Genomic DNA, 137,767 nt, shown 5'->3' on the forward strand with positions numbered 1-137,767 from the left:
GAGATGAGGATGCTGAGCTTCTCTTTCTTTAAAGAAAAAGTGCCCGAAGCCAAGTTCATGGCCTGTATGGTACTGTTACCCGAATGTCGCACGTTTTTTTAAAACAGCTGAGGGACTAGCGTCATTTTTCAGCAAGTCAACAAAATACACTCATTTGCTGGATGATGTTGTTAAGCGGCGTTTACCGAGGGCAGCACCAACTAGATGGAGCTTCAACTCTAGGATGCTGCAGACAATAAGCATGCACCAAAATGATCTGCTCACGTTATTTCATGTTATTATGGTAAATTCTGACTGCTGGGATAATGAGACGCTGATGATGGCGGCAGGATGCGATCGGCGGCTGTCAAAAGCATCGACATGCTTTCTCCTCATGCCGTATGAGGACATTCTCAATGAAACTGATGCCCTTATAGAGTGCTGTGGACAGCTCTCGAGCGTATGAGACTTAAGTTTGACAGTTTCTGTGACCGATTCGAACAGAAATGCAGCGTACTGGGCCTGACAGAGAGTGGAGACAGACAGTCGATTACGTTACAACGAAAACGAGTGTTCTGCAAGATTCTGGAAAACATAAACTGTCAAATGAAGGTCAGGTTTGATCATTTTGGTGAGCTGGCTTTCCTTGGTTTGGTGGACTGCGTGAAATGTCACAAGATTTTGGTGACGCTACAGCTGCAGAGCCTTTCGAGATATGCCAAATTCTTTGGCGTGGATCTCATCGGACTACATAGCTCACAAACGGTGAGGGATGAATGCAAATATCTATGGCAGCTTCTCCACTTTTTGCCCAGAAGGATGGGAACTGTTCCTGAGGCGACAAAGTTGCTCCGGCCGGTGGTCACTGATCCGGCTATGATGGAGCGCTCATTTTCGGCACCGAAAAGACTCAAAACATACAGTCAGAACAGGGACGATCAAGGACGACTGTCTTCATCGCCAGCAATTTCCATTGAGACAGAGAGACTTTTAAAACTGAAGAAAGATAAGTAGACTTCTACAAGCGAGTTATCGATGCTTTTCTTCAGAAGGAGCTGGACTTCATTTGTAAGTAAAGGTAAGAGATAATAACGTTTTTAAATGTGCTTTTTTTCTATGCTACAATTTGTATATGCAAAGAATGCTGATATGATATTTTAATCAAAACACGTTAACGGCTGCCAATAAAATGGTGAATAAGCTACTCTGTAGGGCTCATATATTTGTAAATCCGACTGTGATGACATCAGTGCCTCACCAGCCATGAACCTCAGCGCACGTCACCGCTTAGTAGTATGTGAGTGTGAGTAGTAAGTATGTGGGAGTGCAGCTATCTAGACGAAGAACTCAGTTTCCAGTATCAGCAGAGTACCGTATTTTCATGACCGTAAGGCGCACCGTACTAAAACGCGCAGTCTCAGTTATGTGTGCCATTACTGTATTTAACACACACATAAGGCGCACCTGATTATAGGGCTCGGGTTTTATATACAATCCACACCCACACTTCCCGCCTTACAACAACAACACACACAAGCATACAAGTGTGTGTATTTAAAAATAGAGCGGGAGCAAAACCGAGTTTGGTATTCACATTTTTTTACCGGTAATCGTCATCAATCGAACCCATGGAAGTCCTCATCCTCTGTTTCTGATTTGAACAGCTGCGCTAAATCTCCATCAAACGTGCCAGGTTCACTTTCTTCACTGTCAGAGTGGCTTTCCGTGCCGTGCGGCTCCTCGGAAATGATGCCGGCTTTTGCGAAAGCTCGAACAACAGTGCCCGCAGACACGTCAGCCCAAGTATCTACAATCCATTCGCAAATTGTGGCGTAACTCGCCCGGCGCTGCCTTCCACTCTTAGTGAAACTGTAATCTCCATCGGTCATCCATTGCTCCCAAGCTGCTCACAGCCTTACTCTTATCGGTTCACACTCGTTCTTTGCTCGATGATCCACTGCTCGAGTCTTTCCTCCAACTCGGGACACCTCGCCTTATGTCCGCGGAAACTCAGCTGCATCTTCTTGACCCGTCGGAGCTCGTTCTCCAGCTTCTTCCACTTGCAAACCATCGATTCTTTAATCTTAAATTCTCTCACGGCTGCTCGATTTCCACGTTCTCCGCATAGCTGATGGCCTTCAGTTTAAACTGTGCTTCATAAGCATGCCTCTGCCATTTTTAGGATTGTTAAAACAACAATGTTGTGCATAACGCACATATCTGTTCTTTTATCTACAATCAACGCCCACACTTCCCCCGTTAACCTTCTCATGGTGTTCTCTACTACATCCGCCTTACAACAACACACACAGGGGCCCACTATAGGGCGCGCCGCACATTTTGAAGAAAATCTAAGACTTTTACGTGCGTCTTATAGTTGTGAAAATACGGTAGTCCATTTAGAGTTCAGCAGTTTGATGACGGTCCTGCACCGAGCAGAACCCCCTTCCAGATGCTAGCGGGTAGAACAGTCCTCTTTGCATGGCCCCTGACTGGGGACGTGCAAGGCAATCGGTCGTGACGTCCAGGATGGAGGTCAGAGAGGTCTTCCCCCGACCGTGCGGCCTCCACGGCAAGCACAGACGCAGCTGGTCAAAACCGGCCTGCGACTGCAGCGGCTCCATTCAGCGGAATAAATCCCCGGATAAAGGCTGTAATCACAGGGCATTCCTTCAATCAGGCAGGAATGCGGGTCATTCAGCCCGCAGACGATTTGGAGCAAACTCCTTGTCGCTAACTTCCCCCTCTCCCCACAACAGGGTTAGTCTTCTGTTATACAACAGGAGTCACTCTGAAATCTTTCCATTTACCATCATCTCATCATCCAATAACCACTGATTCAAAGCTGAAGGGCTCCGCCGTGGGAATGCAGGGTGAACCTTTTCACCGTGAATGTTGTTTCCGTCTGACGCCCGAATGAGCGAGTGAAAGGCTGGATGTCTGCATGTGGCCTCGTGGTCCTTTCCCTTTCATAATGACTGAATGAACCCGTGGATATTTGTTGGATGACCTCTTTTGGAGAAAAGTTCAGATGTACTTGTGTCATCAAACGTTGAACCCGAAACCAGATAGACGTGCTATTTCGTGTTTATCTTGTTGAACTCGTGTTTTTCTGCTTCATCTTGTTTGAGGATGCTTGACGTCTTCGTTTGATGTTTCCATTCCCTTCCTTGCCAAATGTGCTTCTCCACTTTCCGCTAAGTGATAACTCCCAGTCTGGTTCTAAATCTTCCCTTTGTGCAAACACCTGCGCTATCTGGTCCTTCTGCTCCTCTGCCGCCCACGTCTGTTGTTACTTTTGACCGACTGTGGCTCATCACTTTCCCTCGGAGTCATAAAACCAATGTCTGGGGCTTTTTTTTTAACATAGACTGGATAAACACCAGGGACGGATGGAAATGAAGACCAGATGAGCGAAGAGATCTGCTACCGGTGAGGGACGCGATATAAATCTGATCTGACTACACAGCAGGGGGTCAATGGCAGATGAGGAATCAGACGAAGGGGACGGGAAGCGGGATTTCCCAGAACTGATGGCGAAACTGGGATTCCTCAGATACGCAGAGCAACCGACAAAACCTTCAAGTGAACTCCAAACGCTAACCAATGCCCGGCCGTCGGTGGTCACTCCAGAAAGTAGCGTGATCTTTACCAGACTTGTTTTTTAAACTTGTAGCTCTTCATTTGCTTTGGGGGAAAAAGAAATCCAACGTTGATGTTTCCCTTTACAGTCACAACAAACCAAGTGCCGAACATCATGTCATTTATTTGGGAACATCTGGGGACAACCAGCGGGAACATGACATGTCCACGTCTAGACGGTGTATGGAATTTTGATGTGGTATCGGATGGACCGCACTGAGGTTAAAGAATCCAGAGCAATCTAGACCGGGGAGAAGACGTGATGAATTCTCCTGCGTGGAAGTCGGAACAGATGGAGAAAAGTGTCAGGGGTGATGAAAGGGTAAAGAGCAGCCATGGTGGCTGGTTCGGAGACATCGGGGAGAAGACAGGAGGCAGAGCTGCAGGCAGCAGAGATGGAGATGTGGAGGTTCCTGTTTGGGAGTGAGGAGGAGGATGGAGAGGATTGGGAATGAGCGCATCAGAGGGACAGCATATGGAAAGCGAGTATACTCCCGCCAGATGTATTTACGGGAGCTGAATCCTCGCCACTGGAGTTCAACCGGCGCTTTGACTCATTTTCCGCATCTGTGTCTCAAGGGCTGTTCAGAAAAAGGGAAAAACTGTTAGAAAGTACCACCACCGGCAGATTCACTGAGGCGTTGGGATCCAAATGGACAGTCGTCCTCAAGCTAAATATGGATGGTTCAATTCCCCGTCTCCTCCTTAATTATTAAAGTGCTTTCGAGCAAGACACTTACCTCTTACCTGCCCCCTGCAGTTGCTGGGAGGTTGCCTGCTGCTCATGGCTGATCTGTGATGGTTTCATTCAGAGAACAGGTTCTTGGAAAGGGATAGAGACTCATCCATTCATGAGAGACATACAACCATTCACATGTCTGGAAAATTCAGGGTCTCTAATGGACCTCCATCGTGTGTTTGGACTGTTCGAGGAACCCAGAGAACCCTGAGGGACCCAAGGCAGACATGGGGAGAACATGGAGACTCCACACAGGAAGGCCTCTGGTGGAAATCCAACCAGGGACCTTCTGGCTGTGAGGTGGAAGTGCTGTGATGCCTCAGTAACTAGTCACTTCTGGGATTCCTGAATTTTGAGGATATCTCGCAAGGCTTGCTAAATCAAGCTACTTGTTGACAAAGTAGCTTTCAGAAGAAGGCTGCATCAATTCAAAGGCAAAAAAAACCACTCCAGATATACAAACAGTTTGAGTGCAGCTTCAAAACAATCCATTTGCCTGTTTGTTTCTGCAAGTGTCCGTGTTTGGAGAAGCAGAAATTCTCTAAAACCTCGAATATCCACCTCTGTCCTGTGACGATCTTCACGGTCCAAAATTACACAAACATTCCTTCCCTCTGTGACTCAGGGCGTTTGGCTGCAGCTCCAACCCTCTCTGCCAGTCAGCTGCTGCACTGGAAAGTGGAGAAAGGCCGGTCTGTTCGGCGCTTGGAATCCTGGAGACCCTCAGCGTGAGTCAAGGGGACTAAAACCAGATGCGGAGCTTCCGTTGTGCGAGCCCTCATAATGTGAGCCTCATGCCAAGACCTAAGACGCTGTCAGACTTGGGGCTCTTTCGCCTGTTGTGAAGGAGACCTACATGAATGTCCAAGCTTTTCCAGAACCTAGATGTATGTGGAAGCTTGGCTTGGCATGGCAGTGCAGTGGTTGGCATCACGCCTTCAAACAAGGGGGTTCCTGGTTCTTGTCGTTTAAGCCTCTTGCGGCAACCGGATGATCCAAAAAATGTGTTTATAACTTATCCAGGGAGCTTCTGTGGCTCTGCATCAACAATGGTGACAGAGTTTGGCCCTGATCTGCCCCATGTTGGATGTGAACGGGGTTATCAGGAGCTAGCGCAGCCCAAGGGGGAAAAAACAGGCCAGAGTTTTCCTTGAATTGGTCCCAAGCCCGAATCCTGGTCACGGGTCGCCAGACAGCTGGACTCGAAAATCAACTGCTGATACTGGGCTGTGTCGGGGAGGGCTTTGGACGGAGAACTTGTGCCCGATCAAACTGAGAAGCATCTAGCTCATGCTAACTTGTCCATCACTGATACTGTGGACTACGTCGGAAGTTCCAACTTTACACAAACTTATTTGTCAGGATCAACCAACCCGACGGCCTTGTGGGCGCAATAAAACATGGCAAACCCCAATTTCAACATTTTCCTTCTGAGGACGCAGGAATACCGCAGTCCCAACATTTCATTTACTGTGTTTAATCTTCAGCCTCCGATCGCTGCCGTCATCCAACATCTCCGTGAGTCATCATCTTGCATCATTTGTTTAGATTTTTACAATATACGAGGAGTATTTGTTGTCCATACTCGGATTCTGAAAATTGACTCAAAACAGCTGGTAAAAAAAATTCCTCGAGCTAATCATCTTTTATAACGGGGAAGAACCCTTCTTCATGATTGGTAAGTTGAACTAATCCCCCAGAGATGTTTTCCACACCTTCAGCAGATCCTTGCCCAGGAGAGTGTATTCTGATTCCGCTGTGTTTTGTTTTTAGCTGAACAGCACGGCCCGCAAGAACTAAACTAACAGCACAACAAGTTCAACCCCAGCTGAGAGGTGTTACCATATATGGTCGATGATCTTCACCTCCAAAAACCTCCCATCCCCTCGCAGCTTGACATCGAACCACAACTTTCCGAAACGAGCCCCCAGTAATCTTCGCTATTTTGCGTTCGCAACGGTCCATCTCCTGTTTGCCATTCTCTCATCTCCAGAGTTCTCCTTCCATCTCCTCGCCACGTTTCCGTCTCTTCACTTAACGCTCTGGCCTGCTGCATGGCCTCCGCACCTCAGCTAGCGCCGAGCACTGCGCCGGTCGACACACACACACACTGAACACAAAACTCCGTGGGCAGCAGCGGCCTGGAGGTATAACTGCAGCTGTGGAAGCTCCTGACATGACGATGGAAGACATGCAAGAATCATTTACATTTACAGTTTAGAATGATAGTTAGAGATTCTAATATGAAATAAAGTCAGAAGTACTTCCACGGAAATGTCCGGAATCCAACCGAGGACCTTCTTGCTGTGAGGAGCCGAAACAAGCCGTGGCTTCTCGATGACCTCGGGGAAGAGCATCACCCCCGGGGGCCGTGCTCGTATCCAGCTGTCACCCAGACAGTGACAAATCCTGCAGCAACATCTGCTGCAAAGCTCAACAAAGAAGTTTGGATTCTTCTGTTTGAAGAAACCCCTCGACTTTCTTCAAATATTTGTGAAAAATCCCATTATAACATTACGCAGAATTAAATAGCCTGATAGCGCAAGGGTTTTTTCCTAGGAAGTGTCACAGCATCTGCCTCCTCCAGTGCAACACTGATTGCTTCCACATTTCTTGGCCGGGTGGAGGAGGACATGCTGTACTTTTCATACTGGCAGACAAAAAAGGAGACGTGTGTGTGTGTGATGATTTCAACGGTGTGCGCCTCAGATATGTAATGATCGCTGTTGTATAACAGGGGGATGAACGCGTGTTGGTCTTGGAGAAAAGCCCTGGCGTTCCAACTATTCTCATATTTGGACGCTGGTTAATTCTTCCCTGTGCACCCTCTGCTGCAAGCTAGATTTGCACAGCCAAGTCTGGTGTGTGTATATATATATATATATGAATGATATATGTATACTGTAATTTCCGGACGATAAGCCGCGACTTTTTTCACATAAACAACACTTTGGCTAATATATGGACTTTTTTGGGGGGGCTAACGAGCTTCACGAAGCTAAAACATTTATCCTCGTCACATCAGACCGATGAAATGACCGGGAAATTCTGAGTCCGTTCGACTCCGACACCGAAGAAGACTACATTGACGATTTAATTGCGCAGGAGGAAGCCCGAGATAGCGATCGGCTGGCCGGTGCGGCTTATATCCATATTTCATTGTATTTCTTGTTCTTCTTCCTTTCTACTATTATCTATTACTGTTATGTTTTTACTTGAAACTCTGGCACAACAATTTCCTCGGGATAAATAAAGTTCTCTCTTCTCTTATATTGAGGTGCGCTCAATAGTCCGGAAATTACGGTATATGTATACATATATATATATATATATATATATATATATAAGTATATGTATCAAAAAAAAAACAAAAAACGATAGAATTACAAAATCCATGATAAAGTAATTCATCTTTAAATGCTTTGAGTATTTGTCCTCTAGAGGAGCAACACATGTTAGAGGTTTTGGACAGGTCAGAGAAGCCAGACTGGGACAGTTGGGTCATGTATGAGGAGGGAGAGTGAATTTATTGGTTGACAGATGCTGGGATTGGAGGTCTGGAGAAAGACCAAGGAGAAGATTTATGGACGTAGAGAGAGAAGATATGAAGGTAGTTGGTGTGAGGGAGGAGGATACAGAGAATAAGGTTAGATGGAGAAGGTTGATTCACTGTGGAGACCCTTGAAGGGAAAAACCGAAAGAAGAAGAAGAAGAAGAAGAAGAAGAAGAAGAAGAAGAAGAAGAAGAAGAAGAAGAAGAAGAAGAAAAAATGTTGTTTTCTGTTATTTTTGGTTGTTCTTGTTGTTCTTGAGTTTGCTTTGGTAATCATCAATCCTCACCTGATAGCGGCTCCTCCCTCGTCCATCAGACCTCAATGCCCCCCCCAAGTCCGCCCCCCCCCCTTCACCCTCTCATTGGGAAACACTGACATCTGCTGGTCATTCACATGTGAGCTCCATCCCATTCACCCATTCGTCATCCACACCCCCTTTTTTTGGCAGTCGGGGTTCTGGGGGGGAGCCTACGCCAGCTGCCATTGGCCGTGAGGCGGGGTTCACCCCAAACTGGCAAATCACAATGCCGATAGGGGGGCCTCTGCGTAGAGTCTCCACGTTCGAGGTTCTCCAGGTTCCTCTCACAGTCTAAAACCATGCAGGACGTCCACTGGAGACCCTGCATTGTCCATTGTTAATGTGAGAATGAGAGGGTGAAAAGTTGGACGACTCTATGAAATAGTAATACATTTTACTTAGGACGCCTTACTCAACACTCAAGGACACAATACAGACATATTCATAGAGACAAAATACACATTTAAAAGGAAAAAAACTAAAAACCAAAATATTGACAAAGTGATATATATATATATACACATATACACACACACACACACACACACACATATGTATATATATATATGTATAGACATATATACCTCCACTTTAATTTGGAGCACGTCTCCAATTCCAGAACTCCATGGGTTAATAAATGTGATTTCCATTGATCATTTTTGTGTGATTTGGTTGGCAGCACATTCATCTACGTAAAAAACAAAGTATTTAATAATAGTAATTCATTCAGATCTAGGATGTGTCATTTTAGTGTCAGGGCGGCACGGGCCACCCTGAGCCGGTCCCAGGCCCAGATAAATGCAGAGGGTTGCGTCAGGAAAGGCATCCGGCATACAACTTTTGCCAAAACCAAACATGCGAATCAATCATGATAACCAGATCATACCGGATCGGTCGAGGCCCGAGTTAAAAACGACCGCCATTGGTTCCGATGAGCTACAGGGAACCAATGGACACTGGGCTACTGTAGGTCAAAGAAGGAGAGAAGGAAGGCATGTTCGGAAGCAGAGAAAGAAGAGGAAGGGCAAGAATGTTCAGAATGTTCTGGAGATGAAAAGAATGTCAGGTAGACCTATGAGTCGGAAACCGAAAATTGACGGTGTGATGCTCAATGTTATTAGTGGCTATGCCCTAATAGTGGGATGTGAGTGTTTAAGGAGAAGGAGAAGTTCTGGAATGAGTGAGATGACGTGATGCAGAATATCCCCAGAGATGAGAGCGTGGTAATTGGTGTGGACTTTAATAGGCATGTTGGTGCAGGCAATAGAGCAGATCTGGTGTCCAGGATAGGAACACAGAGGGACAGATGGTGGTAGACTTTGCAAAAAGGATGGAAACGGCTTTAGTGAACACTTTTTTTCCAGAAAAGACAGGAACATAGGGTAACTTGTGAGAGCGGAGGTAGGAGCACGCATGTAGAGTACATCATAGACGAGGTAACCTGAAAGAGATCAGTGACTGTAGGTGAGAGTGTTGGCAGACAGCATAGCATGGTGGTTTGTAGAATGACTCTAGTGACAAGGAAGATGAAGAGGACAAGGACAGAGCAGAGGACAAAGTGGTGGAAGCTGAAAAGGGAGGAGTGTTGTATGGTTTTCAGGGAGGAGTTGGTCAGGGAGAGCTTCCAGATGATTGGACAACAACAGCTAGTGTTATCTGGGAGACAGATAGAATAGTGCTTGGTGTGTCATCTGGAAGGAAAGTAGACAAGGAGACTTGGTGGTGGAATGAGGAAGTGCAGGAGTGTATACAGAGAAAGAAGTGGGACACTGAGAGGACTGAAGAGAACAGACAGGAGTACAGGGAGATACAATGTAAGGTAAAGATAGAGGTAGCAAAGGCCGTATGATGAATTGTAAGCTCAGTTGGACAGTAAGGAGGGAAAGAATGATCTATACAGGTTGGCGAAACAGAGAGATATAGGGAGAGAAAGGATGTACAACAGGTCTGGGTGATTAAGGATAGAAAGGGAAATGTATTGACAGATGCTAGAAGAAAGATGGGAAGATGGAGAGAGTACTTTGAAGAGCTGATAAATGTGGAAAATGAAAGAGAGACAAAGGTAGAAGAAGTGACTATTGAGGACCATAAAGTAGCAGACTGAGGAAGGCATTGAAGATGATGAAGAGTGGAAAAGCAGTTGGTCCTGTTGATATACCTGTGGAGGAGTGGAAGTGTCTTGGAGAGGCTGCAGTAGAGTTTCTGACTAGATTCTTCAACAGGATCTTAGAGAGTGAAAAGATGCTCAGAGAATGGAGACGAAGTGTGATGGTGCCCATTGTTAAGAATGAAGGGGATTTGCAGAACAGCTGCAACTATAGAGGGATAAAGTTGATGAGCTATGCAATGAAGTTATGGGAAAGAGTAGTGGAAACTAGACTGAGAGCAGAAGTCAGCATTTGTGAACAGCAGTATGACTTCATGGCTAGAAAGAGTACTACAGGTGCAGTATTTGCTTTGAGAACACTAACAGAGAAGTATTGTATGAGGAAATCTGGAGTGGCAGAGAAGTATGTTAGACAGAGAAGTTCAAGGTGAAGGTGGGACTCCATCAGGGATCACCTCTGAGCCCCTTCTTGTTTGCAGTAGTGATGGACAGGCTGACAGATAAGGTTGGACAGGAATCTCCATGGACCATGATGTTTGCAGATGACATTGTGATCTGTAGTGAGAGCAGAGAAAAGGTTGAGGAAAATCTAGAGAGGTGGAGGTATGCTCTGGAAAGGAGAGGAATGAAAATTAGTCGCAGCAAGACAGAATTTATGTGTGTGAATGAGAGGAACTCAGGTGGAACAGTGAGGCTACAGGGAGTGGAGATCAAGAAGTTGGAGGATTTCAGCTACTTGGGGTCAACAGTCCAGAGCAGCAGAGTGTGGAGAAGAGGTGAAGAGACGGGTCCAAGCAGGTTGGAATGGGTGGAGAAAAGTGTCAGGGGTACTATGTGATAGAAGACTATCAGCCAGAATGAAAGGAAAGATGTGCAAGACAATGGTGAGACCAGCGATTATGTATGGACTAGAAACAGTTACAATGACAAAAAGACAGGAGCCAGAGCTAGAGGTCGCAGAGATGAAGATGCTAAGGTTTGCTTTGGCCGTGACCAGGATGGATAGGATCAGGAATGAGTCTATCGGAGGAACAGCACATGTTAGATGTTTTGGAGAGAAGGTAGGCTGAGGAGTGTGATCCCCCTGTAGTTAGAGCACACCCTCTGATCCCCCTTTCAAAAAGGGGGATCACCACCCCAGTCTGCCAGTCCAGCGGCATTGTCCCCAACATTCACGCAATGCGGCAGAGGTGTGTCAGCCAGGACAGTCCTACAGCATCCTGAACTTTGAGGAACACGGGGTGGACCTCGGAGCCCCGCTAATAAAAAGCTTTTTGACTGCTTCAGCAACTTCAGCCCCGGAAATAGGTGTGCCCACTCCAGAGTCCCCTGGCTCTGCTTCCTCATTGGAAGGCATTTCGACAGGGTTGAGGAGGTCCCGGAAGTATTCCTGCCACCGATCTACAATGTCTTGAGTTGAGGTCAGTAGCGCCCCGCTCTGCTGAGCACAGTGTTGACGGAACACTGCTTCTCTCTCCTGAGCCACCGAATGGTGGACCAGAATCTCCTCGACGTCCACCGGAAACCGCCCTCCATTGTCTCCCCGAACTCCTCCCATGCTCGAATTTTTGTCGCTGCAACCATCGAAGCTGCATGCTGCTTGGCCTGCCGGTACCTGTCAGCTGCCTCCAGAGCCCCAAAGGCCAGAAAGGCCCAATAGGACTCCTTCTTCAGTTTGATGGCATCCCTCACCACCAGAGTTCACCGGCAGGTTCGAGGGTTTCCGCCAATACAGGCGCCGACCGTCTTATGGCCGCCGCTCTGGTCTGCCTCCTCGACAATGGAAGCACAGAACATGGCTCATTCGGACTCAATGACTCCCGCCTCCCTCGGGACGTGGTTGTAGTTCTGCCGGAGGTGGGAATTGACACATCTTCCGACAGGAGACACTGCTAGACGTTCCCAGCAGACCCTCGAGTTATGTTTGGGTCTGCCAGGTCTGACCGGCATCGTCCCCCACCATTGTAGCCAGATCACCACCAGGTGGTGATCAGCTGACAGCTCCGCCCCTCTCCTCACCTGAGTGTCCAGGACATGCAGCCACAAGTCCAGCGATATGACCGCAAGGTTGATCAAAGAACTGTGGCCTAAGGTATGTTGGTGCCAAGTGTACATAGCCAAGTGTATCTTTATACCTGAACATGGTGTTTGTTATGGACAATCTGTGACGAGCACCGGAGTTCAATAGCATAACACAGCTTGGGTTCAGATCAGGAGGACCATTCCTCCCAATCACGCCCTTCCAAGTTGCACTGTTGTTGCCCTTGTGAGCGTTGAAGTCTCCCAGTATAATGAGGGAGTCCCCAGTAGGAGCGCTCTCCAGGGGCCCCAAGAAGGGTGGGTAAACTGAACTGTTGTTGGGTGCATAGCCACAAACAACAGTCAGAACCCGTCCCCCCTCCTGAAGGCGGAGGGAGGCTACCCTCTCGTCCACTGGGTTGAACCCCAACATGCAGGCGCCGAGATGGGGCGCAATCAATATGTCCACACCTGTCCAGAGCCTCTCATTGGGGGCAACTCCAGAATAAGAAAAAGAGTCCAGACCCCTTACTGTGCATCAAGGTGAGTCTGACAATATCTAGTCTAGTATATCCCTCGGGCTCCTTCCCTGCCAGAGAGGTGACCGTCCATGTCCCAAGAGCCTAGGATCGGACTGCCAAGGTCCCCCGCTCTGGCTACCGCCCGGCTCACACTGCACCTGACCCCCTTGGCCCTTCCTGTGGATGGTGAGCCCAGGGGAAGAGGGACCCGTGTCGTTCTTTTGGCCCGTGCCCGGCCGAGCCCCATGGGTAAAGACCAGGCCACTAAGCGCTCGCCACCGAGCCCCGTCCTGCATGGCTCCGGGGAGAGCTCTGCTGACCCACGTCTGGGGAAGGGAAAACCGGGTCCAATGATTTTCTTCTGAGCCCCACTTTGTCTGGTACCTAATCTGGGACCGGTTTACCTTGGGTGATCCTTCCAGGGGCATAAAGCCCCCGACCACATTGCTCCCAGGATCGCTGGGACACGCAAACCCCTCCACCGCGGTATGGTGGACCCTCACGGAGGGTTCAACAAATTCAGTTCTTTTTTATTAGCAATTGATAAGCTATTATAATCGCTTTATTGTTCGAGACTGTCCATCAACAGACGAGGAAATTCTGTTGCGCAATCACAGCCGCCGTTACGGTAACAGCGCTGCTCAGGATCGTAATGTCCTGCGCAAAGCGCAAGTCACTTTAGGAACATGTTTGATGATCCGGTGAGAAACAATGAAAGCCGAACATTTCCACTTTTCCACCCCACGCCGTCTGGACAGGAATGGAACACACGTCTGGTCATCCCATGTTAAGGCGGATAGAACCCCTCCACATGTCTTCAAACGTGCATGGTGTACTATGAACTGTGACACACACACGCGCGCGCGCGCGCGCACGCACATCTGCACGCTGGCTCGTCTTGCAGTCCCACGTCCTTCCACAGTTGGCTGCTAAGGACACGTCAGTCAGTGAGGTGTCCGTGGGAGGTGGCACCCCCCACCCATCCGGAGTGAAACTTTGTCGTGACACGCAGCGGGGTAGACTATAACTCTCGCTCGCTCTCTCTCTCTCTCTCTCTCTCACACACACACACACACACACGGGGTTTGGTGTGTCTCCACAGGTGATCGGACCAGGGGCCGCTGACATCACCGAGGAGGAAGCGCCGCGCCGCGATGAGGCCACGGAGCGGGAGGACGGGACGCGCCGGTCGGAGCGGCACAGAGCCGCCGCGGTAGGACGTGGTCGCCTTCCGGGACGCCTTCCGGTTATCCGCGGCGAAGACATGAGGTTCCGGTTGCTGCGGCGGAACGCGGTGGCGTTCCTGTGCGTCTCCGTGGCGGTGGGAACTTTGTTCCTCTCCGCCCTGGTGTTGATCCGGCCCGGGTCCGACGCCAGGGTGGCCCCCCGACCGGGGACCCCGGGCCCCCCGGGGGCCGGGCTGGACTTCACCTCGTTGTCGGCGCTGACCCGCTCCGTGTACAGCGCCAACTACAGGCAGGTAGTCCATAACGCGGAGAAGTTCCCGGGGGACCCAGAGCTGGTCGTGGTCATCCAGGTCCACAAGAAGACGGACTACCTGCGGCTGCTCATCTGGTCGCTGCAGAAAGCCGCCGAGGTCCAGGACCTCCTGTTGGTGTTCAGCCACGACTTCTTCTCGGAGGAAATAGACGCCATTGTGCGGGAGGTGACTTTCTGCAAAGCGCTGCAGATCTACTTCCCCTTCAGCACCCAGCTGTATCCGGGTGTGTTTCCGGGCCAGGGCCCGCGGGACTGCTCCCGGAACATGTCCCCGGCCAGCGCCGTGAAGGCGGGCTGCTTGAACGCGCGCCACCCGGACTCCTACGGGCACTATCGTGAGGCGCAGGTCACCCAGGCCAAACACCACTGGTGGTGGACCTTGCACTTTGTGTGGGAGCGGGTCCGAGCCCTTCAGGGCTACGGCGGCTTCGTCGTCTTCTTGGAGGAGGACAACTACGTCCTGCCCGACTTTTTCCACTTCTACAAGCTGGCGGCGGAGTTCAGGAGCCGCAGGTGTCCGGACTGCGACCTGCTGGCTCTGGGGAACCACAACAGCCCAGAGGATTTTAGTAAACTGACCGACAAAGTGGTGACGAGCGGCTGGATGTCGGCCCAACACAATATGGGCATGGCCATCTCCAGGGAGGTCTACTACAAGCTGATGGGATGCAGCGACGACTTCTGCACCTACGACGATTACAACTGGGACTGGACCCTGCAGCATCTCTCGGGGACCTGCATATCCAAACCCCTCAAAGTCCTGGCGGCCGAGGGGTCCCGGGTCGTTCACACCGGAGACTGCGGGCTTCACCAGGAGGGGAGCTGCCAGCCGGAGAAGGTCTGGCAGAAGGTCGAGTTGCTTCTTCAGGTGGTCAAGAGCTCGCTGTTTCCCGAGAGTCTGGTTCTCAGTGCTGCTAAAGAGGTGGAGCACAAGCCGCACATAAAGAACGGCGGCTGGGGGGATGTCCGGGACCACACGCTGTGCAAAAACTACGCCAAACGGCTGTAGACTTCGCCTTTTACCCACGGCCGCTTACGGCCGAGATGAAAAACCACCAGGAGAAGACAAGACCTGGATGGAGCACAAAGAATTCAACCAAATTACCTTTATTTTGAGTTATATGTGATTTATTTGAATTGTTTCGCAGAGTCGTTTCTCTTATCTTGACCTTTTAAACCAAACTTCCTGAGGTCATGGAAGCAGGCTGTTGATGGAGAAGGTCCTCCAGCCGCCAGAGACAGGCTGACAGCAGGGAGGAGGCTGGCAGGGGCCAGCGCTGACGTTTATGCAACAAATACGCCAAAGGACTTTAAACTGTTGTCTTTAACCAACGGGGCTATTTGCAGAAGATTAGACCTCTGAGGAGTTCAGAGGCTGCAGCTTGTCACTAGGTGTGCCTCAGAAAACAACTGAAAACACAAAGATCTCATCTTCTGCAGTCCCTACTCGTGTATTCTGTTTCTGAGATGGCACGCTCAAAGCAGGCCTCGTCGCTCTGTTCTACATCCAAAGTATCAACCGCAAACCCGAATGGAAAATAATTCCTAAATACCTTGGTGCCTTTGCCTGAGACGGCAGCACAGGATGCTTGTTGTACAAGTTTCCCGTGTAACTTCTACTCAAATGGGTACATTTGCCTTAATTCCAATCTGTTTGACGATGTCTTGGGGATTCAAAAAGAAGAGTAGCGACTGCATCTCTGTGCGATAATAATAGGCGGCCTTATTTATTCATTAAATCTCTACCGCTGATCCTGAACACAGGGTTGCGGTGGGCTGGAGCCAATCCCAGCTTATGTTGGGGGACTGGGTACAACCTGGACTGGTTTCCAGTTGTCACAAGGCTGTTTGTTTGTTTTACTCGTGTCACGTCAATTCACTGTCTAAAGGCGGGGGCGGCTTGTGTCTTGTAAAAGACAAGCTGTTGCTACGCACCCATCAGGATCAGCACTTAGTTATTCTGCATTCCAATATTTGCAGCCTCTTTGATGAAGGGCCATGTTGAGATTTAACTGCAAATCATTGAGTGCATTCATGTGCATTTCCATAGGGTATTATAACAGAAGTTTTTTTTTTTAAGCAAAGTGTCAATTTTCCATTTTCTAGATTCTATTCGGGAGCATGTCGGAATTTTTAAATGTTTTCTTTTTGCCTTTTAACGATGTGAAATGCCTTGAACCAAAAGTGCCTTTTGATCTTTTGAAGTTTTTTGCCATTACAGCACCTAAAATACTTGCCAAACTTTGGGTGCAATTTTATGTGGAGTTTATTCTGTGGTCTCAATATGTCCCAACTTGTGTGTGTCAGACTTCAAAATGCTTTTGTGGATGTGCATCAGCGAAATGAATGTTTTAATAAACAGACATGCAGAATGTGTTGAGCGCAAGCAACGAAATAGGAAAAGAGGTTCTTTAAAAATGTGAAAACTGTGAAAATGAATTTGTATGTTTCACAATGCCTCAGCTGGGAAGGCTGGCGGTTTTACTCTTTGTTTTTTCTCTGTTCTTCTTCAGCTTATCATGGGAAACAATTTGAAACAAAATAAATAAAATGTCATTTTCATTTCTGTGCTGCTTTCTGGAACTGATTGTTATCACAGGCCCTATATATTGACATCCCTGGGCAAATGGGATGGATCATAACATAGTATATATATACATATATATCCGTATGGAGACTATTATGTTTTGCACAAATATAACAGATGTGTTACTTTGTTAATATACTTACATAAACTCGTCGATTGTTATTTTTCTGTAGGAATTTTCAATCACAAGACTGTCATTTACATTAAAAAAGACAACCACATATCATTTTGCAGATTCTTTTTAGGAATCTTTCGACCCATTTCAAGTTACTTTGAGTTTAACAAACTTTACATAGCAACTGTGATATCTTTCGCCGGAATTACCAAAGAACCAGTGTGCATGATTCATACACCCAAATAGTACATATAAATGTACTTGGAAATCCACATGTATACACGTTACATATAGTTTAACTTTATTTAACGTTATTTATATGAGATGATGATGATGAGATGAGAACAACTTTATTAGTCCCGAAGGAAATTGTTGTGCCAGAGTTTCAAGTAAAAACATAACAGTAATAGACAATAGTGGAAAGGAGGAAGAATAAGAAATATAATGAAATATAAATTGTCTTAGCTGTTCGCAGTAACTACAAAGATTGAAGATTCCCTGCGGCCGAGGGAAGAGGAATTAAAAAGTCTGATAGCCTCAGGTAGGAAAGACCTCCTGTGGCGTTCAGTGGAGCTCTTTGGTGGTATCAGTCCACCATTTATATTTTTATATTATATTCATTCATTTTGGTCTTTACCGTTTTAATTTTATTCTTATTCGCTATTTCATGATTTCTTTTTGAATTGAATTCTATTTAGATTTTCAACAAAAAGCAAGTCGTCCCCCCCCCCCCCCTGGGATCAATAAAGTGTTGTGATAGTGATAGTGATTGTGTTCAGCGTGTGAGGCTAAGGCTTGTTTACATCTCGGGCTGCTTCCAGCCGTGTTGCAGGACTTCCGGGTTACGTCACATGACTAAAGCGTTCCTATTGGTCAGCTCGGGCTCCGTCGTAAAGCGAGTGTTTGCGTTCCACATCCCACGTAGTCTCTTCCTTTTGGTGTGAAAGCTGCGAAGGGCCGTTTAAAGCACGGTTTCTAAGCAACACCTGCGTTTTTCGGCTGTCACAGGGGGTCAAAGAAGGTGGTCATCCCAGAAAACGGGCTGTTGTTGATGGCATGAAAGCGGCCGCCCCGGCTTGAGGCAGCGGCGGTGGGCGTGTCCTCAGCTGGCTGTCGCCTGGAGCCCCGCTCTGGCTGTATTTCCGGAAGTAACTGGCGATCGCGTTGCTTTCTACCCGAGGACAACAAACATCTCAACCCCCGCAACAGAAGGACTGGTAAGCTTCACACCCCTTTGTTAATTTAACATTTCTCGTACCATTCTTCACATTGAGTCTGCTCTCTCGTCGATTGGCGGTTCGATGCTAGCCGTATTCTCAGACTATGACATGATTTAAGCTAGCCGTCAGTTGATCTACTCCATTCCTCTCTACCTTTCCCCCCCGCACACACAAACCAAACGGATTTTCCTCAACCTTAGATACATTTTGCCAATTTGCCGGTGAGATAACAAACCTAGTGGCGAAGCTAAACGGCGTAAATACACAGCGTTCAAAGCCAGGCTGTATCGACCATTTTGTTGCGATGACGTTCGCCGTGATTTAGCCGCTAGCATAACTCTAGCCTCCACAAAGCCGCGTTTTGACGGTCGGTTGCGGAGTCTGAAGGGTCCGGCCCGCTGACGACCCCCTTGTCTGGTCTCTCCACGTCCACAGCCTCGCCCGCGTCCACAGGATGGCACACTGGTTCCACAGAAACCCCCTGAAGGCGACAGCCCCCGTGTCCTTCAACTACTACGGGGTGGCAGGAAGCCCCGCGGCCAATAAGATATGCAAGTATGTCTCACATACATGTCGTGTTCTCCACAGGTGTGTCTTCATCCTTACCTCTGCCGGTGACTGATGTCACACACAGGTGTTAGATGCATCAGTGACACCGAATGATTATTCATGTCCAATGCATATTTAACACTTGTCTAATTTACTAAGCACTCAGTGGTAGGCCATTGCCTTTGGATGTGTAAACAGGGTCCAGAACTGGTGGAAATCTACACAAGGATCATAATGGGAAAGGTAGGGGATTCGAGGGACTTGAATGATGGGTGTTGTGGTCTCAAGAAGTTCAGAAGCTGCTGATGTGCTGCAGATTTCAACAACAGCCCTGTCTGTGAAGACTTGCTCTCTCTCCATGTAGATGGTTCCCCTCTCTGAGAAGCTTCCTCACAAAGTGAAGAGGAATGAGAGGTGAAACGTATTCAAGCAGGGAAACTTGGATAAGTTGCCACGATAGGTTTTGATAACGATGAACCGTTTCTGCGGTTTCATGAACATTGATGTGGAAAAGATAGCATCCCGGGAAGGAATCCTCCGGATAAGAATGCCGTGTTGATAACACGGCACCTGAAAACTCAAAGTAGGAACACTTAACAGTTCTGCCAGTTAAGAAACCGAGGCCGCAAATGTTTGACTGGGAAATATGTTGCCTGGTCTGATGAGTCCCAATTTCCACTGTAGCATTTCATGACGTGAAGGTCTGAAGTACCTGTTCTTGGCACACTTAGATGACTGTCACCACATAAAAATGACATCCCGTGTCACAAAGCTCACATTATGTCAAACTGGTTTCTTGAACCAGCAACGATGTCAAGGTACTTTGACGAGCTCCGGGTTCATGAGATCTCGGTTCCAATACCCAGTCCTCAGTCCTCAACCGTGTTGAGATATTCAGCCTCTCTCCACTCAGAGGTAGAACCAATAGATAGCATCTGTGACAAACAAAATGTACAAAAAACAGGTCCGTGTTAAACGATGAAACAAATTTCATACAATTGACATAGACAAACATAACTTTGTGTGTTTGAATCCATGTATGTATACATGACTAAATTCAGGATTTACAAATTAGATAAAGGTGATCAATGATGACAAAATACTAGCCGAACAATGATCAACGATGACTTAATACCAGCCCTAGTGTTGGAGGATTTTTCCCATACGCTTCATTTTTTTTGTTTTGATATTCACAGTGAGCTGAGAACAACCAGGATGAGGCTGTTGGAAATATTCACTGACGTCACCTGTAACGCCGAGGTCATGAAAAGTGCAGCGGATGCCTATTTTGCTCTCCTACAAGGTGGGTTTTCACGGTAAATGCCTGGATTTGGTGTGACGTGTGTACCCACATACTCAATGTGAATGTCTTATCTCAGGTTTGTTTGCCACTTCTCTTGAGTTAATGATCACATCCATAGCTATCTCGAGCTGGCTTGCCAATCTTCATCGGATCAGCGTCCATGTCTGATCACTTTATTGTGCTGTTTATTTGTTTATGTGGTTCGATGTTGGCCAGTACGTTAAACGCTAAGAATACGGATGACAGATGGCGTTTTTACTGTGCCGCTAACTCACCAAAATTGGCGCCCTTACCAAACAATAAGTAAATACCTGCACGTCTTAAACATTCCAATATCTATTCATGCTGACCCTGTCTTATTCTGAAGAGAAACACTGCATGATATATTTATTGTTTCATTTATTGCCTTTTTGTTCCTAAAAATGTCTGATTATTAAATTGACCTCTGCTGAATGTGGTTGTTGCAGGTTGTAAAGCCAATGTTGGTGGGGCTCCACTATAAATATGAAGATGTTCCACCACTGTCCCTCCATCTAGTTAATGTGTTTCTTCTGGTTTTTCCTCTAACATTGTTTTGGCTTCTTAACTAACTAGCTTTTGTTGTTTACTTGTTTTTTTTTGCTGGCGTTTATTTCTTGTTACGCTTCATGGTAAAACAGGCTTCATCTCATCTTTGGATGGAACGACACAGGAGAACAAGATGAGATTCATCCAGAACTTCAAGTGGACTGACACTTTACAAGGAAACACACCGAGGTACAGAGTGATACTGCATTTACTCAGAATCAAAATCAGGAATTCTTTATTGATCCCGGAGGACCATTGACCAAATAAAGAAAAAGGAGAAAAAAGTGACAAGCAAATCAGAAAAAAATTGCTATGAAAACTGCGAGGTGTTTTCCAGCAATTATCGCAATATTATCTGAACCCACATAAATACACGTGCCGAGAAATTATGACTGCAAAATGGCTGTTCCTACACTTGTCGGAAAAAAATGACCTCAAAGGTCCGTGAAGTTCTTTACTTCACAATAAACTAGTTTTTATGATGCAAACTGCAGCTGGAACTCTGCCGTAATCCTGTAATCCTCCAGACTCACTCAAATTCTGGCACCTGGACCGGTAATGATACCTCCAGTGCGAAGAATTTATTTACTCCTTCACAATGAATAAGTGAAAAAAAAACCCAACACTTTTTTCCCTCTCCTTCCTTCTCAGTGCCCAGCAGGATGCCATCTTTGAGCTGGTCTCCATGGCCTTCAACGTAGCCCTGTGGTACACCAAGTTTGCGTCGAGGCTAGCAGGGAAAGAAAAGTAGGTGCAGCGCCTTTGTACCGTTTTATGCTGTTTTCTTTTGTGCCTTGTTTTGTCTGTGACACTGTGCTTTCCAAAAGCATATCCGAAGCCGAGGCCAAAGATGTTCACCGGAGCTTGAAGGTCGCGGCTGGAATCTTCAAAAACCTGAAGGTGAGAGCAGAAAACATTTGATGCTAAGTTTATCCCGCGCAAGGAAATCTACTGTTATCACACTGGATTGATTGGTGTAATAACTATATTTATGTGCTATAAATTGTCTTTGTAAGCCACTTGATAATATCCAGGAGTAAACAGTCTGAATGTCACAGCCCAGAACAATCTTATTCTCCTTATAAATGGATTTAAATGCTGTTAAATCCTGTGAGACGCCTCTGGTTAATAAAAAGATATTAGTTCAATTGTTTAGAATGAGAAATTACACAAAACTCATCAGGAGAAGCGGAAGAAGTCGTAACACGGGAATAATGCTGTGACCCCAAATTACATTTGCATGTTCATTTCTTGTTTTTCTGAAAAGACATTTCTGAGAATAATCTGGATGTCGGTTGCCATCACACCTGCACATTTCTCAGCGACTCATGTTAGATGATGCTGTTTTGCTGCAGGAAGCCCACATCCCCCGTCTCATCACTCCCGCTGAAAAAGGCCGAGACCTGGAGCCACGAGTCATCGACACCTACATCATCCAGTGCCAGGCGGAAGCGCAGGAAGGTACAGGAGGGGGACAGCCTCGTTCTCTGTCTAACATCTAGTGCAGTGGTTCTTAACCTTGTTGGAGGTACTGAACCCCCCACCTGTTTTACATGCGCATTCACCGAACCCTTCTTTATTGGATGGAGGATCGTTTCGTCGATGGGTACAAAGAACAGGCGGAGTAGCCTTTTCATGGAATCTGGCTCCCTTCACCTTGAATTCAGCAAGCGCTATGTTCTTGTAGCTCCCATCTCCATGCAGCTGAAGGAAGCCTTCCCTTAGTTTTGCCGGTGCTGGACTAGAATTGCTCATCTTGTCATTCCAAATCATGCAGTTAGGACATCGATTCCAATCCGGTTCCGTCATACATGTGAATCCGTATCGTACGTGTTCTTCCGACCGCTTTCTTTTTTTGCCCGACATAATTAGTATGAAGGGATTAAAATATTAAGAAAGAAATCACATGACGTACCATCACGACAGTCACAAATAACTACAACTGAGCGCGCCAAAATCCCCGCAGCACGGATAGGCCGAGCTATGTAGCGTGATCACCTGCGGCCAGTGATGTCATCGCCAATGTGTGTCTTGACCTCCGCCGAACCCCTGAGACTGACTCACCGAACCCCTGGGGTGCGATCGAACCCAGGTTAAGAACCACTGATCTAGTGTTATGAAGACATTTCTTTGTTTATATTTGCGTGCTTTCTAGAAAGACTGATGGCAAAGATACGCGTTGATGTTGATGTCAGTGAATATATACCAGCAGATGGTGCTAATTCACTGCACTTTGCTATCAGCAGATGATTTCGCAGTTGACGGCCCAGCAGTCGGTCAGGTTCACCATTTGCTGATACTTAACGCTGGGCCACAGAGCCCGGTGATCGCAGCCCTGTGGCCAAGCTCACTGACGACTGGTCATTTTTGCCAGTAGTCTGTCGTTGACCAGCTCGTCCGGGGTGGCGAGCTCAGAGTCAACACACTTAGCCGTTTGGATGAGTTTTTGTCGGCGCCGTTGGCGTCCTCCGCCTCGATGCCTGCCTGCCAGCAAGATGGCGCCCTGAACCTCAGAGCGGTAGAACATATGGAGCTCCCTGTTCCGGTTCAACTCATTTGCTCGTGTTGCCGGTCTGTCGAGTCTGAGCAGCATTTGTATCAGGGAACTCCTTTCACGCCAACTCAGTGAGTCTTGTTTTGAGCCCTTCCCTTCAGAGGGGGCCACTGCCAATCGTCTGCCTCGAACCGTGGTCGAGCTCTCAACAATCCCACATGGTCAAGCTGCTGTCCAGACTGTCGGATGATGAACAAAAACCATCAGAAAAACATCTTAAATTAAAAATGAAGGGTTTGTTAAAAATATATATTTATATATTGTGTGTTCCTGTTTTCAGTCACAATTGCGAGAGCCATCGAGTTGAAGCACAATGCAACGATCGTCGCGGCGCTGGCCTTCGAGACGGCAAACTTCTACCAGAGAGCTGGTGAGTGGTGATCCGGTGGATTTTCTGGAGCCACTGTCACGGGCGCGCTCTCCGCTGAGGCTGATCAAAGTATGCTTCCCGTCTCTCAGACCACATGCTGAACACCCTGGAGCCCGAGTGCAGCAGCAAGTGGAGGAAGTACCTGCAGCTGAAGCAGCACTTTTACATGGCTTACGTGAGTGCACGGGGTCCAGAGGTCAGGCAATAATGGAGCCCCCCTTCAGCCGTTAAGTTCTCATCGTAGTGCCATCGTAGAGGTCTCGGCAGACCTCCTGCGAAACAACTGATGTGAAATATTAATGAATAGAGGCATAAAAAGTCCCTGGTCGGATTCCCACTGGAGGTCTTCCTGTGTGGAGTCTCCATGTTCCGACGTGGGGTTCCCTACTGACCCCGATGTGTGATTGGTTGGACGTCCTTAAATGTGTGTGCGTGCGTGTGTGGCCGGCCCATGGTGAACCCAAACTGTGGCCCCTCACCGCAGGATTAATAGCCTAGTATAGAATGCATAAATTATACAGTTTTCCCCAATTGCTAAAACACAGTTTGCAAACTAAGTTGTACCCTCTTAACAATTGCAAAACCGCATAGTATGAAGACCTCTTAGGTCAAAATTGTTAACTTAAAAACTAGCATTTTCACAAAAGGGACGCCATGACTGCTTGTTGACATGTAATTGATCACGACACACACGGCAGTCGTACCTGTGATCTGCACGAGGACCCACACTAACCCTGCATCTTTCGGCAGGCCTACTGCTACCACGGACAGACGCTGCTGGCCAGTGACAAGTGCGGCGAGGCCATCCGATCTCTTCAGGAGGCCGAGAAGTGTAAGTGTGTCCCGGACCGAAAGCGTCTCAGTGGACTCGGCAGGTCCTCTGTTAGGATTACATTCCTATGTGATGGGTGTTTGGATGAGAAGTTCGGCCTTACAGCTTTAGTCTACTTTGCTTTGGGCCAATACGGCGTGTATCTACGTGCCGGTTCATATGTTCTCACTCATGCGCAGAGTTTCGGGTCAGCAGGTGTGTCCTGAGTGTGTTCAGACATCGTGGCGACGTCCTCCGGCGCGGCGCTAACAGAGGTGTGTGTTTAGGTTACGCCCACGCCGAGGCGCTCTGCAAAGAGTACCGCCAAACCAGAGGCCCGGGGACCACGGCCAAGCCCTCGGAGCAGCTGTTCTTCCTCAAGCTGGGTGGCCTCATTAAAAACACGCTGGAGAAGTGCCAGAGGGAGAACGGCTTCATGTGAGCGCCGGAGGAAGCGTCCGTTTGCACGCTCTGCCGTGAGGCCTCCCGGCAGGTTGACCTCACGGAGACCCACCTCTCCGCTCCTCTGAATCTCCCCAGATACTTCCACAAGGTCCCGGCCGAGGCCCCGCTCCTGGAGCTGAAAGCCAGCTACGGCCTGGCGGAGCCTGTGCCCTTCGAGCTCCCGCCCCTCAACGAGGAGTGCACGGCGGAGGTGTACGCCACATTCGACCTCACCAAAGGAGCCAGCAATGGCAAGGTAACGGAAGCAGGAAATGCGTTCCGTGACTTCCTCGGGAGATGATGTGTGTGATCCTCCGGGTGATGATGATGTTCAACGGCCGTTGTTGTTTCTGTCCGTTTCCCGTTGTCCTCCAGGCTAAAGCCAAGGAGGAAGAGGTGAAGCCGATGAAGGAACCGGACCTGAAGCCTCAGAAGGACACGGGCTGCTCCGTCTCTTAAGCCCAGCTTCCGTCTGCTCCTCACGCCACCGCGTCGTCTCACGGCGGCGGAGCCCCGCTCGTCCTCGCCGCCTTCAGGGGACAGAGGGGAATATCTTTTTTTTTTCGGTTTGACATCGTCGCATGGACTCCGGAGCCCCGCTCATAGATTCGCTTTTCAAGGCAAGTCCGTTCACGGTAGATGATCACAAACTGCTGGAGGAGCATCTGCAATTAGTTCTGGAGACAAGCAGCTCCTGTCCTGGAGCCTTTGGCTCCCGCTTCAGCTCCTTGGAGATCTCGAAGATCCAGACGCGTCCTCGCTGGAAACGACCAATAAACAAAATGAGCAAAGATGGAGTTCTCGCTTCTTCCATCCATCCCACTTTCAGATCTTCTCCAGCAGATCCACTTTTTTTATGACGCTGTTTTCTACCGCGTAGCTTTTCCTTTTCTCCCCGTCCGTCGCGCCTTTGGTGAGACTGATCGCGAGGTGGGTCGCTGATAGTCGGAGGAGGCGTTCACACCAACCTTCTAGAGACAAACGGGCCGAGGCGGCCGATGGACCTTCAGCCCGCAATATTGTTCTTGTATGCTCTGCTCTCAGCAGACGTCCGTCAGTCCTCGGCGCCCTCATTCGCATCGGGGTATCTGACGTCCCATCCATTCTTTGCTCTCGTGTATCTAACCAGCTTTGAGGAGATGCTGACTCCATGTTCACACCTCCACCACTCCCACTCATTCTCTGTGTAAATGTATATCAACTGATAATAAAACTATATCCACCTCTCCACGTGTGATGTGTGTGTGTGTGTCAGAATGCAAGGTGGTTTTCACTGGGAATCCTGGGCTTGGGTCGGTCTTGAGAAGAAGAACCTTCTGAGGGTTGGTTCTCTTCCCCTGCTTGAGGTGTGAAGGCTCAGTGGTTTGTTTGCCAGATGATGCAAACATGTCTATCGAAGGTTAGCGCTCCTTCCATGGTTCCATGACTGACATCCAGGTTGGAGTTTGTCTGCTGAAGTTCTGTCTGGATACTTTACACACACACGCTTAAATAAATAATATTCTGTACACACACCTAACAGCGACATTCTGGTGACACCCACACTTAAATACACAATATTCTGTACACACACACCCTTAACCGAAACATTCTGTACACACACACTTAATACACAGTATTCTGCACACACACTTATCAACAACCCAACATTTTGCGCATTAAATCACATTACAGTCATTTGGCAGACGCTTTTACCCAAAGTGACTCACAAAAAGTGCAATTCAGTCACTGAAGATCCAAAGTACCAGTAGTCGGTTGTCAGAAGTGACCACTCATCCAAATAGCCATCTCAGAACCATATACATACATACATACATAAATACATGCATAGATACATGCATACATACATACATACATACATGCATACATACATATCATCGTTTGTTTTGTTTTTTTGTCCCAGGGGAGGGGGGCAAAGCACAAACATTTTAGAACTCACAATCCTGCACATACACACACATAACAGTAAAATTGTGCACACGCTCTTAATACTGCTTTTCCATCCACCCGCCTTTGCATTTCCGTTTCCGGTGTTTTCCGGTGATCCTCGCTGTGGCCAGAGTGAAGATGAAGGTCCGAAGCTCTGCGCACACCTGGCACAGGTGCAAGTCCCACCATCCCTAAAAGCAGTTAGCTTAGCATTTAGCCCCGGCGTCATTGCTCCATGGTGAACGGAGCCCGCCTTTCATGTATGGCGATTTATTTTCCGCGCAGTTCGTCGACTTCCTGCATGACGATCACGTCACGGAGATATGAGGGCTGAAGGAAGCCCACGGAGAAAAGCACGAAAAGTACCGACGAGGATGGGATTCGAACCCACGCGTGCAGAGCACAATGGATTAGCAGTCCATCGCCTTAACCACTCGGCCACCTCGTCTGTGTTGCACGGCCGGTGTGCATTTAGATAAATGGACATGCTGGAATGAACCTTCATCCAAGATTTGTAGGATTTAATCTTTGTGACATCAAGAGAGGTGCAGGTATGACCCAGGAGAGGAGCTCAGCTGCTGCAGGACACAATGCATGCATGAATGAGAGGAACCACAGGGCTGCAGGGAGGGGAGGTAAAGAAGGTGGAAGGGTCAAGGTGGAGGGACAAGTGTGTGACATTTACTGAAGAGAAGACAGGAGGCAGTCGTTCTTTGGGAGTGAGGAGAGGATCAGGCGAGTCCATGTCTGACGGAGGCAGGTGATTGGCTAATTGGCAACTTTTAACTCCTGCACATTGACTCAAATTCCCACAACTCCACTCTCTGGCTCTGATCGGTGGCGTCAGGACTAAGTTTGAGTCCAAACAAAGCCAAGATAAAGTGACAGGAAATTACACTCTACTCACCCAGGCACCTTCTGCTTAAAGAACCATGTCCACGCAAAGCGGACATTAGTCAGGGATATATCGTCACCCTCTTAAAATAATCGCCTAAGTCATTTTTTTACAAAATGTTTTATTTGCCTAAATCATCTCATGATGCTGACCACCACTGGCAAAATTGCCTACATCCTCAGTTAAACAGATTGTGCCCTTTAGTAGAAATTGCCTTTGTCAAGAGTGTTTCAAATTCAAAAAAGTTTTTTGTGTTTCCTGAAAAATCTTAAAAAATGACATAGGCGATTATTTTAAGAGGGTGACGCTATATGTATATATATATATATATGCGTGTGTGCATATATATGTATGTGTGTGTGTGGCGATACATACATAAGCTCATATATGATCATTTCCAGTCTGTTTGTTCAGGAAGTGACCGGTTCTTCCCTCCCAGGTAACCCTGATGACCTTCTCAGTGTTGGGACTTTCTTCTAACAAAACAAGGTGCCGCTGGACAATAAACCTTCACGGCGTGACGCTGCAGAGCCCAGCCTCCGAGCTCCTCCAATCAGTTACACTCCTGAGTCAAAGTCCGACGGTGGCGCTTTTATCGCCGGCATGAAATCACCTGGAGCAGCAAGCGTCCCATCTCTGCACAAGACGCACCCAAGGAAGCAAATCTCAGTGGACGTCCAGCCAGAAGATGCACAGCGTGCTGTTTCTGCTCGCACTGGCGGCTTCAACCGCTTCACACGCTGTAAGTACCTAATCATCCGGTAAATTGAAAGCACAGATTGAAACGATGACTAACCGTCCAACGGCGCTCTGATTCACAGATCCCCGTTTCACCGGACTTACACGGTACGTTCGTACTTTAGAGGCGATCACAGTATGCTTCTTGTCGTGGCAACTGTATTTGAACGTCTTCACCCTCATCCGGGAGGCTTGAGAACCAAAGAAGCCTCTGGGATGCGGGCTGAAACGTCTTCAAGCGAAGAGATTCGAGTCCGGTTGCCACGACAAGAAGATTCCTGGGTGACTGGGAACCTCCACAGCCATCGTAGTATGCTCCTTGAGTACAAGGGGGGGTTTGTGTGTGTGTGCGTTCCTTCCAGAGGTGTACGAGAACGGAGAAGACGAGAACCCCATTCTGAATCCAGGTGAGAAATGACGTGCCGGTGTTTGAAAATGAGATCCACTACGACATGTCCTCTAAGCTGCATGTTTCTGTCCTGCAGGTTCGGACGCCAATCTGTTGGAGGGGGATATTTTGATTCCGGTGAGTGAGGCCTTCGGACCTTCTGTTTTGGAACAAATCACGGATCCGTCCAGGTGTGTGTCTCCACCTTCACAACTGTCCACAAATGATGTTCCAGGAGGGAAGGAACGCAGTCATTGACAGAGGAACCAGATGGAAGCTTCCGATTCCCTACATTCTGGGCGACGACCTGGGTACGTGGTTGACCTCTTGAGTTCAGATTACTATTCAGAACCAGAAGAGCCTCCAGGATGGGAGGAGGAACATGGACATTTTAGTGGGCGGCTTGTTGGTGCAGTGGTCAGCACCTCCTCTTCACGGCCAGAAGGTCCCTGTTTGGACTCTCACGGGATGCCTTCCTATGTAGAGTCTCCTTGTGTCTGCATGGGGTTACTCAGGGTTCTCCGGGTTCCTCCCACAGTCCAAACACATGCAGGAGCTTCATTGGAGACCCACGTCCAGATGCGTGGATGACCGGGTGAATGGTCATCTTCTCCAGTGACAGCTGGGATAGGCTCTTGCAACCTGAGGGCAGGATATGTGGCAGAATGAATGGCAGTCCCAGTGGAGTGCTAAAGCTTTGCATGTTTCTGTCACCTACAGATCTCAACGCTAAAGGATGCGTCCACCAGGCATTCGAGATGTACCGGCTGAAATCCTGCATTGACTTCAAACCTTATGAAGGAGAGAAGACCTACATCAAATTTGAGAAGAGAGGAGGGTGAGTCTCTTGTCTGACTTGAGGTGACCATTGATTTCCAACCAAAGGACACCGGGTCTCGGGACCCATCAGGACCCCCTGATCCTTCAATGAGACAGCAGGCTTACTCCAAGACACCTTGTTACTTTAAGAAATACCTAAAGTCTGCCTCCTCTGTGTGGATAGAAGATCTTGTTCTACTCAAACATAGAAGTGTGAGTATCCATGTGTTCTCCAGAGTGGTGGCTTATGAGTAGCAGCTGCTCCTGGGTCCGGTAGTGCAGGTATACACTGACCTACACCTCCTACCAGAGGGGGAAGGGGTTGTGCTGTCGTCTTCCACGCGTCCGCATCATGTCAGCCTTCCACCGAAGCTAGCTGACCTGTATGTGGCACGTTGGTTGGACACAAATGGGCATGGGGACGTGGAACTGACTGTACAACCAGTCACCTGGGTGGTGTGCAGACGGGGATGTTCAAGGCAGGAAGCCCACTGGACCCAAAGTATCGAGGTTACGTCAGGTGTAGAACCGTGAAGTCGGGTTACCCAGCCGGCTGCCTTGCCAACAGATGCTAATTGTATCATGGGAAATTGTCCTTTTCGTTCACGATTAGAACTAATGTTGAGTGTCTCATAGATGCTTCTCCAGCGTTGGCGACCAGCACATCGGTCAGATTCTCTCTCTGGGCGATGGTTGCGACCACAAGGCCGTTATTGAGCACGAACTCCTCCACGCTTTAGGCTTCTATCATGAACAGTCACGCACGGACCGGGACGACTATGTCAATATCTGGCTGAATCAGGTTATTCCAGGTAACCCAGTTTAGACGTAGCTTCACAGAAGGTCCGGTTTGCAGTCCAGTCAAGCGGTGGACGTGTCTGAAAATGTTTTCATTTTGCCCGGCAGGAATGGAGCACAACTTCAACAAATACAACGACGACTTCGTCACAGACCAAAACACGCAGTACGACTACGAGTCGGTCATGCATTACAGGCCTTTCTCTTTTAACGTGGATCCCAACTTTCCCACTGTCACCACCAAAATCCCGGAGTTCTACAAGATCATCGGCCAGTACCTCGACTTCAGCAAGCACGACGCCCTCAGGATGAATCGGATGTATAACTGCTGTACGTAAGGTCCACGTGATTCCAGGCTGAACCTATGAAACTGACACAAAGGTCCCGTGAACCTCCTGGACCCTTGTAAACATTTGCTTGGAGAGTGTTTTCAGTACAAACTCAGGGGAGGAGCTTCCTCTCCTTTTGTTTCGGGCTGCTCCCTTCAGCGGTCGCCTCAGCCAATCAGCTTCTCTGGTCTTGCTCTTGACCTCCTCCCTGGCAGCTCCAACCTCAGCATCCTTTATCTTCGGAACAAACTGCTTGCAAACATTTCTCCGCCTCTTCTGTGCTCTGGACTCTTGACCCTGGGTACTTTAAATCCTCTCATTCACATACATGTATTCTGTCCTGCTGTGGCGAACCGCCATTCCTCCTTTGCAAGGCATACCTCCACCTCTCTAGATGTTCCTCCACCTTCTCTCTGCCGTCACTACAGATCACAATGTCATCTGCAAACATCATAATCCCGTCAGCCTGCCCATCACATAGTTCCTTGGCAGTATCTTCAAACACAGAAGCTGCTTTAAATGCCCAACTGTGGTATCTTTGTGCAAACCTTCTTCCTCAGCTGGTCCCCTTACGCTGCTGGACCAGTGTGCTTTTGAGGACCCCAGTGTCTGCGGGATGATCCAGTCCTCCTCTGACAAGGGTGAATGGGTGTACACCAAGAGCAGTGTGGACTCGGAGGATCACACCCTGCTCGGAAGGTGCAGAGGTAGGAGCCTCCTGGAATTCTGAACACGGTCAATTTCCATTTCAAGCAGGGCAAAGAAAAAAAAAAAATCAACAAAATTCCATTTGATTTTTCCAGATGCTGGTTTCTACATGGAATTCAACACTTCAAACGAGAAAGCTACCAACTCGGCTGTGCTGAATTCTCGAATTCTCTACCCCAAGAGAAAGGTTCAGTGTCTGCAGTTCTTCTACAAGATGAATGGAAGCCCAGAGGACAAGCTGGTGATCTGGGTCAAGATGGACGATGGCACGGGCAATGTTCGAGCATTAAGGAAGATACGCACGTTTTCTGGTATGTCGGTGGAGGCTCTCGGTCATCTAGGTCATGGTGAATTCTGGTAAAAATCTTCTTGTTGTGGCAACTTGAATTTCTTCACTTAAAGACTTTCCATCCCTCGTCCGAGAGGCCTCTTCAGTTCTGAGGAACTGAGATTTTGACAAGGACCTTGACTGGTGTTTATGCAAAAAGCAAATTCATCCGTTATTATGTGACTTCATCATATGCCACGACCGGTCAAGTCCCTGCAGACATGCAACTCAGCGGTTTGTCTGTCCGAATGGAGAGCCACCATGAATTGTGAGGGGGAGTTTGGTCTGTCAGTGAAAGAGCAGCTCAGAAATCAGAGGTCCAATGGACACGTACCAGGAGCCACGCAGAAGGTTCATTGGAGACCCTAATCAGGGGTGTGAATGAAGGGTTGATAGTTGTATGTGGCCTTGTGAATGACTAGTCCAGGGTGAACCCACCTCTGGTCCAAAGGGAGAGGACTCCAACCCCCTTGTGACCTTGACTACAGGAAAGGCGGTACAGATGATGAATGAAGTAAGTCAGAGAACAAGTCCAAGTGTATTTCTCTCTGTTCTCAGGGTCTTCTGACAAAGAGTGGCAGATCGCTCATGTCCAGCTGGAAATGGATGTTAAGTTTCGCTACACCTTCCAAGGTGTTCGCGGGGACCCTGCGGCCACATCGGGAGGCATCTACTTAGACGACATCAGTCTCACGGAGACGCGCTGTCCCAATGCTGTGTGGACCATTCCCAACTTCTCAAAAATCATGGACACAGCCAATGTCGACACCGTCCTTTACAGCCCTCGTTACTACAGCCCTGAGGGCTACGCTTACGGTGTTAGCGTTGCGCCCTTGTCTACGTACAGCGACTATTCCGGGAGCTACACCGGGCTCTACTTCCACCTCCTTAGCGGTGAGAATGACGTGGTGATGGAATGGCCGGCGGTAAACCGGCAGGCTACCATGGTTGTGATGGACCAAGACCCAGACATTCTGCTGAGGATGTCCACCGCCCGCAGCCTCACGACTGACAGAGCGGAGGGTAAGGGACTCTGATATTCCGGTAAACGGTCGGGATTAAAAGTAATCGACAGCTCTGTCAAAATTTAGCAGAAGAAATCAGATAAGACTGATTAGTCATTGAATGACATGACCTTTGCCTTTTGATATCTCCATCTCTGGGGCTGTTTCTTTTATGGCGCTGCAGTTAGCGGCCGGTCAAAGGCTTCCTTTATCAAAGAAATCAGCTGTGTTGACGATCCATTCAAAACAGATCTGTAATTGTGGCTGTACTAGAACACATGGTGACAGCGGAGCGTACCTTCCAGTCGTCAAGTCGAGTGTCTGATGACCCTTCCCATGCAGAGCAGGTCTGGACCACATTCTTTAGGATCAACTAAAGAGACCCAACATTCCCCCCAGGAGCGAGCACCTTGAGGCAGCGGCAAGGAAAGAGTGACTTTTACTGGGCAGGAACCTCAGACAGATCAGACCTCGTTGCGGACGGCCTTCTGCCTCGACCGCTGGGCTGGAAAGAGATCGAAAGCAATAGTGTGATAGTTCCAGTGGTATGAGGGCACTAATGAGCTCATGCTAATAGCAACGGCATTGCTAGCAGCTACAAGATTTGACATGAGGGAATAATGGCTTCAATATTCATGGCCGCCCGGTGGGACCACTGCAATAGATCAAGCCCCTCCCCCCAAGAGCCTGCAAAAGGAGAGGGCCCGGGGACTCTGGAGATGACATAAGGTTCCTGCCATGCATTGATGAGAGGGAGTGAGTGCCTCAGCAGAGTAAGCCTGTGGTTATCCTACTGTATCTAGGGGTTAGCCTAGCGCTAGCTATAAGTGCTGTCAAAAAGAAAGGTCTTAAGCTAATGTTAAACAAAGAGGAGGAGCCCGGGAACATGGATGTAACCTTTGAAACAGAGGGCAGAGCTGAACTACCGTCGGGTTCCAGGAGAGTGGACCCAACGTCTGGAAGGACCCGTGCGCTCTGATCCATGCTAACCCCGAGGTGGACCTCAGAGGATCCCGGGTTAATCTTTATTTCTATGATGGGAGGACAAAAATGCATAGATGGACTTACTTGCGGGTTAATTTTCCAGCCGTTATTGCTGTGGTTTGAAACCTCCATCCCTCTGCAGGAAGGTCCCTGGTTGAATTCCCACAGGGGGCCTTCATGTGTGGAGTCTCCATGTTCTCCCCGTGTCTACCTGGGGTTCCTCCGGGTTCCTCCCACAGTCCAAACACATGCAGGAAGTTCATGGAGACCCTACATTGTTCAGACGTGTGAATGACCGGGAGAATGGTTGTGGTGATGTGTGATGGTCAAGGTGGTACTTGCTATTCTCATCCACAGACTTTATTTGTGTGAAGCTTGAAATGAGGCAGCAGAAGCGACCTCATATAATGGAGCCTCTGCCAAAAGGAACATCAAATGACACACTTCAAGAACATTTATAATGACTTATTTTCCAAACAGTTCAGCAGAATATCTCCAGTTTATCTCCAGAAGAAACAACCTCATGAGATATGAGGAGCAACTTCTCAGGTCCTCACATCTGACCATTGCTGTTGCTTCTGTCTTCCTGCGGTGAGCAGTCTCTCCTGGGAAGTTGCGGTGGGACCATCCCAGCAAGGTGGGGACGTACGACCCGTCGTGCGACTGCTTCAGGAGCCCGTCTTACGGATGGCGAAACTTCGTGAAGCACTTTGACCTACGCCGCCGCAATTACCTCAAGAACGACGATCTCATCATCTTCATTGATTTTGAAGGTCAGATGTTTGTGCAACCAAAAACGACTCGGCCCTCAGGGGTGCAGACTCAGCCCGTGACGTGTGCTCGTCTTCCCGTCCACAGACATCACGTCGCTGATCCACACCGAGGTTCCCATCGCACCGAAGGAGTGACGTTCTCCAGCTCCTACACCCACTTGTCTTCATGCCACCTCCCAGCTTCTCATGAAACTGCAGTTAAATAAAGTTCTTTAACATCTCAGATGGCTTTTTGTCAAACATCTGTTGAGCTCTGTGGAGGTTCTCAGTCCTGGTGAATCCTTTGTGGCGACCGGACCGGATTTCTTCTGGACCTTCTCGTCCGAGAAGCTTGTTCAGTTCCGAACAGTATCGAAGAGAAGAAGCTTCTCAGATGAGGAGGTGAAAGCTCCTCAAGAGCAGAAATCAAGCCCGGTTGCTCCGCGATGATCCGTATGACGCCTTGCGTGGTTTCTCTGCTGCTAGCATGGGTCAGTGTAACCCAATATGAAGGTGATGAAGGTGTTCTATCAGAGGAGACCTTGGCCTTTGAGATCTCCATCTTCTAATTTTATGGACGTGCAGTTGTTAAATCGTTGATGAGTCGCTTTATCACGAAGGAAATCAGCTGCGGCGGCGGTTCGCTCCAAACAGGACTCAAACGGTGAGATGGTGATAAAATGGAACAAGCTGACTCTGATGCTGAACCCGAGGTGGGTCACGTTGTGAGCCGGTCCTCACTGGGAAACCCCTTCTCGCAGCGTATCCTCCAAGTACAACCACCAACGGCGAGAACCTTCTCCTCACCCAGGACCTCCTGCTTCTCCTGCTTGCGGTCACACCTCCTTTTGCTTCCTTTTTGCGCAGACATTTTGATAGAGGAACTGTAAATGAATAGGTTTGATTTTAGTTTCTTTCGGACACATTTGTGGCTTATTTTTGGGTTCACTGATTCCTTCATTGTGGAGAGATGAGCACGTCCAGCCCACAGCAGGAAGGTTTCAGGTTCTGTGTAACCTCGTGAGATTCCTTCAAGTTCAAGTTCTCCTGTCCATCTTTTTAAGTGGACCTATGATAATAATCAATGATGATTTATCCTTTATTGATCCCGGTTGGGAAATTCTTTTTCCCCAATTAACCCATCATGGATGAACCATGAGCAGTAGCCATGCCGTCCACCAGCGCCAGGGTTACAGTTAGGGGTCAGTGACCCTCATCCAGGTGCCAGAAGGTCTTGTAGGTCTCGTTCTCAGCGGCTCAGTAATTCCCCCTCCTGTGTTTCCCTTGTGATCCAGACTTTCTTGATTTTTGCCCCCTACCGTCACATTTGGATGTTTCTGCTTCGCGTAGTTTGACCTCAAACTGACCAACCCCCACGTTGATGGCGACCCTCGTGTCTCGGTCCAGATGAGCGGCTCCTGAGACAGAACGCACGGATTCTTGCTCAGCTGCGGTTGTTGCGGTTGCCACTTCAGAAAATGTTCCCCTGTGTCGCGGCACTTCCGAGGAACACAGAAAACACCTCAGAAGACCGGGATTCTGTCGGATACACCGTCATTTATGACGTGCATGAAAATTCACAAACAAAGCGGCATATTATCTCCGATGGGAAACGCTGTGAGTTCAAGTTATTGCATTGTGTGCAAATTCTTATCGTTGTGAGTGGAATGGCCAGCCTCTGTCCCAGGCAGTAAGGACACCTGACCTGGATGCCAGGTGCACGTTACTCATTAGACAACACCGCCGTGGGCAGAGTCCTCCAGGCTCAGACGACGACATGGCTTGCTTCAGGAGCGCCGCGCTGATTCTCGCCATTGTAGCCCTGAAGGTAAATGGCTTTTTGGTTTGGTTGCGCTGAGAAAATATCTGAGGAGAGTTTAAACCCGGAGATGTCTCTTTGCAGGTGGAGGCTATTCCCGCCCCGGCAGGTCGGTCACACTCACCTTTAAACGCAGACCAGGTGTTAGCGGGAGCTTGTGGTTGAGGTTTGCTGTCCCCGTCTTTGTCAGGTAAAGATGTGGATGCAGGAGAGCTGAGAGACGACATCCCGGAGATCAACAAAGGTAACTTTCTCAAATTCCCGTTCGCACGGCCCCGCGGTCACGGACACCGGCTGAAGGTGTGTTTTGCCACGGTAGGATTGGACCACCTGTTTGAGGGGGACATCGCCGGAGATGTAAGTATCCAGGTGCTGCGGGAAAGGAGCGTCCAAGCGGATCTTCACCGTGTCCACGTGTCTCGCAGCACCGCAGAAATGCGATCCTCGACCAGACGAAAAGATGGACCTTCCCGATTCCTTACATCTTAACGGACTCGTTGGGTAGGACGCGCAGAAGCAGGTTCCTGCCTGGCTAACCACCAGGAGATGCTTTAGGTGTTTATGGGTTTGAATTGTTGCAGACCTGAATGCCAAGGGGGTGATCCTGCAGGCGCTGGAGGAGTACCGCCTGAGAACTTGTGTGGACTTCAAGCCGTATGAGGGGGAGGCCAGCTACCTGTCCTTCACCAAGCTCAATGGGTAATCTCTCTCACGCACGCCGGCCTTTTCAGGTGCATGCAAGTATTGGGAAAACTCAGGGTCAACATCAGGCCCATGAGAATACAGGGTCCAGTGTGTGAGCCGCCATCACCATTGTCATGACAGACTCTTAAAAAAAAAAAAACAAGATTTAATTATAAAGAAAAAAAATTAAAACAGCAGATGCAGAACACCTGGAGATTTTCAGAAATACAAGCAATTATTATTATTATTATTATGATTATTGTTGTTGTTGTCGTCATGATAACAATTAAAACAAAAAATGGAATGATAACGATGATGGCGGTGATGCAATGATAATAATAATCATAATAATAATCATAATAATCATAATCATGATAATAATAACAATGAATGACAACACCAACCGTAATAATAATAATAATAATAATAATAATAATAATACATGACAACACCAACTATGATAATAACAATAATAATAATAATAATAATGATGATGATGATGATGGTGAAGGCCCAGACTCAGGGGTTTTCCCAGAAGGAAAGTTTGAATCAATTCTATTCATGTCTTAGTTTCTAAAGAGGCTTTATGTTCTCTGGAGGCGTTGACAGATAAAGTCAGATGAGGACTGAAACCATCAGATCTCATAACATGAGCGCTCCGTCTAGTGACTGCGTGCGGCTTCTGTGAGAAGCTCTGAATGTCTCAGCGCCTTGAGAAGGGTATATTATTGGATGGTTCTTGTCCTGCCAGATGCTGGTCATTTGTTGGAGATTTGAAAACAGGGCAAAATATCTCCATCGGAGCACGCTGTGACACCAAGGCCATCGTGCAGCACGAGCTCCTGCACGCCTTGGGCTTCTACCACGAACAGTCCCGGTCTGACCGAGATGACTATGTAAAGATCTGGTGGGACCAGATCCAACCAGGTGGGTCACCATTGTTCTACCTTCTCACGAGTTGTACCCAAGATTTCAGAAAGAGGAAGAACTTAATTCTGAAGAATCGTCATCAACATTTGATTAAAGAGTGTTAGCCAGAAGGAAACTCCAGAAGGAATTTGAAGACACTGAGGAGAAGACAGTGGGCAGAGGTGGAGATGTTGGAGGCCCCTCTTTGGGAGTGAGGAGGATTGAGACGATCAGGAAAGAGTCTGGAAAGAGGGGCAGCACATTGTAGATGTTCAGGAGATAAAATCACACTGAGATGGTTTGGACATGAACACAGGAGTCGATGGAGAAGATCTGGGTGGAAGGATGCCGAGGTTGGAGGAGGTCTGGAGTAGGACCAAAGAGGAGGTTTATGGATGGAGGGGACAGAATTGCGGTTGGTGTTGGAGGAGAAGGTTAGATGGAGACCGGTGATTGGCTGTGGCCCCTGAAGGGAGCAGCCCAGACAGAAAGAAGCAGACGAGCAGTTCTGCACATGTGCTAAAGAGGCAACATTTTTAGCATGAACAAAAGACGAAAGCTCGTTGTCCTAAAGCAGGAGGAAGGACCGGCAAACGTACAGCTGAATGTCTTGGCCTGGACATGTTCAACAAGAGGTACTTTGTCCCGACAGGGCACAAGCACAACTTCGACAAGTATGGCGATGACTTTGTCACCGACCTCAACACTCCATACGATTACGAGTCCATCATGCACTACAGACCCTTCTCCTTCAACAAGAACGAAAGCGTTCCAACCATCACCACCAACATCGAAGCCTTCAACAAGGTCATCGGCCAGCGGCTGGATTTCAGTGCAGTGGACATCACCAGGGTCAATCGTATGTACAGCTGCGGTGAGTTCACGAGTTCTACTATGAGTGACATTTGCAAACATCACCACTGCAGTTCCGGTGATCCTCGGTTCATCGTCGCTCGATTTTCTGCCGCAGCCAAAGAACTCATTGTGCTGGACCAGTGCTCGTTCGAGTTGAACAACATCTGCGGGATGATACAGAACGAGAATGACGACGCAGACTGGATCCATACGCTGGGCAGTCCGGGTGAAGTAGACCAGACCCTGGTGGGACGCTGCAGAGGTGGGTGCAGGCAGAATCAATATCATATGGACATAGATCACGTCTACCTGCAAGAACACAGAACTAGTCAGACTGGAAGTGCGAGTAGATACCTGGGTCGATTCCAGTGGCCGGTGGTTGTCCACCCTCCTGTCCCCGTCTGAAAGCATACGGCAGCTAGACTGAGGTGTCCGCCTGGTTTGTGAATGACGCTTTGTGATAATTCATCGATTTGTGCTGCAACAGGCTGCCATCCTCCAGTGCCATCTCAGGTGTATGTAGGTGTTTCTGAAAACATGAAGGTTCATTCGTTATCACTACGCCGAGACACGCGAACCATAGTTAGGAGAAAAAAAAAGAAGAGAAAACCACAGTGAACTGACATCTGCCGAATGAAACCTTCTTGTCTTTGTGTCTTCAGATTCTGGCTACTTCATGGAGTTCAGCACGTCCGTTGGTCGGGTTGGAAACAGCGCCTTGCTGGAGTCGCGTATCCTCTTTCCACAGAGGGACGCGCAGTGCTTGCAGTTCTTCTACAAGATGACCGGAGTTGGTGGGGACAAATTGGTGGTTTGGGTCAGGATGGATGACGGGACAGGAAATGTGAGGAGCCCTAAGAGGCTCCACACCATCACAGGTATTTTATTTCATTGTCCAATACTTTTAAAGAATAATAATGTGTTTTCCACTGTCACGTACACACACACACACACACACACACATACACAGTGCATGGCTACGGATAGAGCAGGCATCCAGAGCGACGGAGTGGGCGGAGAAGAGATGAAGAAACACCAACCAGCAGGTTTGAACGGGTGGAGGAAAGAGTATCGGCTACAAGGAAAGGGAAGGTGGAGGAGATGGAGGTGAAGAGCAGCCATGGTGTCTGGTTTGGAGACACTGAGGGGAAGACAGGAGGCAGGAATGAAGATGTGGACTCCTCTTTGGGAGTGAGGAGGATGGAGAGGATCAGGAAGGAATTAGATGTTAGATGTTCTGGAGATGAAGTTGTGTTGAGATGGTTTGGAGGGATGGAGAAGGTCTGGGTAGAAGAACACTTAGGTTGGAGTTGCCAGGCAAGAGGAAGACCAGAGAGGGGGTTTATGGATGGAGGGTGGAGAGGACAGGAAGTTAGAAGGTATGAGAAGAGGGGATGCAGAAGGAACGGGTTAGCTGGAGGCAGGTGTTAAGCTGTGGTGACCCCACAGGAAGGGAGGAGCTGGGAGGAGAAGACAGTTTGGGCGTACGCTCAAGAAGCCAAGCGAGTGATGAGTCCACTGTTCCGTTTTCTGAACAATATTGACGTTGATTTTGCGTCCCCTGCTTTCCCAGGGAATGGAGACGGCGGTTGGGAAATCGCCCATGTCCCCCTCAAGTTGACAGAGAAGTTTCGATATTTCTTCCAAGGCGTGCGAGGGTCACCCGTGTCCTCGGGAGCCATCTTACTCGACGACATCACTCTCACCGAGACCGCCTGCCCCGATGCCGTCTGGCACATCCGAAACTTTACCGGCCTTCTCGCCACCATCCCAAATGACAGATCGATCCACAGCCAGTGCTTTTTCAACCCTGAGGGCTACTCCTTTAGCATCAGCATTTACCCCAATGGGGGAAACCCTCTGTACCCAGGCTACGTAGGCCTGTATCTGCACCTTTGCGGCGGGGTTAACGATGCCGTGTTGGAGTGGCCCGTGAAGAACCGCCAGGCGACCATGGTTATCGTGGACCAGGACCCCAAAGTTCAGATGAGGATGTCGTCCACCAGAACCTTCACCACAGGTGGGGCCAGCTCACTGAGGAGACCCAGTGAGATCATCTTCACGCACAGCAGTCGACACATTACTGAGGAATTTACAGATAATGGTGTCAGAAGAACGGCACGCGTGGGTTAGAAATGTGTGAAGAAAGTTTCAAACATCTAGAAGGCTTATATCATTGGCAGAAATTAATGTTTCTTCTTCTTTGTCTTCTTTCATCAAACGTGTCCATTGCACTCAATGTCTTCTTTTCTTTGCATCTGCTCCTCAAAGACGCTGACCCTATTTGGAACAATCCAAGCAATTCACCACACGCCGCCTGGGATGAGAGCCAGCAGGGCTTTCGCAGCATCGGATACGGTTGGAGCACCTTCATGTCTCACGAGCTCCTGCGAAGCAGGAGCTTCATCAGAAGTGACGATCTCATCGTTGTCGCCAACTTCAGAGGTGAGAAGGAAAAACGATCCTCGCCGCTTCATTCCACAGGGGGGCCTTTCTCTTCTGAGCATCCATGTTCTCTCCCCACGTCTGCACGGGGTTCCTCTCACGGTCCAAAGACATGCAGCAAATTCATTGGAGACCCCAAATTGTCCAGACGTGTGAATGAGCGGGTGAATGTCTGTCTGTCTCGAAATGACGTGTAAACAATGCTGCGCAAACTCACCAGTTCCGTAGTCTCATCCTAGTCGTGTCCGTTTTCTCCTCAGACTTGACCCATCTGATTGAGAGTGAGGTGCCGGTCCATCCTGCCGCCCCGGGCGTTGACGTCCAGTGAGGAGGAAGCACGGAAACATGCACATGTACACATGTACGTGCACACATGTACTTTGTGTGTTTTAAACCAGAGCTCTGGTGGGAATTAAAAGAAAACAAGTTGGTGTGTGACAAAAAGGATTTTTTTATTGTTCTGTAGTGCATGTGAACTAGTCAATTTGTTCCTTCAAAAATTAATGATGATTCATTTTAGTTTGTAATGTATGAAGAGCGGAGAAAAGGGTTTTTGGTGTATTTTGTTTTGAAAGATTCGCAGTGCATATGGTGAAGCGAGTTCCCGGTCTCTGTCGCTCATGGCGGTCGGATGTTAACCGCCATGACTTCCGCCTCAGCCTTTCCCCGCTTCTGAAAGCAATGGCCGTGAGTAAATAAGATATATAGACACTAGAGTGGCATGATTTTTGTCTCCTAAGAGCCTTTTTTTTAATTTTAAAGTTCGTTTTTATAACTTGGAAGCCTCTGCTGTCAGCCCCGTTAGCTTAGAGCAGCCATGTCATTGAGCTAATGTTAGCATAGCAGCGGCATCGGTATACGTCAGTCGCTGCTGCTTGCTAGCGTTTGTTAAACGGAAGTAATAATAAGGTTTAAGTCCCATAATTAGCTGTGAATAGCCAGTGACTCTGTTTGCCAGCTGTATAAAAAGTTTGTTTCCTGCGTATTTAAGTTTCACTTGTGATTTCATGTTGTTTCGCCTGTCATCTCCTGATGTGGTTACACCTGGAGCCACCAAAAAAGGGGGCAAGATGCTCTGATCTGAGTTTGGCTTGCTAAAGTATTCGTTTGACACAAAAAATTGAGGTAACGGCAGATATGAGTTGATTGTAACTGCTAGAAACAAGTTCTTAATAGTTGAATTTGCTAAACTAATTATACCGAAAGACAAAGAAAAAAATCTGTTTTGGTTTCAAAATGTTCAAAGTGATTCAGAGCCTTTCTATTTCATCTGTGTGTTAGTATTCATTGCAATCATAATATTGCATTGATCATAGTTGAACTGCCATCTTATCAAGGTGCCTGTCCCTCAGTCACTGAAATGTTCATTTACAAAACTATTGTGGGTGAAATGCCTTTCGGCATGTCTTATCGAACAAGAATCTATGGATGCTCTGCAATTTTTTTGTCCTCAGAGACCAAACTGAACTCTTTTGGGTGACAAATGCTTGGCTTGCAATACAATCTGACCTTTGACTTCAAGCCCTTGTGACAGTGAATGCTCTAAAGCCGTGGTGAAATTATTGCCGTTGACCCTTGTCTCTGTGCAAGTGTTTTATTTGAGCAATTATGTTGTAAATGTAATGATTTTAATATTACGGTATTGCAGCTCTCGTGGCCAGGACTCCTTTAAGAGATCTTTGATCCCACTGGGACGAACCTAGTGAACAACCACCTCATCAGTTTCAGTCAAATGTTTTGCTTTCACCACAGTTCCCTAAAATTTCTGTCCAAATGTAAACCGTTCACTTGTGATTAACAGTGTGAAAAAGCCATTACATCTGTTCAAGCAAATATTTTATTTCTGGCAATTGGACTTCAGTATTAGTTTGTCCTGTGTGTTTGCAGTGGAGGTCCGCGGTCAGGCTCTCCATTTCACTTTTGGGAAACCGTGTGAATGACAGGGACACAAGTGGAATGGTGAGGTTACACCTGGAAGACTTTGGGTTCACAGTCCAGCATGTGTTGGAATAGCATCACCAAGAATAAGAAAAGGTGTGGAAGATGGAGCTGAGACATGTTTTCTTTTTAGTCGAGAGCCTGAGCAGAAGCCCAGAGATATACTGTGGAGGAGATCAGGAATAAGTCCAGAGGGACAGTATGTTAGATGTTCTGGAGATAAGGTAAAGATCTGAGTAGATGGATGCTGAGGTTGGAGCTGCCAAGCAGGAAGTCTCGAGGAGCTTTGTTGATTGCTGGGAAAAAACCTACAAATACACACAATGCAGTTGGGAGCTGAGTCTGTATTGCTTTCAACAGCTGTTATCCGGAATGTAAACAAACAGTTGTACAGAGAGGATTTCAGGCTTTATTCAGTCTGATGAATAGCAGATTTAAGCTCCATAGTCATGTCCACCGAGCCAGTCTGCTCCTGAGAGAACAGTGGTTATGTCCTGCGTGCCATCTGATCCAAACCTCAGAGATGCTGCCTTCACTTTTAGCCCGGTTGGGTAGAGACACCTGCTGGACAACACAGGGAGGATCACCCAGAAGCACTCCAGACATCTGGTTGGGGGTTAGACCAGGGGAGATGTAGAAACGTAGCTTTGTGGCCTGGACGGCATCACGCTTATCAGGACCAGGTCGATTGACACGCTTCAATTCTAGATGTTGTTAGCAACGGTAGAGCTTATTCAGCTTCTGGATGTCCAGGTGGCTCAGGTAGCTCCTCTGGCCCATCTCCCCTCCACTGTTGGACACCAGAGTCGGCTTCCCATCTGCACTGAAGAAGAACCTGCGGAAAGCACACGCGTCATGTCACAGGGGAATTTTACTTCTCAGATTTATAAAAGCCAATTTCAGAGGTTTTGAAATCATGCCGTCTTATCAAATAAAACCATTCATTAACAAATGAAACCGCAAGCAGCATCTTTCCATCCCAGAAGAGCCTCTGTTGGAGACACTTACTCGCCATAGTGCATGATGGAGTCGAGGTCATAGGGCAGGTTCAGCGTGTCCCCGGCTTTCTTCTTGAAGTTCTTTTGTTTTCCTGCAAAACAGTTGGTCCTGCTTGTTTGAAAACCTCGCAGCTGCAGGGAGCAGTAGAGCTCAGATGCTCAAATAACATTTTAGTGGGAGACAAAACCCGGTTCGTACAGTCCGTGGCAACTTTAAGAGTTCCCTTGGAAACCAATGTTTGAAGTGGAATAAAGAAAAAAAAAAAAATTAACTGTCACCAGATTAGTGACATTTAAGGGCTGGTTCTCAGACAGGAAACTGTCTCCTCACCGCTCATGATGTTCTCCCAATGCACGGTGATGAACTGGTCCCGGTCGTCACGGTTGTGCTCGTGATGGAGTCCCAAGGCGTGCACCATCTCATGGCAGAGGTTCCCCACGCTGCACGACTTTGAGAAGTACAGCGGCTGGGCTCCACCTCGGCAGCCGACGAACGAAGCACAGCTATGCCGGCCAATGTGAAACATTTGATAATTCAAATTGATGACGCATGCTTGTCATTACATCTTCTTGAAACCAGTCATTTAAAAAAAAAAAAAAAACTTTAGCTGCAACCCAAGCATCCACAGACTAGTTCCCTGCTGTGGCAAATCAAGAGCAGGCGCAGAAAACATCTCACCCTTTGCCACTGCGGAACTCTATGTAGTTGAGCTCTGTCGTGCGTTTCTGGAAGCGGATGCACGTGGATTCCGTGATCATCGCCATGGCGGCGTAGATGGTGGCCTCCCGCTCAGCTGCGGAAATTGAAGAAGCAGCAACTGTATTTATTCTATTCCCCACCCTGAATGTGGAGGAGGCTCGACAATCAGAAACACCAACCCAGCTCAGGACTGATGGTATAATAAACGATGGCGTTGGCCCACAGCGTCATCACGGCGTTCCGGTCCTCCTACAAGGTCAGAGACATTTAAACATCACAAAAGCTGTCACTTTCTAAACTTAATTTCCTTTGCAAACATGAAGGCCAGCTCTGCATCCCTGAAAAACACTCAGGTGAGAAGAGGGTAAAAGCTAACCAAACAAGGGCAGTTTGCATCTGAAAATGCTAAAAGTTCAAATCAAACTGGAGATAATCTTGCAGAATTCATGCACAGACACAATAAACTCCCACTCCATCTGCTGACATTCAGTTTCTCAGGTCCGTGTGGAGATGAGCATTGCTCTCTCTCATATTCCAGTTAATCTTTCAGCAATTTGAAGACAAAAATTCAGCCTACCACCTCCTGGTCCCACAGGAGGTCCCCCTCCTGGACGATCATGTCGTCAGACAGCTCTGTGGAGAAACAGAGTAGCTCTTCTCAGACGGGGTTTGATAACCCAGCTAATGAGGCGTTACGAGTCTGAGACGTCACCTCCTTCTGTCTCTGCAGACCCCTTCCACTTCTGATCCACAGGTGAGACAGCCGTACCTGCAACAATCTCAGCATTTTAGTCTTTTTTGTTTTTAAAGCATTTGAGAAATCAGAAAAGAAAAACCCCGACAGACCCACTGGAAGACTGGTCACATTGTTGGTTCCTGCAAGAAGAGAACCACAATTGACTGAGTGGAACCAGTGGTTGAGGCCCTTTGCTTCAAATTTAAATTGATAACGTGCCATAATTCAAGTACCTGGCGTGCTGGCAGGAACTGGAGGCTCTGTGGTAACATCACCTGTGGAAAACATTGAGTTACTTTGCTGTAAGTCTTAACATGGCTGGCTATAAGTCTGCGGAGCACCAACCAGGGGGAGGGGTAGAAGGAGAAGCAGGAGGACCCTCTGTCTGATTCACAGGGATACCCATGACTGAAAAACACAGATAATGAAGCTTACAACTGTTATTGCTGTGCAGAAGAGGTGCCGTTGGAGTGTGTACCTGCTGACAAGCAGAGGAAGCCAAGGAACCACATGTTGCTGGATCAGACACCGGTTGTGAAGCGTCTGTGGAGTCCTGCTGCAGCTGCAGACCCTTTTTAACTGATTGCAACTTCCTGGTTTAATCAGACCATCAAATTAAGAGAACAAAAGGGGTTGTTTTGGCAAAATTATCCCTAACTCTTTCCCAATTAATTCCAGAAGACAGAAGATCATCATTCTCATTCACATGTTATACAGAGACACAATCGTTCACCTTCTTATTCACACGTCTAGGCATTTAGCAGTCTCTAATAAACTTCGCTACTCCGTGCCATACATGACTCATGGTGCGTTTAGGTACTGCAGCCGGAGGAAGTCCGATTGAAACACCGGTAATTGCATTATTCCCCGTGAGGAGGCATTGCAACCCCACTTGTTGAGTGAATTGAGTTATTAATCCAAATATAGCGCTTTTATGGTGCTTATTGAAGAAGTAACGGAACCTCAAATGTTGCAACGTCCTCTAGTTCTGAAGCTAGATCGTATTACAGACGATTCTAATGCATAGTGCGTGACTCTGTTTTTGTTGTTGTTGTGTCTGAGACAATTTCATGCTCTCGTGAAAGAACGACTCGTAGTCAATATTGATGGGTTATTTTTAAGTTGTTTTTTTTTTTATCTTCCAGAAATGTGATTCCTTGCCAAATCGAAACCGAATTTATGCTTGGCATTTTAGAGGAAAAAACTCCCAAATCCGCGAAATTTCGTGACAACTATGTAAGAGCTGCAAGATATCTTTTCTCGGCACTTCTAACAGAATCTGTTGTTTTATTTTCTCTTGAAATCCCAACGTGTTTTGTTACAGACACGATGACCCAGTTCTTCAGTTGATAGGGACAGTAAATAAAGCCGTCACCGAGCGTGTTTCCGTTTTCCCAGCAGCCAATGAACGCAGCACGGCAGCATCACGAGGGTCATGTGACGTACCGTCATGTGACTTGCTCACTTCCTGCTGGCTCTCTGAGCGGATCGTCTGCTGTATCATGTCGTCTTAGCCGCGACTCGTTGACACAAACCCAACCTGCCTCCTCGAACATGTGTTTTCCAAGCGGAAACCGTCGCTCCTCGTCGCCGGAGAGACTCCTCTGGCTGGCGGCGTGCGTGTGCTGTCTGCTGGCCCGGCCCGGAGCGGCGCAGGACGACAGCCCGTGGTACCAGCACCTCTGCAGGTACGGAGCCACCGCCGCCCCGTATGTCAACAAGACGCCGCTAACCTCGCACGTCCGGCGGGCAGTGAGAGAAGAGTCGGTCGGTGCTGTCACCTTGAGTGCTACCGAGACTACCGCGTTCGCATTCACGGTGCATTTTGCTTTTATTTGTTTTATATTTAAAATTTAATTTCCGCGCATGGGTACGCCAGGCGGATCCGGACAACCTGCTGTGATAAGCTTCCTACTTTAGATAAAATTAACTATTTTTTTATTAACATTATTGTTCCCTTAGCCCTCAGCCGATGTTTACACGGCGTCCCGAGTGTTTACCGAATCAGCGCGCTAACGTGCTAACGCCACACGGAAGCGGATGCGTAGCCGCTAGCAGCTAGCATCGGCTAATCCGGTACAGGTGAGACGGCAGGTGGTCGTCCCCCGGTCTGCCCCCTTTTTGTCCCCGGTTACCCCGGTAACTCCTCCGGTCTGCCTCCGGCCAGCCTCCCGGGCTACACGGCTCCCCCACCTGGAGCTCCAAACTCTGTTTACGTCCCCGTTGGACCCAAGCTAGCAGGACGCAGGTCAAAAGACAGCATGCTATTCATTTCCATTAATAAACAGCCCCACTGTCTAAATATAAACAACTAAATGGGCTTAAAGGTGTCATCTGACGTTCGGGAGTCAAAACGCGGCTGTAAAAGTTGGTTAGTTCCAAGCAGATCTGCCCGGTTGTCGCTGAGATAACCATTGTGTTTACACCTCCGTTTGATAACGTCACTGTTTGCTCAAGATTACCCTAGTAAACTCCTCACCGTTCACACTTGTTGGTTGGAGATTGCAGAACATTTCTTCATCCTCTATGAGGGGGGCAGGTCTCAGTTGGTGGAGGGTTTGTTTCGGATCCGAACAGCCTAGGTTCCCTCGGATCCCAAAGAGCCCCAGTTTGTTCTCCAGGTGCTGCTCCTGATTCATCCAGGATGGTTAAATGCAGAGGTCAAAGTTCACCTGTGCCCTGCTGTGTGCAGAACTGGATGTGATCAAATATTGGCTTTGTGCATCTTCTCCACCTTCTTATTATACAAAAATGAAAGACAAAAGGTTTTTTTTTTTTTCCAAAATTATAGTCCCCTATCCTCATGTGTGCATATCTATTTATGTATATTTGAGAAAGGGTCAGATCCTTGGAAACTATGAAAACCTTAGATGCTGTTGAAACGTTATTGATCGTATCACCGGATCATTTGAGCCTTTCTTCTAAAGGATGAGCTCCCGGAAAGTTTTGGGAGACCCTCATGTTCCAGCTGTTGTCCTCCCATTTTCTTTCTCTGAGAAACACTATTTCGGTTATTCCAGGATGGAAGCTGATCTGCAAAATCACCCCAATATTTCCATGTCCCATAAATCAGATTGCTGACTATCTGCTGTCTCCTTTATTCAGTGCAGAACAAAGACAGAGTCCCTGACCTTTCACCTTCGATGTCTGTAGTTTTGTCCAAACCCTGTGAAACCTTTGCTCCTGGTCACATGTGGAGTCTGAAATAGCAGTGAGTCACGGTGAACATGTTCCTCTGAGGTCATAAGGGGCCCGAAATACACATCTGGAAATAGCCACCGAATATTGGGCCCTTTGCTTCTTTTTTCTGTTTCCCCCCAACCGCATTTGACAGAGAAAATAAAAGTGTATTGTAACTTCTGTTTTGTGCGTTAATGGACTCTGGTCTTATCCAGAAACCTGCTGACGGTAGAAGAAAACCAAAGCACATAAAAAAACGTACGGTCTGCTGTGTGAGGCCATCTCCGTCAGACGTCGCCATTTGTTCTGTTTTGAATCTCCTAAAGATTGGTCTAAGTCCTCTTTCCTTTTCCAGTTACAGCTGGAAGGCGATCGACCAGGTCAGCATGGTGAGCTACACGCTGAGGCTGTGCGCCTCCTCGCCGCTGACCAGCTGCGGCCCAGACGCAGCCGTCTGCGCCTTCAGTCTCACCGACCAAACGCAGCACTCAGTCGGTGAGTCCCCTGCAGAAAACACCCCCCGCCACTACCCCGGACACACACACACACACACACACACACACACACACACACACACCACATTGTACCTCGTGTTACATGAAAACCTGGATTGCAGTCAGTGCAGCCAGGGCTCACTGCTGTCTTTGCTGCCCCTGTTCTTTTGGTGAATCTGAATTATTAGCTGTTCATTAGAAAAGATGGGACTTGAGTAGAAGTGAGAAACTTACCCGCCCCCGAGGCACAAGTGTCTTCGGAATGAGCAAGAAGTGAATCTGAAAGTTGGTGATAGAAATAATTGAACAGGTGAGGAAGTGAGCAACAGATGATCGAAAATGATGCGCAAGTCAGCGAGTTGTGAGAAACGGGGGCAACATGATGAGTAATTATTGGATGGTGTTTAAAAAGGCCGGCCGGCGGTCGGGGCTCAGACGGCTGAGGGGTTCTTGTCGTCTTCTATGTCTCCAATCCATCATCCCCGCTGTGGAGGAGAAACCTCTGAGGGCTTCTGTCCTCACGTCTTCTAGGAGGATCCTCCTCAGGAGTTAGCTTGAACTCAGAGGTGTTCAGATCCTCATGTTTCTTGACGTTCAGGTTTGTGAACATGCAGCTGGTCTCTGAGTCCCGGAGTTATGTCTCCTAGCAATAATGGTTTACAAACAGACAATCTGAGTTATCCTCTAACTGGACAGTCAGACGACATGAGGTGGGACTTAAGCTGTGATTTCAATAAGACACAGGATTTTATCAGTATTCGTGCTTATGAGCTTTCCTTAATGTCTCCGGCTCTTTAACTGTCACACTTCATTCGCCTTCATATCCAGGCAGTCCAACATGGGACCACGAGGAGAACAGAAAGGTCTGCTCTTCTGTTGAGGGAGAGGCCTTCTGATAAATGATATTCTGAAGCCGTCAGCAGGCCTCAGTGATCATCTGAAGGTCCCTTTTGCTGTTGCTGCTGCTACTGTTTTGTGCTTTCATTGTGAATCAGCTCTTTTCACATGATAGAAACAAAGTGTTGACAATGTGGAAATTGCATCACAGACACAACAGTCTTCCATTTGTTTGTTTAACCTTTTTACTGTTTGTCACTCTGTCTCTCCGCCTTGGTTGTGTTGCCGTGTCTGAGTACAACTGAACTCCCAGATGTTTGTTTTTGCATGTTGCGCATTCACACACACACACACACATACTCCATAATCGCTGTCACTCTGCAAGGTACCGCGTTTGTCTACATTCCAGTTTGTGCGCCAGTTCCTGATTGGATTTCAGCTGTTTCTGGCAGGAAGTATTGAAAGTGAGAGAGGCGCCGCGTGGCAGGGTCTGTTGAATCACACGGGCGGTGTTGTCACGTGACCCGGGAGCGCCAACTCGGAGTGCCCGGCCTTGGGGCCTGTCCACGCCACTGCTCTGACAGATGGTTCAGCCAGATTCTTCCTCAATCACGCTCAATGTGTTCGGGCCACAGCGGGGAGCAAGTCGTCGGCAGCGAATGCGTGAAGGTCCCAGCATCAGTATTGTGTTCACCTCAGCGGGCTACGGGCGCCGTGCACAGCCTGAACAGCCATGAATGTGTTTTGAAAGTAAAGTAAATAAACTTGAACTGGCTGCATCCTGACTGGATGCTAGTTTCAAAGGTGAACGTCACCCCGCCAGCAAATAAGGCATCTCTGCTTAGGACAAAAACAAAACATGGCCTTTCTACCAGGTACAGTGCATTCTTATATATTGATAATATGGATATTATCAATATTGACCTCATGTTCATCTGGAGATCCCCTGCTGGTTTTACCCACAGCTTTGTCCAAAAGGGAAGAGATGAAGCACTCGGAGGTCACCGAGCTCTTTGGCTGGGAGGTCATGTCCGCTCTGATATCATTACAGCCGGCTCAGCCCGTCTGAGCAGATCATTTTCTGGAAAAATAAACCAGTTAAAAATAGAAACAGCACATCTTAGTTTCTCATTTTCTGATGCTTTCCAAGAACGTCCATCCTGTTTCTTGCTGGATTTAGATTTAATCTGCTTGTTTCCCGATATGTTTGACTTTGACCGGCGCTGAATCCCTCTCAGCTGCTCGGGAACACACTCCATTCAGAAAACGGTTGTTTTCAAATGAGCATTGTGGTCGTCTGGCGTTGGCGCGTGATGACACGCCGATTCTGCTTCGTGGGAGTGGCCGTCACAACGACATTACTTCGGCCTTGTTCCTCTCAGGATATCTCAGTCAGAGCCGGGGTCGGTGCCATTTGGTTGTAAGAGAAGCGCCTCCGGATTCCAACTTATTCATTACGTTGATAGAAAAGGTGCAAGTCTGTTCGTCTGTGCTGATTTTCCACATCCAGACCCATCAGAAGGGGGAAGGGTTCTCTCTGTGTGAGTGTGTGTGTCACATGTTAATGTGATTACACAGTTTGACCGCAATGTCAGATGGCCTCCAGAGCCCGGCCCCTGGTCCCGAGGGCCTGATTTTGTCCCGCTCTATATTCCCCGGTGACGCGTCAGCCTCGCATCCAATGAGTTTCAAGTACGCAAGGAGTCCAACGGTCCTCAAACGTCTCTGACAACGATCAGCTGGCATGGTAACAGTGATGAGGAAATGGTTAATGAAATTGTGAAACAGGGTGGTGACACTTGTGAAAATCAGGAAGTTGCAGGCTACTTTGCGCCCCACACACACCAACACACATCGATGGAGTATTCAGTGAATTTTTGGATATATTTGTTCAGATCTTCTTGCTTTTCAGCCCAGAGCCAACCACCTGCCTCCATCTCACCATCGAAGGGTGGGTTAGGGAGGCTCCAAACCCAGCCTCGTTCCCATCGTACATTGTTTGTGTTCCTCCATGGTTCTGATGGTTTATGAGCTCTGGTGGGGACCCTTCCTCTGAGGCCAGACGAGGGGTCAGGGCAGGTCGTAGGGCCTAGACGTTTCTCCAGACGGACCGTGATGAAGAGCCGGCGTTCGTTGTGCGCCTATAATTAGGCAATTGGGTCCGCACCATGTCACAGAACACTGAAACATCTCAGTCACGTTACTTTCTCAAAATGATTTCTAGCTGTTAATGAATCCATACATCCAGCAGATTTTTCCGCAATCCCAGGGTCGTTGCTGGTAAGATTCCCGATTTCCCCCTATCCCTGCGCTAAAACGGGCAAGGCACCGTCCATCCATGATGAATGAAGGTGCTACATACGTAGCCCCGAACCTCCCTGGGATTGTGTCTTCTCACTCTGTGAAGCAGTCTTCTGACCCCAGCCTGTGTCTCCAGGCGACCTGTCGCTGCAGAGGCTCTCGGACAGCGTCCTGGACTTCAACAGCTCGGTCAGTTGCCCCAGTAGCAGCGGCAACGTTCGGAGCAGCATCAGCTTCCAGTGTGGAAAAACCCTGGTAAGACCCGCTCTGCCCTCCCACCCCTGCGTCATGAATTCAAGCCGGTTCATCCTGCAGGATGTCTACTCTTTCAGATGGTCCTCAGGTCATTGCTACCATGGTCATTTAGAGGCGTTGGACTCTCACAGGGGATGGATGCAGGTTACTCTGACAGAAGATGGCATAGACATTTTGATGCTTAGTAATTTAATTTCTGCTTGCAGACACAGAATTGCAGAGAAAAGATGTAGGGCACATTTTATGGGATTCATTTTCCTCAAGGTCACTGTTTGGTCACAGCAAACCCAGTGCAGCTGTTTTTAGACTGTACAATGAGCAATTAATGTAAGGGGGGGTGAACATCTGAAAAGATAAGGAAGGCATCAACAGGTGAGCTGCAGGATGAGTGAGGGGAACACTTGGAAATCAAAGTGGCGCACCACTGGAAAGCAGCAGGAACTGACCTGAGTGTGGATGGAACCCAAAATCTGCAAAACTGTTCCAGAATTGCAGGAAAATAGTTGAAATCCTTCCCTAACCTTCATCCCCAGCTGGAAGAGGAGGATCCCGGAGGTGGTTGTGTCTGAAGGTATCTGGAAGCATGAATGTGTCTCCATTTGGAGGTCACCGCTTGCCTCAAGCAGCCAGCGGAGGGGATGTTTGTGGAAGCAGTACCTCCTGGTGTGTGTGTGTGTGTGTGTGTGTGTGTGTGTGTGTGTGTGTGTGTGCATGCGTGTGTTCTTCAGCACTTTGAAGGTCTAAAGAGGTGCAGGGAAACCAAAGCTATGACCAGATACTGCACAATACTAACATTCCACTCAGCAGTACTGTGACTGATACCTGCTAGAGTGTGCACTTTGTCCGGGCACAGCTTCGGCCTTATCCACGTTTTAGGAAACACATCTTTGGAAGCAGATGATTGGCTGAGAAGAAGAAGAAGAAGAGAGTGTTGTGTGTTTGTTGATGTAGCTGTGTTCTGGTCCCCAGGGCTCCCCGGAGTTGGTTGCGGTGTCCCAGTGCACATACTACTTTGAGTGGAAGACCTTCGCCGCCTGCAAGAAGGACACCTTCAAGCCCCACAAAGAGGTAGGAGGCGCCTTCGGGTATTGGGGGGGGGGGCGTCGTCGTCACGGTCACATATTTCCACGGCCTCCACGAGAATGATGGGAAAAATGTGTGAAATGCGTTCACCTCGGTTTTCCGCGTCACGTGTCTCCTTCACCGTGGTGCTTTCATTTGTCCTGTGGACACCCTGAACCGGTGCAGGACACACTTCACAGCTGCTGTGGCATGAGGACCGAGGTTACATCGCTCCAGTATCTCCAATCAATTAATCCCCTTCTAATCATGTCATGTGAAGGCATTTTCTGCACGGCACAAACCTTTCAGGATTATCCAGCCATTGATCACCAGTAGATTTATTTATTTCATCACACGCGTTAAAAAGCAGATTCAGAAACACACAGACACACACTTGTTGTCTCGAGTTCAGGTCATCGTTTGTAACTTCAAAGCTAATAGCCATGAGTAGCATTGGAAGCTATAATCTGTCGGTGGTGCACCGTCTCATGTCAGACAGGGATTATCAGTTGTCAGGTGCAGATGATATATTTTCACTGTTCTCCCTGTGTATCTTAATCTATCAGAAGCGTATTTTAGTCCCTCAAAAGCGCCTGGTAATCGGGCATACCTGTCTGAAGTATTGTCATCTCAGAATTATGAACCAAAGCCTCGGAGAGATCATAATCTCAGGTATTACAATCTACCGTATTATAATCTGCCTGCATTGAAGATAATCTGAAGAGGTATATAACAGTCTGTCAGTGCTTTATTGTAATCTCTGAGGTATCGCTCTACCCTCTCTGAGGTTATATTATCCTAGAGGTATTATAATCTCAGTGGTATTTATACCAGTATTATAATCTGTCAGCAGTACTATAATCACTGAGGTATGATCATCTCTAAAATTGATATTATAATCTCTCTGAAGTCTTCTAAGTATATTATAAGTATATTCTCTCAGAGATGTTAGATTTTTCAGAGATGTTATACTCTGAGGTTTTTTCATTTCTCAGAAGTACATTATAATCTCAGATGTATTGTTCATCTCTCAGACGTGTATCATGATCCCTCTGAAGCATTGTAATCTCAGAGGTGTTGTAATCTGCGAGACCCCCGTGCGTCCCCAGGTCCCCTGCTTCGTGTTTGACTCTGATGGGAAGAAGCACGACCTCAACCCTCTGATCAAGATCTCCGGCGGCTACCTGGTGGACGACGGAGACGACACCAAGGACTTCTACATCAACATCTGCCGTAGCCTCAGTGAGTGGATGAGGAAGAGATGGCTCTTAGACGAAGGGGTGGTCTGGTGGACAAGTTCTCGCTGCTTTCGCTGCTCCTCGTGCGGCCTATTTTTAGCAGCAGTAATCTGAGAAGTGATCTCGGGACGAGGACGCTAAACAGTAATGTTTGTGTAACCTCTCGGTGCCAGGCCGGATCTTCTCCCTGCGGCCGGCAGCCCTGTTTGCGGTCCCGTCGGAAATTAGATTTGTGAGCGATCGGAGAGCGTGGAGAAGGAGACCTGAAGGTCTTCATTTTCCACAGAGAGCATGCTGCTGTCGATCTGCAGAGCAGCTCCTCCGTGATCACTCATAGAGCAGCAGAGCGTCCTCAGCAGATGAGGGTCCAAATCCTTCTGTAGAGTTGATGTTGTCTCCGTGACAACAGAAGAAGGAGATGTTTGTGTGCGGGCCATGTATGTCGGCGCCCGATCTTCTGCTCCTCCTCACGGTTGCCATGTTTATGTGCAGGTGGTCAGGAGAAGCCCTGTCCAGAGGGCTCGGCCGCCTGTCTGGTCACCAGCACCGGGTCCTACGACATGGGCTCCCCCAACAGCTCCCTGGAGCTGGTGGCTAACGACAGGTAGACTCACGCGTCACAACTCACTCCTCACGCAACCCCTTGCACATCACTCCTCCGACCTCTCCTTGCACATACATCCTTACTCACTCGTCACAGATCACTCCTCCCACACTTGCACATCACTTCTCACTCCCTGCAATCATCCCTATCACATCTCTCACCTCTCCTCGCACATACCTATTGGCTCCGCACAGATCACTCCTCACACCTCACTCCTTGCACCTCACTCCTCCCGCCGGCTCCATGGAGCCCCGCCTCTTGGCCAGCAGGATTTGGGATTGGCTGTGGCAGCTTAAGGGCCGGAAAGGGCCCGCCTGAGCTCAGCAGGTTCACCTTTCTGACCCTCAGGTTCACTTAACATCTAAAGCAAATTTGCCTTCAATGGTTCAATTACAGGAACAGAAATATTTTCAAAAGCTCAAACTAACATTGGGTGGCGGTCAGGTTCGGGATGTAGGGAATCAAACGCCTCAACCGGGTGTCAGATGTTCCCTCTCATAGTGAGCCACCCGTGCTTTAAGATATGAAATGTATTTTCATTGTTTTACTGTTGCACTCTTTGGCCCCTTCCCTGCCCTGCCCCTAGGCTGAAGCTGCAGTATGAAGTGAGCCCCGGTTCCTCTCCTCCGAGCCTCTGCAACGGACACACTCCAGCCGTCACCATCACCTTCATCTGTCCCTCCAGCAGACACACCGTAGGTCTTCCTCTTTGTTGCTGTTCTTCTTAATTTCCCCGGTGCTGAGCGTGAACTCCTCCCTTTCTCCCCGCCTGCAGGGCAGCGCACCCAAGATGACAGCGGGGCTCAACTGCCGCTACGAGGTGGAGTGGGTGACGGAGAACGCCTGCCACCGGGATTACCTGGAGAGCAACACCTGCAAACTGACCAGCGAGCAGCACAACATCGCCATCGACCTTATGCCGCTCACCTTGACATGTAAGCGGCGCCCGCCAGGATTAGCCCGTGACATCTGGAAACCAGCTGATGGTCAGAGTAGCATGTCCACACATTCACCTAGCGGAGGAAAACAATGTCAGGGAGGTGTTTCCTGAGGCTATGCTAATGTAGATGAGTTACCATCCCATAATGAGATGAGGCGGGGCGAGCCTCTGTGCTCCCGCTCTGCTCCCCCAGGGCTCTGGCTCCTTGTGCATTCTTTGTGTTTGCCTAGCTTGAGGAAGTCCGCTGCAAATACACCCGGCCTTCCATTGTCTTCCATGGAAAGACCAGTCTTTCCTCCAGTGACCGTGCAGCTAACCATGCAGCTATCCACTGCACAGGCCATGACACTAACCACAAGGCTTACAACGACACTAGCAATTACCGCTCCTCTTGACCATGATGCTAACCGCTCCTCCGACATGACGACCACTAAGCTAACAACATCCCGAACCACGGCACTAACTATGACCACAACGCCGATCGTGAGCTATCGGCATTTAAACCATGACACTGACCACGACTCCCGAATTACGTGGGGAAAGTAAAGCAAACAAGGTCGAGAATAAGAGGAAGAAACACCTTTACAATCAGACAGATATTTGATGTCATAAAGGGAAAAAGCACTACAACTGTTTAATGTGAAAAATGGTACAAATTCGCTAAATTTGATAAAAAGCTGATTAAGTCTGTGTGTGTGTGTGTGTGTGTGTGTGTATATGTGTGTAGCCACGGAGCAGCCTTACCATGCGCTGTCTGGTGACAGCAGCGGCCCCGAAAGCTACATCTTCTACCTGAATGTGTGTGGGGAGATGCCCAACCAGGTGTGTGGCCCCCAAGGACCCTTCATCTCCTCCTGTCAGGTGAAGAAGACTGGCGGGATGAAGAAGGTGGCCGGGAGATACCAGAACCAGACGTTGCGGTAAACACACACCCGTGTTCCAGACCCGTTCTCGGTTCGAGACAACGGACAGATGAAATGAGCATGAACGAGTATCCCGACATACCCGTAACTTTGAGACGGCTTCATAAAGGATACGGGAATGGTTGGAAAGTTGGGCCACCTCTCACCGCGTTGTCTTTGTCGTGTTTTCAGCTACTCGGACGGAGACCTGACTTTGGTGTATCCGGGAGGCAGCACCTGCTCCTCGGGCTTCCAGAGGATGACCATCATCAACTTCAAGTGCAACACCAACGCAAGTAAGGAGGAGGAGGCTCTGGCAGCTGTTCTGCTCATCCCGCCGCCATGATGCGTTCCACTGCACGTGGAAGTGAGGGCAGCCTCTGACACAGAGCCTGGTGTGACGCTGTTCATATGTTTTAAATCAAAACAAAACAGAGGCGTTCGTGTCTCGCCATCTAGTGGCAGGATGAGGACCGGCACTCACAGCCAGACGCCGCGCCATTCTGAACTTTGTAATGTAGTTGGAGTCGGCACTGAGTTGCATGATAGGAGTTTCGTGTCTATAAACTGGCCTCTTACCCTCCGCAGCCAACGGCGGACGGGGCCAGCCGGTGTTCGCGGGGGAGACGGGCTGCACCTACAACTTCGACTGGGAGACGTCCTTCGCCTGCATCAAGGAGAAGGAGGACCTCCTGTGTCGGGTCGACGACGGCGGCAAACACTACGACCTTTCGCCCCTGACCCGATTCCCCGGTGCATTTAAAACCCTGTTTTTCCTTCTCACGCAGAGGGTTAGAGGGGAGGTTCACGACCGCAACGTCATCTAACAGGAAAGTGTCGCCTTGTTTTTTCTTTGTGCCTGCAGGCTCAGACGGCACGGAGAACTGGGAGGCGGTGGACGCCAGCTCCGGGGAAGTCAGCGTCAAGCGTTTCTATCTGAACATTTGCCACAAAGTCCTCCAGACGGGCGGCGCCGCCGGCTGCCCCGAGGACGCCGCCATCTGTGCCGTGGGTAAGATCCTACCTCACAACAGAGGGTGAAGGACACTCGCCCGTCTTGGGTTTACTCTTCCGACGCCGTTGTAACCCTTGTGTTTCCGGTCCAGACAAGGACCACAAGGCCGTCAGCCTGGGCGGCTTCCTGTCGTCTCCTCAGAGGGCGGGGAACGGAAACGACATCAGGCTGGTGTACACCGACGGAGACTTCTGCAGCAAAACCACCAGGAGGCAAACCATCCTGACCCTCAAGTGCAAACCAGGTGGACTGATCCCGAACATGTCTGGGGATCCGGGTTCCCCTCCCAGATCTCGGGTTTGACCATGACGCTCCCTGTCCGCTCTGTCTGCAGGAGATCTGGAGAGCGCCCCCGTCCTCCGCAGTGTCACGCCCAATTCCTGCGTGTACGAGGTGGAGTGGTACACCGCCGCCGCCTGCGTGCTCTCCAAGACGCAGGGCGACGACTGCAGGGTGGAAGACGCACAGGCCGGTACGCTCGCCTCTCACGGAGTCCACCCTCTCACCGTCCGCTCCTCCTTTTTACATTCTACTCTGCTTTAGTGGAACCTATCCGTTTATGCTCAAGGGGGTCCTCAGAGACCTCGATCGTTTTTCAAACCCTGGCCGCTTGAAAGTCAACCAGAAATCACTAAATAAACAACCAGCAACTCCAGCGCCTCCGGGTTCCATTGCACACCGGAAACCGGCACCGGGGTCAAATGGATCCACGAGTTGAACACATCGACTGGTCAATTATTCTTCTACTCAGAATAATACATTTTATTTAAGACGCTGTACATACATATACACAAAATACATATTTAGAAGAAGCAATAAGTGAAAAGAAAAGTTATCTTTTTCTTTTTATACAGACAAAGTACGGACTCACGAGAGAGTTGTCATAGCAACATGCATTGTTTCATTTAACATGCGTGAAATTAATCCATTGAAAAATGATCAAGTCAATCTCTGTGGGTAAATTTTACTTGCTGGCACTTTTGGGGAGTAAATCGCTTTTTTTTCTTTTTTTTTTTTTTTAAATCCTGCTTTCTGTTGAAAATGCCTCACCAAACCTTCCTGACCAATCAGAGATGTGGAAATAGTTAAAACAGTTAAAAAAATGACTACAGGTACATTTTACCGAAGCGATGGAAAAACTGGAAAATCACAGTGTTATGTTCCAAAAATATTTACAATAAAACTAGATGATTTGGAAAATTCTGAAGGCTTTTAATAAAGCGGTGAATAAATCTCAAGTTCAAATCGTCCGCCCAGGGTTCTCCTTCGACCTCTCCCCACTCACCAAGCCTGACAGTGACGTCTACAACCTGACGAGCGGCACCTACAACTACTTCATCAACGTGTGCGGCGCCGTCAAGATGGCCGCCTGCCCCGAGGGGGCCGGAGCTTGCCAGGTGGAGAAAAGGTAGGAGGGTGACCATCCGGTCCAGATGTTAGTCCTCTCTTCCCATCAGTTGGTATGGACCGGGACCTATGAAGTCATTTTAAAACGTATTTCAGGAAGAGCCTGAAGTTACCACACCGCCACCCCCTGGTGTCAGGGGATACAGCCGGTCTTCTCTGATCAGTGCTTTTTTTATCATTTGTAGTTCGTGGAGTTTGGGCAAAGCCAACTCCAGGCTGTCGTACTACGACGGCCTGATCCAGCTGACCTACAGCAACGGCTCCCAGTACAACAACCAGGAGCACACTCTCCGCTCCACGCTCATCTCCTTCCTCTGCGACCCAGAGGCGGGGGTTGGGAGCCCTGAGTTCCAGGTCATTTTTTTTTTTTTTACTTTTCCAAAATAGTACGCCGGTGTGTTTCCACCCGTCCTGATCTTTCTCCACGCCCCGCAGGTGGAGGACAAGTACACGTACAACTTCCGCTGGTACACGTCGTACGCCTGCCCCGAACGGCCACACGAGTGCCTGGTGACCGACCCCAAAACCCTGGAGCAGTACGACCTGTCCAGGTACTCGGGCGCATCAGGGATCAGCTCTGAAGACGAAGAAATGCCTTCATTGTCACATACAGTTAGAGCACAACGTCAGCAAAATTTGACCGCTGCATTTAACCCATCATGGATGAAGCATGAGCATAAGGCCGCTAAGGAACAGCGCCAGGGGAGCAGTTGGGGGTTCAGTGTCTTGCTCAACAACACTTCGATAGGGTAGAAGGGATAGGGAATCCAGCCAGGAATGTTGGGTTCCGGGGATGACCGCTCTAACCCCTTGCACCATGCCGCAACACAAAACTAGCGCTGGTTTGGTGACGGACAGACTGACAGATGATCGTCGTGGACGAGGGGGGAGGAGGGGAGGAGAGGGTTAGATGGAGGCAGGTGGTTGGCTGAGGAGCCCAAAGGAGAAACACTTCTGTTTCAGGCCAAATGTGGATCCCAAAATTTTCCTCTTAGCTGACCTTTTCCCTCCTCCTGCCTGCAGCTTGTCCCGCTCCACCGCCCAGGGCAACTGGCAGGTGATGGATCTGACGGACCCCTTGTCCCTGAGGAAGTACTACATCAACGTGTGCCGGCCCCTCAACCCCATCCAGGGCTGCGACAGCCACGCCTCCGCCTGCCAGATGAAGTACGTCTCCAGCCTGGGCTCCCTGGACGAGGAGGTGTCGGTCAGCAACATGGGGACGTCCAAGCAGGGCCCGATCATCGAGGGCCGGGGCCGGTTGCTGCTGGAGTTCAAGGATGGCTCCCCCTGCGTGTCGGACGGCCAGACGCTGGCCTACAGGACCCTGGTCCACCTGGTCTGCCACCGAGGAACCCCGGTCAGTTGAGGCGCGGCCAGAAAGGTGGCGTGCGGACGGGCGGCAGCGCTCTCAACCCTGCGCTTTGTCTTTGAGCAGCTGATGCAGCCGCAATTCCTGATGTACCAGAACTGCACCGCCAACCTGATGTGGGAGACCAGAGCTGCCTGCGCCATCTCCAGCACGCAGAACAATGTGAGTGGGATCCATCTCTCCCACTTCTTGTCATACACAAACAGGAAGAACCTTTAGATCTCCATCAGTAGATTTGAACTAGTAACAATCAACACAAACCAAACACTGGGCTCCAACATCTCCCGGGCAATAGACAGGTCCTGGCCCGCATGGCGATGTAGACCGCCATGTTTGTCCATCTGAGAGCGTTGTGGATGTCTAGCATCCGAACATCAGACGCGAACATGAGGTGATGAACGCTCGGGCCTGTGCTGGTGTGTCTGTCATCTCAGAGCTGCTCCGTGGTGGACCCGAACACCGGCTTCGAGTTCGACCTGAAGCCTCTGGCCTCCAAGACTGGATACAAGGTCAACGCCAATGGAAAGGACTTCTTGGTGAGACTGAGACACTGATGAGACACCTCAGCTTGCTCCGCTCTCTCACAATCCAGACGTGACCGTCGGTGATCTTGCTCCACAGGTGAACATCTGCTTGGACGTGGCCGAGTGCGGCCCGGGCATGGCCGGCTGCGAGCTGGAGGACGGCAAAGCCATCAGCCCGGTGGGGGTGGAGAAGACCCTCCAATACTCTGACGGCCTGCTCAAACTCATGTACCAGGGCCCCTGGGATGACACCACGGGTAACAACTGCAATGGGACGGCCCTCTGGAACACTGCTTTTAAAGAAGACAGCCCAAATAAATAGCCATACGTCTGCGTTCCTCCCTCAGCCACTCGGGACACCTTCACGGTGAACTTTGTGTGTGACCCCTCCGCCCACCCTGGCTCGCTGAAGATGCTGCAGGAGGACATGAGCTCCTTCCCAAACCACGTTGTCCACAACGTCCTCTTCGAGTTCTCCACCGCCCTGGCCTGCCTCCCGTCTCCCGTCGACTGCCATGTCTTCGGTAAGAACGCAGGCTCGCAACCGTGGAGGTTACAGGAGTCCAGGGGAAGATCATGTGCTGTCACTGGGTGAACCTTCCAAGGAGGTGAAGGCCTGAAAGACCCAGACGAATTAGTATGAGATATTTAGGTACTTCATTCTGTACCGCCAGAGGGCGCACGCCGGCTGCTACCATCAGTAGCAGAGAGCAGCTTTTGTGCTGGAGAAGCTCTCTTGAGGGACAGCTGAGACTTGTGGACAGATATGTTCAATCACCAAAGTCCATTTGAACCTCCATCTTAGTCAGCTGGATGCGAGCAAATAACAAAAACCCGCGTGGGGATCACTGCTACGAGATATTATAATTATACAAGATTTAGCATCCACGTTGTTGACACGGCATCCTGAAGCTGGTTGTTCCGTACGGTTAAATCTACTCGAACCCCCTGCAGATTCCCACGGAAACGAGTACGACCTGAGTCACTTGATGCGGGAGCGAGACGAAAGCCCCTGGGTGGCCATCAACACCGACGTGGTGAAGGCAAACAAGTTCTACATCAACGTCTGCAGGCCCCTGCCCTCAGTCAAGGACTGCCCCGGTCGGTAGAGTTTCTCTTCCACTGACCAAGTCACTTGGATCTTCTGAAAGCAGATTGTTGTCCTTACTATTTCCGTGGCCCCTCAGCCGGACCCCTGGGAGCCTGCGGGGTCATCGACGGGTCCAGTCACAACCTGGGATACCCCCAGTCCAGCCCCAGAGTGGCCGACGATGGCTCGCTCTCCATCGTCTACCAGAACGGAGACGCCTGTGGCACCGGCTCTCGCTACTCAACGCGCATCATCTTTCAGTGCGACGACAGCCGGGTAAGTGTGTCCATGAGAGGCTTAATATGGAGGCAGGTGATTGGCTGAGGGGTTAGATGGAGGCAGGTGATTGGCTGAGGGTTTGATGGGGGCGGGTGATTGGCTGAGGGGTTAGATGGTGGTTGGCCCTGGGCTGAAAAGCAAGAAGATCTGAACAAATATAAGGTAATACGTTCCAAAAAATTCACTGAATACCCCCATCAATGTGTGTGTGTGTGTGTGTGTGTGTGTGTCCAGGGCTCCCCGATGTTTGACCGCAAAGATGGCTGTGAGTACGTCTTCATCTGGAGGACGTCTGAGGCCTGTCCCATCCGGAAGGCTCAAGGTATGGCGGATCACGGCGGCACCCATGATTTCCTCATGGAACAGGGGCAGAGTGTGTTTAAATGTGATGTTCAAACTCAAAACTAGAAGCACTTTGTCCCCGCAGGTGACGGCTGTCGGGTCCGAGACCCCCGGAGCGGCTATGAGTTCGACCTTGGCTCGCTGAGGGGCAGGGACTACCCGGTCAGAGACGGCAAGTACATCTACCACCTGTCGGTGTGCGGCGGCCTGCAGAGAGGCGTCTGCTCCCACGCCGAGAACGGCAGTGAGTCGGTTTCCTCCTGCCAGGTGGATGGCACCAAGCACAAGATCGCAGGTACCAGTCTGGACGGGTGTCGACCCGATGGCCCCCCGAACATCTCGGCGGAAAGCACATCAACGGCGTCTGTGTGATTGTGTGGGTGCAGGGACAGCTAACCAGCTGCTGAGCTACGTGGGAGACCAGCTGATCCTCAACTACACCAATGGAGAGAAGTGTCACGAGATCTACCAAAGATCCACCGAAATCTACTTCTCCTGTGACCCCGCCATGCACCCGGTGAGCTGCTATCCCCTCCCCTCCCCCCAACGTAACATCCTGAGACCCCGCGTCAGACTGACCGCCAGCACCTTGACTTTCTCTAGGGGGCGCCGGAGTTCATCAACGAGACCCCGGACTGCACCTACATGTTCAGGTGGCCCAGCGCCCTGGCCTGCATCCAGGGGAAGACCTCCAGCTGCTCCTACATGTAAGGCCTTCTGTCTCAGCCCTGCGCTCCATGCCCTGGGGTTTCCTCTCTTCCTGCTGGCACGTTGCCTTTATGAACGTAAATTATCCAACGCGGTAGTTTGAATCCAGGAACCTGGGTTGGTCTAAGAAATAAGAGACTATCTGCTCTGTATCTGCTCTAAATCACCTCGATGTCAGGTCGAGTTTCCTATCGGTTCTGTATCAGCTCTGGATAAGCTCTGTATCAGCTCTATAGCAACTCTACAAGACAGCGGTGGTCTAGAAACGGCAACAATAACCAAAAGACAGGAGGCTGACCTGGAGGTCACAGAGATGAAGATGCCGAGGTTCTCTTTGGGAGTGATCAGGATGGAGGCTGTCAGGGGGACAGCACATGTTAGATGTTTTGGAGAGAAGGTCAGAGAAGCCAGACTGAGATGGATCGGTCATGTACGGAGGAGGAATAGTGACTATATTGGTAGATGGATGCTGGAATTGGAGATCCAGAGGAAAACCAAAGAGAAGATTTATGGACGTAGTGAAAGAGGATATGAAGTGAGGTGGCGTGTGAGAGAAGAGGATACAGAGAATAGGGTTGAAAGGAGGAGGTGGATTCGCTGTGGAGACCCATGGAGGGAAAAGCGAAAGAGAACATCAGCTCTATAGCAGCTCCACGTCAGCTCCATAAGTTGCATACCCATTCTGTATCAGCTCTGTATACATTGTATCACAGCTCTGTATCGGCTCTATTTCAATTGTATATCAGCTCTGTATATTACAAGCTTATCAATTCCATACAGTCTTTAAACTGGCTCCATATAAGTTGTATTTCAGCTCTATACAAATAGTCTTTCAGCTTTACATAAAGTTATATATCAGCTCTATATAAGTTGTATATCAGCTCTACATCAGGCAATAACTGACAATTGTTTCCTCTGTTTTTAGTTGCAAACCCTCTATTATCTCTGTTTTGGAATATTTCCCCACTGAACACTCACAGTGACTATGAGTTAAAGTGTGTGTGTGTGTGTGTGTGTGTGTGTGTCCCCTCAGAGACCCTCAGGGTCAGTCCTACGACCTCTCCTCTCTGGCCCTGGAGACGCAGAACTGGGAAGTGGAGTCGTCCACCGTGGACACCAAGAGGAGATATTACATCAATGTGTGCAGGTCGCTGGTGCAGCAGGGAGGTCAGAGTTCACGCCGGGACCCTCGAACCTGTCGGGACTAATATTCATTCCTGGAAAGAATTGTAGCTTTTTGGTAAAATTTTTTTAAGGTACATCGATTTGAGCACGATGTGGAGAAGAAAACAGCTTAGGAGGAATAATCTGAGATAGAAACATATGGAAGATATGGAAATAAAATTACCACTCTCCAGAAAATGAAAATCTTCTCATAGATTAGTCTCCTGAAGATGATTCCTGGACATCAACCCCCGACAAAGTTGGTTATCTTTAAACCGTTAAATCGTGAAAATAAGCTAACTTCTCCGCCCGCCCCCCCTCCCAGGGTCCTGGAAGTGTCCGTCCAGCGCGGCATCCTGCGTCAAGGAGGGGGATGCATATGTGAGCCTGGGCCAGGTGAAGGCCGGGCCCACCTGGGAGGGTGGCGTCCTGAAGCTACAGTACAGCAGTGGGCAGCCCTGTCCCGACGGGAAACGCAACCGCACCAGCATCATCCGCTTCAAGTGTGACAAAGAAAAAGTGGTAAGATTGTTTAGCCTGCGTGTTTTCAGAGAGAAACATGAAGTGGAACCCTGATTTCCGAGTGCCACTGAGGAGTTTACTGAGATGGGAGCCGTGGCTCAGTGGACGTTTACCTTTTCTGATCAGAGTCCAGAACTGAGTTGAAGAGTTTTTGTCAGTGAGATACGGCGAGCCATGATTCTGATTTATTGATGATGCTTTGAAGTTTTGAGCGTGAGCGACTGTCCAAGTTACTAAGGAACGGCTTCACTCTGTCCGTAAGTGGAGTTTAGACATAAAGTGGAGCAAAGTGTGCACGTTGCATTTAGCATAGCATTGTAGCATTAAGGGTGGAGGCAGGAAGCTAAGTTAAGGACAGAGAACCAGATGGAAAACTCCTCCGGTTTACCATCCATACATCCATCTTCTACTGCTTGGGGGGGGATGCTGGAGCCTATCCCAGGTATCCTCGGGCGAGTGGCGGGGTACACCCTGGACTGGTCACCAGTCAATTGCAGGGCCACATATACAGACAAACAACTCATTTATTCTCAGACACAGAAAGGTCTTCTTGACCGAATGTTTTTTTTTTCTTATTTCTTTATATTGTCTTTGATGATGTATCATTATTTCCTGTTTGTTTGTTATTTATAAAGTACGTTTGTCTTGTTTAAACACACATAACAAAACCAGGGTTTGTAATTGACCAATATGCCTTTCAATTCATTTTAATGGGAAATTGAACTCCTGAGAACGTGACAGTTACACATTCTGAGGGAAATGAGAACATTACCAAGACAGACCTCTGGTCCACGTGTCCTAAGAAGGTGGAAAACACAGGAGAGAAAGTTTGTCGTCGTGACTCTCTGGACTCCACTGCCTCCAGGACTCCCGGCCCACCCTGATCCTGGCCATCGAGGACTGTCTGTACACCTTCCTCTGGTTGACGGCAGCCGCCTGTCCGCTGAACAGCAGCCAGCACGACGACTGCAGGGTCACCAACCCGGCCACAGGTAGGCTTCACACAAACACACACAACCGTGAACCCTCTCATCCACATGCCATGTAGATATGCAACCGCTCACACTTCACATCCACGCCTCGTTCAGCCGTGCAAGTATCCAGGGGGCGCTGTCACTACCCCTGTGCCTCTGCTCTGCAGGTCACCTCTTTGACCTGAGCGGCCTGACCCGTGAAGGCGGATACGCCGTCCACGACCACCGCGATTCCAGGAAAACCTTCCGCCTCAATGTCTGCGGGAATATGACCAACGCCGGCTGCGGCCCTGGAACCGGTACGTCCTTCGCCCATTACTGCCGGGTGCTCTCCTCCCTCCTGATTGGCTGCTGCAGAACGCACCTGGAGGCACTGATTAGTAACCTTCGCGGTAATTCTGCGTGAAGGTGGAGGTAACTTTTAACAGAAACCCAGCAATGAACAGCTCAGTGTGCAGGTAATCTCTAAGCTGCATCCAGTTGAAGCACTTCGTGACCATGTTTTGTTTTTCACAGTTAGCTTTAAACTTTTAATTAACAGGTAAGGCTTTGGAAACAATACACCGCCAAGTCAAAGTAAGATGTTAGATGTTTCTTGGAGGGCTGAAGCCCAGAGCTGAGTTCTCCTGCTGGCCTTTAACACGGTGGACAGGAGTTCACTCTTCCCTTAGCCCACCACACCTGATCCTGGAGGACCGGGATCTGCCTCTGACTGCTGATCACTTAGATGAAAACTGTCAGAACAGCTTCTTATGGAATCTCCGTGGACCATGGCAATGACATTGTGATCTGTAGTGAGGGCAGGATGGAAGAACATCTAGAGAGGTGGAGGAGAATGAAGGTTAGCTGCAGCACGACAGTACATGTGAGTGGATGAGCGGGACCATGGGACAGAGAGTGGAGATGATGAAGGTGGCAGAGGTCAAGAACCGAGGGTCAACAGTCCAGAGATGGTGGAGAAACATGTTCAAGCAGTTTGGAACAAGCGCAGGAAAGAGTATCAGCCAGTTTGGAGACGCTGAGAAGGCTGGAGGCAGCGGAGATGGAGCTGTGGAGGTTCTCCGGCACCAGGGACGAGTCCATGCTGCACCTTCCTGTCAGAGGGTCACAGGAGGCCCGGCGTCCGTATGGTTACTGTTTAGCTCCACGCTCAGACGCCGCCATGCCTTTATGTAACAGGCCTGGAGGGCCAGAGGGTCAACGGGGAGGTTGCCGCCGTCTCCAGCTGCTGCATAATACACAAGATGGACGCACCGGGTAAAAACACGGAGGTCCGACCAATGACAGAGCAGGGTGTGATACTAAATCCTAAGTGAGAGCAGAGAGCCGCCGCTAGGAAGCATGCAGTCGTCCACCCGTCACCCGCCAGAGATGACTAGATAGGGTTTGATTCACCAACATTGTGAGATACAGTAATTAAGTTTGTGTGTGTGTTTGTGTGCATGTGTGTTCCAGCTGTGTGCCTGAAGGGGGGCAGCTCTGTGCTGAGTGCCGGCCAGGTCAGCAGGAAGCTCTCCTACAAGGATCATGTTCTGGAGCTGACGTACGAGGGAGGGAGTCCGTGCGCCGCAAACCCCAATCTCAAGCACAGCAGCATCATCCACTTCATCTGCAGGTGCTTTCTCTCCTTCCTCTTCTTTCTCTTTTTGAACGGAGTGCTGCAGTGTCCATGTCTGAGGTTTAAATGTCCCCGGTGTGTTTCCGCAGGCCAGCCAGCGCCGGCTCGGCCCCCCCGGAGCCCGTCCTCATCGACTCCAACAACAACACCTGCACCCACATCTTCTCCTTCCACACACACCTGGTCTGCGAGCAGCCTGTGAGTGTGTGTGCGTGTGAGGTTTCAATGGCGTCCATTAGTTCAATGAAAACAGATTCATGTTTGTGGCCGTCCTCCAGGTCTTGGTGAAGTCTTCTAAAGTCTTGTGGTAGAAACTGGACTTGAATTTCTTCCATTCAAGCCATTTCAGCCTTCATCCGAACTCTGGAACTGAAGAAGAACTCAAGAAGCCCCTCACATCTGGGGTGAAACTTCTTCAAGTGAAGAAATTCAAGTCCCGTTGCCGTGACAAGCAGACAATTTTAATTAAACTAAGTTATTTAGAATTAAAAAAATATATATTTAAAGGGCTGCACATTGGTTAAGTAGTTAGCTACCTCCTCCTCACAGCTAGAAGATCCCTGGTTGGAGCCTTTCTGTGTGGAGTCTCCATGTTCTCTTGGTGTCTGTATTGGACCCCTCCTCCTCCAGCCCAGTGACAGCAGAGATAGGCTTTGCCCCTCCGCCGCCCTGACAGTTGAACAAGTGCTGTAGATAATGGATGATCGTAAAGTAACTACAGTGAGGAGAATACTTGCAGATATTTTCATTCATTTGTGGTCCCGCTGTCAGACGGAGATGTAAGTTGAAATGTGAGGAGCCCCAGCAAGACGTCCGCGGTCCTGACGCTTCTCTGGTGTTTCAGGTGACGTGCTCTGTGCAAAGCGGCTCCACCCTCATCGACCTGACACCCCTCATCCACAGCATTGGATTCTACACCGCCACAGGTCAGTGCCCCCCCGCCCCCTGTGGGCTCTAGGTCAAGAACCAGGAGGACACGTCCGGTCCTTCTGATGGATGCCAGACTGTCAGCCCATCTGAATCTTTGGTATTGTGCAGTATGGCTCAGCGCTGAGCCCGGAGTACGTGTGTGTAGTCTATAGCTAATCAATACCGGAATGGATCTGTGTGATTGGTGACGTCCTCCCCGCTGTCACTCAGACGAGGCTCTGGACCAGATGGACAACTCCCCGGATTTCTACATCAACGTGTGTCAGCCGCTCAATGCCATTCCCGGGGTCAGCTGCCCGCCGGGGGCCGCCGTCTGCATGGACCCCGACAACGGGCCGCCCATCGTAGGTCGCGCGCACACACACACACACACACACACACACACACACACACACACACACATAACTCTACTTTTCTTCTTGTCCGTACAAATCCCCTCTCTCTGCCTCTCGAAGGATATCGGACGGACGACCAGTGGCCCTCAGGTCAGTGCCACCACGGGCGAGGTGTCCATCACCTACTCCAGCTCCACCAAGTGTGCATCCGACCAAGCCAAGAACTACGCCTCCACCATCGTCTTTACCTGCCAGAGAGGCCTAGAGCTGGTCAGTCACAGATGCTGCTCCACCTCGTGAAGGAATTGGTGTGAATGTGCTGCAGGCTAGACGCGGCCCCTGATTGGTTGCAGGTTGTGCGGGCGCGTTGCGGTGGCCGGTCATCCCGCGCTGACTCTCCTCTCCGTGTCTCCAGGGTTCTCCGAAGATGCTGACGCTCCAGGACTGCGTCTACCTGTTCGAGTGGGCGACCCCCATCGTCTGCTCCGACGCCACCAACGCCAGCGGCTGCCAGCTGACCGACTCCCAGCTCCAGTTCACCTTCGACCTCTCCGCCCTGTCCGGCGAGGTGCAGGTGAGCGTCTGCGGGGGGCTTCGCTTTGGATGGAGAGAAAGTTCTCCGGGTTAAAGTGGTCCTGTGTTTGTGCAGGTTGCAGCCGGCCCCGACCTCTTCCGCATCAATGTCTGCGGCGCGGTGGCCGACCCAGCCTGCAAGAACAGCGCCGTCTGCCGGCTGTCAGGCTCCGGCCCAGACAAGCGGGCCTCTTCGTTCGGCATCAGTAAGGCCATGACCATGGACTTCAAGCATGAGGAGCAGGCAGTGCTGATGCAGTACGGCGGCGGAGACCCCTGCCCTCCGAGTAAGACACACTTCAACCTACATACACACACACACACGGATGGATGTCAGTAGCGGTTTGTGTGTATCTGCAGTGACCGTGGAGGGCGAGGCGTGCGTGTTTCCCTTCAGCGCCATGGGCAGCTCGTACACAGATTGTACCTCCGACCACCACGTGGACGGGAGGAAGTGGTGTGCGACCACCTCCAACTACGACGCAGACAGGAAGTGGGGGTACTGCCAAGCAGGTGAGTGACGGACAGCCACCGCTGTTCTGGGATGAGATGTTTCGCAATCGCTAAGAACCCTGACTTCCAAGTACATCATCTTAGGACTTGTCAGAGATCGTAGTCTCGGCTCAGTGGATGTTTTGCTTTATAATCGGAGCCCTGATCTGAGTTAGCAGCAACAGAATGAGCTTTTCGCACCTACATGGACGCCGCTCTGTGAAGTGGTGTTTAAAGATGGTGCCACCGCTCTTAGGTAGCTCAGAACACGTCATGGAAAACATGAGCGCGGTGTAAGTGTTGTGGACTCGTCCACAAAGAGGCGGAGAAGTTGTCAGTGAGATACGGTGACGGAGAGCATCGTCTGAGAGAAGGCAAGAGACATCTACGGACATTTACGGACGAGGCATCGGAAGAGGCGTTCAAAGGTGGTCGAGGATGGTTTGATGATTTAGAAAGAGGAATGGCTTCACTCGGTCCATAAATGGAGTTCCGACAAAGTGTGCATATTACATTTAGCATAGCATTAAGGGTGGAGCCAGTAAGCTGAGATAAGGATTGAGAACTAGATGGAAAACTCCCTAGCCAGTGTGAATACACTGAATAAAACCCCTTTTTTTTTCTTTACATCCTCTTTTCTTGTCTATTATTACTTTTTATTCTGTCTTTGTAATTTATTATGTACATTTGTATTATCGTGTAACAAAACCGGGGGCTGCAATGGATTCATAGTATTTCACTTCATTTTAATGGGAAATGAATTTGGTATTCGAACCCCTTGGTTTATACGCTCTGCCCCAGAAACAGTTCCGCTCCTCAGTGGAGGTGCTGCTGCTGCTGCAGCACGGAACTGACAGACGGCTAGCAAAGACAGCTGCAAAATCCCAAGCTCATCACAAAGCACTGCCGGCCAATCCTGTCTCCTCTCCCCCACCAGCGTACGGCAAGCGGCAGTCGTCCATCTTGTTCAGCTGTGACCAGTGGGTGGGCCACGGCGCCCCGCAGCTGCTCTCCGAGACGGGGGGCTGCTCGGCCACCTTCCAGTGGAGGACCAGCGCCGTCTGCCCCCCCAGGAAGATGGAGTGCAAGCTGGTCAGCCAGCACCTGACCTTTGACCTGCGGACGCTGTCCTCTCGCACGGAGCCCTGGAAGTTTGCCCACCGGGGGGATTCGTAAGTGGACCCGTCGGCATTACTGCTGTTCTCCAGCGTGTCCCAGCAGAAGAGACTGAGCTAGAAGGTTAAAGAGAGATAGATGAACGGTTGAGTGTCTACATGTGACTGTGATTGGTCCAGGGTAAAACCCACCTCTAACCCAATCACAGTTGGAGATAAGGAATGAACAGATGGCTGACTGATGTCTGGTGTTTGCTAGGAAGAATCCCACACAGCAAGAACCTTGGTCTCCAAACTGAACTCTGGAGAGAAATCCGTGGCAGGTGTTTTTAAAAGGCAAAGTTACTGCTGAAAAAGCCCACTGGTGTGAAGCGATGAGCTGATTAGAGGAGGAGGAGGAGGAGAGGTCCTCTTATCAGAAGCTAAAGTACCTAATTGAAGCTGTGGCGCTGTCGGATATGATCGTATCTCCGCGGCATCTTCAGCTTCCTTAGTGTGTTGTTCATCCTAATGAAAGAGTCCCATCGGTGAGGCTTGTGTCATTAATGGCCGTGGCTCCTCTGTGTGCCGTCCCCAGATACTTCATCAACCTGTGCCAGGAGATCCACGGGGGTCCCACCGGCTGCCCGGACGGCGCCACCGTGTGCCGGCGCCTGTCCACAGGGAGCACACAGGCCCTGGGCCTGGTACACACCCAGAGGATGAGCTACACCGGTGCGGCTTTCACCTCGCTTCCCGTTCCCACCTCCTGAGACGTGAACATTTCCCGGTGTCTTCGTCTTCCCTTCAGCGCATGTAGACGTGGCAGGATGTTCTCCGGTGTCCAAACCTGCGAGATGATATGTCCCTCTTTCCTGGTGGATGGTGGATGTGTCCGCAGTGGAGTTGTGACTGAATGTCTCCTGTCTCCATCCGCAGATGGAAAGATCTCCGTCAGCTACTGGGCGGGCGGCGACGTGTGCGGGAACGGCGCCAAGGTGACGACGGTGATCGAGCTGAGCTGCGGAACAACAGTTGGACGGCCCGCCATTCTCAGGTAAGCCCGCTCTGCAGAAGGTCTGCTGGGCTGGTCCCGAATCTCCAGGGGCGGTTAATGTCAGAAGATAGTTTGTCTCCAAGCTTAAACTTTAACCTCTTCAAGCGTCATTATGACGCCTCGCGTTCCTCACGACTGACCCAACGTCACTCACTGTCCTCAGCTGCTGTAATTATTCCCCACAATCGCATTCTCCACACTCTGCTAGCTGCTTGGTTCCCTTCCAAGATCTGCTGCCTGATCTCTGTGTGTGTGTGTGTGTGTGTGTGTGTGTGTGTAGCATCGACGAAGCGACGTGCCGCTTTGTGATTGGCTGGGAGACACGGCTAGCCTGCGCCGTGAAGGAGCATGAAGTGTTCATGACCAACGGCACCATCAAGGTTCCCGACACGGGAACCAGCCTCAGCCTTGGGGCCATCTACTTCAGGTAGCTCACACACGCATACACACACACCCACACCCACACACAGATAGAATGACCGGCATGAAAAGCTCTAGCTGCTGATGTACTCGGTGCTCCGCTCCGTCCTCAGCCAGCACCAGGCATCCGGAGACATCCGTCCCAACGGCGACCGCTACATTTACCATATCCAGCTGTCAGGGATCACCAACAGCTCCCTGCCCAGCTGCCTGGGCGCAAACATCTGCCAGGTCAAGCTCAACGCCCCCTACCGCCGCCGGATCGGCTCTTCCAGCAAGGCCAAGTATTACATTAAAGGTGAGCCCGGTTGGTCACCATGGCAACGCTCTGACGCCCTCCCGTTCAGCTTGGGTTCTCTCGCATGATAAAAAAAAAAATTGCCGGCAGGTTTTGGTTTTGACGCTGGAAGTTTTCCTCCTGTGTCCGCACTCACCCGATGGATGATGCAACGCAGTGCAAATATCGCCCGCACCCCCACCGACCCCGTAACCCCGTCTTCTTTCCATCCAGATCTGCCCGCAGGTCAAAGGTCAAAGCCCGGTGTAGTAACAGGCCCGTAGCTTTCAGATCACCGTGATAAGGCCGACCTTCTGTCCACTTTGTCTGTTTCCTCTTTGCCAAGCTCCACCCCTCTTGGTTACGGTCGCTATGGCTGCCCTCGACCTTTTCCACCACCCGCCCCACGTGATGGAAACTCGTGCGTTGGTTTGGTCGAATCCGAATAGTAAAGGACCGACCCTGATCCTGCAGGTGGTAACCTGGACCTGATGGTCCCCTCCGAGTCCAAGTGCGGCGGGGAGAAGACCAAGATGGTGTCGTCCACCATCATGTTCTACTGCAACCCGTCGGCGGGCGTGGGCATCCCCGAGTTCATGCTGGAGACGGACGAGTGCCAGTACCTGTTCGTGTGGCACACGGACGCCGTTTGCGGGCTGACGTGAGTGGCCGTTGTCGGGGGGCCCCGGGCGACCGTCCGGTCGGGCGGGAGACCTCTGACGCCCGTGTCCTCGCAGGACCGTGGACGCCAAGATGATGGGCGACGACGACGAGGAGAGCGGCGGCGAGGCCCCGGCCCTGGCCAGGCGGGGTCACGTGGCGGGGGCAGTGCTGGCCCTCCTACTGCTGGGCCTGGTCCTCTGCCTGCTGGGACTCCTGCTGAAGAAGAGGGAGAGGAGGTGAGCAGAAAGCCAGAAAGCACAAAGTGGGTCCGCTGGGTTTATCTGAACTCTTTGCGCTCTTTGTCCTCCCAGAGAGCTGGTGATGCAGAAGGTCACCGGCTGCTGCCGCAGAGGAAACAAAGTCTCCTATAAGTATTCCAAGGTAGGTCGGCCCAAGACCCGAAGGCCCGGCGAGGCAACGGTTCCTCCGGTTCCTTTTAGCAGACACATTGACAGTCGCCGACCGCCGTCCTGGCAATGATTGTCGGGTGGAGTCGGGTCGGTCCTTGGCGTCATCATCTTAAAGGCTTTTGAAGTTCGATCGCAGCAAGCTAATGGGTGTCAGAGGGCTGAGCGGAGCTGCTGCGCCGTGATGATATCGTGTAACCGCATTCCTCGAAATCTCAGAGACACAGCTCACAATGGCGCCTTCAGACAGGGCACTTCATCAATTCCACGTTCGGTTCCAGGAAGTTGACTCCTCCAGAGGAACCTTATAGCTTAGCATTCCCAAAGGCAGTGAAGGACCGTGTTAGGGTCTGCCGTGATGTGCACCTTCAGTTCCACACAAACTCAAACCACAAAGAACAAGAGGGAGACACAACAGGTAGCATGGAGGTGGAAGCTCTCAGTGTTCATGGAGTAATAACCATGGACAATCAGATGGTAGAGCTGCTTTTATCGTCTCCCTGCACTGTGAAGAACCCCCGCTTGAAGTTAGCTAACTTTTCACCTATTGTGGTCCAAAATGTAGACGTTCCTCCGCGAGCCCTGGAGACCCCTCTGAGTGCTTAGACCTCTTGGTTGCTCCATTTGTTGCTGCTTTTGTCTATTTCGTCCAAGAGAAGGTCTGACCAGTGACCCCCCGTAGCTTTCGAAAAGTCTGCAACGAGTGTCTGGTGGTGGGCACGGCTTACTTCAACAGTAAAGGTCTCACGAGGACCTCGTCGGCCGCGGTCTTCTCCAACCCTGTCTGTAAACCAGGTCAACATGGACGAGGACGGCGGCGAAGACGAGATGGAGTGGCTGATGGAGGAGCTGGAAGCGCCGCCTGCCTCGTCCTCCCAGCGGGCCCGGAGCAGCCACAGCAACGGCCACATCCGAACCAAGCTCGTCAACACGGACGGGCTGCGCTCCTTCTCGCTGGACGAGCAGGACGACGACAGCGAGGACGAGGTCCTCAGCGTGCCGGGGGTCCGGGTGCTCAAGTCCTCGGCGCCGGCCAGGAACTCCGTGGCCCAACGCAGCGCCTTCCTCCAGGTGAGCGCCGCCTGGCGTCAACTGTCATCTTCCTCCGCCGCCGGCCGTGGTTCTCGGAGCTCAGGGTCTTCCGGTGTTCCCCGCAGGAGGAGAGCGACGAGGACCTGGTGGGCCTCCTGGACGACCCGGACAGGAAGAGGAGGGCCGGCAAGCGGCGCCCTCCCGCGGGTAACCGCGACAACAACACCGTAGCCAACGGCAAGCGGGACGAGGACGACAGTGACGAGGACCTCCTCCGGGTGTGATGTCACTTCCCCCCTCCCTCCCCCAACCTCCCCGGCACCGGTGTGAACGCTCAGTGAATGTCTCCGTGGCAACAGCGACAAGGAAACGTGAAGGGAGGCAGAACCCTTTCTCTCCTTTTGGGATTTATTTGTTGTGGGAGCCCTTGGTTCCCCCGGGACCCGCCGCCGTGCACGTGGCTCCTTATTTATTGATCGCCGATTATTTAATGAAGTGTCTTCGGATTTGTTTTTCTTTCTCTCTTTCTCTCTCGACCTCCGGTGTTTCTCTCGGTGAATCCTCTAACCTTCACCTGGCGGGGGGCTGAGGTTGGGAGACGGTTGCCCCCGGAGACGGTTGCAGATCACATGCACGGAAAATTGAACGATGCCTTTTTTTTTTTTTTTTTTTTAAGTGAAGCTGTGCCATTACTTTAGCACTTTACAGTAGCGTCTACTTCCTGGAAGTCACACACGCCGAGGTGCGAGGAGAGACCGATTTGAGTTACCTGTTGAAACCTGTGAGAAGAACCCGGTCAGGGAGGCTTCCTCCATCAGGCGCCAGTACCTGGAGAGTCAGAGAACCAGCATGTTGGTAGGAGGAGGAGAAGGAGGTGTTCAGGAGACCCTGGAATCGAACCCGCGGCCAGTCTAGTTTCCCTCCCCTCATGCGCCGCCTGAGTTTCAGAGGAAGCAGGTTCTCCACTCCTTCTCTTTGTTCTTGTGGAGCGAGATCTTCGTTCGGAAGTGGAGACGTGATGCAGGAGCTCCCGGAGCTTCGGCTTGACAGCCCGTGTAGAACCTCCGCCCCCATCGGCTCATCATCCCGAAGGCGCTGCGATTGGTCGACGACCGTGGAGCGGAGGACAAATTGGAGCCGGTGTTTGGTGAGAGAGGTCTCCGGGACTTCTCGGGGTTTCTCGACGTGATGTTTAAGGTTCGCTTGGTCTGCAGCCGCGACGGGCGAAGCGGGGCGTCAGCTGGCGTGGCTTCCAGAGGCAACCAGGACGCCGCTCCATCTTCTCTGGTTGCCTCCTGCGCCGCAACATCCCACCTGACGCTTTTTCCTGGCAACAGGACTGCTTCCTGATCGGCTGACCCTCGGCTCTGAGGAGATGAGGTGGTTCTCGCCGAGACCAGATGGCCTTTAGCGTGACCCAGAAGGTCCACCGGGCTCTTCTTGTTGATCCTTTTTTTTTTTTTTTTTTTGAGGGTTGTTGTGGCCGTCCAGGCTCCTCCCCTTCCCGCCAAAGCCATATTGCTAACAGCTGCCGCTACGCTTGGACGCCGGGTTTGCACGTTCCAGGCCGGGTTCGGGTCTTCGGGTTTTTTTTTTCCCTTTTCCTCTCCATGGGGTTTTCTCGCTTTAAAACTTTTAACTTGCGCTCAAGTTTTGGCGGCGCCGACGTCAGTGGACGGTCGGGGGCAGCGGTCATGGGCGGCCTCTCGCCGACAGGCAGTATTTGATTGGCGGGTCCCGTCCATTGTTGTCGTCGGTGTGAAAACAACCAGCAGAGATGTGTCCAAGCTGGTCTCTGTCACCGACCTACGGAAGAGGCGAGTCCACGGGCCTCTAGCTCCGCCCACACAGACCTGACGGGCAGACATTGTTTCCATGAAGAGGGTCAACAAAGCCCGGCTTCTCTTTGGCTCTCAGGCTTTTAAAATCGTGACTTTCACCTTCTCTCCACATAAATCCCATAATATCGTCACGCAGAAGCATCTTTGGACACAAATAAGGAGAACCTCAGTGTTGTTCTCCGAAGCCAGGAGGATCCAGGTTGGCCGAATTGACAAACCTCTGGTTCCTCCTGGTCTCATATCCTGATGAATGATTTGAGGTTGACAGATCTGTGTATCGGAAGTACATTGTAGGTAAAAGTACGCAGATCTGCAAGTTTAGACGGTACAATCTGCCCCCCCCCCCGGCAGCTCTGAGCGGGGCTTGAAGACTTCGCACCTGCTTCCTCCTCAGAAGGTATTCCAAATCAGTATTGGAGGCGGAAGTGTGGTTTCCACCAGCGGCAGGGTTCTTAGGAGAACATATCACTGCCCTCTTCAGCTTGGAGAACTTCCTCCAAGTGACACCCACATCCAGAGTGCCGGATGAAGTTCTCGCCTCCTCTGTAGATATCGGAGACTCACAAGAGTGAGTTCTGAACCGGAGGAACGAAGGAGGTTCCCCCAGCATGTGGACTTCTTCTCTTTGAGGCCCAACCCTGACCGGCCTTCATGTTCCAGTTCCCGACCTCCTGGGAGGTCTAGGATATGAATGTCATCCCGTCGCGTCGGTTCCCCGCTGTATTTGTGTTGCTCACCTGCGCGGCAGCAGGACGTCTTCGCCCTGAACCTTCTCATCTGGTCAGCCCTGACACAAGAGCCCTGAGGGGAAAAACAAAAAAAATTTAAAAAAAATTAAAAAAAAAGCACAAATTATGTGTGGCTGCCACAGGAGGTCTTCTCCATGGGTTGTGTCCTCTCTGTCCATGTCTGCTCTTTGCCTGGTTTGCTATTTAAATGATCGTGGGTGTAAAACAAATTGCATTGTTTGAATAAATATGACAAACGCTGCTTTGTGCCGCCCTCCTTTCATTTGTACGCCGGGGACAGGAAGTGACATCCAAGGACAGGAAGTGATATCAGAGGCCCGGCTTCCACCCGTCTGATGTTCGCTTACTCCCGGCAGGAGCTTCCACAGAGACATCATCCCTTCATCTGCACCGGGTCCGAGGTCCTTTGGAGACTCTACATCAGGGGTCCCCAAACTTTTTCCTGCGAGGGCCAAATAACTAAGCAGAGTTGTCGAAATGTAAACGTTTATTGTTTTCCAGAAAGCCATACATAACCAAATATGAACCCTTTCTGGGATCTTGACAGGAAAAAAAAACCAAAATAAATAATAACATTATTAATAAATAACACTATTTATGAAATAAATAATAACCAAATAACCCTTTTCAAGTTTTTCACAGAAAACAGACCAAGGAACATTAACTTTCTTGTAGACACACCTGTTTGCAGCTCTCTCATATCAAATTCACTATGAAAACCAGAAAGCAAGCCGGCTATGAAACCCAACTGATACCAACACAACACATTTCCACACCAGCATGGTTGTAGGACGGATTTTATCCCAATAGATGTCATTATAATTATACTTGTTTGTACTCAGAAAGGCTCGTTCAAGTCAGAAAAGTTAGCTTACCAATAAATGTTCATCCCGATTAGACTGCGAGACGCGCCCACCATACGAGGAGCTCCATCAGTCGTGATGCTAACAAGCTTTGACCTGTCCAGGTTCAACTCTTCCATGATTTGGTAGATCGTTTGCTCGTTTCAAAGTTTGTGCTAACTCAACGAATACAAAATAACAGCTGCACTGTGTCCTGCACAGCCATGCCCTCATCCAGTGCGACTGAAAAAAAGTCAAATTCTTTGGTCATATACATTACCCCCAATTTCTTCAATGCGTCTTGTGATTGTAGCAGCCGACAAACTCAAGACATTAAAATGACATCTTTCTTCTTAGGACACACATCCTCCGCGACAGCATTCAAACATTTCTTGACAAATTCTCCATCAGTGAAAGGTTTACCGCTGCTCGCTATCGGTTGAGCGACCCGAAAGCTCGCTCGAAAATAGAACCGATTCAGCTGAGGCCGGCGTACAAATGTAATCCGCTGAGCTAACGGTCCACTTTTTAGCTGTGAGAGTTTGTCTGCTCGCGTTTGGCCTTGCGAGCTATCATACTCGTCTTGAGTCGGCGCAGATTGTATTCTTTGAATACGGCCACCGTCTCTGGATACGCGGACAATGTAGGGTCTACATTGTGCAGATGTGTGGATGAGTGTCTGTTTGACGTGAATGAGAGGGTGAACGTTTCATGTATTCATGACGCGTGAGTAAGTTCTTGATGACCTCCTTGTTGGGTGGCGTCTGCAGACTCGGCCCGCCGTGGAGACAGACGGCTTGCGACTCCATGGATTCCAGCCTCTGCAGACCTCAGGGATGGAGGAGCCTCTTGGAGATAAGTTCTCAACCGACAGCCAAGAACCCTCAGTCCAGAGCAGACTGGACTCATTATCTCTTTTAAACACTGAGTCCAGCAGTTGTCGGTGGAGATCTTGGGTAAGTACCACTCTCACTTATCAACCTTGCTTGTGATTGTCAGTGAGTTGATTTTTTAGATGCAGAAATGCAGAAATGTCCTACTGTCAGTAAATGCACCACAAAGGGATCGTAAATGATTGATAAAAGGGTGTATCGATCATTTTTGTGGAGAAGAACTTAGTCAAGAGTTAACAAGTTGATGATGGTCAATGATCGACTTTGAGAAGATCTTAGGGACATTAGAAAGAATCTTCAAAGGTCTTCAGAAGAACTTCAAAGACCTGATTAGAACCGTCCAGGACCTTTATGTGAAGGCTCGGTGTTTTCTGTCCGTCTCCTCCCCTGCACGCCTGGTGGATTCTCAGAAACAGGGCGGTGTTGACTGATTGACAGCGATGTGCGTCGCCTCCGGGGTTCCTGCCAGATTCCACGGACATGACCGCGGTGACGTCCGGGGGGGGAAAAGCAAAACAAACATGTTAACGGTCTGCTGCGCCGCCGTTGGACCTTCGCCCCCGCTCGTCCCCTTTAAAGCCCGGCGGCGTCCGGCCCCGGGGTCACTCTTTGCCGCATCCCGCTCCGCCACCGCCGCCGACCATGGCCACGTTTGATGACGTCCTGGAGGAAGCTGGCAAATTCGGCCGCTGCCAGAAGCGCATTTTTGCCCTGCTGTGCATGGTGTCCATGCCCTGGGCCGGTGTCTACGTTGGCATCGTGTTCCAAGGCTTCACCCCGGAGCACTGGTGCCGAGACCCGGCGCTGGCGGAGACGAGCCGGTCTTGCGGCTGGAGCCCGGCGGACGCCCGGCGACTCACGGCGCCGCTGGTTAACGTCTCCGGAGAGCTGCAGCCCAGCAGCTGCCTGCAGCACCAGGTGGACTGGAACTCCAGCGGCCTCAGCTGCAGCTCGGACGGGCCGGACCTCACAGCGGCGCCCAGGGTCACCTGCAGGGACGGCTGGGAGTATGACTACCAGGGGAGGCAGTCCTTCGTGACCGAGGTAGGAGGGGGTTCTTCTGGGCTCGGAGTTTCAGAACACACCTCAGGTATGACCTGGGTGTCTGCCAGGTTTGAACGTCAGACGGTGGAAGCTAAAGGATCCAGATCCCGAGTCGAAGAGGTTCCGGGATATTTGGTCAAAATATCGACTCAGTTAAGCCCGATTCCCCCCCGACCATCTCATACTAGCAAGTTTCTGAGGTGTCCTCTGACGAGGAGTCTTTGGGTTCATCCAAAGAACCTTCTGCGTTTGAGGTGGAACCTCGCTCCTCCCTGGGAATCAGACCTGAGGGTTCTGGTACTCCCATGGAGTCCAGGTTGATCTGATCTTTGCGGGTCGAAGGTCACCCAGACCGTCCTTTTCCCGTCCGGTGTTCAGAACATACCGGGAGGGTCAAAGGCCGCACTGGTTTCCTAAGCGTTGGGGTTGTGGTGTCCTCTTTGTGTTTACTCCAGTTCGACCTGGTGTGTGGGGACGCCTGGCTGGTGGACATGTACCAGGCCACCCTAAACATCGGCTTCCTGATCGGGAGCATCGCCATTGGATACCTGGCCGACAGGTGAGGCCTCATATTTGCGCGCCGGTGGCCAAGCGTCAGCTTGCTAACGGCTTCTCCGCCTCCGCAGGTTCGGCAGGAAAATGAGCTTCCTGATGTCCAACCTACTGAACGGCATCGCGGGGATCCTGGTCGCCGTGGCGCCGGACTACGTGGCGCTGCTGATCTTCCGAACGCTCTACGGCTTCGGCGTGAAGGGAGGCTGGGTGGCTGGATACGTGCTGAGTAAGGGCTGCCGCTTTGTCGCCATGGCGACAGCCATCATGAATGAAACAAATCCCAGGTCACCTGTGACCGCAGAGGGTCCAGCCTGGAGCCGCTTCTGAAGAGAGCTACATTATTTCCAGTTTATTGTTCCGCAAATGACCTCCTCCTCCTTCGGGCTGCTCCCACCTGGGTTTCCTCAGCCAATCATCTGCTTCCATCCAACTCCCTTTTCTCTCACCAACTAACTTCCTGTTCTCTTCTCCTCCATCCATGAGCCTCCTCTCTGGTCTTCCTCCCGACAACCTCACACGGCCTCCTTCCTGGTCCTCTCCATCCTCCTCTGTCCCGAAGATCAGACGTTTCTCTATAGCAAACATGGCTGGAATGCAAAACCTCCTATGTGCAAATTTTTCGATTTTGCGTTTTTGCATTGAATGGTGAGAAATGGGACGGCTCCACATTTTCAGTCTGTCGGCAAGATAATCCCGCCCTTTCTTTTGACATGAATGTCACATGACAAAACACCCATGTGCACAATGAAGCAGAAAAAATGAGGAAAAAAACACTCATCTGCATTGTCATTGGGAAAAATACATGCTATGTATTTTTAAATTATAACATAGAACAATAGAGCATTCTCAAATATCTTTAGCAAAGACAATACTACAATAAAATGAAACGTTTTTTTTCATTTCCTGAAAAAAGTGTTTTTTTCAGATAGGAGGTTTTGCATTCCAGCCATCGATATGACTGCACGACTGTTGATGAAGGAGGGAAGACCTTGAACGGACCCTGAAGTTTCTTCTCGTGTCCCCCGTCAGTCACTGAGATCGTGGGCGTGGAGTTCAGGCGCACGGTGGGCGTGGTCTACCAGATGTTCTTCAGCGTCGGCATCCTGATCCTCCCTCTGCTGGCCTACTACATCACGGACTGGCGGTGGCTGCAGGTGGTCATCACGGTGCCCTACATCCTCTTCCTGTCCTACTACTGGTGAGACCGGCCGGCCGAAGCCGCCCTCTCCTCTTCCTCCTGGAGGCTTGACAAGGTTCTCCATATGCAGGTTCATCCCAGAGTCCCCGCGGTGGCTCCTGTCGCAGAACAGGAAGTCCCAGGCCGTGAAGATCACCGAGGCCATGGCCAAGGAGAACAGGATGACCTTGTCCAAGAACATCGAGGTCCGTCCCGATGGTTGCCGCGTCCGCGGCGGGAAGTTGAGATGTTTGAATCTCCGCTGATTTGGAGAAGTTCTCTCTCCTCCCTCCAGACTCTGACCGACGACAACGCCGACTCGAGCATGGCCTCCTTCCTGGACCTGATCAGGACACCGAAGATGAGGAAGCACACCTTCATCCTCAGCTACAACTGGTGAGCCTCGCTATCCTCTTCCCTCCTCTCGGGGTGTGAAGGTCTGGCGAAGGTCTCGTCGTAGAGTGAACGTCCTGGATGTCTGGTAAGGGTCTGGGCACCCGATGAAGGTCCGGACATCCATTGAAAGCCTGGGGTGAAGGTCCAGTCATAGAGTGATGGAGTTGAAGGTATGGATGTCGTGTGAAGGTCTGGATGCTGAAGCGTGAAACTTCAGATCTCCAGATGGAAAAGCCTGGAGGGGAAGGAGTGTCTGCTCCAGGCCCAGCTTATTCTGAGACATTTAGAGTTCTTCACTCAACTGTCACTTTGTTTCACCTGTAATCCCCATGTCCTGCTCTTTGCTTGTTCTCCTCTTCATCTTCATCAACTTGTCTCCATCCCTGTCTTCTTCTTCTTCTCCTCTTTGTCTCCTTTGTCATCATCGCTTCCTCTTGTAGGTTCACCAGTGCTGTGGTGTACCAGGGCCTCATCATGAGGCTGGGGATCCTCGAGGGAAACGTCTACATCGATTTCCTCATCTCCGGCCTGGTGGAGTTTCCCGCCGCCTTCCTCATCCTTTTCACCATCGAGCGCATCGGCCGGCGCCTCCCCTTTGCCGCCGCCAACATCGTGGCAGGCGCCTCCTGCTTCATCACCGCCTTCATCCCTGACAGTGAGTCCGCCGGCCCATTGTCCTCTTCGTGGAGGTCTCCGTCTGAGGCTGAATGCTCATTGCTCCTCACCAGGCCTGATCTGGCTGAAGACGGCGGTGGCGTGCGTGGGCCGTCTGGGCATCACCATGGCCTTCGAGATGGTGGTGTTCGTCAACACGGAACTCTATCCCACCTTCGTCAGGTAGGAGGTCCATCGGTTTGATCAACGTCAGCCAGACTGGATTCGTCCAAAGCTAAATGTGGTCTTCTGGGTTCCGGGTCCAGGAACCTGGGCGTGTCGGTTTGCTCCACCCTGTGTGATGTGGGCGGGATCGTGGCTCCGTTCCTTCTCTACCGGCTGGCCGTCATTTGGCTGGAGCTCCCGCTCATCATCTTCGGTGAGATTCGGACCCGCCTCCCTTCACTCCAATCACGAAGGACACGTCCACATACACGGTAGATGGTCTCCACGCGTTTCATCCCCATCCTTTCATCCCCTTTACATCTGGCTCACAGTCACCCACCCATGCAGGCACTAAGCATACCGATGGGAGCGGCCGGAGGGTTCGTGTCACTTTGGCGTGCAGTCAGGAGGAATCGGGACTCGAACCCCCAAACGAATGGTCCATTGGACCAGCTGAGACTCTTTGAAAGGATGTCAAACATACATTTTATTTCTATCAACCTTTAACCCGAGTTAAGGTTTTAAGATACTCCTGGACAGCTCGAGTGAGGGAAACAAGTTTTCTGGGAATTTCACAAGTCTGAATGAAATAGGGGGGTTCAAGGTGCCGACTCGCATTCATTCATTTATTCTTTCATTGTCCGTCATGCCAATCCTGAAGTCAGGGTTGTGGAGGGCTGGGGCCAATCCCAGGACAGCAAGGGCATACGTGTCGCTGTCTCGTTCACGTCTGCCCAATGTATGGTCTTCAGTGGGCCTCCATCCTCCATATGTTTGGACTGTGGGACCCCTCGCACACACAGGGGGACATGGAGACTCCTCACAGGAAGGTCTCCTGTGGGAATCCAACCAGGGGCCTCTTTGGCGTGGGGTCGAAGCGCGAACCTCTGCTTTGCCCTGAGATGCCGATTGCTCCAAAATCCTGTCTCGTTGCCTTCAGGGTCCCTGGCGTTTGTGGCCGGAGGTCTGGTGCTTCTGCTCCCCGAGACCAGAGGCGTCCCGCTGCCCGACACCATCGACGACATCGAGTTCCCGGAAAAGTGAGTTACCGGCGACCGCACCTGGGCTCTGCATGAACGGCGTGTTCGATTCTGTGACTTCTCCACCTGACATTGGTCCTTGGATCTTCTCAGGGCGAAGCAGAAGGCAATGCACCACCAGATGGACAACCTCCTCCCCGGCAAAGATGTATCGGCCAACAAAGACCCCACGGTGGTGTGAAGGTCGTGGCCCGAGATCGGTATTTATTCCCCTGGTTGAATGCAGGTCAGCGCTGCAGCGTCCTTCTTCAGCTTCATGATGTTGAGGGAACCTTCACTCCCGACCGGTTCTTCAAAATGCCGCGGTGAACACATGAATCCGACAAACGTATATCATATCAACTGTTGAAAAGCTCCTTCTAAATCTATCGGTGCCTTATGACGGCTTTCCTAACTCCCTCAACTGACGTTCCTTCAAACCCGGAGCAGCCCTGGACTCCTCTGGTTTTTGACAAGTCAGCAACGTCCACACAGAAGTAGAAGTTCTCCACGTCCTCTGGCAGAACAGAGAAATTGTTCCTTTCCTTGAGGCGAGAGGAACAAGTTCTTTCTGGAAGTCCTCATAGGCTCCGAACACATGTTAAGGGTTGCAGGAATCGCACAAGAACAACTGCAGCAACAAGCGGCGAGGAGACGAGGACGGGGCCGGGATCTTCTTCCTCCTCTGCTCCTTTTCATCTGGACACATTGGTCGGACTTTTGGAAATCGGCGGCAAAGATGTCGCCGTCTTTTCTGACGGGTGTTCGCCGTGCACAATGTTCTGCTCCTCGTTTTAAGAACTACCGCCTCGGTAGATGTTCATCCATTATGTTCCCCGCTTCCCCTGCGGTCAGTGTTGTGGAGCCTTTCCCAGCTGTGATTGGTGGAGAGGCGGGCTGACCCTGGACCGGCCCGTCACAGGGTCATATACGGAGCCGTGCAGTCGTTCACACCTCATCACGTGCTTCCCTTTCGAGATGTTTTCTTCCTTTCCTCTTCCAAACCATCCAACCCCGTTCAACCTTCAGCGCCGGTAGAAAAGCAGGAACGTCGGCACTCCCGCCCCCAACTTTTTTGACCAATCCCACACAAGTTCTGGGATGCCAAATCCCACCAAGTTTTCCTGAGATGAGGTGTGAGGAACCAGCTGAACTCCAGGACAAAGTTCTGGCTTCTCGTCAGGATTCTACTGTACAGGATTCGCCCTCATTCTACTGTGAGAATTATTGTATTATTTAACTATTAAAGTTCTCTTTTAACGCAGCTTCGACTCTGAGTGTTTTATCTTCTCTAACTGGGCGACAGTTACCGGGTTAAATTGTCCCGTGTCGGGAATGCTCAGGTGAAATGTCAGCCGAGCAGAGAATGGATTTACGGGCTGGTTCCTCAGCTGTCCTCCATCTTTGTTTTTGTTCATCAGTTGGTCGCATCCAATGAGGAGCCGTTATCAGAGCAGGTTCGTGGCATCGTTTCATCTCCATCTCCTGCCTCATCTGAAGAGGAGGGTCAGAACCTGTCTGACTCTAACTGGTTCTTCATGGAAGAGTTTGAAGACCAAGCGGCGTCGAAAGTGTCCTCCTCGTGATTGGGGAAGGGGGGTGTCGCCCCCTGGAGACCGTTTGCAGTTGGGATCAGGCACCACCCACATTTTGCACCACCCTGCTGGACGCTCCTTCACAGCTCTGACCACCACTTGACATATATCTCAATGATCTGCTGACGTACGTCATGGGCCGGGTGATGCTCCTCAGATTCAAGATTCAAGATTCAAAGTATTTATTGTCACGTGTGCTTTGTAGAAACGTGTTTCCCTGTGCAGTGAAATTTCTACTTCGCTGTCTGCAGTGCATCTGGATATGTGCTCATAAGAAGAGCATGAACATGATCATAAATATGATTATAGATATGAGTATGAACAGTGCAGTAACATATTTGAGTGCGGCTTGGTGTGCAACTCACAAAGTGCAGATGCAAGGATGAGTGCAATTTCAGTGGGCAGTGGACTTTACATGTGCAAGAAGAAGGAGTGTCAGCTATTTAAGAGTCTGATGGCAGTCGGTAGAGCGGGTTCACACTCCCGTACCTCCGGCCGGACGGTAGGAGTGTGTGCAGTCCATGCCGGGGGTGGGCGTGGTCCTCGACGATGGAGGCAGATGTTCTGCAGAGAAGGCAGTGGGGTTCTTGTGATCCTCTGTGCAGTCTTTACCACTCACCGCAGGCGTCTGCGGTCCAGAGCGGTGGTGCTGCCGTACCACACGGTGATGCAGCTGGTCCGGATGCTCTCAACAAAGCAGCTGTAGGAGAGCAGTTGCTGAGGATCTTAGGTGACATGCCAAACCTCCTCAACCTCCTCAGGAAGTATAGCCGCTGAGGAGCCCTCCCACACCTGAGGTGGTGGAGGGCTTGGAGACCTTGGAGCAGGGGTGCCAAATATGTCAATCGCGATCTATCAGCCGATCGCAAAGGTAATACTGGTAGATCACATGACATTAAAAAAAATAGACGTCAGCTGATCATCCACCCTGTCACTTGATTGATATACAGGGCAGCCAGTCAGCTGACATCGGATTTTTCTGACACTGAGGTCACTCGCACCTGCACAAACAACGGCACGAAATGCAACAAAACTAACAAGCTAGTCAGCAAGTTAGCTTCAATTTTTAGCTCTCGTTTTTTTTCTCTTAAACTGAAGATACTGTATAAAATGGATGGGGGAGCTGGACCAAGTACATCAACATACATTGTACATATTGGAATGTTTTGCATTTTTGTTGTGGGTAGATCCTTTTGACTAGGTCATTTTATAAGTAACCTGCATGCTGAAAAAGGGTGAGAACCCCCGCCTTGGAGGAACAGTGGCTGATAAGGTCTCCTCTCCTTCCTCATGTTCACTATCATCTTCTTGGTCTTGTACGTGTTGAGGGTGAGGTTGTTGTCCTCACATCACTTCACCAGACTGGCCTCTTCCATCCTGTCGGCTGTGTCGTCTACTGTTGGCAGAGGGTGGAAGTGTGGGGGGGGGGGGTCGTCAGGCCGGCTCTGGTGGTGGACTTGTGGTCCGGGATGTGATGCGGGCCTTGCCACATCCGCTCAGGGTCAGCATTGGAGTAGAAGCCATCCCGCCTCTCTTTGTACTGCCTCCTGATGGCCTTCCTCAGTCCATCTCTGTACTCCAGATCTGTACTCCTGACTTAAATGCATGAGAGCAGGCGTGCACCGTGTGTGTGGTGTACCTGACTGTTCAGCCAAGGCTTCTGTTTCGGGAACTTCTTGACTTGTCTGTTGTCAACACAAGTGTTGATGTACCCAGTAGCATACTCAGCGTACTCCTGTGCGCATACAGAAGAGTACTCCTGAAGAGTTGCGGTCTTGATCACATCCCGGTTGGTTGTAGCACAACAGTCGTGCAGGATGTCCTCTGGGATCCAGAGTTTGGGTTCTCTTGTTATGACTATAATGTGTTTCAGTCTCTGTCTGTACGCAGGATACAGAAACAAAGATGTGATCTGACCGTCCAAAGTGGGGGTGGAGTGCGGCCCTGTGCGCACCAGGATGTTTTTGTCTTGGTTGGGAATGTCAACATGTTGGTGGTACATGGGGAGTGCAGTCTATCAGCTGCACTGGATGAAGTTGCAAGCTACGATCACACTGGCATCAGGTTGCTGGTGATGCGTCTTATCACTGCGGTGTCTCAGAGCGCCATATACCTGACATGTTGCCGCTGTCTGCCTGCACATCAAGCAGGTGAGCGATGTTTTATTTTGTCAGTGCGTCTCAATCCCAGACGAAGTATCAAGTCCACTTGGGTCCAAGTCCTTGCATATTTTCAGGATGTCTTCACCTGGAAAACTGTGATTCTATCAAACAGTAACGCTGCCTCTGAGCCCAGCCCTCCTGCTGCTTCTGGACTTTGGACGGTGATCAGTGAGCAGAGCGAGCACTGTGTTCAATCCTGACAGCGGATTAAAATCCGAGGGAGAACCGAAGCTCTTTCGCCGAGATCTCAGAAGGGCGGACAAAAATGGCCACCTTCGACCAGGTCCTGGAGGAGGCCGGGACCTTCGGCCGCTGCCAGAAACGCATCTTCGCCCTCCTTTGCATGCTGACCTTCCCTTTTTCGTGCTCCTACGTCGGCATCGTGTTCCAGGGTTTCACCCCCGAGCACTGGTGCCGCGACCCGGTGCTGGCGCAGAGGAGCCGGGCCTGCGGCTGGAGCCCCGAGGAGGAGCTCCGGCTGGCCAGACCCCGCCTCCACGGCACCGCCAGCTGCAGCCGCTACCGGCTGGACTGGAACTCCAGCGGCCTTGGTTGCATCCCGGAGGAGCTGGACCTCGGAGGAGCAGCGCTGGAGACCTGCAAGGTCACACAACTATACCGCCTCCGTTGACACGGGAAAACAATGGTCAGACAGACAGGGGATGGTGTGAGACAGGTGCTGGAGTCCACTGGAGTCCAGGACCAACATGGAGGTTGGACTTCCAGTCGAGGCTCCACCTTGGCTCACCTGAGGTTTGAGGCAGCGCTGGCAGTACTACTCAGTATTCTCAAATCTGCAGTATGAGTATTCCGCAGGATTAGGGACTTTTACTGCTCTGTGTTAGTATATTTTTTGCATTCAAGTGCAGTAGCAGTGCCTCTCCAGTTTTCGTATTCTGTATTCAAATGCAGTATTCCTATAGACTCTGTAGCTGAATGTAGCATAAGTATGTAGTCAGCAGTGCTAGCACGCAGACTGCTCTGCCCTGTGTACCATCTGTTTTCTAAAATACTCCACTAAACTATTCCATTTTTTCCTGGCTTCGGACTTGATGTCTCGGTACCTGGCATCCCGGCTCCTTCAGGACGGCTGGGAGTATCAGTACGACAGAAAGACCTTCGTCACAGAGGTGAGAAGGAGGCGTGGGCTTCGTGATGGAACACCTGGATGACCTCCTCCTCCTCCCTGTCTTCAGTTCGACCTGGTGTGTGCGGACAGCTGGTGGGTGGACGCGTACCAGGCCGCCATCAACGTCGGCTTCCTGGTGGGAAGCTTTGCCTTTGGCTTCTTCGCCGACAGGTGCATACTTGGCTGAAAGCCTACGCTAACGAGCTAGCTTTTTATAGTTCAATATGTGTTACGACAGCCATGGAAGTTGCATATCAACATCCGGGACTTAATAGACAGGGTTTACTACAGTAAACTATAATCATGGGGGAATGACAGGGTGAATGGTTGTACGTCTACATGCGCCCCTGTGATTGGCCGGTCCAGGGTGAACCCCACCTCTCGCCCAATGACAGCTGGGATCAGCTCCAACCCCCCCAAGACCCTGACAGCATGTTCAGCGCCAAAGAAAATGAGTGAATGAAAGTGTCCGAAGCCAGTTGACTACAACTTGTCCGTCTTTTGGCGGTGAAGGTTTGGCAGGAAGACCAGCTTCATGGCGTCCAACCTCCTGAACGGCGTGGTGGGGCTGGCCCTGGCCCTGGCTCCAGACTTCATCGCCATCCTGGGCCTCAGGACCCTCTTTGGCTTCGGGGCCAAGGGAAGCTGGATGTCCGCCTTTGTGCTGAGTAAACTTTACTTCTTTGCTGGATCTCCCAGGTTGTACTTGAGTACCCATGGGGAAAGTAGAAGAATCAAAAATGTGGAAATATATTGGTAGCTAGAGTCGTTTTTTGGCCAATGTGTTTGAGTTATGATTCCTCCCAGTTACGGAGATCGTCGGTGTGGAGCACAGACGGACGGTGGGAATCTTGTTCCAGATGTTCTTTGGTGTGGCCAACCTCTTCCTCATCCCCCTGGCCTACCTGATCCGGGACTGGCGGTGGCTGCAGGTCGCCATCACCATCCCTTACATCCTCATCATGTCCTACTACTGGTGAGACGCCTTGTGGGGAGCAGTCAGTGGTGCGTTCACACCCGTCAGGAAGCTACGGCGCCCAAAGTCAGGACGGATCTGAGAATGGCTTTTAGAAAATAGGTGTCGGATTGGAGGTGAAAACGAAGACGGAAAGACAATTAAATTCCCGACGGGATGGAAAAGTGACTCCATCTGTCCAGAAAAACCCAGGATGTCTTGACTTGGGGCTGACGGGATGCGAGGCACCTGAAAATGCCCCGCGTCTGTTGTCTCATTCGCGGATTTATTTCTCAGGCTCATTCCAGAGTCTCCACGGTGGCTCATCTCTCAGAACAATCTCACCAAAGCTCTTCAGATCACCAAGGCCATTGCCAAAGAGAACAAGAGGACACTAAGCAGTACATTTGAGGTACAATAACACTTGAGTACCATCTGACCCACAGCTAACCCTTTAATCCAAGCTGCACCCTTCTACCCAGATCTTCTCCATCCCTCTGTCCATGTCAAAACCATTTCGGTACACCTCCTGTACCGATAAATCTCCCGACTGATCCCTTCTTCTTCCTGAAGTCACATATCAGAATGGTCCTGAAAGGTCACTGTGGTTTCCTTCAGACACCGATTACCGAGGAAGGCAACTCTCCCGCGGCCTCTTTGCTGGACCTGATCAGAACCCCCAACATGAGGAAGCATACCATCATCCTCATGTTCAACTGGTGAGTCGCTGTTGTTCAAGTGGTTCATCTGTGTTTGTGCTTCTCCAGCTGGAGGAGGTCTCCAGGGTCACGCTTCTTCTCTGGGGTTCTGCATTGACAAGTGGTTGTTGTTGGAGCTGTTGACGAGCTGATCTTTGCTTTTCCTTCGTTTCTATCTCTCTGTCCTCCTGGGTGCAGTCCTGTGCAGACGACTACGGTTAAGTCAAAACAAATTCAAAACAAACCAGTGAACGTATCCTCCTTTCCTGCAGGTTCACTGGCTCTGTGGTTTATCAGGGCCTCGTCATGCGGGTGGGGCTTATCGGAGGAAACATCTACATCGGCTTCCTGGTTGCCGGCCTGGTTGAGATTCCTGCCTCCCTCTTCATTCTTTTGACCATCGAACGCATCGGCAGACGTCTTCCCTTCGCCGGCGCCAACATTGTCGCCGGGGCAACCTGCTTCATCACTGCCCTCATTCCAGACAGTCCGTCCTGTTCGGGGCCAGTAGATCACCTGTTGACCAGACTGTGGTTAAAGATGTGCTGACGGTGGTGTTTTTGGCTCCAGGCATGTTCTGGCTGAAGACGGTGGTGGCCTGTGTCAGCCGGCTGGGGATCACCATATCTTTCGCCATGGTGACATTTGTCAACGTGGAGCTGTACCCGACGTACATGAGGTGGGGTAGGGCGGACCAGCCGGTTGTAGGTCTGACCAGTTGCATCCAGAGAAGGGTTCATTCAGGCGCCATTGTTCACTCGCACTTGGCATTTGGTTCGATAAGTCGTGGCTGCCTGTGAGCCAACCGAGTCTCCATGGTTACAGGAACATGGGTGTGTCTGTTTGCTCCACCCTTTGCGACATCGGAGGTATCGCTGTTCCCTTCCTGCTCTACAGGCTGGCTGCTGTATGGCTTGAGTTGCCACTCATCATCTTTGGTATGCTTCTGATCTACAGTTTATACTTGGATGGAACATACAAGTCACCATGAATGGAAAGTGCAGCACAGATTTTACTGACCAAATCTTTATTGTTGTGTTGTGATGCAGGATTTATAGCAGTCTTTGCCGGAGGTTCTGTGTTGATGCTGCCGGAAACCAAAGGAGTTCCTCTTCCTGAGACCATCGACGACGTTGAGTTTCCTGATCGGTGAGGAGAGCCACCCCCCTTTGCTGTTTGATCCAATTTTTCATGTTTCTTTTGGCAGTTATGAATTGTTATGATTGGTGGCCTTCTGAGTCTGGGCAGAAACTTAAATCCCTCTCATCTTATCCAAATCAGATTTTGTAGCTTTTAATTGCATTAGCCCAAATCCCACTGTCGGTTGAAACATGGCCTCGTGTCTCCTGGTGCTCAACACCTCACTTCATCATAACTTGTCGATGTTAGAGGTCCCTCTTTTTGCTGCCCAGATGTTGTATGCTGCTTTCTGGGATGGTAACTGATGGAACCTCTGATGTTTTCAAATCAACACCAGTCCCATGGCGGGTGCTGAAAAGCTGTCAGACAGAAAGGATCCAACCCGCAGACAGTTTGGAGTTACAATGTGCAATTATGTGAATGAGCTCCAGAGCTTTGCTCTGAACATCAGTGTCCTGTACATTTGTGGTACCAGTTGTGGTCGTACCTGCCGGTGTTGTTTGTGGACCATCGTCTGTCAGTATTAGCTTCAGGTTGACTCTTCTATGTGTTTATTCTTTTTTTAAATGAAAACCTGCTTTTGGTTTTGCTCGGTTGTTAACAGTTTGAGTGTCGGACCTTCTTCTCCCTTGGGCCAATCCCTTTAGGGGTCTCAACAACAAATCGCCCGCCTCCATCGAACCCTCTCTTCTGAACCCTCTCTTCGACTAACTTCCTGTCCTCTTTCCCTCCATCCATGAGCCTCGAGCTGCAACCGACAGCTCTCCTGCACCACCCAAACACACTTCTCTGCTCCTCCAGATCTCCTCATACAACCACAGCTTCTCTCCTGGGCACCCTGACAGATGCTTTTTCTGGACCTACAGAGGCCCAGTGCAGGTCCTTCTGACCTTCCCTGTGCTTCTCTGTCAATGTTCTCAAAGCAACTACTGCATCTGTGGCACTCCTTGGCATGAACGCATATTGCCGCTCATCTCTGCCCTCAATCCCTTCAAGCAAAGGAAATTCTTAAATGCATTTCCACCAGGATGGGGTTTCTTCAGAATGAACTTTTATAGATTCAGTACTTCTAAATAATATATTGCTCATTGTGGAAGTGCAGTGATTCCCGGAGTAACATTGGTGATGCTTTCTCCCAGGGAAAGACAACCTCCACCAGAAGCTCAAAGCCTGCACCAACATTCAGCATCTGACTTGAGGAGCACGGAGGCGAGTGTGTGTGAGTGCGAGAGTGTATCCTCGGCAAAAGGATAATTAAGTTCTTGATTCGCCCCGTCTTTAGTTTTATTTCTTACTTTTGCAGGAAAAACACATTTACATCTCTGAGCGTGGAAGGTGAGGAACCAGAAAAATAGCGAGCGATGAATGGCCACCAAACTCAAATCACGCTGAACATCACCTTCATGATTTTTCTTCTCTTGCCCACATGGTAGTACGTGGGATCACCTTGTTGTGTGATTGTTCTGTTTGTACACTTCTGCAGAATGACGGTTTCACCTTTCCGTCGTCAGCAATCATCCAGGAACCGCATTAAACCGATTCATGAATGAGTGTGAGGTGTCAAATCTCAGCAGACGCCCTGGTAGAACGTTTGAGTACTTATGGGTGACATGGTAAAATTGTGCAGCAAACAGAGAAACACTACATTCACAGAATCTCCAGGGAAGACGTGAGCCTCCTCCGCAGGTCCAGCTCTCCGACTCGGTGAGGTTCTATTCATTTCTGATGGTCTCATGGATCCAGTCGGTGAACTTGGACACACGGGCGTAGACCCCGGGCTTCATGGCGTGGGCGCAGCCCAACCCCCAGGACGTGACGCCCTGCAGGATGAACCTGTTCTGGCTGTTACAGACCAGAGGACCACCGCTGTCACCCTGGAGGGAGAGGACGCACACACAGTAGATCACATTTTACAGCTTCTTCCTGTTATCCTGAGCAGCTGATGACGACTCTGGAACAGCTCAAGCTGTTTGGACTAAAGGCCTAAAATCCACAACTGAAGTGACACAACTTCCTCTTCCCCTCCATAAACCTCCTCTCTGGTCTTCTTCTGGATCTCCTCCAACCTCAGCATCCTTCTACCCAGATGTTCTCCATTTCTCATCTGTCCATGTCCAAACTGTCTCAGGGTGACTTCATCTCCAGAACATCTGTCCCTCTGATGGACTCCTTCCTGATCCTGTCCATCTTCCTCACTCCCAAAGACAAGCCTCCACATCTTTATTTCTGCTGCCTCCCGTCTTCTCCTCAGTATCTCCAAATCAGACACCATGACTGCTCTCACCTCGGTCTTCTCCTCATTACCTTTCCTTCTGGCTGATGGTTTGTTTCTCACCCTTGGTACTGAAACCCCTGCACCTTCGTTATCTCACTGAGGCCTCACCGTTCCTCTTGGTTCCCTCTCATCCGCACACATGTATTGTGTCCTCTACTCCTGACCTTCATTACTCTCCTTTCCAGGGCACACGTCCACCTCCACTTCTCCCGAGGTTCCTCCACCTGCTTCCTGCTCTCACTACAGATCACAATATCATCTACAAACATCATGGTCAATGGAGATTCTAACATTCTGACCCTGACGCTCTCCCACCTTTACCTCTCCCCACTGTTTCACAGCTTACAAACAGTACATGTCCTGCACCAGCCTTACATACTTCTCTGCCCCACCTCATACATGCGCAGCTCCTCTCCCAGCACCCTGTCAGATGTTCTTTGTCGATCTACTCTAGCTTCCAGATGGGTTCCTCTCATTCACCCATATACTCTGTCTTGCTGCAGCTAACCTCAATTAGTCATAATTGAGGTTAGCAGCAGTTACGCAAGAAACCGAGTAAATCCAGGTCCTTGAAATTCCGTCCAAGTTATTCGTCTTTCATTGGAGAACCTGAGGCACGCACAGGTAACTGGAGCAGGGCATCTTCTAGAATGTTACCTGGCAGCTGTCCGTTCCCCCCTCGATGTTCCCGGCGCACATCTCGTGGTCCCTGACCCTGCCGCTCAGGTACGACGGACGATTGCAAATCTTGTTCTCGATCACAGGTAATCCGGCCTCCTTCAGGACACCCTGGCCCCCAGTCCCTGCAACGAGGAACCTCCATCAGAGTACCACTCCTCAAACGTCCTCCGTCGGCAGGAACAGAAACGTAGCCATCAAGGATTAGGAGCAGGAGGAGCACAAACGCTGATTTGTCCAATTGGATCGTCCAGAGTCTGGCGCCCCCCCCTCAGGCCAAGAGGAGCAGCTGCGGCGTTCAGCATGAGGTCTTCATTTGGGTGAACTTCAGCCACCACATCTTATGCTGTGTGTTGAGACGATGCTTTGCGCAGAGGGTGGGAGCTTCACACGCACACACACACACACACACACACACACACACACACACACACACACACACGTACCTTTGGTCTCCCCCCAGCCTGTGACGAAACACTCCGTTCGACTTGGAACGATAAAGTCTTTCTCCGGCAGACATACAGGCAGGACCTTGTCATTGATTACTGCAGGTCTGAAAAAGCACACACACACACACACACACACACACACACACACACACACACACACACACACATGAACATCACGGCAGCAGGAGGTCAGGGTGATGTCGGTTCAGAAGGAGCAGCAGGACTGACGTGGCAAGTTTTAGCAGGGCGATGTCGGCCCTGTTGGGTCCGAGCATCAGCTTCTCCAGACGGCGCTCCTGCTTAGACGGCTCGTTGGCGCCCTCGGTGTGAATGCCCAGGAGGACCCGGTAGAACAGCGGACGCTTGGACCTGCACATGCACAAATAGATACCTGGAGCGAGGGTTCTGGACCAGAGGAGACCACCTCTGAAGTCCCACTGAAGACCTGTATAACTGTCCTAACCACCCATCTAACTGCCTAAATGGACCATCTAACTATCAGCCTATCCTTGCTGTACAAGCAACCGGTCTTCTTCTTTTCCTTTGGGCTTTTCCTTTCAGGGGTCTCCACAGCGAGTCCACCATCTCCATCTCACCCTATTCTCTATATCCTCCTCTCTCAGACCAGCTCACTTCATATCCTCTCTCACTTCCTCTAGACCTCACATTCCAGCAACCGTCTACCAATATAGTCACTATTGTTCCTCTGGCCATGACCCAACCATCTCAGCCTGGATTGCCTGACTGTCTCTCCAAAACATCTAACATGTGCTGTTCCTCTGATAGACTCATTCCTGATCCTATCCATCCCGGTCACTCCCAAAGAGAACCATAGCATCTTCATCTCTGCGACCTCCAGCTCTGCCTCCTGTCTTTTGGTCATTGTCACTGTTTGTAGTCCACACAGCAAAGTTGGTCTCAAAGTTGGTTTCCTCCACCTTTCTTTTCATTCTGGCTGAAAGTCTTCTATCACATAGTACCCCTGACACTTTTCTCCACCCATTCCAACCTGCTTTGACCCGTCTCTTCACCTCTTTTCCACACTCTCCGCTGCTCTGGACTGTTGACCCCAAGTACTTGAAATCCTCCAACTTCTTGATCTCCACTCCCTGTAGCCTCACTGTTCCTCCCGGGTCCCTCTCATTCACACACATTTACTCTGTCTTGCTGCAACTAACCTTCATTCCTCCTCCTTTCCAGAGCATACGTCCATCTCTCTGGATTGTCCTCAACCTGTTCCCTGCTATCACTGCAGATCACAAAGTCATCTGCAAACTATCCAAAGAACCTGTCTTAACTATCCAAACAGCTTGTACATCTGTCCAAATAACCTGTCTAACTATCAAAAATAACCCATCTAACTATCCAAACAACATGTCTAAAGTTCCAAACAACCCTTCTAACTATTTGACCAAACTGTCTAACTATCTGAACGACCCGTCCAGCTATCCAAACAGCCAATCTATCATCATGATTTGTCTCACTCAAGCAACTCTTCTAGCTATCCTAACAACCTGTCTAGCTTTCAAAACAACCAGTCTAAGTATCCAAATGATTCATCTTACTGTCTAAACAACCCGTCTAACTATCCAAACAACCCGTCTGACTATTTGTACGCTCCATCAACCTGGATGAAAGCCCAATCTCCCTATCTGGCCGACCAGTCCAACTCTTTGAGCTCGGCTCCGGGTGTTTTTGCAGCGGCCTGCAGGTGTCAGTGAACGCATTGTGACTTTGAAACCTAGCTTTCCCTCGTCTTGCTGTCCTGAGACCCATCTGGTGACTCTTGCGTCCTGTGATGTGGTACACTCTCCTCTCATGCCTTCCTGCTGTTTCATTGCTTTTATTTTTAGGATTATGTTGATTTTTTTTCTGTTCTCACATTTCTGGACTTCCTGTTTTACTTTGGTACTTCACTGGTGAATGTAAGGTGCCCGAATGTAGCTATCCCTCATTCCTGATCCCATAGCGATTAACTGGCAGGTCTCCAGTTTGCCCCGGAGACCTGCTGGGGGGATTTGTCTCCATGTCTGAAGCTTGAAGTGGATCTGAAATCACTTGATTCTTTGCGTTTGCTTAAGTACTTCATGGTGCTCGTCCTTCTGCTGTTTCTGTTGTTGTGCCGTGGAGACTGGTTACAGAGTGAGTGTCGAGGGAAAGAATGAATGAATGGCTGCCCGGGAGGGTCTGACCTCTCCAGACAGTGGGCGGCAGTCAGAACCCACGAAGGGTGAATCAAGGTTCCTCCGCAGAAGTGGATTCCCGAGCTGGTGTAAGAGAGTGAGACATGTCAGTCAGAGTTGGATCGCACACACCCCGGGAGTCCACCGGGCAGGATCCTTTCTGTTCCCCGGAGGGCACTCACACGGTGCGCAAGCTGATCTGCCAGGGCCAGGAGTAAGGTCTGGCTGTGCAGCCGCCCACGATGCGGCTGATACAGCGCCTGGGCTTGGTGACGGGCGTCCCGCAGTCCGTTGACGCTGCAGGGGGGAGTTCAAACACGCAAAGGGTTCATTTTGTCTATTCACTTATTTACACCAAAACATGCACAAGCTCAAAGGTTGTGTGTTTTTCTTCAAGATGGTAAGTGGTCAAATAAAGTTGTGAGCCAACAAGGCTGACGTGAGGTCGCTTCGAGATAAGAAAGTTCCAAGAAGTGTCCAGCTCCAGTTTGGTTCAGTAGCCTCCCCCAGGGGAACCTTCAAGGTTACCATGCCCACAGGAAGTGAGGGACCAGGCCGATGTGCACCTTCAGCTCGACGCTCAAAAACAAACTACAGAAGAAGGGGAAGCTGACACGGACACCATGTAGGTGGAAGCCGTCACAGCGTTCATTGAATAATAAACATTTGACCATCAGATTGTTGGAGTGTTTTTATATTCCCCTTGCACTGCTTCACCAGGTGAAGAAATCTGTTAGTCACGAGCTAACTCCTAGATGTTTCTCTGCAAGTCCCAGAAACCCTTCTGAGGCATAGCAGGCAGAAGAGCTTAGACATCTTTGTCCCTCCATTTCTAGTGCCTCGGTGAGAGAACATCTCACCAGAGATGACAGTGGACTTTGAAAATGGCATGCCACAGTCCACAAGAAGTATCTGGGCATGGCTTATGAGTTCTGGAACTGTAAAAAGAACCCGCCCTAGTGTACGGGTCCTTGGGTGTCTGAATGCACCGGGAACAGACCTCATTCCTGAAAGGGTTCTATGACCTACAAAAAGCTACTACGGTGAGAAAGGGGCTGACCAGTTCCTGGGCCAGTTCAAAGGGGAGGGGACACGTCCTGTAATGCCAACTGGTGGCAGCAGAGGTCGCTGTTGAGGCCACAGACGCCTCGTACTTGCTGGTTGACTACGAGCATATGAGATGGTTGAACCCCTGAAGGTTCTTTTCACTTACCGCAGACTGGGATCTGGCAGTAGTCCCACTTCTTGTCTGGGTCAGTGGTATAGCACCACGGCCCGTTTACGTCGCCGTCTGGGTTTCTGCAGCTCTGTGGGTGACAATCGACCAACAGCTGAACAGGATCTTCATCCTTTCCCTCTCTCCGATGCCACGATTTAATTTTTGATGACTGAAATAAACCAAGATCAGCAATGAGCTAAAGGGTCGAAATGGCCGTCTTCGGGTCTCACGTTGCCCTCGAGGCCCTTGTCGGAGTGTGTTTCCGGGGTGAAGCTCTGGTGACTGTGGGGAGTTTGAGCGCTCCACGCCTGGCAGGTCACGCCCAGGATGGTGATGGAGGTGGGGCCTCGGTACGTCGCCCCGTTTCCAACCTTGCAGTCTGTGGTCAAACAGAGAAGCAGCACTGAGTCAATGCCTTTCTAAAGGAGACCAACTCTATCTTGTTCCCAGGTCATACATCTTCGATCAGCAATGGTCTTTTTCTGCTCTGAAAGCTGTGACATACCTTTGCTGTCCGGCGGTGGCCTGGTGGCAACGGGCTTGGTGTCGTCTGCACCCGTGGGGGGAAGGAGGGGACACTTCTCCAGGTTGCAATACTCCCAGCGGACCCTTGGGTCGGTAGTGTAGCACCAGGGGGCCCGGTCGTTGTCGGGGTTCCTGCAGAAGTTCCTCCTCAGGTCTCTGTGGTTGGAGGAACCAGGGATTTACCTTAAGGTACTTTGTGTCTAAACACTGTAAGTACGTGGTTCAGACAGCAGAGGGCAGCACATTTCTTTTTGCCATCCAGTCCGACCAAACCGCCTCCGCCTGTAGAGTCCTGTGTTTCAGAATCCGTTCGCCTCGAATCGATTCTTTAACTTCTATGAAACCCAATCGATTTCCTCACGTATTTGCAAGAGATATCCTGAAAGACTGAAAAAACCAAAGAGCTAACAAGAAAATCCACCACATCCACCATAAACCATCTACGAATCCACAAATCAATGCCGTGAAGTGACTTGAAATAGCGGTAAAATACGAACGGTTGTACCTCTGAATGACCTTTGGATGAGGGTTGAATGGCAGCCCTCAAACCCTGACTGCAGGATAACAGTACAGATGATGGATGGAGGAATGAATATGATACTAATCCTATAAAAATGAACACTATACTGTGTGTCCACCACCTTGTTTATGGCCTTTCTGCTAGTGTCCAGAAGGTCATATGTCAAGAAACATGATGACATCCCCAAATTTTTTCCCACAGTCATTGAAATACCCCTTGGCCTTGGGGGTGGACTCACGCGTTGGGAAAGGCCTGGGGAGTCTTCCCGTGTTTGTGAGGCGTCATGGAGGTCCAGGCCTGGCATCTCTTTCCACTGATGGTCGTGGACGTGACTCCACGGTAGCTAGTGCCGTCACCCCTGTAGCAGTCGTCGTCCTCGGACGGGATGACAGGCTCATCTGCAGCGGCGAGGGGAAGCAGAGTTTGGCGTGAATTCTCATTTTCATTTCAGCCGTGCGTTGACATTCCCTCAGATTCTAGAAGTTTGTCCCTGGTGGTTCTGGTTCTGGAGACTGGTGCCCCCTTCTCCCGGAGTACCCCCCAGCCCCCAGCTTTGTGGTCTCTTGTCAAATAATGAATTTGTTTGAGATGAGGACGTGATTGTTGTACTCATGGAAACAGATCCGGACCAAAATACTGCATGTAATTGTAGTACTTGTACTATACAACCACCTGGTCTGGGTTCATTCCCGCAGGTGGGCACCTGGCAGTACTCCCAGCGAGTTCCAGGGTCGGTGGTGTAGCACCAGGGCATCCTCTCGTTGTCAGGGTTGCGGCAGTAGTTGCTCTCAAGTCCCCTGTCAAACAAACAGGAAGTTGGAATGAGTAGGCAGTGGCCTCTCCCCCCATGGGGCCAACATGCCGGCATGGGGCTGGTGGAGAAGCTGGTTAAAATGTACATCCTAAGAAAGAGACAACGTAGTAGACGTCGGTGGTGTATGTGCCGCTAAATACATGGCACCATGTTGTCTTCTTCTTCTTCTTCTTTGCCACTTCTGCTCGTCCCCAATGGAGCATACAGCGCAACGCTGGTTTGGCACTCTTCCGTTTGGCCAAGGATTCAAAAGTTCCCCAAATATTGACTTCCTCCCCGCCATCGGCTCTCTTACTTGCAGGGGTAGTTTTCAGGAGTGCGGTTGTGCTTGTGTGGCGTCTCGGACGACCAGCTCTGGCACGTCTTGCCAGACTCTGTCACAGCGATGGTGCCCCGGTATGCTCCGCCCTCACTGGTGGCGCAGGTCAGCTCCGGTATGATAGTGGGAGGCTCTGATGCTGTAGAGTGTAGAGAGATTATTACTGTTGTAATAATGGTGTAATGGTGTAAGATAAACGTTTACCCCCGTTAAAGTTCAGGTTGAGCCCAGTGGCCAATGAGCAATAGAAGCAGATTTTGACTAAACTAACTGCAGCGGGGGATCGAGCAGAAGTCCCAGCGTTTGGATGGGTCGGTGGTGAAGCACCAGGGCCGGGGGTCTCCGTCCGGGTTCCGGCAGTAATTTTCTTCCAGATATTTGTCCGCGAGACTGAAAAAGAGGAAGATTGTCAGAAACCCTTGTGCACCGTAGGTGGTTGAAGATGCATCAGGAATGAGAAGAACTTTGTCAATGCCACTTTAAGTTTTCATCAACATCACATTCTATAACTAGTCAGTCATTCCCAACACCGCACTTGTTGCTTCTACCTCTCATGCCGTTGTTTGTCACCTTCAGGGTCCTCGTACATTTTGGGACATTACAAAAAGGGTTGCTCTACAACCTCAAAATAGGTTCCACTGAGAAGGAATAAGGTGGTGCTGGTGAGTGCAGGCGTATGCTTTTTCCTACGCGCTAGGGATGTAGCCATGGTTGTGGGGTTTCTGCGAGTCCCAGCGCTGGCAGGTGAAGCCGTTTTCAGTGACGGACGTTTTTCCTCGGTAGTTCTCGCCGCTGCACTCAATGCAGTCCTCTGCAAGGCAACCGGAACGGATGTCAGTTTGCGCGAAGCGCCGGCCGTGCTCGGCTCAGGGACGGGGTAGCTCACCTGCGCAGCTGGTCACATTGCAGTGCTCCCAGCGGGTGTCCGGATCGGTGGTGTAGCACCAGGGCCCGCCGCCATCCGAGTCAGGGTTCCTGCAGAAGTTACTCTCTAGATCTGCGAGGGGATGCGACTCTGGCGTGAAGCTGCAGCCGGGATATGAAGAGCAGTCATGACAAGTCTGACAATATGGACTTTGTGGAAAGGACATCTGAGACATACTTGGGCTTGTGGGGGTAAATCCCCTCCCACCGCTGACACATCTTCCCTGATTTAGTTTTTCTCTTGGTTCCTCTGTAGTTTGTTCCTATCCCGCTCACACACTCCTGGAGGTATTCTGGAAAAAGACAGAACCTTGCTATTTATACCCAAGTGGCCCTTGAAGGATTTGAGTGAAGTAAAACATTGATAAAAATTTTATGCTGTTCAAATGAGAGCTACTCTGAGGTCTGATTGTAGTTTTCATCTGATAGCGGGGAGAGCCCACTTCTCGATTCTGATTTGAGATGGAGGAGTTTGCTGCCTGATGGAGAAACTCAACATTTACTAGGAGAAAGTTGGTGCTGGAACTCTAGGCGTCTTAATATCGGCCAGATTTGGTTCTCAGGTGACAATGTGTCCTTCAAGCTGCTCTTGACAGGAAGTGCCTCAGCTGGTAGAGCCGGCAAACCTCCAACTAGAAGGTTAGAGGTTCAGTTTCCAGCTCTTCCTGTCTACATGCCAAAGTTTCCTTAGGCAAGACAGTCAAGCCCCAGCTGCACCCGATTGTATTGTTGCACAGCAGCTTTGCCATCGATGTGAGTATGTGTGGATGGACTAATGTCATCCAGTGCAGAGGTGATAAGCGTGGAGGCGGTTTATAGTTCTAGCTACCTGTGGTAGCACTTCTACGTTGCTACTAATAATGGTGGCCACCACCTGTCATGTCCATTTCAGTAGTGTGGAAATACATGGCTGACACTGGACCACTGTGAGTGTGTCTTAGCTGAACACAGAAGTGTGCTGATGTGAGCTTATCATGAAATTGAAGACTAAAGGCCTCTATGAACGCCGCGAGAGCCTGGCTCTGGGTCCCTCGCAGCTTGTTCTCCTCACGTCCTCTCAGCAGAAATTTTTTCGTTGGTGTCCAAGTCACCAGGAATAGAGACTTGCCTTTCTTCTCGTAGAAAGCGGTACCACCTATGCGCAGGATGGACTCTGTATTGGAGTTGGCACCGGCGGTCCAGCACTCCTGGTCCTTCTCGACGTACATGAAGGACCTGAGGGGAATAGACATTTGTGATTTGCTTAGTTAGGAGAGCCTTCAGGTTGTATCATGCCGCATGCATATTTGCAGTGATGAACCACTCCGATGTAAAGAAAGGTCAGTGGCAACTTGAAATAAATGAATGTCTGTCATCAAGGTTATCATCTTCCAAAACCCGGACATCTTTATTTAAAAGTCATGAGATTAACAGAATCTGGCAGTGGCTTGGCTCAGGCTGTAGAGCAGACATCTTTGGAGTGTTACTTGTTCAAATCTGGAGCTCCTCCTAGCCTCGAGTGTTGCCGAGCGAGACAGTGAACCCCGAACTGCCCCTCTGAATCGCTAAGTTGTTGCCCGCTGCTCAGGATCCATCCGCAATGGTGAAATGCAGGTGACACATTTTGCAGACGATGTTGTGATGTAAGTTTAAGTGAAGACGACCGAATTCTTCTGTCTAATAAGAATGTAAAGATGTGAGCTCACCTGCACGTGAAGGCCGACTCCACGCTACATTTAGCGGCGCAATCACTTGCGCTGTTGGCTGCGTACTGTCGTTTTTGTAAGGCCACGATCCATGCCCCATCGGTTTTTTCGTAGCCTTCCAGCTGCTGGCCAATGACTGGAATCACAGACATCCAAAGCTCAGGAAACCTGAGGTCTGAGCTAACACCATCATAAACTTAAGTATTGGGAACGACCTCCTATTCAGTCAGTGACCTGTCGGTCAACCGGTCGACCAACCTACTGTTAGATAAAGTGTTCGGGTTTGAGCGTTTAATCGGACTGATCTGGACGTGCGGCAGAAGAAGCGGGGGGAGGTTGGAATCCACGACTGATAAAGCAAGTCCTGCAGCGATCACGTTAGCGAGGCCGTTCAAACTGGTTTGGTTTTACATTTAAGGCCATCCTTTAGCATGAACAGCGTGCTAAGCTTTGGAAGAAGTGGGGCTTGTTTGGGGACAGCACCCTCAGGACCCCACACTGTTTGGTTTGATCCAGCTTCAACTCAAATACACTTATACAACTGCTCAATACACTTGAGCAGACGTGATTGAATCCTGAGCCGAGAGTCGCCGCTGACAAACACTCAAACCTGATTGACAGGCCGGGGAAGCTTATGGTTCGAACAGATCTTGGGGGAGATTATCAGAAGATATCAGGAATAGAAAATATCGGAGCAGTTTAATGTTGTTCACTCTCGGGCTGGCTGGTTGTTTGAAATGCGGTTGACGCCTTTTTTTTTGGCAAATCTTGAATCGCAGTATCTTGTGTTTTTGCCGTTAATTCTGAGGTACTACCTCCTCTTTTCAACCATTTAAAAGGTATTTTTATTTGATTTCGGCTATTTCCCGGTGGGCCCGCATACAGATACACGAACCCAATCTGGGGGCGGAGATGCTTTCCTTCGAATTTAGGTAAAGCTAATTTCCATTCATTTTTTCCCAGGAAAATAACCCGAGGCTCCATTTTGCATTAGTCTCTGTATGCTTTTTATACAAATATAATATTCATATTTAAGTTCAAATAAAGCTCCGTTCATTTTCTCATCGAGACCAGTGGACTTTAGGATCCACAGCATGACAGTTGATCCCCCGTGAACCCCCTCCATGTTCTGGGTTCGCATCCCCGGACATGCGGATCTATCCTGTCCAGTCCTGGTCTGACGTTTACCACGGGACGCCAACTTTGCTAAAACAGCCGAGGATACTTTAAAGTGGCTGCGCGGGTCTTACCGGTGCAAACCAGGGCTCCGAGCAGGAAGGCCGCTTTGTACGGATCCATGATGAGGCCCTCCAATCCACTAGCTGGTGGGCGACTAAGGTGATACGGTGTTCCACCTGGCATATCAACGGGCTCCTTTTAGCATGTCGGGAGGGCAAACAGGGCGTCTCAACGGCTGGTCAATCATTGGCCCGGCGGGGGAGGCAACGAGCGAGGGGTCAAAAACCTTGTTTACTGGACATTTTAAAGATGTGTAGACGTTGCGGCGCATCGTCACACTCTGCTTCTTGGTTTCTTTCTACTCTCTCCGGTTTTTACCCATTCTTGTTTTTTGTCTTTTGTCGAGAAAACGCCCACGTCCTCTGACCGTCCAGAAGATGTAGGACATTAAGCTCCTCCTGATGTCCCCTGACCTCCTTTAGCTTCCGCCATTCCACCCCCCGATCAGCCTCTCCTTTACCCCCTATCTAGATTTCATCACTGCTTCCATTGACTGTCGCCTCCTTAATGAAGTTAGTTTGTTTGTTCATATCGAGACGCGTTAGATTGACAATCCGGCTGCGAATAAAATACATTTATAAGTGTTTGGCATCGAAGAGGATCAATAGGCCTCGTTAATCTTCACCCATAAGAAGGGAACAAGGTCCTCCACGGCAAACACTGGATTTCCAAACCCCATACTTTAGACTCCAGGACACGGCAGGAGCCGGTAGGGCCTGAGTCACTGGAAATGTGATAACACAAACACAAATAATGAAGAATCAAGAGTGCTTTAAAATGAATCACATTTTGTAATTAACTTGGATTTTTCTTTTTATTTTATTATCTTTCTTTGAGTGTAAACTGAATCCATTTCCGACACCACGAAAGCATGTAAGGGGACCCGGGGTTGAGGGTTCCGGCAGAGCCTCGGAGCTGCTGTTATGCCGTGCTAGCATGTTATTCTTACAGCGTCTGAAAACCATAAGTGTGGCGGTAAAGTCAGAGTTCAGTTTATTTCTTTTGGTTTTGACTCATTTGAACGAAAACATTAAAAGCACATCGTCCTTGACAGGAGTAGAGATGATATTTTTGGGGGGGATAGGGTTTTTTTTTCCAAATTAAATTGGAGATTGTTTGTGCAGCTCCCCGGAGGATCCTTTCAGAAACACCAAAAAATAACCTTGGCGGAAAAAAGAGAGAGAATTTGGTGTAGCGAAGAGGAGACAGGGATGAAGAGCTGGAGGGCAACAAGGGGGGGGGGGGGGGGGGGGGGCGTCGGACTGGAGACTTGACGGACGGAGACAAACCATGAAGAGACACCTCTCTGTAAATGTGTATGCTCACTGAGGTCATGGCGCACTCCAGAGTACTCAGGAGCACTCCAGAGTACTTGGAATGGCATGAGTCCTTTACTACATCCTCTTGGAATTGACCCTCCTTGTAGTTCAGTCGCTCCAAACAGTAGCTCCACCTCCTTGTCGGTCACTGTATACTCGCTGTCGTTCCCACTGCTGTCAATGGCGCCCAGACAGGTAGTGTCGAGAGACACATGTGTTTTAGTTCATCACAAAAGCGCAGCGCCAACTACTGGCTTGGCATGTGTACTACAGCATCACTGGTCCTTCCTTGGGTCTGGTTAGCACTGGCCCTCTGTAGTGGACCTCTGATCATCATCACAGGTTTGCTATCTGGGCAGCTCTGGTGTTCAGCGACGGTTTCGTCCTTTGTCCTTTGTCATTTGTTCCCCTCTGATGTCCAGTCGGTCCTCCTGGGTGGAGTTTGGTCAAACCTCTCCTGAGGTAACTGTTTTGCTCAGTCCTTGTTCTTCTTTGCACGGCGATTGTCTGAATTTCTGACCCTTAAGGTTTTGGAGAAGGCCATGTGGGGGATGATGCAGTGTTGAAGGGAAAGGGCAATGGGGCAGGGCTGTGAGGGGCGTCCATAGCTATCTTGCTCCCGCTCCTGTTTTTGCTTGATCTCCTGATTTTTTGGATAGCCCGTCCAGCTTTAGCTCACGTCTTCTTTTGTAATCGGCTTGACTCGTATCGAAGCCCAGCCATCCACTTTCTGTTACCGTCCTGGTTCCTTGGTTCCCGACCCCCCTCCCCCATCTGGGTCACAGCCTTTGAGAGTAGAAGCCCCGTTTCTACTTAAGGAGACTTGAAAACAATTTCAAATGGAAACCTTATTTCCCTGGGAGGGATTTTCCTTGAGAATATGGAATGCAGCGGAGCTGAAGGACGCTGAAGGGGAGGGCTTTGCTGCTCTGTCAGCGTTTGGACGGGGCAGGTTTTGGTTACTGGTCAGGGTCTGAACGGCCTCCCCCGTTCTTCAAGAACACAATATTTATTCTAGAAGTCCTTTAAAAAATCAGACAGATGTTTTCAAGCAACGTCTGAACCCCGGAGTGCTTTAACACTGGCTTCAGAAGCACATTGTTTCCCCGAGAGCCCACGCGTGTGTGTGGTTTTGTTCTCAATTCTGGGGAGATGAAGGTCAACCTCCTCTACGAACCACAACAATGCGGCTTGATCAATACCGGGCCACAACTCAGAAACCAGTGCAGGCTTCTCCGGGCTGCAGAGGTTTCCCTCAGTGGCGTGTTGGACAAGGTCATGCATGGAAGTGTCACAGCCGCGGTCTTTGCCGGTGGCAACCGCTTGAGCTGCGAGCAGAAAGGGTTAATGCGGTGGCCGTCCCTTCTTCTCAGAAGATCAGAGACCAAATTATCTGGTCCCACCCTCGCTCAGCGCTGCCTCCTAGCGCCGCCTGCAGACCAGCTGTGAGGGACATTTGTATTTTTTGTGGTGAGAACGTCATAAGAGTTTATCGACATCTTGGACTTTTCTGTCAGAGTCTGAAGTTTAGGCCAGGTAGATATTGGCTCTTCTTCCTCACTGCCAGACTGCCTCACTGGATTCCCCACAGGAGGCCTTCTTGTGTGTGTGGAGTTTCCATGTTCTCCTAGTGTCTGCTGGGGTTCCCCTCCTCTTTCAGCCAACAGTTCATCCACCCTGGTGCAGAACACTTCAGAGGCTCCTTTGTGCCCACAGCCGTCGACTGTGCAACAGCAGTCTGGACGCCACACAACTCTGACCGGCCTGAGGTGCATCTGTGCTCCTGCCACAATCTCACAACCTCACCCATTCACATGTCATGTCCTAACTATTTTTGTTTATTTATTTTATCCTCTGTTTATATTGTCGTTTAGTTCTGGTTGTGTATTTTTCATCCTCACTGTTCCTTTATGGTGCCCACTATTATCCCGATGATCATGATGTGTTGGTGCTGTCTATTTATTGGTGGATGTCTTGCTATCTTCTGTCTTCTGTCTATTTATATTTATATTCACGTGTACGTTACCTTTTTATTATTTGACATTACGACTGTTACGCGTCTGTGACAAAGGAAATATGAAAGTTAATCTTACATTATTTTATCTGATGGTTCTCTGGGTTCCTCCCACAGTCCAAACACATGCAGGAGGTTCATGGAGACCCTACATTGTCCAGACGTGTGGATGACAGGGTGAATAGTTGGACGTCTCCGTGTCCTTCTGATTGGTCCAGGGAGACTCCGCCTCTCTGCCGATGACTGGGATAGGCTCCGCCCCCTGTGACCTTAGGAAAGGAAAATCGGAAGGGAATCGATGAATGGATGAATTTTTTCACACCTCTGCGTCTGGCTGCTCTTTGTTGTTGGAACCCAAACATGTCAGTTTGATGCGGCATCAACAGAAGAGCCGACGGTAACTTTCCGAATTTCCTGGCCCTCATTCTGGTGTTCCCTGCTTTCTTCCCATGGTTCTCCTCATGGTTTTGCTGGTGGTTCTCCTCATCCTCTCAAAGATGTCCTTAGCAACCTCCCAGTGGATCGTAAATGATTATCCAGTTCATTCACATCGATGTAGATTCTGTGCAGGTATGATCTCACACACACACACACACACACACACACACACACACACACATACAGTTCTTCTTTTCTCATCTTCTTGTGTTACCGAGAGAACTCTTTCATCGTCACGACTTCTCCAGCCAAGATGGTGTCCGTGACATGTAAAAATGTACTTTTCATTTTGAATGTCATCGTTTTAATATCAAAATTAAAACTGCGACCTGGCCATTAATAATAAAACAGGGGTTTGTGGTCCCGCCGGGGTTTGTGGTGCCCCGGGCAATCCCCGCGGGCCTGGCCCCCCCCCCAGCCGCCGCCGCCGTGTCATGGTCACTTCCCTTTTCTGAACACGGGAGAAAAAGTTATTTATCGAGCCTTGGAAATGTCATCCCTTTGTGCGCTTTCAATTACAGAGTCGTGGGATGGACGAGATGCGGGGCGGCGGCGAGTCGTTGTCGGCGCCGGCAAACCGCCGCTTGCTCAGAGGGAGAGAAAAAAAAGAGAAAAAAGAAAAACATTGTTCCTTAAATTGAGTGCATTTTTCCTTTGATTAAAGAATCGGTTAAGTGACTTGACCTTGACTGGGCCATTGTGGCGCCGCGCCCCCCCCCCCCCCCGTGCTTTCAAAGGATGCGCGATTAAACTCAAAGCGAGATGCAGCGCGGGCATTTTTTACACGCCGCTGAAGCCGGAGGTGGAGGAGGAAGAGGAGGAGGGAGGAAGAGGAGGAGATGTAAAGCGAAAGAAGAAGCAGAGCCTGTGCTTTTTAGCGGCGCCCTGACATGGATGATGAACGCGGATGCTAAGCTGGTTAGCATCTTTTGCCTGGAACGCAGGCGTGTTATTATCAGGGGGCACCTCTCGCTCCTCTTGACGGAGAATGAAAACATCTCCTCTTTGGGGGTACTTGTCACGGAGACCTCTTTTGTCCTCGTCGCCGCCGGTGACGGCAGTTCACGGTGTCCTCACACCTGGATTTGGTTGTTAAAAAAAAAAGAGCAATGACCTTTGACCTCCTCCACCCTGACATCGGCATTGTTCCCTCACCGGGACTTGATGTTGATGTCCATGTGGCTCTGCAGGCCTGGCATTTGGAGAGGAACACACACACACACACACACACACACACACACACACACACACACACAGCGTTCCGTGAGGAGAACCTTTCAGTTCCTGCAGATGGCAGGTGAGTCGACACAAGTACGACTACTAGGATACAAAATGCTCACAAAGACGCACAATACAATGTTTGAAGGTGTGCAGTGTGTGTGTGGTTAATGTGCCATTTGTAGTTCCAAGTGTTGTTTGAGGTGTGTGTTGTGAAGCGTGTAGTGTCCTGTTTGTCGTGTGTATGAGGTGTGTAGTTTAAGTTGTGTAGCTTGTACTTTAAGGTGCATTGTATGTAGTATGAGGTGAGTGTGGTGTGAGTTATGTGATTGTGAGTTGTGTAGAGTATATTGTGGGCAGAGCTTGAGGTGTGTGTAGTGCAAAGTGTGTGTAGTGTGATGTGTGTAGACTGTATTGTATGTATAGTGCAATATGTGTGTGTAGTGTAGTGTAAGTGGTGAGAGGTGTGTGTTGTGCTTGTAGTGTGAGATGTGTGTATAGTGTGAGCTGTGTGTAGTACAAGGCAGTGTATGTAGTGTGAGGTGTGTGTGTGTAAGTGTATGTGTGTGTGTGTGTGTGTGTGTGTGTGTGTGTGTGTAGTGTGAGTGTGTGTGTCTTGTGTGTGTAGTGTGAGGTGTGTGTAGTACAAGGCAGTGTGTGTAATGCGAGGTGCGGTATGTGTTGTAGTGTGCAGCTTGTATTAAAGGTGTGTTGTGAGGTGTGTACAGTGTGTGGTGCAATGTGGGTTGTGTGTGTGTGTGTGTGTGTGTGTGTGTGTGTGTGTGTGTGTGTGTGTGTGGAGATGGAGATGGAGGAGGAGCTGAGAAGAAGATGAGGAGAAGAAGGAAAATGAAATGGATGAATAGAAGTTTCCAAGTCCTTCAGAGAAAAGGCAGAATGAGAAGAACCAGCAGAACGCAGTACTTATGAAGTACTTTTTGACGTACTGAGTACTAAATCTGCTCCAGGAAGAATCTGCAGCCGGTGCTGGTTTCCTGAAGAACCAGCGCTTCATCCCAGAAAGTGTTGGATCTTCAGGAAGTTCTGAGAAGGTCACATCTCCATATCTTCAGCAGATTGCAGTTCAGAGTCCTGCAGCCGCCGGCTTGTTGTTTGAGGAGGAGGGACACAACGCATCTCCTTATAGACCAACATTCACAAACACACACACACACACACACACACACACACACACACACACACACACACACTCTCTCGCGTGGAGGCCCAGCTGTCTGTAAGCTAACACCCGCCGGCGCTCTCACCCACTCCATCACTCCTGACAGAAGATATGTCCACCTGTTCTCCCACAGTTCTCGCGTGGAGAAGCCGGGGGGGCAGAAGAGGAGCAAATCTTCTCTGAAGGACGAAGATCACGAGGAAGTGACCGCTTGAACCTCTCCCTCCCTGCAGGAACCTTCTGCAGGTCCCAGAACCTTCTCAGGTTCTCTGTGCATTGGGACAGCAGAGGAACCATCTCAGCTCCCTCTGAGGAACTCAAGCTCACTGCCAGACGCCTCCTGTGGAGCATCATATTCGAAATCTATGGTGGTCACAGCTCAGATGCTCTTCTGGGACAACGTGGACTATGAGAAATGAAGTGAGATGTCTTGGAAGTTCTCTGTCGGAGAGCGGCTGAGGAAACCACCAACGACTCATCTCCTGGATTTAGATGTTGAATCCAAGAACAGGAGGTCACGGCTGCGGGTGGAGGAGCTTCTCGGTTCCCTTACCAAATCTTCTTATTTTTGGAGATCCATTATGTTCTGAGGAACATTGCTGATTCTGTGGGGTGTAACATCTCATGATGTTCTCCTGTGGGTTCACACACACACCTGCATTCACCAGCTCCTTCAGTCACACATCACTCTGAGCTCCGGAGATTCCTCAGGATTTCAACCTGTAATCCCCTGATCTCCTCCTGCAGGCACCTCCTCCAAAAATCTCCTCGGCCATGGATCATCTGCTCATCTTCTCACCCCCTCCTCTGCACACACACACACGCACACACACACATACACATACACACACACAGCCCGAGGCCTGTTTGTGCTTGTGGACAGGAAGTAGGTGGGGGTGAGGTGGACCTCCTCAGGTTACCTGTCCAGGTATGTCTGTTTGTTTATCTTCACCTCCCAGGAGGTCCAGGTCCAAGCTCAGAGACCAGTGTGTGTGTGTGTGTGTGTTTACATTTGAAAGAGGTGACACTCAACCCAAGAACGTCTTCTTCCTGAGTGACACACACACACACACACACAGACACACACACACGCACATACCTGCTGGTCTCCAGCACCTCCAACCTGCTGGTTGTGTTTGAGCTCCTCAGGTTCTGCTGCCCCTGGTGATCAGGTGCTGGAACTGCAGGTGCTGGATCCAGGAGGTCCTCTGATTGGGTCGCACGGATGACCTTCTGACCTCCAGATGTGACCTTTTGGCATAATGCTAAAGTGAGGGGCATCGGTGGAAATGAACAGAAGATCCAGATGCTGCTTTCCGTGTCTGCAGAGGTTCGTGGACCTCCAGGACCTGGTCTTTCCTCATCAGAACTTAACATGGAGGGCTTGGTTTCTCTTCTTGAAGATTTTGCTCCTCTTCATCCCAGAGGTCCAGTCCCAACAGGCCGTGAGTAGCATCTGGTAGATATCTGCGGGGGTTGAGGGGGGAGAGTCCGAGAAGAAAGGGTTGGGGATGTTGATGAGTGACTTGCTGCACAGCAATTGGGCTGAATGGGGTTGCTATGCAACACGACAGATTAACACACACACACACACACACACACACACCTGGAGATCCATCCGCACCATCCAACTCACCTGGAGAGTACACTCGCCCAAACCAGGCCCAGGAGCTTCCTGGAGGGATCTTCTGTAATCAGCCTCAGTACTCGAGTACTCATCTCAGTACTCGAGTACACGGCTCCCAGTCTACCTCCTCTTGCAGTGCGATTACTCTCCATTGTTGGTGGTTGAAGTTGAGGTCCACAGCTCCTCGAGGGTTCCTCCACAGGTTCCACGAGGTCACACCTCTCTGGTCTCTTGGTCTTCTGGTGGAGCTGTCAGCATGTAGCTCTCAGAACCTCCTGGGTGGACCTTTGTTTGTCCAGTGACGGTTGGATGTCTTCATGGACGCTTGCTTCTCTGAGAGGGGTCTCCTGGTTCTTCTAACATCAACGAGGACCTCAATGTTCAGTGTGTAATTAAGAACATGTTGGAGATCTTCAAGTGACTTAAAAGTCATAGGATCTTCTAAGAAGCTCCTGTGAAATCCCAACAAGTCTCTTCTTCACCTTTGTTTGCAGAGAGACATCCATCGTTCTTCTCCTCCCAACGGCCCGGTGTCTTTTCTTCTGGCCGCAGAACGGGGGGGAAGAATGCGTGGAATGCTGTGGAACAGAGAAGAAGATCCAGTCTCCATTGTAGAGATGTTCCGCTCCGTCTCCTCTGCAAACCGAAGGGGAAACCCGATCTGCCGCCCGGCTCACATCACCTGAGGAAGACGTGAAGGTAGGTTCTTCTTCTGCCCTGAGGAAGCCTTCTCGAGCTGCTGAGGTAGGGGGTTGAAGATGCTGCGTCGCAGAGACCTCCATGAACTTCTGTGTGTGTGTGTGTTGCACTGCGGAATGCACGTTGAGAACATTGTGTGGAAGAACGCGGCTTTCGGGGAGGTCCATGGACCCGCGGGTTGTCCTCCCCCTCCTCCATGAAAGAGGAAGTTTCCCATCTTGGTGCCGTTGCTGGACCAGACAGGGAAACATCTACATGGCGGAGCAGCGGTGAGAGCTTCTGCCTTGCACCCAGAAGATCCCTGCTTGGATTCCCACAGGAGGCCCTCCTGTGTGTGTCCACGTGGGGTTCCTCAGGGTTCTCTGGGTTCCTCCCACAGTCTGTCCAGATGTGAAGTTGGAGGGTGGGATGTCCTCTGATGTAAAGGAGAATGAATAAAAAATTTCCCACCGCATGAAAACGCGTCTGTACTTTTGTCTGCGTCGACGTTTGTGAGGCCTCTCCTGGCTTCTGTAGGTGCTTCTTTGCTTCCGAGAAGCGCTGAAACATCTCGAGCATCTTTGAAACATCTCGAGCGGACCACGACCGTGTGTGTCTGGAGATCCGGCCCCCTGCTTTCTGTTTTTCCACCCTCGTCAGGAGACGCCCGTTCCGTTCCAGATGTGCTTCTTTGTGGCGGAGCGAGTCTGGACGGGTCTTCTCCGGGCCTTGGAGGTCTGAGAGGAGCTCGGCCGCGACCGGCAGACCCCGCGTGGTGATTGGTCGCTTCCGACCCGTCAATCCAAATAAGATCTCCGTGGAGATCAGGAAGCGATCAAGCAGAACTCTGTCCTGACCGGACATGACTACTTCCTGGTCTGAACCTCATCGGTGTTTGGTTGTTGTAATACGTCCTGGTGGATTTTTGAGGAGACCTGGTCCATCTGGAGAAGTTCAGCTAGTAGGTCCTTCTCAGGAGATTGTCCGTGTGGTAAACATGAGACTCTCCTGCATCCTGAAGGTGCTCACAGGAGTGTGTGGCTTTGCCTGCGCCTGTGAAGCTGTGAGGAGATACAACCACCACCCTCTGTTTCAATGTTCACGTAGAGAATCTGTCCCTCAAAGCTTGGCCCGTCCTGGACCTCCTAGACCGATTTATAACTATCGATCTGACTCCGATGACCATCCTTTCCTCACCGCTACCCACGAGCATGACACCTTCAGGACTTACAAGTGTAGGACTGCACACACACACACACACAAATTACTCTCTGACAGTTGTTTCACAGTCGTGTGTGTGTGTGTGTGTGTTGACCTATATCCCAGCAGTTGTCCTAGCAGGGCCGGATCCTGCTCGCACTAAATGGCCCTTTTATTAAGTTCCACCCCCCTGGAAACCACACAGCGGAACGGTGTGTGTGTGCGTGTGTGTGTGTTCACTGAGTCGAGGAGCAGTTGTTGTTGACAGCTGCATGGGGGCAGCCAGAGAAGAGTCAAGTGTCTTCAAATAGCCGCGGTCGTCCTCCTCCTCCTCCCCTGGTGTGAGGTGAACGTCGGGTGTGTTGACAGAGTGACGCCGCCGTTCCATAATCTCTGTTTTCATTGCAGAGTAACGGCCCTGAAACGCCCACCATTAGACGGGGGGGTCAGACCAGGATGGACCAGGTTGGACTGGTGGCCAGGCAGGTTGGACCGGGGGGGGGTTGCCCCATCCATTCATAGCTTATACATTCCCAAATAATTTAGGCTAATAATTTATCTTAACAATTATTATTATTATTATTATTATTATTGCTATATTATTGAATGTATTATTATTAATATTAATAATATGTGTTAATTATTGTCGTCATTTTATTTCTATCACTGCAAGGTTTCTATCACTTTCTATCACTATTATTATTGGTATTATTATAATAGCCATTTTTACTACCATCCCCGCTTTATTATAGTAATAATTTTATTATTATTTTTATAGTCATTTTATTTCTATCACTGCTATTACTATTATTATTGGTATTATTTTAATAGCCATTTTTACTATCATCCCCGCTTTATTATAGTAATAATTCTATTATTATTATTATTATAGTCATTTTATTTCTATCACTGCTATTATTACCATTATTATTTTTATAAGTAGAATTAGTATTATTATCATTCTGACAGTGAAATGGCTGTGCTTGTTGTGGCGTAATAAGACCTCCTTAAGCAGGCCAGAGAGCAATAAGAGACGTCCTCAAACTACACGGACAAATAAAGAATTCTAAAGCTAGATCAATTTAATAGTATTTTATGATGCTATGTAAGAAACCCTGACCAGAGTGATTTTGAATACAATTTGTGATTCATGTTTATTACAAGTCTGTCAAAGGTGGGTTTTATTTTCTTCTCTAAAATAAGAAATGAAAGCTTTTAATTTGAACAGCCTTCACCTTCAACACGTTTCTTGTCCGAAGATGAGAGAATCTCAAATAAGATAGTTATTGATTATAAAGCGAGGTCATTGGTAATCACCAATGACCTCGCTAAAGCCAATCGATTTATTAGACAGGTGATTGGCTATCAATCAACCAGGTATTGATCTTGGTCAATAAACTTTGGCTTGGTTATAACTGTTTATTACAATGTAATAAATACTCTATAAATGTTTTGAGGGACTTTTAAGAAAAAATACCCGTCTGGCGATCCCTGGATCTCCAGTCTGAATCTGGAATAAAGTTATGAACCCCCCGGTTGGTTTGTGACCTCCACCAGGACCTCCATCCTTTGTCAAACACACGGTTTGAGAAAGAAACAAACGCCACAGAGGTAAAGGTCAGAGGTCACCGGCTTTTAACATCAATGAATCCAGACCCGAGTGGCCGCCACCAGTTTGACCGTCATTTCGCAGCCGTGAAGCCCCCGCCGGCATCCTGCCTGGAAACACCACAACCACAATAACAATAATAGCAATAATAATTAGTAATAATAATAATCATAATAATAATAATAATATGATACACAATCCATAGAATTCACAACGTCTGGCCAAGCTCATTCCAGAAAACCTTCTTGCCCGCCGCTGCCTCCTTTGGGGACATACAGGAAGTGTGGGGGGAGCAGTGGGGGCTTTTATTGTCTTGGTGATGGGAAAAAAAACTGTGTATGTGTGTGTGTGTGTGTGTGTCTGTGCGTGTGTGTGTGACCCCCCCCAAACCCCAAGCCACAGGGCTCCCAGTGTCCTCCTCCAGTTGTCCATACGAAGCCTGTCCAGCTCCTCTTCGGAGTCCGAAAATAAAAAAAAAAAAAAACAACCCGACACCATGTGTCTCCATCCGTCTCCCTCCCCACGCCCCCCCCCAACCATGGTGGCCGCTCCCCCTTTAGGAATGTAGTCCTCTCCTGATGCAGGAGCTCAGAGTCCGGTCTCTGTCCGTCACACCTCCCATCCTCCTCCTCCTACCCCGGATCAGCTTAGCAAGGCTGCACCGCCGCTGCAGAAGCCACCGTAGCGCAGAGCTGCAAGTAGACCACAAGGCGTTACAGCATAGAAACATCAACCCCCCTCCTCCTCCCGCCCCCCTTTAGTCTGTCAGTTCAGGGCAGCGGTGGAGGAAGGGGTGGAGGGGCAACGAGGGCGGGGCGGCAGGGGGGTAAGAGAGGCTTGAAGCAGTAGGTGCAGAAGGAGGAAGAAGAGGAGGAGGAGGAGGAGGGTTTGCCTCAAAACCAGTACAGGTCCTTGGCCTTCTCCTGCGCCTGCAGACCTGAGAGGACAGCCAAGAACAGGGGGGAATTAGAAAAGGAAACACACACACACACATACACGCACACACACACACATACACACTCGGCCTCGGGGTGTAAAAAGCAGGAACAGGAACAGGAAGTTGACAGCTGGTGTTAATTGATTGACAGTTGGAGTAGGAAGGCGTGATAGAAATACAAATATATTGATATATAAATATATACTGCTCAAAAAAATAAAGGGAACACTTAAACAACACAATGTAACTTCAAGTCAATCACACTTGTGTGAAATCAAAGTGTCCACTTAGGAAGCTAAACTGATTCACTGGGACTTGTTTTTAGGACATGACATTAACGTTGGATCAGCCTGGAGTGGGTTTTTCGTTTGGAGTCCAGACCTCCATGGGTTCGTACATTTGATTTCCATCGATCATTTTTGCGTGAATTTGTCGTCAACACAAACAACTATGTAAAGACCAAAATAATTCACAAGAATATTTCATTCATTCAGATCCAGGATGTGTCATTTTAGTGATCCTTTAATTTATTGAGCAGTGTATATTATTACTATACACTGGATTTGCATACTTGCCCTGGTGTGTGTGTGTGTGTGTGTGTGTGTGATGTTGATTTTTAGTTTCTCCTAAAGCTCCTTCCCGTCCTCATGCCCCCCCCCCCTTCTTTTGCAAACACCCGTCACCTGAGCTCCAGGCGAGCGCCCCGGGTTCCGGTACCTGTGTCCATGTTCAGCCCGATCTCGGCGGCGGCTCCGGTGAAGGTCCCGGTCCAGGCCGCCGCCCCCGACTCCCCCTTCCCCCCCAGGTCGCAGGGGGAGCCCGCGGCCCCGGCCACGGCACTGCCGGACGCCAGGCGGTGGTGAGGCCTCACCGAGGGCACCAGCAGCGAGCCGTAGCGCGGGTCGAACGCCGAGCCGTACATCTCGTGCATCCCCGGACGCGGGTAGGACGAGCCCTGGGAGCCGATGGCGCCCCCCAGGGAGTAGGGGTGGTGGTGGTGGTGGTGGTGGTGCGGGGGGTGCCAGGTGTCCGGGCCCGGCTGGTGCAGGTGGCCGTGAAGCGAAGAGGACGAGTAAGGGTCCCCGGGGAAGGACAGCTCCGAGTGGGGGCCGGAGAGGGCGGCCCCGAGGGAGGAGGAGGACGACGAGGCCGGCGGCTGGTAGGAGCTGTTCCAGAACGAAGGGGGGAAACTTCTTTGGCTCATCGGGAAGGACCCGTCTGCAAAGACCGACAGGGGGGTTAGAGCAGAAGGTCCCCTCTGGTCTCCTGGATTTGCGGCGAACGCTCTGGGAGAAGCCCCTCGCCGCCACAGTTGCTTTGGTTGAGCCACCGCAGAGACGACGGACGGCCCGATCGCTCTGAATTCTGCAGGCTCCTTAGGTTCAGCTGGAGATCTACAGGTGCGTGTGTGTGTGTGTGTGTGGGGGGGGGGGTGTGTGTGCGCTACGAAACCATACCAATGGTGAGAAAAGAGCAAATGTGAGGATGCACTGTGGCTGCGGCGGCAGCCTTCGAGGTCATGTGACTGTATCCGTTTGTTACGGCTGTAAAACCTCCTTTTCATCCACACAAGTTTTTTTTTATTTTTATTTATTATTTATAGTTTGAATTTTCTTTTCTTTTTGACTTTGTAAATCCAGGAAACGCCAAGGTCAGCGTGAAGGAGCCCGTCGGCGAGGCTCAAAACAAAACACACTGTGTGTGTGTGTGTGTGTGTGTGCGCTCCATGACCTGGAGCAAAAATTTGAGTTTTAAAATCGTGAGTTAATTCATGAGCTTTGGAAAATATAACTAAATTAATTTAAAAATGATATCAAAAATTGTAGATTCATCAGATTATGGTAAGATTGCAAATTCATCGAGTTATTGGAACTGGATGAATTTTGATCTGTGCGTATCACACACACCCACACACACAGACACACACACACACACACACATATTTCATTTCAAATCCAAAGATTAAACTTGTAAAGAGACAGAATTCTGTCGGAAGGACCATCTCAGTGCTAATATATATATATATATATATATGTATATTGTATACATATGTATGGTACATATACACATAAATATAGTGTATATACATTATATATAATCTATATGAGTGTAAAGATAATGTACTATATATGCTATGTGTATAGATGGCAGCAGTGTGTGTGTGTGTGTGTGTGTGTATGTGTGTGTGTGTGTGTGTGTGTGTGTGTGTGTGGGATGTGTCTGGATATTCCTGAGCTGCTCAGCGTCCAAAACAAAACAAAACAAAATAAAGCAAAACAGTGACCCTGTGGCGATGCCATCCCATAATTCGGACCACACAGACATACACACACACACACACACACAGTCCTGGAATCCTTGGATTTAAAATATGAAGAAATAAAATAATGTTTTACTATTATGGATCCACTAAACACACTCCCACTGCAGGTGGATTTGGATTGGAAGCTCTGGGTAAAGACCTCCAGACACCTGATAAAGTTGGCTCTACCTGAGTTTATGGTTCTGAAAATCCCAATTTTGTCCGATTTATCATGTGTATTATATATTCATAAATCCAATAACCCTTTTCTTACACATGCAGCACATGAACTCATATTAAAAAAGCTCATATATATATATTCCTCTTTACTTCTGTTGCAGGTAGTTGCAGACTCCACCTGCAGGACTGATTCCTTCTGAGCTCTTTACCTTCCACGCTTCACACACACACACACACACACACACACTGACACACACACACGCACCTCTGGTGGCCTTGTGGCTGGCGGCTGCTGCGGCTGCGGCGGCTGCTGCTGCGGGGTAAGCCGCCATCTGGCTGAGCGCCCTGCTGAAGTGCTCGTCCACCACGGCGCTGATGTCCCCCTGGAAGTAGGTGAAGAGGACGCAGCGGGAGCTCAGGTACTCGGCGCCCGGCGGCAGGTCCTTGTCCTCCTCCTTGATAGCCGGGGGCCCCGGAGGTCCTGGGGGGCCTGAGCGCCCGCTGCCGTCCTGCGGGTCTTGCATTTTGGAGTACAAGGCCAGTTTCTGGTCGGGAAGGTGGTGGATTCAGTTACACAGCAGTACATACGTGACTTAACTTTAAGCGAACTTAATCTGATAAAAACCAACATTAAAGATTTGACTAACAGTCCGAGTCTGTTAAAAACTACCCCCACGGGTAACGCGTTGTAGCAACCTCCTCCTTATTACACTGTTATTACACTGATATTACTGTGTTATTACACAATCCTACCGTGTGAACTTTCCCTCTATGGTTGATATAGATTTCCGGGTGGTCGGCGGCGCTCACCGGGTGATGGTTCACCCCGAGTGAGGGACATTTGGCGATGACCACCGTCTTTGAACACGGCACGGTTCATGATGAGGTAATTCAATAACTTCCTTTTAAAAAAGGAGTGAGTTTCAGAACAATCAGCCGTTTATTCCACTGTTCTGAGCTTTCCTATAAAAACACACCCGCAACATGATTTCTGTGTTGCTTTTCGGGCTCGGCTGGGAGCAGAAAAAATGAACAATAAAAGCTGTGAATTTGGGAAACGTAGACCTGCAACTCAATCTAAGAATAATTAATTACAATTTCAAATATTTTTAACCTTCTAACGTTTGTTTGCTTTCTTTTTAAGAAGGGGGGATTTGTCAGAATAAATTAAATGTATAATTACCCTCAATTTCTCAGCTCATTTCTATTTCCAACAATAGAAAATACGTATTACACGTATTATAACTTTGTAACATCGCAGCGATCGTACAAAGACTTCTTCAGACCGATGCGGATCGATGAGCGTTATTGATTATGCGTCCCTTCGATCGGACACTTTTATTTCGGAGAAGTACAAAAACACAAGTAAGTTCTCCGAGTATTTGACCAGCTGGATTTTACACAAAATATAGTCATAAAAGTGGAAATAAAATCTAACATTCGAATTAATATCGAATTAATTTCTGAATCATATTTAATCTGCAGTCGCACCGCACACGCAGTCAACAAAGTCAATCAGCCGGATCGATCGAGGTGAAAAAATTGAGTCCTAAACACCCATCGATTTAGACAAGGAAAAAAAATACATAATAGAAAAAAAAAAATCATGAATGGTGTAATAACACAGCAAATGATTTAATAACGCAGTAATAACGATGAATGTTGTAGTAAGATAGTAATAGCGCTCCGGAACCGGGGCTTCGTTACCGGGTGGAAGCGGCTGGACGTAAAGACGCGCACGACCGTCCGACCAGCACGCAAAGTTCCCCACCGTAGTTATTTTTGCAGAAGTTTTTTTTTCACTCTCCGGGCTGCACGATGGAGAGGAATAACATTTTTTTTTTTTTTTTTTTTTTTTTTTTTTGAGAACCGAATCGGGTCCGTACCTGCTGGTGCTGCGGGTGGTGGTGGTGGTGGTGGTGGTGGTGGTAGGGGCCGAAGGAGCTGAAGTAGGGCTGCGGAGCGAACACCTGGTACATCACATCCAGGCAGCTCATGGCGGAGGAGCGGCCGCGGAGGAGCGCTCACTCCCGGGGAGGCCGAGCGGGACGAGGCGGAGCGGCGGAGCCCCGCGGTGCTGCCGGCGGCCGGAGCGCACTGACTGCGCGCAACACCCCCGAGGTACTCCTCCTACACACACACACACACACACACACACACACACACACACACACACACACACACACACACACACACACACACACACACACACATAGACGCAGAGCTCCGCCTCCGCGTTAATGGGCTTTTAATAGCCGGACAGGAGGTCACCGAAGCGACGGCGCGCACTGCTGTTTATGGCGATTAAAAATAAAGAAAGAATAAATTGTAGACTTAATTTATTAGCCAGGAATCATTTCTGTAACGGGTGAATTATTTTCTGAAGGGCATCAACCAACAGGTTAATTTAGAAGATGTAAAGATGTTTTACTTCCTATGCTCCACTTTTATACTTGATGTTGTTGTTTATTTATTTGCAGATATTGTTTGGTAACTTCTAATTCTATTCCAATTATCTCTCTAATTTTATTTATATTCATATTTATTGATACTATACTGTTACGCTGCTGTGACAAATGAATTTCCCCTGTAGGGATCAATAAAGTTTATCCTATCTTATCTTAAAGGAGCTGGATATAACTGGTGCATCTTAAAAGGAAATGCGATAGAATTCATCTTTAAAACTTTATTTCTTGGAATTTATGTGATTCATTTTTACATTTATATTTTTTATTGTTCTTATTCATAATGCTAAAATTTACTTGTATATATGGCATTTGTAGAGGTATTGCAATAATAATAAACATAATTTTAAGCGGAATAGGAATGTTCATACATGGATTTAAAATCTTAGGCTTGAAATATATTTTCTAACATTCTAACACACAAACACACACACACACACACGCACACACACACACACACACACACACACACACACACACACACACACATCCAGAACCTTCAGTCCACCTCCAGAAGGTGTCAGTCCAGGCAAGTGTCCGCTGCTCCTCCTCACCTTATTTAAATCAGCTTTTGTGGAGAAGAGGCTTCCTTGTTGAGATGTTCTCCACCAGCCGTCCCTCAGCGTTGGTCTGGGGTAAACAAACAAATCCAGCGGCTGTCCTGTGGAATGTGAGCCCCCCCAGGGTCAAAGGCCAACCAAAGCCCCCTCTGACCTCTGCCTGGAGGTCGGCAGCTGGGCTGAAGAGGACCTGGATGAAAGAGCAAGGTGGTTGAATCCATCCGGTCAGTCACACTTCATGTAGGCGTGATGTTTCATGTCAGCTCAAATCACCATGGCAACTAGTGACCTCAGTGATGTAGTATTAAAAGGGCTGATGGGCTTCTTGGTCCAACCTGATGTTGACCTCCGGGTCCAGGGTTCTTCCTTTTCGTGCCCCTTATCTGGTCTGGGACCTCTTCCTGGTGGGACCTGGCCAAAACATCTCAAAATGGACGAGTCCAGGACCTGGACCCGAGTCCTGAGTCTCCTTCCGTGGTTCCTCTGGATGCTGAGGAGCCTCAGCACTACTTTGAGTTTCTTCTGGAACTCACCAGGTCCTCTTGGACCAGGGCCACTTCCACCATCTGAGGACCCCATCCCATCCAGGACCCCGAGGCTTAACCCTCAAGCACCTCCACTCAGGACCGAATCTCTGTGGACACACACACACACACACACACACACACACACAGACACACACACACACACACACACACGCACACACACACACACACACACACATTAAGGCTCTTAAGCCAACAATTAACAGCTCTAGAGGTTATGTTGAAAACTGACTCTGCTTGACTGGAAGCTGCACTAATACACACACACACATACACACACACCCACACACACACGTGCGTACACACACATGCATGGCAATGTTCTGGAAGCGGCCCAGAAGCACATACTTGTGGCTGATCTTGATGTTGTGTCTACCCCGAAGAAAGGCCGAGTCCTGTTTCAGTTTCCCTCATCGCCTGGGAGGAAACGCCTCCAGCGCCGCCGCTGCTGTCTGACTCTGGAAACTGGAGGTCCAGGTCCAGGACTGGAGTCACAACAAGAAGCTGGATGACTTCCTGGAGACTGAGATAGTACATGCAAATGAAAGAAAACACCGGAAACACATCGACTCAACCCCCCCCCAGACTATCAAAGGTCGGCGGTGGTTTATCTTGTGGCCAGAAAATGCCTGAAATCTGAGGAGCAGAAGGTGGAGAGGCTGAAGGGGAAGTGACATCATTCATTCATTCATTCATTCAATCAATCAATCATGCATTAGCTGATGCTTATCCTCCGCTCAGGGTCTGAAGGGGGCGGAGCCTATCCCAACTGTGATCAGACACAGACCAATCACAGGGCCTCATGCAGAGATGTCCAACCATTCACCCTCTCATCCATGGGCGTGGAACCTCCTGCAGGTTAACATGGAGGCGCTGACCCTTGACGGTTAATTAGCAATCCAAGAGGGCAGCCAGTCTTTCAGCATGTTGTGGTAACAAGATAGTTAAACTGATGATTTGTTGGAAAGCATTGGTTGATTTTATCCACAGAATTCAACGTTTGTTTGTTGGGTTTTCTTTTTTGTCATTTTATCAAAACTGGCTGGTTTGTTATCAAATGAAATAAAGTAAAATAACACAACAAAACATAACATAAGATAATAACATATGTAATATCATGACATGACATAACATTGTCTTTCCTACCTGAGGCTATCAGACTTTTTAATTCCTCTTCCCTCAGCCGCAAGGAATCTTCAATCTTTGTAGTTACTACTAACAGTTAGACAATTCATATTTCATTATATTTCTTATTCTTCCTCCTTTCTACTATTATCTATTACTGTTAAGTTTTTTTACTTGAAACTCTGGTTCAACAATTTCCTTCGGGATTAATAAAGTTGTTCTCATCTCATCTCATAATATAACAATATAATGCAACATAACATACCAGTAATAAATAATAACATGTAATAATAAACAATAAAGTAACATTACATTATATAACATATATGTCATGACATGGCATGACATAAAGTAAAATGACATAATATAACATAACGTGACATGACCCAACATAAAATAAAGTAAAATAACGCAACATGACATAAAATAAAGTAAAATAACATAACATGACAACATAGCATAATAACATAAAGTTAAAAAAGCATAACTGTGAAATGACAACATAACATAAAATTATGTAAAATAACACAACATAACATAAAGTAAAAGAACATAACATAACATAACATAACATAACATAACATAATATAACATAACATAACATAACATAGCATGAAATGAAATGGAATGACATGAACTGACATGACATGAAATGACATAACATGACATAACATGACATAACATGACATAACATGACATGACATAACATAAAATAAAGTAAATAACACAACATAAAGTAAAATAAAAACACAAAATAAAACGAAGTAGAATAATGTAACATAAAATAGAAATGAAGTAAAATAAATGAAGGTGGTGTATTTGCTGAGGAAACGCTTGGATTCAACCAGATGAATGAATCTGAGGATGAAGAGTGGGAGCGGAACACAAAGGCAATGCATCAAATACTGGAACACACACACACACACACACACACACACACACACACACACACACACACACACACACACACAGGTGCTTAAAGCATCTGTATATCCAGAGTCGTTGTCTAACAATAAACACCAGATATTGTCTGTCAGCAGTGGCTGGGCTGGTGTGTGTGTGTGTGCGTGTGTGTGTGCATGCGCGCATACAAGACAGGCTGAGCAGGTGTGTGTGGGTGTCGGGGGGGCACGGCGCCCCCTCATTCATCTATCTCTCACCAGCTTTCCCTTCATGGCGGAGGAAAGTGCTGGTTTTGTTGGGCTGCGTGGAAAAAGAGACCTGGAGATGACCCTCCATTTACTGCCAGTCTGCCCATGGACACCAAGGACAGTCCATTTGTGTGCGTGTGTGTGTGTACACTCAGCCATCATCCAGATGTTTTTTCCTCCAACTGACGACGGAAACGTCTTAACGTCATTCATTCATTTGAAGATGAGGGTTTTATTAATGTTTTATTTTGCTACACGTGACAATTTATAACAGGGATGCCAAACTCCTTTCTCATTGCGGGCCACATACGGCCCAGGTAGATGTCAAGTGGGCCGGACCATTAAAATGATAGCATACTCAGCAATAAATAACCAAAATATCATGTCTTTCCTCTGTTTTGGTGTAAAGAAGCACAAGGACATTAGGAAAATCTTGGAACTTAATGAACAATCCTCTTACAAAACATTTCGTGAAAAACCTCATATTTCTTTAGACAAACGTGTAATTTACTTTTATCATTCACATGAATGCATTGCAACTGATCCCACTGATCGTACAAAGGCACAAAACTTTAACAAGTAATTGGTATTGAAAAATATAGTAATGCACTTAAGATGGAATGAGACTTATAAAGAAAGGGATTTTTAAACCATTCACACATGTGCATATGAAATCTAAATTGAATCCCTGCCTACACCTTACAAACTAAAGAGAGTGCTATTACTGTAAATGTGTGAGGAAAAAAGTATTCACCTGTCCTGTAAATTTGTAAACTTCATCCATGAAACATGCATACACATACAATACATACTGAAAATTTATGGAGTTGCATGAACAGTAGAATTCCACCATTCTCTTTTGTAGTGAAGCTGGCGACTAACGTTAAATTGCACATTTTTGCCAGCAATTAGCTCGCTGGCTTTTACCGCTGCTTCACTGATTTCTCTGCTATGGGTGAAAGTGGACCGCTGTTTCCTCAGACGCCAGCAATTTGTTGATCTTATCTTTTCTCAGTTGTCTTTGCAAGCTGTCATATTTTTCGTAGATGAGTCTTGTAGAATATTATGTTCCTTAAATACCGAAACTTGTTGCAAACCCACCAAGCACAAAGGTTTCCCGTGCATCTCCGTAAATAAATAGGACGTAGTCCATTTTTCTTTGAAAATTCTACACTCCTTATCTACTTTTCTCTGTTTTGATAACGACATTTTGGCTAATGAGGGAGTAGCGGGGAGGTAGAGAACAGGGTAGAAACAACATTGTAACAAGCAGCAGATGGCGCATTGATAACATCCGCTGATTGGTCTGTCTCAGTGATGCGGCTTGTCGTCTACTCTGACCAAAATAGTGCAAACCAGAGCGGAAAATCCTTGAATCGCATTTGATTAAAAAAAATAAATCCTTGTCTTATGCATTTTTTTACTTTCAAATTATCCTGCGGGCCTGATTGAACCTCCTTGCGGGCCGGTTCTGGCCCACGGGCCATATGTTTGACACCCCTGATTAATAACTTTGTAAGCTTTGTGTTTTTTTTCAAAGCTGTGGAGGTGTGTCTCAGTGTACACCTGCTGGGTGTGATGTGCTTTTACATATATCAAAATATAATGGATATGTAAAAGGTTAATTTTGCACTAAATAATCAGTCACTGTTCACGTGTCTTTAGCATTGATGCTACATGCTAAAGACATCTATATTTATATGACTAAGTGTCTCTACTGCGCTGATTGTTGAAATTGTGTGTTTGCATAAGTGTGTGTGCGTGTGTGTGTGTGTGTGTGTGTGTAACCTACTGCCATGCCATAGTGTTGCACCCCAAAGTAAGCTAATGCTAATAGCCTAGCAGACCAGTTGTCATTGCTCCATGTGTTTTGCCAAGAAGTGTGTTTGGATTGTAGTTTGGCTGCTGACGTTCTCCCCTCGGATCCGATCAGACTCCAACCCCAACCCAACCCACCCAATCCAACCTGACACTAAACCAGTGCTTCTCAATTATTTTCTGTTACGCCCCCCGAGGAAGAAGAAAACATTTCGGAGCCCCCAGCTCTCTCTATAAATAGTATCATTTGTCTCCAAAATTGTGTAACGTCCACCTCTCCACAACATCCCCACAAAGGAAAAAAAGAAAGAAATATAGATCTGCTTGCAACAAAGAAATACATTATGAACATTTATGAACATAACAATGCTCAATGATAGGAAAGGTGTACAAGACAGCGGTGAGACCAGCGATGCTGTACGGACTAGAAACAGTTGCAATGACAAAAAGACAGGAGGCAGAGCTGGTGGTCGCAGAGATGAAGATGCTAAGGTTCTCTTTGGGAGTGATCAGGATGGATAGGATCAGGAATGAGTCCAACAGAGAGAAAGCATATGTTAGATGTTTTGGAGAGAAGGTCAGAGAAGACTGAGATGGTTTGGTCATGTACAGAGGAGGGATAGTGAATATATAGGAGATAGGAGGATACAGAGAATAAGGTTAGATGGAGATGGTGGATTAGCTGTGGAGACCCCTGAAGGGAAAAGCCCAAAAGAAAAGAAGAAGAAGATGCTCGCTGGTTTACTGAAGTAGCTATCAAGTGGGATGATTGTTACCAATATTCAGCATGTTTTTGCTGAAAAAACCCAAGCGGCTGATCAGTGTAACAGGGGTGTAATGTCTTTAAATTTATTTGGCTTCCTACAACATTTTTAGACACAGTAAACACGTCGGCCTTTCCTCGTCTTCCACCGTAGTCACAGTGAAGCCAAGCGCTACATACATTACGTCATATTTCCTTGTCTTAGCTTTCGGGTGATTTTCATTTGTCTCATTTATCTCATTCGTCGCATCGCACCGCTATTTGATAAGCGATGCTCTGACATCAACCCCACCCCCCAAATCCAACCCTAACCCTGGTGCTGAACCTAACTCTGTAAACGAAAGTTGGACAAGCTTGGGAGTGGTGCTATTTGTCCAGTTTCCATTACTGTATCTCATGTGGTTCTTCAGATAAATGGTTTCAAGTATGGCCACCTTGTGACAGCGATCCCCAACCCGGATGACCAGGATCTTTCGCTCTTTTCTTAAATCCTTCAAAACCAGTATCAATCATGGTTAATGGAGCACAAACCTGGTGTCCGTAGCGATGGAGAGCCCACGCAAAGCAGAGCTCTGACCCCGACCCTGACAAACCCCAGAGGGTGGACTCACGTTTCCATTTTGCAAATTTTCCGATCTTTTATTCAGGAATGTGACCATGACCACCGGGACGTCCCGGTCCTGTCGGTCCTGCTGGTCCTTGACTAGATGGGTGCGAAAGCGTCAGACAGAAGCCGAAAATAAGGGTTTGAATTGACGTTGTCAGGGGTTCCTTGTGTTGTGCAATCACCCGGATGATGCTGCTGCTCGTGCTGCTGCTAATGCTAATGCTGCTGCTGCTGCTGCTGCTGCACTGGGACGAGAGAGGAGACACTTAACAAACCTCACAAAGGAACCATTTCCCATTTTAACAACTCATAAAAGATGGGCCCAAATCAATGGGTGACATTTATTTTATTTATTTAATCCCCCCACCCCATCCCCCACTTTTCACAATTTATAAGCATTTAATTTTGAATTTGTCCGAATGTATCACAGCAAGGGCAGTGTTCTGAAAGGCCAGCTGAAAATCAATTTATTTCATCTCTTTATTCATTATGTGCCTATTTTGAAAAAGTAACATCTGTGACGGCCTTCCAGTGGGAGCCTTGAGGGTTCAGGGACTGCTTGTCGGCAGGATCAGACTTCTCTGGCGTTCGGTCAACGGGATGGATTCGGCGGGATGAATGTAGGCGGCGTGGACTGTATCGGAGGAGCGGCGAAGGCTGTCCTCGCACCCCAACGCCGGCAGAGTCGCTGAAGGGCCACCGCTGGCTAATGGAGAGAAAAGTGGACTTCATTCATGCAGTGGGCACGATTATATGCTAATGTCTGGCTTTAGATACTGCCAGAAGGAGCCCACACTCACCTTCTGCCCTGGGATAAAGCAGCTGCAGCTCGCAGAATGGTGGAGAACCTTCTGGGTTTTGTTTGCGTCTCCCTGGGTGGCCCGGTGAGTGTTTTCCAGGATATCAAAGGTGGAGCGGCCTGAATGAAGACGTTAATAATAACATCGCTCGGAATCATAGTAATACTTCCAATTTGCGGACGCCTTCTAAACCCGGTGGCTTTTGAGGAAGAGCGTCGGCAAGCCGCTTAACGCTCTGCGTCCCATAATAATCCTGGATGAGGACCTGAACAGGGAGGGGAGAGGCAGACAGGAGCAATATTTTGGAGCCTATCGATACCGTAGATAGAAACAGATGGGACTGGAAAGACAACGTACTCTCTGGGAGGACACCGAGACTTGTAACCTGACTGGAGGGGAGGATGGAGGAGTCAGTGTTGATTGACAAACTATGAGCATGGTGGAGGCTGTACAGATAAGAAGGTCCGTTTTGTTGCTGTTGAGTTTGAGATCATCAAATGATTTAATCAGCAGGGAAGGAAGGTGGAAGAAGTGGCTCTGGAGAATATGTAGAGCAGGGTGTCGTCAGCGTAACGATGAACACTGATGTTTTGTTTATGTTGCGGCTGAGAGGCGGCGTGTAGAGGATCCGTAGAAGGACCCAACCGGAAAGGTATATTTCATACCACCATGATGACACCATGAGCGCCCCCTGCTGGGTGGAATTCCTCAGCGGCTCCCAGAACCATGGAGGCTCTGGTTTGGGACGGAGATAGATGGACCCGTGCATGGGTATGGCGATGCCAGGAAGTACCGAACAGGGTCCCATGACCACAAGCTCTGTTATCTCTGCGGATTCATGATATCTGAAGCATGAAACGGATATCAGAACGTTCGGAGTCCAAATGGTCGACTGTTGCTGGAAGACAAACCCCGGCGGCGACCTTCTCCGAACTTCTCGTATTTCGTAATCGCTCAGACCTCCGATATAGGGCAGACACCGTCCTCTAAATAAGGAACCCTGCAGATTAGATGGACCTTGCCGTATGGGGGGGGCAGGGGGGGCGTTCATCCATTGTCTGCCCCCCGCCTCGGCCCCCCTCGGCGGGGCCTCCGGGTGCTGGTGCTCCCGTCCCGGGCGCTGACAGGCCCAGCTGTCTCCTCTTCTTTACCCTTGGCTGTCGCTCATTAATTTCAAGCAAAAGCCCCCAGAGCGGCGGCCCGGCCTCATAGTGACCATACTTGGAAGAGGAGCGCCGACAAACAAACACACACACACATATGCTACAGCCGGTGTACATTTCACCGATGGAGGAAGGACAGGATTTACTGCTCGGGGGTAAAATTATCCACAGAAAAGACCTTTTCTGTAATGCCCCACTTAAGGTTTTATTTGTTAAAATGTACTGAGAACCACTGCTTCTGTTTTGATGTCAGCTGGGGGGCCTTCCTGTGTGGAGTGTCCGTGTTCTCCTCATGTCTGCGTGGGGTTCCTCGGGGTTCCTCCCACAGTCCAAACACGTGCAGGAGGTTCATGGAGACCTTACATTGTGCAGATTTGTAAATGAGAAAGTGAATGGTAGGATGTCTGCAGATGCGGCCCCGTGATGGACCATGAATGAATGAATGAATATTATTATATTGCTGTTGTGGCTCAGCTGATAGAGCGGACGACCGATCGGAAGGTTTGCCTCGGATGCTTGCTTGGTACGGCTCTGCCTCCTTTGGCTTAGGAACGGGTGAATTCAATCCATCAGGAAGCACTTTTTTATTTGTCCGTCACACTCGCGGATCCAGAACCGAAGCCCTTGTCCATGTCAGAGCTCAGGCCGCCGCCTGGCCGATCCCCGACCCCTCCCGGCCCCTCATTCAGATGCCGCCGTCTTCCGACTGGTCTTCGTGTTGTTAGCGTTCAAGGGCGAACCGGGGGGGGGGGGGGGGGGCAGCGTTGGGGCGGGGTGCGCGTACTTCAGAGGGCTAAATGAGAGAGCTAATGAGTGTGACAGCCGTCTGTATGTGTGTGTGGTGTTAATTACAGTCCGTGGGCCGGGTCCCGACGCCTCTCTGAGCAATGTAAATGAGATCCGTTAATGAATGTTTTCTTTCATTGCATCCGAGTGCAGAGCGAGTATGCTGTCTATGCCCACCTTGGCTCTCCGTTTACCGGCGCCCCGTGCCAGGCATCCGGGCCCAGTGAAAATATACATGGGCCGAGCCCCGCCTGGCATCCCCTCTTAACAAGCTGCAGAAACGCCCCAGGCACGGCCGCTATGCCGCCGGGAATCTTGAGAATCTCCACGCTCGGAGGAGCGAGCTTTCCCGCCGGCTTTCACTGCAACCGGGCTGATCACGGGGGGCCCGTCAATAATGAGCTCGCTGCGGCGTTTCTCCCCCATCAGCTCGGCGGATCTGAAGCCGCTCCCGGGAGCCGCAAACATATCTGGGTAATTGATTCACATTGGTCAAATTGTCAGGGGTTATATTTGCAATACTTCGGGATTTATGGAGATAAAGGCGACAATGAGAAGTTGGCATTGTGTAAATGTGAAACTTGGCAAGGCTCGTCGACGGCGAGGGGGGTTTGGCCCCGCCGCCGCCGCCGCCGCCGCCGCCGCCGCCGCACCTGATATTTCCCAGCATTTTTCCAAAACAGATGGAAAATCGCGGCACAATGGCTGTCTGGGCGGGGAATGAGGCTAAAGCTGCGTCGAAAGGCCAGGATGCTACGCAGGGTGGCATTTTTTCACACAATTGAAAAATACGCCGCCCCTCCCCGGCGTGATAACGCCATCGCGTTACTGCAAGTGAGAGCGTGAGATGGGATGGAGATGGTGGAAACAAACCACTAATGCCAAACACAGGGAACGTTTCTCGCGGCGGATGTTTCCGAGCCACGGTGAGCAGAAATGGCAGCGCCGTCCTTCCTCCTTTGAAGGCTACATGTGTTAGCATCTGTGAGGATAGCGACTAGCTTGGAGGTGAGCACCACCTAGCCGCGCCTCCCCGCCCTGTGAAATCGGGGTTGAGAAGACAGCTGGGCAGGCAGTGTCCACATCTTTAACTAATGGCGGTGATTTTACTGCTAACTTAACATCGATCAGGGTCGCAGGGCACAAAATGGCCGATGGAATTGTTCCCCTAAGTTCTCCTCGGCTGGGCCTGCAGGACCCTCACGCCCCCCGTCTTCCCTGTCAGTGGCCCGCTAACACGGCGGCCGCTGGCACATTTACCGCAAGGTGGTGAATTCCGGCCCATCATCTGTCATTATCTCTCGGCCATGCGGCCCTGGTAACACCGTGGCGGCTCTAGGTTGGCGTTGGCGTAGGAATGCGGCCAGAGGGCGAGCCCCCAGAAACCCTAGTGGGGTCTCGCGTCTGGGGTTACCGCTGTTAAACTGCGCCACATTCACTGGATCGTGGCCCGCGTGACATGGATTCCATAGCCAGCTCCTCCGGCGGCGTCTCAATAAAAGTCGTCGTCGCTGCGAACGGGGGATCCTCGTCTTGCGGCGGGTCGTGGAATTCGCGGATCGTCGCCACTCGTTCCTGCGTGAGAGGATGAGACGTGGAGTCGGCGCTTCTCGTTTGCTCCAGGCCCGTCTGATCGGACGAAAATATTCCCCTGGAGGTTGACGGCACGTCAGAAGTTGACGCTCAGTCGGCCTGAAGACGTACCGTACTCAGGGTCACGGAGGCTGGAGAGAGTTCACTCTTGACCTTCCAGATGGACGTACAACCCCCCCCCTGTCCAGGTGATGTCGGGTTTTCTGTTTGACAGGGCGACACCTGAACTCATCGTCCCCGTGGGTCGATGCAGGATCACTGAAGGGGACTCCCAGGTTCTCGTTCTGTCAAGGTTCTGTACCTTCAACAGGACGTCAACAGGATTTTCTCAACACAAGAGCAGATGCTCATATTTCCCACAGTAAGTGAAGGAGTCGGCGTAAAGCAGCCGAGCCCGTTCGCTGGTCGGTCGGGCCTCGGTTCTGTCGGGCCGGCCCATCGGGCCGAACCCGAACATCGAGAGCGAGATTTCTGCAGAGAGCGGATATTTCCAGGGCCGGGAAGAGGAGCCTGAAGGCGGCTTCTGGTGGCGGCAGGCAGGGTGCTCTGTGCTGAAGGTCAAACGCCCCGGCGTGCCAATATAAACAGAAATATTTCCCTGTGTGTTTCTGAGCGGCAACGAGTTAAGTTTAATTAATGCAAGTTGGCGCGAAACGCGATTGCACAGCGATCCGGACGAGTCAATCATCGGCAGCTGAATAACGAGCAGAAAGGAAACCCGGGCCGCTCTGTGAGGCGTTCGGAGGCACCGGGAAATTGGATGAATCAAAGCACAGGCAAATAAATGAAAGGTATTGCGTGTCTGTCAAAGGTCTTCTTTTGAAATGGAGGAGTGGGGGGGGCGTTAGCCGAGACCCCCATCCCCGGGGGGGGGGGGGGTCCTGTAATTACAGATGGCCGCTCAGCTAATGTAACACCTCCTCCTGCCTGGGTTATTAATAATCAACTTGGAACATTTGGATAAAAACACAGGTGGAGTCCTCGCCTGCACAGGAATTTCACTTTGATTTTATTTCATCACACTGAATTCCAACAAAAATATTTTTCAATTACTTTGTTTATTTTCCTACCCTGTACTATTTTTCTTTATTTTTTGAAAAAAAAAAAAAAAGATTTCTTTAGCACGCTAATGGGAGAATAAATTATTTTTGCATCAGCTTCCATGTCATGTTGTCGTTCAATTATTCATTCATTTATACTGTATATTCTCAAGGTGAAGGGGGGCGGAACCACCATTCACCCTCTCATCCCCACGTCTGGACCATGCAAGGTCTTCATGAATTCCACCATGTGTTTGGACTGCGGGAGAGACATGGAGATGCCGCCCAGTGGGAATCCAACCGTGGATCTTCTAGCTGTAAGGAGGAGCTTCCAACTTCTTCTCCACCATGCTTGTACCTTTCGCAGAGCCGCCTCAGCAGCAGTGTTTTTTTTTTTTCGCCGTGCAACACCAAGGTCTGTCTGTGGGGACGAAGTCAGCGCTTACGCTAACAATTCGACCCCGAGAGAGATGGGGGTCAGATGGGGCATCTGATTGGCCATCTCTCGGCGGGCTCCCATGCAGCTGTTTCCCCCGTCTGATGCTTCCAGGGTGTCGCTTTCCCGTGGCCTTGGACTCCTTGCTTATTTCTTCTCCCCATTAAGGCCTAATTAATGAGCACTGAAAACACGGGAATTACAGACTCCTGGTGGCAGCTCGGATTCCAGACCTCCTGGCCCAGAAGGTCCAGCCCCCCCCCCCCCTTCTCCCAGCACACAACACGATATTGAGGCTTTGCCAGCTCGATCGAATTTCAAGTCACTATTTTGAAAGTCCTTGTCATACATGCGGGTGTGCAGGGGTGTGTGTGTGTGTGGGGGGGGGTGCATGCACGTGTGTGTTATGTGTGTGTGCGTGTGTGCAATCGCCTGGAAATGGAGCCTCTCCTCAGCCACCCGACCTCCATCTTGCAGTGTTTGGGGATGAGGTCAGGCTCCCTCTTACACTGATTGTACGTGTGCGCGTCTATGCATATGTGTGTGTGTGTGTGTGTGTGTGAGAGAGAGACACACCTGCCTCCAATGTGACAGCGTCCTCATGAATCACAAGTCATGTGGCCCCTTCAGCTCATGTACCCAAGTTAGATGAGGCCATAAAACCTGTGTGTGTGAGTGTGTGTGTGTGTGTGTGTGTGTGTGTCCTGTTGGGGGTGGGGGTTACAAAGTTAGAATTAGAAGCAGAACAGAAACTTTAGTAGGGCAGCTGATGAACATGGGAGGAACCAGGAAGTTTGGTTGGCTTTGAGGTCATGCGACGTCGGGGTTGCTGGGATGTGTTGCTGTTTCTTCTTGCAGGTGTAAAACACCTCGGCAAGGAGGTTCAGGAGGGTTTTCCAGGTTCCTCCAACAGTCCATGAACACACAGGAGGTTCATTAGAGCCCCTGCACTGATGAATGACTGGATGACCTATGAAAGGGAGGGTGATGGTTGTATGTCTTGATTTGACCCCTTGACCCCACAAGTGGTATAGTGGATGAATGAATGAATGAATGAATGAATTGATTTGTATTTAGTATCATCATATTTAACCGCTGAACATGCCAGGTTTTGGAAAGATTCAAAGCGGTTGGTTGAGAGTGGTCATCTTTTGAAACATGTCCCCGGTTGGATACCAGAGTAATAATAATTACAATAATTGTAATAATAATATTAATCTTCTCCTTGGTCTTCCTTGAGACTTCTTGCCTGGCAGCTCCAACTCCAGCATCCGTCTCCCAATATATTCAATATCCCTCCTCTTTACATGACCGAACCATCTCAGTCTGGCTTCCCTGACCCTCTCTCCAAAACATCCAACATGTGCTGTTCCTCTGATAGACTCATTTCTGATCCTATCCATCCTGGTCACTCCAAAAGAGAACCTTAGCATCTTCATCTCTGTGACCTGCAGCTCTACCTCCTGTCTTTTGGTCATTGTCACTGTTTCTAGGCCATATAGCGTTGCTTGTCTAACCGCTGTCTTGTACACCTTTCCTTTCATTCTGGCTGATAGTCTTTAATCGCATTGTAACCCTGACACATGGCAAACAAGAAGGGGCTCAGAGTTGATCCGTGATGGAGTCCCACCTCCACCTTGAACTTCTTTGTTTCTCCTGCAGCACACCGCACCACTGTCTCAAAGCTAGCATACATGTCCTGCACCAGTCTAACATACTTCTCTGCCACTCCAGACCTCCTCATACAATTTCAGAGTTCCTCTCTTGGCACCCTGACATATGTTTTTTCTAGGTCTACAAAAACGCAATGCAGCTCTTCCTCTGTACTTCTCTATTAGCATTCTCAAAGCAAATGCTGCACATGTGGTACTCTTTCTGGGCATGAAGCCATTCTGCTGTTCACAAATACTGACTTCTGCTCCCAGTCTAGTTTCATTCTGCACGTCCCCCTTATTCTTAAAAATGGGCACCGTCACACCTCGTCTCCATTCTTCAGGCATCTTCTCCCTCTCTAAGATCCTGTTGAATAAACTAGTTAGAAACTCTACCGCTGCCTCTCCTAGACACTTCCACACCTCCACAGGCATATCATCAGGCTCAACTGCCTCTCCAGTCTTCATCTTCTTCAATGCCTTCCTCACTTCACTTTTACTAATCTCTGCAACTTTGTGCTCTACAACCTCTTCTACATTTGCCTCTCTTTCATTTTACACATTCATCAGCTCTTCAAAGTACTCTTTTCATCTTCCCATTTTCCCATCACTCTTCTAGCATCTGTCAATACATTTCCCGCTCGATCCTTCATCACCCGGACCTGTTGTACATCCTTTCCATCTTTATCTCTGTTTCTCCCCCCCCCCCCCCTTACTACCCAACTGAGCATACAAGTCACCCTCATACACCCTTTCTTTTTCCTTTGGTACCTCTATTGTTACCTTACGTTGTATTTCCCTGTACTCCTGTCTGTTCTCTTCAGTCCCCTCACTATCCCACTTAACCGCTTACTCCTGCACTTCCCCATTCCACCACCAAGTCTCCTCATCTACTTTCCTTCCAGATGAAAACACCAAGTACTCTCCTTCCTGTCTCCGTGATGACATTAGCTGTAGTCGTCCAATCATCTGGAA

General features: G+C 49.6%; 10 protein-coding genes, 1 long non-coding RNA gene and 1 other non-coding gene across 17 annotated transcripts; 8 read left to right on the forward strand and 4 right to left on the reverse strand.

Moving 5' to 3' along the window:
- The first annotated feature begins 617 nt into the window (after nt 1-617).
- LOC147223071 (alpha-1,6-mannosyl-glycoprotein 2-beta-N-acetylglucosaminyltransferase) lies at nt 618-17,025 on the forward strand. Of its 2 annotated transcripts, none has more exons than XM_086167076.1 (2): nt 618-1,057; nt 13,961-17,025. In XM_086167076.1, exon 2 carries the CDS (start codon nt 14,123-14,125, stop codon nt 15,365-15,367), a length of 1,245 nt encoding a protein of 414 aa, XP_086023202.1. In that variant the 5' UTR covers nt 618-1,057; nt 13,961-14,122; the 3' UTR covers nt 15,368-17,025. The 2 variants fall into 2 exon arrangements, with proteins under 2 accessions (XP_086023202.1, XP_086023203.1); XM_086167077.1 differs by lacking the exon at nt 618-1,057 and adding an exon at nt 13,685-13,874.
- Nucleotides 17,026-17,930: 905 nt separating this feature from the next.
- brox (BRO1 domain and CAAX motif containing) lies at nt 17,931-26,104 on the forward strand. The gene is made up of 13 exons (XM_086167179.1): nt 17,931-18,277; nt 18,716-18,835; nt 20,026-20,132; nt 20,792-20,888; nt 21,351-21,446; nt 21,527-21,599; nt 22,055-22,160; nt 23,534-23,623; nt 23,713-23,798; nt 24,374-24,455; nt 24,722-24,872; nt 24,975-25,134; nt 25,254-26,104. Exons 2-13 carry the CDS (start codon nt 18,735-18,737, stop codon nt 25,335-25,337), a joined length of 1,233 nt encoding a protein of 410 aa, XP_086023305.1. The 5' UTR covers nt 17,931-18,277; nt 18,716-18,734; the 3' UTR covers nt 25,338-26,104.
- Nucleotides 26,105-26,927: 823 nt separating this feature from the next.
- LOC147223073 (meprin A subunit alpha-like) lies at nt 26,928-34,729 on the forward strand. 2 transcript variants are annotated; one of them, XM_086166887.1, is made up of 14 exons: nt 26,928-26,980; nt 28,142-28,444; nt 28,524-28,548; nt 28,803-28,847; nt 28,926-28,966; nt 29,064-29,139; nt 29,549-29,666; nt 30,284-30,459; nt 30,554-30,775; nt 31,335-31,481; nt 31,578-31,793; nt 32,369-32,833; nt 34,398-34,571; nt 34,657-34,729. In XM_086166887.1, the coding sequence occupies exons 2-14, from the start codon at nt 28,391-28,393 to the stop codon at nt 34,704-34,706; spliced, it is 1,809 nt and encodes a 602-aa protein (XP_086023013.1). In that variant the 5' UTR covers nt 26,928-26,980; nt 28,142-28,390; the 3' UTR covers nt 34,707-34,729. The 2 variants fall into 2 exon arrangements, with proteins under 2 accessions (XP_086023013.1, XP_086023011.1); XM_086166885.1 differs by lacking the exon at nt 26,928-26,980 and adding an exon at nt 27,487-27,567.
- Nucleotides 27,174-27,255, reverse strand: trnas-gcu (transfer RNA serine (anticodon GCU)). Its single transcript has one exon. It is a non-coding gene; the product is annotated as a tRNA-Ser (tRNA).
- Nucleotides 34,730-36,327: 1,598 nt separating the features above from the next.
- Nucleotides 36,328-41,610, forward strand: LOC147223075 (meprin A subunit alpha-like). The gene is made up of 13 exons (XM_086167622.1): nt 36,328-36,378; nt 36,454-36,478; nt 36,536-36,613; nt 36,689-36,726; nt 36,795-36,870; nt 36,951-37,068; nt 37,805-37,980; nt 38,615-38,836; nt 38,933-39,079; nt 39,480-39,695; nt 40,391-40,837; nt 41,089-41,262; nt 41,523-41,610. Exons 1-13 carry the CDS (start codon nt 36,328-36,330, stop codon nt 41,588-41,590), a joined length of 1,836 nt encoding a protein of 611 aa, XP_086023748.1. The 3' UTR covers nt 41,591-41,610.
- A 1,919-nt stretch (nt 41,611-43,529) lies between these two features.
- Nucleotides 43,530-48,276, reverse strand: LOC147223076 (astacin-like metalloprotease toxin 5). 2 transcript variants are annotated; one of them, XM_086166741.1, is made up of 12 exons: nt 48,114-48,253; nt 46,113-46,227; nt 45,980-46,042; nt 45,868-45,909; nt 45,745-45,774; nt 45,611-45,667; nt 45,476-45,531; nt 45,078-45,147; nt 44,878-44,992; nt 44,530-44,702; nt 44,209-44,290; nt 43,530-44,035 (listed from the first exon to the last, which is right to left on the reverse strand). In XM_086166741.1, the coding sequence occupies exons 2-12, from the start codon at nt 46,144-46,146 to the stop codon at nt 43,915-43,917; spliced, it is 843 nt and encodes a 280-aa protein (XP_086022867.1). In that variant the 5' UTR covers nt 46,147-46,227; nt 48,114-48,253; the 3' UTR covers nt 43,530-43,914. The 2 variants fall into 2 exon arrangements, with proteins under 2 accessions (XP_086022867.1, XP_086022866.1); XM_086166740.1 differs by lacking the exon at nt 46,113-46,227 and having other exon boundaries at nt 48,114-48,276.
- On the forward strand, nt 47,003-76,675 carry igf2r (insulin-like growth factor 2 receptor). Of its 2 annotated transcripts, none has more exons than XM_086166738.1 (50): nt 47,003-47,322; nt 49,170-49,309; nt 52,583-52,701; nt 53,671-53,769; nt 54,873-55,005; nt 55,494-55,605; nt 56,192-56,300; nt 56,381-56,540; nt 57,273-57,465; nt 57,640-57,743; nt 58,036-58,200; nt 58,313-58,459; nt 58,554-58,706; nt 58,797-58,934; nt 59,720-59,870; nt 60,055-60,223; nt 60,305-60,420; nt 60,893-61,229; nt 61,308-61,403; nt 61,676-61,777; nt 61,863-62,022; nt 62,113-62,289; nt 62,720-62,866; nt 62,953-63,131; nt 63,369-63,456; nt 63,562-63,771; nt 63,863-63,993; nt 64,080-64,183; nt 65,218-65,351; nt 65,674-65,870; nt 66,736-66,862; nt 67,012-67,143; nt 68,300-68,459; nt 68,552-68,660; nt 69,307-69,388; nt 69,603-69,736; nt 69,848-69,997; nt 70,143-70,301; nt 70,377-70,587; nt 70,661-70,813; nt 71,730-71,964; nt 72,485-72,621; nt 72,826-72,943; nt 73,224-73,370; nt 73,477-73,661; nt 74,115-74,301; nt 74,378-74,539; nt 74,615-74,684; nt 75,506-75,781; nt 75,868-76,675. In XM_086166738.1, the coding sequence occupies exons 1-50, from the start codon at nt 47,039-47,041 to the stop codon at nt 76,024-76,026; spliced, it is 7,647 nt and encodes a 2,548-aa protein (XP_086022864.1). In that variant the 5' UTR covers nt 47,003-47,038; the 3' UTR covers nt 76,027-76,675. The 2 variants fall into 2 exon arrangements, with proteins under 2 accessions (XP_086022864.1, XP_086022865.1); XM_086166739.1 differs by lacking the exon at nt 47,003-47,322 and adding an exon at nt 48,992-49,072.
- Nucleotides 76,676-80,671: 3,996 nt separating this feature from the next.
- On the forward strand, nt 80,672-86,994 carry LOC147223078 (solute carrier family 22 member 2-like). Of its 2 annotated transcripts, XR_015107668.1 has the most exons (12): nt 80,672-81,111; nt 81,567-81,670; nt 81,738-81,892; nt 82,696-82,864; nt 82,935-83,049; nt 83,139-83,239; nt 83,680-83,894; nt 83,968-84,076; nt 84,160-84,272; nt 84,999-85,098; nt 85,192-86,294; nt 86,499-86,994. XR_015107668.1 is itself a non-coding variant. In XM_086166742.1 (11 exons), exons 1-11 carry the CDS (start codon nt 80,710-80,712, stop codon nt 85,277-85,279), a joined length of 1,671 nt encoding a protein of 556 aa, XP_086022868.1. In that variant the 5' UTR covers nt 80,672-80,709; the 3' UTR covers nt 85,280-86,341. The 2 variants fall into 2 exon arrangements, 1 of the variants encoding a protein (XP_086022868.1); XM_086166742.1 differs by lacking the exon at nt 86,499-86,994 and having other exon boundaries at nt 85,192-86,341.
- A 2,094-nt stretch (nt 86,995-89,088) lies between these two features.
- On the forward strand, nt 89,089-94,634 carry LOC147223079 (solute carrier family 22 member 3-like). The gene is made up of 12 exons (XM_086166745.1): nt 89,089-89,438; nt 89,920-89,964; nt 90,031-90,134; nt 90,477-90,631; nt 90,771-90,939; nt 91,216-91,330; nt 91,537-91,637; nt 91,889-92,103; nt 92,187-92,295; nt 92,442-92,554; nt 92,666-92,765; nt 93,896-94,634. Exons 1-12 carry the CDS (start codon nt 89,100-89,102, stop codon nt 94,008-94,010), a joined length of 1,680 nt encoding a protein of 559 aa, XP_086022871.1. The 5' UTR covers nt 89,089-89,099; the 3' UTR covers nt 94,011-94,634.
- On the reverse strand, nt 94,019-105,747 carry plg (plasminogen). Its single transcript, XM_086166744.1, has 19 exons — nt 105,598-105,747; nt 104,348-104,483; nt 103,771-103,877; nt 102,841-102,955; nt 102,625-102,764; nt 102,429-102,549; nt 102,010-102,128; nt 101,715-101,877; nt 101,278-101,402; nt 100,844-101,003; nt 100,066-100,241; nt 99,791-99,939; nt 99,555-99,648; nt 98,524-98,638; nt 98,351-98,425; nt 96,387-96,527; nt 96,156-96,262; nt 95,689-95,834; nt 94,019-94,630 (listed from the first exon to the last, which is right to left on the reverse strand). The coding sequence occupies exons 1-19, from the start codon at nt 105,707-105,709 to the stop codon at nt 94,469-94,471; spliced, it is 2,463 nt and encodes an 820-aa protein (XP_086022870.1). The 5' UTR covers nt 105,710-105,747; the 3' UTR covers nt 94,019-94,468.
- Nucleotides 105,748-109,265: 3,518 nt separating this feature from the next.
- LOC147223081 (uncharacterized) lies at nt 109,266-112,563 on the forward strand. The gene is made up of 3 exons (XR_015107703.1): nt 109,266-109,281; nt 109,417-109,489; nt 112,503-112,563. It is a non-coding gene; the product is annotated as an uncharacterized LOC147223081 (long non-coding RNA).
- A 4,102-nt stretch (nt 112,564-116,665) lies between these two features.
- On the reverse strand, nt 116,666-122,399 carry vgll2a (vestigial-like family member 2a). The gene is made up of 4 exons (XM_086167109.1): nt 122,175-122,399; nt 120,554-120,833; nt 118,524-119,024; nt 116,666-117,806 (listed from the first exon to the last, which is right to left on the reverse strand). The coding sequence occupies exons 1-4, from the start codon at nt 122,283-122,285 to the stop codon at nt 117,763-117,765; spliced, it is 936 nt and encodes a 311-aa protein (XP_086023235.1). The 5' UTR covers nt 122,286-122,399; the 3' UTR covers nt 116,666-117,762.
- Between the last annotated feature and the right edge of the window lie 15,368 nt (nt 122,400-137,767).

The sequence above is a fragment of the Fistularia commersonii genome, chromosome 20 (genome assembly GCF_037954325.1).
Source record: "Fistularia commersonii isolate RoL2024-O1a breed Wild chromosome 20, RoL_Fcom_v1.0, whole genome shotgun sequence".
NCBI classification, from domain to species: domain Eukaryota; kingdom Metazoa; phylum Chordata; class Actinopteri; order Syngnathiformes; family Fistulariidae; genus Fistularia; species Fistularia commersonii.

Excerpts from the sequence above, each read along its gene's own strand:
- brox (XM_086167179.1), top strand. The coding sequence starts at position 18,735 with ATGGCACACTGGTTCCACAGAAACCCCCTGAAGGCGACAGCCCCCGTG. Across the intron at positions 22,161-23,533 it reads CCAGGCGGAAGCGCAGGAAG|TCACAATTGCGAGAGCCATC; the intron begins GTACAGGAGGGG and ends TCCTGTTTTCAG. Across the intron at positions 24,456-24,721 it reads TCTTCAGGAGGCCGAGAAGT|GTTACGCCCACGCCGAGGCG; the intron begins GTAAGTGTGTCC and ends GTGTGTGTTTAG.
- LOC147223078 (XM_086166742.1), top strand. The coding sequence starts at position 80,710 with ATGGCCACGTTTGATGACGTCCTGGAGGAAGCTGGCAAATTCGGCCGC. Across the intron at positions 82,865-82,934 it reads CTCTTCCTGTCCTACTACTG|GTTCATCCCAGAGTCCCCGC; the intron begins GTGAGACCGGCC and ends CTCCATATGCAG. Across the intron at positions 84,273-84,998 it reads GCTCCCGCTCATCATCTTCG|GGTCCCTGGCGTTTGTGGCC; the intron begins GTGAGATTCGGA and ends CGTTGCCTTCAG.
- LOC147223075 (XM_086167622.1), top strand. The coding sequence starts at position 36,328 with ATGGCTTGCTTCAGGAGCGCCGCGCTGATTCTCGCCATTGTAGCCCTG. Across the intron at positions 39,080-39,479 it reads CCTGGTGGGACGCTGCAGAG|ATTCTGGCTACTTCATGGAG; the intron begins GTGGGTGCAGGC and ends TTGTGTCTTCAG. Across the intron at positions 41,263-41,522 it reads CGTTGTCGCCAACTTCAGAG|ACTTGACCCATCTGATTGAG; the intron begins GTGAGAAGGAAA and ends TTTTCTCCTCAG.
- vgll2a (XM_086167109.1), bottom strand. The coding sequence starts at position 122,285 with ATGAGCTGCCTGGATGTGATGTACCAGGTGTTCGCTCCGCAGCCCTAC. Across the intron at positions 120,834-122,174 it reads ACCACCCGCAGCACCAGCAG|AAACTGGCCTTGTACTCCAA; the intron begins GTACGGACCCGA and ends CTTCCCGACCAG. Across the intron at positions 119,025-120,553 it reads CAGCCACAAGGCCACCAGAG|ACGGGTCCTTCCCGATGAGC; the intron begins GTGCGTGTGTGT and ends CGGTCTTTGCAG.
- LOC147223076 (XM_086166740.1), bottom strand. The coding sequence starts at position 48,273 with ATGAATCAGGAGCAGCACCTGGAGAACAAACTGGGGCTCTTTGGGATC. Across the intron at positions 44,291-44,529 it reads TTGGGAGAACATCATGAGCG|GAAAACAAAAGAACTTCAAG; the intron begins GTGAGGAGACAG and ends ACTGTTTTGCAG. Across the intron at positions 44,036-44,208 it reads TCCATCATGCACTATGGCGA|GTTCTTCTTCAGTGCAGATG; the intron begins GTAAGTGTCTCC and ends TGCTTTCCGCAG.
- LOC147223071 (XM_086167076.1), top strand. The coding sequence starts at position 14,123 with ATGAGGTTCCGGTTGCTGCGGCGGAACGCGGTGGCGTTCCTGTGCGTC.
- LOC147223073 (XM_086166887.1), top strand. The coding sequence starts at position 28,391 with ATGCACAGCGTGCTGTTTCTGCTCGCACTGGCGGCTTCAACCGCTTCA. Across the intron at positions 28,445-28,523 it reads CTTCAACCGCTTCACACGCT|ATCCCCGTTTCACCGGACTT; the intron begins GTAAGTACCTAA and ends TCTGATTCACAG. Across the intron at positions 30,776-31,334 it reads GAATCGGATGTATAACTGCT|CTGGTCCCCTTACGCTGCTG; the intron begins GTACGTAAGGTC and ends CTTCTTCCTCAG.
- LOC147223079 (XM_086166745.1), top strand. The coding sequence starts at position 89,100 with ATGGCCACCTTCGACCAGGTCCTGGAGGAGGCCGGGACCTTCGGCCGC. Across the intron at positions 89,439-89,919 it reads CAGCGCTGGAGACCTGCAAG|GACGGCTGGGAGTATCAGTA; the intron begins GTCACACAACTA and ends CGGCTCCTTCAG. Across the intron at positions 90,135-90,476 it reads TTTGGCTTCTTCGCCGACAG|GTTTGGCAGGAAGACCAGCT; the intron begins GTGCATACTTGG and ends TTGGCGGTGAAG.
- igf2r (XM_086166738.1), top strand. The coding sequence starts at position 47,039 with ATGAACGCAGCACGGCAGCATCACGAGGGTCATGTGACGTACCGTCAT. Across the intron at positions 56,301-56,380 it reads GTCCCTCCAGCAGACACACC|GGCAGCGCACCCAAGATGAC; the intron begins GTAGGTCTTCCT and ends CCCCGCCTGCAG. Across the intron at positions 67,144-68,299 it reads CGGCTGCGGCCCTGGAACCG|CTGTGTGCCTGAAGGGGGGC; the intron begins GTACGTCCTTCG and ends TGTGTGTTCCAG.
- plg (XM_086166744.1), bottom strand. The coding sequence starts at position 105,709 with ATGCCAGGTGGAACACCGTATCACCTTAGTCGCCCACCAGCTAGTGGA. Across the intron at positions 102,956-103,770 it reads CGCTTTCTACGAGAAGAAAG|AATACCTCCAGGAGTGTGTG; the intron begins GCAAGTCTCTAT and ends GTCTTTTTCCAG. Across the intron at positions 96,263-96,386 it reads GCCCTGCTAAAACTTGCCAC|ACCTGCAGTAATCAATGACA; the intron begins GTCAGTCCTGCT and ends GTGCTTTTTCAG.